This window comes from Ochotona princeps, chromosome 27, assembly GCF_030435755.1.
Source record: "Ochotona princeps isolate mOchPri1 chromosome 27, mOchPri1.hap1, whole genome shotgun sequence".
NCBI classification, from domain to species: Eukaryota; Metazoa; Chordata; class Mammalia; order Lagomorpha; family Ochotonidae; genus Ochotona; species Ochotona princeps.
The window spans coordinates 14998554-15142732 of record NC_080858.1 but is presented as its reverse complement, the minus strand read 5'-3'; the positions used below and the strand labels follow the sequence as shown (position 1 = coordinate 15142732).

At 38.5% G+C, this 144179-nt stretch overlaps 1 protein-coding gene across 1 annotated transcript; it reads right to left on the bottom strand.

The window, feature by feature from the left end:
• Positions 1-59776: 59776 nt before the first annotated feature.
• On the bottom strand, positions 59777-130393 carry SLC15A5 (solute carrier family 15 member 5). Its single transcript, XM_058655683.1, is given in 15 exon segments — positions 59777-60127; positions 66002-66054; positions 66057-66070; positions 85625-85651; positions 85654-85662; positions 92772-92959; positions 100680-100830; positions 103885-103936; positions 105285-105395; positions 105398-105507; positions 106850-106914; positions 116701-116811; positions 124956-125116; positions 128311-128321; positions 130039-130393. Coding segments are annotated over 15 exon segments (1566 nt in total). The 3' UTR covers positions 59777-59979.
• Positions 130394-144179: the final 13786 nt, after the last annotated feature.

Genomic DNA, 144179 nt, shown 5'->3' with positions numbered 1-144179 from the left:
CTAACAGGGAGAAAATGAAACTCAGACATTTTGGAGTCACAGTCAAACTACCTCGGTATGATTGTGAATTGATTTATACAAGGCCTTTAAGAAACTTCATGTCCTTTTTGGAATAGTCTAAGCAGGAATCACTCTTTCAGAAATCCAGAAATTATTGCCACCCGTGATGTTAAATGCTATATCTGTCTTACCCCGGGTCTGTACCAGGCCGATAATTTACTTCAAGACTCAAAAAGGCAATTTGACTCTGCTATCTGGTTCTCAAAATGACTTATTCAATACCGAGTATTTAGATAAAGACGAAGGATTCCTTTCTTCCTCCCTCCCTTTTGTCGACCATTTGTCTTCCACCTCTCCCTCCTTTGCCCCTCGCTCTTCTTTCATTCCTTTCTTCTGCCTTCTTCCCTTTACCCTTCTCTTCTTTCCTTCTTGCCATTTTCTAACCCACATGATATGGGTGACAGCCTGGTGACATCCTGCCATCACCAAAAGGAGCTATGTGGGAAATACCACTTCTATACACGAATAGAGCTTACACACATTCCCAAAGCTCCAAGGTTGCAATCTGTTTCTAGTATTTTCTAGTCATTATTGGAGTAATTTAAAATCTCATATATTAAGGACATTTGTGCATCACTATTTATGAGTTTTCAAGAGATCAACTAAAATATCGACATTATTGAGCGTGAAGCGTAGGATGTGTGTAAGATATTTCATTTTGAATGGCGCTGAATTTATTTTATCTGTTCCATTGGCTTCCTCAAGTGATAAAGTCTGAGTGTGAGTATCAGGGAAGGTGTAAGACTGTATTTTACTGCAACACATCCAACAACCTAACTGAAATCACGGGCTGGGCCCCTTTTACTTAACAGCTTTGTAATTTTTAAATTTACTCTATCAGTGCTGTACATGTTACCCTGGAGGGCCAACTGATGCAGAGAATTCTGTCTCCCTCTGCCTGTGGTTCAGTGGAGACTTCCCAAACAGAATGCCTCTCCTGCTGTTGCCTTAGTAAGGCTAATGGAAAGGCTGCCTGTGTTATGGCTGTATGACCTTAAACACGTCCTGAGCTACAGGGTCTCTATTGGTGCACACAGTTTCTCTAACTGCTGTGCAGAGAGGTGAATTCTCATGGTGATTAACAACTGTTTTGGCCCTCTTGATACATCAGTGCTTTGCACTTACATCAGGCCACTGAATGATGACAGATGATGACTGAATGATGACAAAAGAACAAGCCAAAGGAGAAGAGTTGCCTGTTCTGTACAGCCAAGAGTACAGTCCCCCCACTCCCGGGTATTGGACAGCTGGGACGAGGAAGGGGCATTATCACAGGAGGACTTGAAAATTTAAATAAATGTATGCCTCTCAGTCTTCAAATTTTTCTCAGGCTTCCCTCAACATTTAATATTCTGAGTCACCAAATAGGGACAGTTACTCTTCTGCTGCTGGAATTTGATGCTCTTCAGATTTGAGGATTGGTACCAATCTGAGATATAGAAATGTTTTCATCTACAAGATGCATTAAAGTTTCTCAAGTAGGGTCCGGCATGAAGGCCTAATGGTAAATCCTTATATTGTATGCTCCAGGATCCTATATGGGTTCTGGTTAATGTCCCAGTTGTTCCACTTCTTATCCAGCTCCCTGCTTGTGGCCTGGGAAAACAGTAGAGGACTGCCCAAAGCCTTGGGACCCTGCACCTGTGTGGGAGACCCAGAAGAAGCTCCTGGCTATTGCCTTTAGATGGGCTCAGCTCTGGCCATTACAACTACTTGGGGAGTGTACCAATGGATGGAAGATCTTTCTGTCTTTCCTTCTTTCTGTAAATCTGCTTTTTCAATAAAAATTTTTTTAAAATGTAAATAATTTTTAAAATTTCTTGATTAGAAAACAAACGTTACTATTATTTCTGTAAGAGTAAAGCTAAATATCTGACTCAACAGATAAGATGCTACTTCCATGTCTCATATTGCGGTGCCTTGGTTTGAATCTGGGCTCTGCTTTCAATTCCAACTTTCTGGTAACGTGTGCCCTAAAGGGCAACAATGATGACTCAAGTTCTTGGGTCCTGATCTTCAATGAGGAAGATCCAGGTTGAGTTCTGTGATCCTAACTTTGATCTAGCCCAGTACTGGCTATTGCCAACATTTGGGGAATGAACAATTGGACAGCAAATCTCTCCTCTGTCTGTTTTAAATAAAATGAAAGTTAAAAAATTAAAATGTTTGGAAGACTTCTAGATATGGCTTTTGAATAGGATTTCTCATTTTGCTTATTGAGCTGAAGTGAAGTAATTTTGTTTGTAAGGTATCCTTTTGCCTATTTTGTTTGCTTATTAGTTCCGAACAGTAAGGTGATGGTAATGACAGATGGATAGGAAAGGAAGTTGGAGGCCAGAGAAGAAAGACAGGGAAGGAATCAGGGGCATTTATTGCGCATCTGCTGTGTGTCGATCACTGCATGGGGTATTTCATATTTTTGATTGCTAAAACATTTGGTTTGGTCATCCTCTCCCTATTCCAAAGACTACTAAGTATTTAAGATTGATTTATTATTTTCAGATTAAGTACTAACAATTAAAACTTGCTATGTCTCTGAGCCAGGTGGCATCTTTGAATGAGTGTAAAAAGAATTTCTCCATATCTTACTAAACAGACAAGGTGTAATCTTGTGTTTTTTTAATTTAAAAATTTTTGTTTGAGAGGCAAACTCTCATGCGTACAAAGAGGGAACTAGGAAGAGAAAAAAGAAGGAAGGAGGAAGGGAGGGAGGGAGAGTGGGAGACAGAGAGAGAAAGAGAGCGATAACGAACACCCACTCCCGTCTTACAGTTTAATCTTCAACTCCCTGAAATGTTGTATTTGGGCCATGGGGAACTCAGTCTAGGTAACCCATGTGGATACAGCACAATTACCTGAGCCGTTGCTGCTCATTGCCTCCCAATGAGTCACATTAGCAGCAAGCAGGTGTCTGGAGCTAGGTGGAACCCAGGCGTTTGGATGTGGGATATGAGTTCCCTAACAGGAAGCTTGACCTCTGTGCCAAATGCCTGCTCTTTCTTGTAGTCTTAAATCAGAATTTGCTACTCAATGAGTTAGCCCAGTAGCTGTGTTTTCCAAGCACTGAAAGAATGCCAAATGTTCTGATGAAGCTACTCATCAACTCTTGGGAGATTTTCTGTTTTCTTAGAAGCAGAAAGTTTAGCGTTAAGAGACAGTGTAATAAAGGCGAGAGACAAATTAACAGATTAAATGCAATTTATCCAACCAGACTGTGACATTCAAGCGAAAATTTCCCTGGAGTGAATGTCTAGAGAAAATTTTGTTGAAAATATAGAAAATTCAAATGTGCAACCACTCTTCAGGTGAACAGGTTGGAATTAGGAATCTGATTTTGTCTAGGTTGATGAGATATTTTTTCTTTTTATTTATTTCTTTTTCTTTTCTCTCTCCTCTATTTTTTGGCTAAGGTTATTTTAAGTCCTCTGTGGACCTTACTTTTTGCTCATTTTAGGTTTGCGTTCATCTGATACTGCAGTTCACTGCTGAAACTCATAGACCAAGGGGAAATATAATGGAGTGAAGAAGAATTTGGCTGAATTTGTTAGTCTGAAGAAGTTTTATTTAAATTAGTATAGTGGGGTGCTTTTGCATGGTGATTCATATAGTTTGCTCTTGAAAGTGTCTGGGAAGTTCAGCTATCTGGATACAAAGTCCTGAATTTCTGTTTCTTATACAGGAATGAAGAGCTTCTGTTAAAGTAGTAGAATTTGAAGCAGGGATTATTTTGACCTTCTATTTCTTTTCATTTTAACTCTTCTGCCCTCCTCCCACATTAACTCATTTCAAGAATGTCACAGATGGAACAGGGCAGGGGAGGGGTGAATTGAAGGAAACCCATGAGCCATAAATTCTGTTTGGATGTGTTGAAATTAAAGTTTGGATGTATTGGGAAGTACATTTCTGTAAGTGGGGGTGCTTAATAGGTGGGATTAATGACAATTCTGAAACTCAGACAAGAGGTCTGAATTGAGGATGGATATGCCGCTCATCCAGCACAGATTTTAGCACACCATTGAAATAACTGAGATTTCCAAGAGGCAGTGGTGGATAAGGTAAGAAACAGATTCAGGGCAGGAAAGAAATACCAAACTCTGGTGGCACTGATGGCAAAAGAAAATTACCATTAGGACGCGGTGTCCAAGTTGAATTGACCCTGAAACCATGGTGATAAAATTTCAGCCATCTTCATGAAGTGAGCCACTGCCAAAAGGCTAATCTCGCCTGATTTTCCTGATTTGTGGTAGGTAAATACAGAGAGTACCAAAGAAAGCCTGGGAGTGAAGTTGCTATGTTGTTTGATTGTTGCTTCTTATAGGCCTTTCCCATACTCTTGAGGAACAATGCTTCTGTACTTAACACTTGTTGCATTATTTATTTAGTGGAAGGTTAAGCTTGTGATTATAAAGTAAGTTGAAAGTATGTTGCTGTAAACATCAAAAGGAAATAAGAAGGAGAAGGGAAAGTGAAGAGTATTATTCTTCTTTAAAAACAATATATATGAAAAACATGAAATTTGTTTCCTTTATATAACTCAATTAAATATAATACATACATATATAATGTACACACTCTGAGATAGATGATTCAGTTAGTGGTGATTGGTGAAAAAACAGATACTCTTTCCTTGTGCAGAATTACACAGAGATTTGTGTGTGAGAGGATCAGGGAAATACACTGTAGGAGATTGTAAGGGATAGAAAAAATATTTATAGGCAGAGAAAAATAAAGATCTATGTGTGTGTGTGTGTATCTGTATACAGTGCGTGTGGAGTTTGAACTGTAGAATATTGGATGAGCAGCCCTTTGTATTCTGTGTTCATTTGCAAAACTAATATTATGTACAGAAATAACCCCCACAAAGAGCTAATTATATACTTGATTATTGGGTCATATGCATCATGAACTTAGTAAAAACATTACTATGAAGCTTCAAATTATACCTCTAACATCCATCACTGTCAACACGTGCACTTAAAATTTCAGAAATTCAAAAGATTGAAGGTGCCTGTACTTCCTCAAGTTCACTTTTTAGTTCTTAAAATGAATTCACTGAACCTTTATAGACTTCAGGTTTTGCCAGATAGACACTCAAAGTCAGGCAGGTTTGTTTCCGTCTCTGGCTGGACCTCAGAGTTCCAAAGCACACCTGTACATGGATGTGGAGGCCAGAGGAGGCTGGGGCTGCCTTTTGTGGATCCAGCACGGCTGTTATCAGGAAGGTGTCCAGAAACAAAAGGTGCCTTCATCTTCAGGTGACTGTTCTTGGGGAACAGATGCAGCCCAGGCAAGCTCTAGTCTCAGCACACCAAAAGGTGCCTTCATCTTCAGGTGACTGTTCTTGGGGAACAGATGCAGCCCAGGCAAGCTCTAGTCTCAGCACACCAAAAGTCAGCTGAGTAAAGGCTGCCATTTTGACACAATGAGTGTAGCTGCTGTTTGTAATGTCAGGATCTCATACTGGAGAACGAATTTGAGTCTTGGCCACTTCACTTCCTGTGTAGCTCCCTGCTAATGCACTTAGGGAGGCAGTGGAGGACGGTCCAGCTATCTGGGCTCCTCTTGCCTATGGGGGAGATCCAAATGGGTTCCAGACTTCTGGGCCAACCTGAGCTGTTGTGTCCATTTAGGGAGTTAACTAGCAGATGAGAGATTCTCTATCTGCGTTTCACTCTTTCAATTAAATAAATACTAACAGGCCTATAACTTAATTCTCCACATTCCCCCTTCCCCAAAGCTTTTTCTATTTTCTTGTGACCGTGCCAATAGTTTTTCATAAAAGTTTTGAGTTTGTATTTTAAATCATCTTTAGCTGAGTAATGGGGGGGGTGGGGCAGAGAAAGATATAGAAAAAGATTTTTCAGTTCCGGTCATCCAGATGCTTGGCAGGAACCCAACTACTTGAGCCATCATGGCTGCCTTCCAGGGTCTGCATTTATGGAAAGCTGGAGCCAGGAGTCAGAGCTGGGCATCCAACTCATTATGGAATGTAAAAGCTCACTTATTTATATGAGTGCATGTCGCTGTCCCGCAGCGATGGACTTGGTGCATGGAGCCGATGATAACACGCATGGACCCTGACTGATGGTCAAAGCTGAAGTTTATTAGTGGCATCAGACTTTATACACTGAGAGTCCATATGGGATAAGGGAGGAAGTATTGAGCTTATCAACAAAACGCATCAACTGTTTCCATACTCTTGATTGGAACACCTTTTGTTTTGTAGATTCCACCAAGTGTTCTCATTCACATGCTGTCCACTCAACTGTTCTTATACAAATGATATCCAATCAGGTGTACAAAAGGTATCCATTCTGTTGTTATCATACAAATATTATTCAATCAATTGTAAGCCTGTACTCACTGACCTTCTAGGGTCACAATGTCCTCCTACAAGTGCACATATATTTGGGATGTGTGTCTATGTATACCAGGTCTCCATATCTACTTTTTTTTTATTGGAAAGTCAGATATACAGAAAGGAGAGACAGAGAGGAAGATCAACCGCTGATTTACTCCATAAGTGGCTGCATTAGCTGGAGCTGCGTTGATCCAAAGCCAGGAGCCCAGAGCCTCTTCTGGGTCTCCCACGTGGGTGCAGGGTTCCAAGGCTTTGTGCCTCACTCCACTGCTTTTCCAAGCCACAAGCAGGCAGCTGGATGGGAAGCGGGGCTGCCGGGATTAGAACTGGCATCCATATGGTATCTTGGCATGTGCATGGTGAGGACTTTAGCTGCTAGGCTACTGTGCAGAGCCCCTTGTTTAATATTTGGAAGCTGTTGTTTTCTGTCATTTAGCTGAGAAACCTGGATGTGATGGTTACTTTTTTCTTTCTGATTAAGAACGTTTCCTTCTCCCATCCAAGTACTAACCAGGTCTGACCCTGCTTAGCTTCTGAGATCAGATGAGATCAGGCGCGTTCAGGATGGTATGGTTGATTTTGTATTGCGGCTTTTCATTTAAGGGGATGTATAATAACTGTGCAATGGAGACTGTCATATCCAGAAGTGAGGATGCAATGCAGTGTGCATCTCTACTTCCAGATAAAGATGAACTCCCAATGAAACTGTTTACTGTATCTTGACAATGGGCTACTGGACTCTGCCATTGTCCATGCTGGCCATGCTAGACATATGACTGTGTATGGGGAACTGTACTATGGTAATGCTATAGGGGAACTCAGTGAGGGGGAAGGAAGTGGGGAGGGGATAAGGAAAATCCCAGGGTCTATGAAACTGTATCATAAAATGACAATAATAAAAAAAGTAAAAAAGAAAAAGAAAAAAAGAATGTTTCCTTCACAGTTTAATCTCTACTGTCTTTTGTCTATTGTCTCCATTGTTTCTATGAGACTTACAGCACTAACTCCTAAATGACCACTGTGTACACAGGTGCCTTTCTCATGCCCTCTTTCACTTAGCCACTGGAACCAGCTTTCTACGTAGGTAGTAGCTGGCTGCAGCTCACCATTCCATCACCGTTTTCTTCTACCACTCCTCATACATTTGTGACATCAGTCATGCAAAAAGGACTCAGTCTTGCCTTTGTCTCAACTCACGTTGTTCTCTGTGCTTGGATGGTCTTTGCATTTTTCTTATTGTTTGCTGTTGTGTATTTAATTCTTATTCCTTCCACAGAATCTAGCACAATTTTCTTACAAGTTCTTCTGCCCCTCAATCTTGGTTGCGCTTCAAAAGTAGTTTGTATGTGAAGCTACTTCCAAATGTTTATGGGAAGCTGGAATGAAAGGATGGGTTTGTTTGGAAGCAAGACTTTTTTTAAGTCCATGCATTGTTTCATAATATGAATTTTCATGAACCTTGCATACACGAGAACTAAATAAACATTTACATCAAGTGACTTAATTTTGTTTTTTTTTTTTTTTCATGAATGTTTTGGAGCACCCTTATAAACCTCCTTGTATGTCTTCCAGCATTTCTGAATTGCAGCCCATAATCTAGGAAGAGAAAAAGTATAACTGTGCTCCATTAATTTTTTTTAAGTTCCCATTCCTTGAAGGCTATTGATGTAGCCATTCTGAGACTGAATCATTTGATGGAGTTTGAGTGGAGTTCAGGGACTTGGCATGGTGCAGAGGTTTGAGCAGTGGAAAAACCCAAGCTGTTTGAAATTGTCTCTCAGAGCCAACATCTACCCGACATCTGTTATCCCGTGCTGGTGGTTCAATTGTGTTCCCTCAAAAGATACGCCCATTTCATAAGGCCTGGTACTGTGGATGTGGTTTCACTTGGATTGGGGTCTTTGCAGATGTCATCAAGTCAGGATGGGCACATGCAGGATGAAGCTTAACTCTACATTTAACGGCTCTGTCTTGAGAGAGAGAGATGTGAAAATGCAGAAGAGACAAAGGCAGGCAGGTCGCGAGCCTCACTGATCGTGTCGTCCAGCAATGCCTTGAGTTGGGATTTCTGGTTCCTAGAACTCTAAGACAATAAGTTGCTGTGGTTTGAATAAGAGAATAAGTTGGTAGTATTTTGCTACAATATCCTTAGGAAATAAGTGTATCTCATCATTCTGACGGCTCTTTCAGGTCTCTGCTGGTGCCACACCTTATCAGGTGGGACGTATTCCTACTTGCTTGTGACTATGTGGATTCAGTCTTTGGGTCTCCCTGTCACATTTCTCTTCTGTCATGTTTTTCTTTTTCTTCAGGTTGGAGAAATTATTAAAAAAAAAAAACCCACTGTAACACAATGAGGACCCCCTTCAGTCAAGGTTTTAACACATGTGTAAGAATGTGACCCAGAGCTGTTAACTAATTAAACTTTATCCTTCTCTCTCTTTCCCTCCAGCCTCTGTAATTAAATCGAGGACATTTCACACAATCTCTTTTGTCATTTTGCAGTTGCCTAACTCTAATCTCAGCCGTTAAAATGTTGACATTGTCTCAGTGTCTTTTTACATAACCATCTTCTCATAAAGGATGCCAGTTATATTGTGGTGTGGAGTTCCAGCTAGTCTAATATGATCTCACCTTAATGTTTATGACTTTATTTCCAAATAAGGTCACATTCTCAGTTATGAAGAGTAGGACCGGCAATGTCTGTTTTTCTGGAGAACCACAATTCAAACAATTTTTAAAAGGATATATACTTTTCTTTGAAAGGGTTTATTTCTTTGTTCATTTATTCTTATTTGAGAGGCAGATTTACAGAGAGAAGGAGAGACAAAGATCCTCTAATCATTTCCCAAAAGGCCACAATGGCTATAGCTGAGCTAATTTGAATCCAGGAGGCCTGAGTCTCCTACATAGGAGCACGGTCTCAAGGCTTTGGGCCATCTTCTACTGCTTTCCCAGGCAATCATCATGGAACTGGATTAGAAATGGAGCATCCAGGACTCAAACCGACATCCACATGGAGTGTTGACCTCACAAGGCAGAGGACTAATTAGCCTGCTGAGCCATGGGGCTGGCCCCTGTAGATACATTTTTTTAAAAAATGTTATTTGATACACACAAGCACGGCAACACAGATACAGACAGTTCTCCCATCTTCTGGCTTACTTCAAAATACCTACTGTGGCCCTAGATTTATTGTGGTCAAAGCTGGGAGTCATGAACTCAATCCAGATCTCCCTTATGGGTGTCAAAGACTCAACCACTTGGGCTGGACCAATTGCTGTCATTCAGGGTCTGTAAGGTGGAATCAGAAGCCAGAGACAGGTCCCAAACCCAGACACTCCAAAGTGAGAAGCTAACGTCTTCATCAGTGTTCAGTGGCAGAGTAAGCATCTGCCCTAAATCTTCAAGTTCATGGAAAACATGCAAATGAACAAGTGATGCCTGGATTCCAGGATTTTTTTCTGTCCAAATAAAAAATTTATTTTTATTTTCCATGGATCTTTTACATGCCCTTGTACATTTCATATCTGAACTACAAATTGCTGATAAACCTATAGGGCATTTGTGGTCCATTAGTATGAGTGGAAGATTGGTTAAGATGAATTGATTCAGTGTTGAATAAAAGCAGACCCAAGGAAGGTCACAGCTTTCTAAACTGAAGAGGACAGTCTTTTAAATGCTGAAGAATATAGGACATCATGTTCTTTTTAGTGTTTTTTTATTTTTGCTGTTGTTTTCTAATTTGTATGTATTGCTTTTATTTTTATCTTGAAGATTTAGCAAAGAAGATATTATAGGCATTTTTCCATCTTCCTATGGAATATATGTAGCAATTAAAAATAAGTTCAACAGAATACTTTATGAAATAAACTATATCTTTCCCAATAGAAGGAGGATACTTTGATGTCTGATTTCTAATGCACACAGCTCCGTGGAGTTCCTCCCTGCCACCCCCAACCCCTGCCAATGATTTATTGATTTTGAGAGTAAGAGTTCAGCTGAGAAGAAAAATTCTGTTATGACAAAAGGCTTTCATAGCTAGCCAAGTATTTAGCTTATTGCTTTTGACCAAGGACTTGTAATTTAGCAGTAATGAAACATGAAAAGGTACCTCACAAACATGCTTGTAGTATGTTTTAAAGAGTAATATATTCTAATACATGACACATTTCCAACTAAATTTGTGCTGGTAATGCTTACTGAAATATGACTATGACTACCGGTTTTCTTTCTGGAAATGATAGGATTTTGAAATTACTGAAGTAGGAATTAGTAAGGTTCTACTCGATTTAACCCAAGTTTTCCCTTCTATTGCTTAAAAGCCTTTAGAGCTTGTTCTGTCTTTTTGACTAATGAGAATAATTGATTCCTGTCTTCCTTTAACAATATCCATTTACGTATTTTTGTCCATTAAGCTTTCCCTTTTAAAGAGATGCTTTCAAGAGATGCCACTTAGATGATCTGTGAGTAGAAGCACCTGCTTACACTACTGTGAAGAGGCGAACAACATTATTTCTAGGTCATTAAACTAATCATTGAAATTGGAATTAGATAAACAGACCATTTCTATCTCTAACTTTGGTATGTCTATCAACTTGGGACAAAATATTTTGCTTAATGCTTTTCATCTAGTTCCTTACTCTTTAATTACTTGGGTCTGTTCTTTATACAATTTTAAAGCTGGAAGCATCATGTGAAGACATGCAACCCCATTTCAGCATTTTACAGATGGTTTGGGATGGTTGGGTTCTTGTAAGCCCTGGGTTTTCCCACAAGAAGGAAATATTATCCTAATTCTTTATATGGTCATCAACATGTTGCCTTTCAGGTTTTAGCTGAAAGTTTAAATGTTAAATATTATGATTATAGAAAAACATCTTTGATTCTTCTATCTGAGAAGAATTACTGTCTTTCTCTTATAATTGATCTTTCTTGATTTTCTTCCCAGAACTCAGCATATAAGTCACAACATTATGCATTCATGGTTATTTTCTACCTTTCTGTTGCACTGCAAGTTCCACGGAGGCAAGATTCACCCTGTGATGTTTACCATAGTGTGCTGAGTACCCCAGAAAGATGGCTGATGTGATGTAGGCACCAGGTTAAGACCTAGAATAAGAACCCATATATATGTACTCACCTCTAATGTAAGCTAATATTGCTGTGTATCACATATTGTTGATACTGGAGCTGTCACGAGGCTTTTGGAAGTTGTGTTTCAGTCTGATTCCATGTAAGGGTTTCTATGTTTGTTTTATATGGAAAATATGAATATAATGGTAAAGAAATCATTGGCTGTAGCAAATGTAAGTGGCATTGTCATCAATTTTTCCCTCTTTGAAAAGGGAAATAAAGATTCTGAAGATGAAAAATACAGGAGATACTGAAGAACCATTTGTTAAGTCATGGGTAGACATTCATGTAACAGGATGAAGTTAGTTGTTTTGAGAACTTAGCTACAATAAAAAAGTGCTGAGCAACAGTTTTCAGTTCAAGCTAAGGTTACTTGCAGTGTGAGTTAGGGTCATCTTTATTTATTTATTTATGTTTAAAGATTAATTTTTACTTTCATTGAAAAGGCAGATTTACAGAGAGAAGGAGAGAGCCTATTCACTTCCCAAGTGGCCACAATGACCAGAGCTGAGTTAATCCAAAGCCAGGAGTTAGGAGCTTCTTCTGGGTCCCCGATGCAGGTGCAAGGTCCCAGGGCTTTGGACCATCCTTGAATGCTTTCCCAGGCCACAAGAAAGGAGCTGGATGGAAAGTGGAGCAGCCAGGACATGATCTGACACCCATATGGTATTCCAGCACATGCAAGGTGGGATTTAGCCACTAGGCCACTACACTGTGCCCAAGGGTCATCTTTAAAATTTCTTTTCAGATTTTTTTATTTGAAGATCAGATTCAGAAAGACAGAGACGTGAAGAAGACACACACACACACTCACACACATACACACAGTGCTTCATCTACTGGTTAGCTCCTTAAATACTCCCAATAGCCAGAGCTGGGTCAAGACAGTAGCCAGGAGATAGGAACTCAGTCCAATGATTTGGCACTATCCTTAATCCACTGGATCAGAAATCTGGCAATGAATCTTGAACATGTGTGTTTAAAGCGTTTTACTTATCCCGTTGTGTGCTTGTGTTTAGAACAAAATGAGAGATGAACTTCAGTACTGGGAAACCAAGCTTGTTTTCAATGACTTGAGGCTTTTGCATACCACTATGCCAGAAACTGCAGCAACTGTATGATACTTAATTCTCAATTTAAATATATTTTTTAGACAATTGAGTTCCTTTAGGCTATTTTCTAAATGTTTAACTATGGAACAGTTTTTTTAAAACAGTTCTGATTTCTTTAAATATGGTCCATCTACCTATGAGTTCCAGTGAAGTGATGACCCTTTCTGGAAAAATGCCAATTACAACTTCATATAGACTTATCACCTCTCTCTGCCCACTCACCATATGGATTCTTTCTTCTGTTTTCAGTCAGGGTTCAGGGCTTGCCTTCTTCTGTAAATTTTCCATAAACAGCTCCATCTACTCATTTTAAACACATAATTTGTCCAATTACTCCTGAGTCACCTTTGTAAGTTGCTGTGTTTTTATGTATATACTTCTGTGAGTTGCAGATTAGCCATAATGTCTACCTTAAGTGCTGCTGAGCAAATTTTTAATATGGATCACAAGAGGGCAAAGCCCTGTGAACTTTACTGATGAATGCTCAGTAAGTGTTTGTTGACTAAATGAGTGGCAAGGCCTGCTCAGTCTGGGCAGACATTTCACAAGGGCATGTTGAAAAAAAAAAAAGAAAAAGAAAAAGAAAAGGGAGGTGGGGGAAGGTTTGTTGGCAGTTTGTTCCTGTGAAATAAAAATGAAATAGTTTTCTTTTTTTCTTGTGGCTGATTTCCTTTCCCAGATTTCTTCACCAACTGGCTAGTGGCCAGCTTTGTCAGAGCTGAAACATCAGACGGCTAGAAAAGAAGTTCTCAGTTGATAAATATTTGATTTGAGAGGTTTAAAGAAATGGAAGGGAGGTTGCCTAATGGGAGTTGTGTTAATATAGTGAAGATCACCAATAACCAGGTCTGTTTTTCTTTACCTTGGCCAGTGGGTACCTAACTTTATCAGCCTTGTTGTGCCATAGACTGCACTGGGACAAGCTGACAACTGAGCAAAACTGAGCAGGACTGGGATGCTTCCAGAGCCACAACAGAAATACAGCTGAAGGGAATATTCTTAGATTTTCTTTTCTTCTTTTCTATAACCTGTGATAAATATTGTATGTCTCAGCAGCATAGGGGAAAAAATGATTGATCCTTTCCCAGTGATATAGATATGTGGCTGTATATGTTACATGAAGAATGAATGATTGAAAGAGAGTTGGGGGGAGGCTAAGAGAAATGCAAGCTGCCATGTATAGAATTGCCAATAGCAATCTATCAAAGGAATGTCAGGAGTGCTAGAATAGATGGTGAATTTTATCTCTAACTTAATCATCTGTTGGGTTTCTCTTATCGAATTTTTGTTGCTTTTGAAGTTTTGCTTCTCATCCTCATCCCCAACGTTCCAAATATGATTAGGACAAAAATAAATAAATAAACAGATTGAATTAAATCCTTAAGAAAATAAAGTGCTACCGTCTTTCTTAAAATGGTTATTTATTTGAAAGGGAGAGCGACAGGGAGAGAGAGGAGACTCATCTGTTTTGCTGTGTATCCCAATAGACAGAAGAGCAAGCCTGGGCCAGACCAAAACGCGGAGCCAAGAACTCCATTCTGATCTCTCACATGGACGGCAGAGGTCCCAGTACTTGTGTCATCCTCCATTGATTTTCCACGTACTGTAACATGGGGCTATATGGGAAGCCGAGCAACTGGGACATGAACTGGTGTTCCAGTATTAGATATCAGTGTTGCAAGGAGTGGCTTAACCCTCTGTGACACAGTGCCAGCCCTGGATGCAACCTTTTATGTATGTGGTGAACCTTATCTACAAACAAAATCCTACTGGTTTGGTACTAAAATTTAAGTAAAAAAAAAATAAAAAATATATTGAAGTAAGGAGCTTGCATTGTGGCACAGTGAGTAAAACTTCCACTTGCAGCACTGGCATCCCGTATGGGCACCAATTTTCATCCCTGCTGCTCCATTTCTGGTCCAGTTCTGTGCTTATGGCTTGGGGAAAGCAGTAGAAGATATCCCAAATAGAAGATATCCCATGTGGGAAAACTGGAAGAAGCTTCCAGTTCCTGGCTTCACCCTGGCCAAGCACTAGCCATTGTTGGGGAGTAAACAAGAGGATAGGGGCTCTCTTTCTCTCTGTTCTTTCCCTGTAGCTCTTTCAAATAAATAAATCTTTTTCTTTTTTTTAAAAGAAGAATATTGCATTTTAAATTCCTTTTTTCCCTTCCAACAGGAGTATTCTAGATTATTCATTATCCATGGGGCCATTATTAGTATTAAGGGAATAAATTTTTTTTCTTCACTGAGGTGGGCTGGGAATGTTATGATGGTGCATAACCCTCCATTGGGCCATAGTATGTGACTAGGTATAGAATATCTTTTCTTTTGTTCTCACCTTTTATAGGCAGCTTTACTACTGAAAATCTCTTTGATAAATGCATGATTTTTGAGGAAACATAACCACGTAATGTTTTAAGGATTTGGTTTCGTTGTAAAGTGATTTCAAAACTAACAGATAAGCTAAAACAAGAGTCTGTATAGCTTATAAGTTTATGTCCAAATTTTTCATGGATTATTTGTTAGTCTTGAATGAATGGGAGCATGAATGGAAGATGCTACAGTTTTAGCAAAAACATACTCTGCTCTGATGATGAATGCCATATATCAAGATAGTAGGTAATATAGTTGGATATGCTTATCCAAACAATTGAGATGAATTTATGAATTTTCACTGGGACATTTATGATTTCTGTCCTCCACCTTCCAAGAATATGAGTAGAATTCAATATTTATGAAGTGTCTTGTTTATTTACTTTTGCTATATGTGTTTATCTTATCTTTCATCTAAATTGTGTAATCTGAAAGAAAAGCCACCATGTAGAATCATAAAGCACTGGGGGAAAAGAAAAGGAACTTTTATTTTACAAGTCCAGACTTTTCTTGCCCATTCATTCATTCATTCATTCATCATTTAACAAATATATATTACATGATTTTCACATGGCGGTACTAGAACTTTGAGTGGTCCTAATGTAAATTAGTTACCATTCATTATGATTTTTGGAGAACTTGAAGGTTAAAATAGGAATAACATATTTTTGCATGCTTTAAAATTTCTTTGGAATAGGCATTTAAACCAGCATTTAAGATGTTGTTTAAGATGCTCATGTACCACAGCCAGGTGTCTGAGTTTGATACACAGGTTTGTATGGCTCCTAATTTGTGCCTACTTAATGAAGGCTATGAGAGGCAGTGGTGATTCCTCACATGATTAGATTCCTGTCACCGCTGTTGGAGACCTGGACTGAATTTCCAGGCACTTTAGCAGGAAGCTGGATCAGAAACCAAGCAACTGGACTTCAACCAGCACTCCAATAATGATATGCTGGTGTGGCAAGTAGTGGTTTAAAAGGCCATACCGCCACCCTAGTACCAGGAGTTGGGACTTTAAGAACAGTGACTCACATTTGAGCTGTCATTTTAGAACTTTGCTAAGTCTGCTTTTCATGTGGAAATTAAAGAAAGGATACAGTCCATGGCTGTGGCACATGGTTTTCAAAAAGCCACTTCATTTATGGCGAGATTTTCTGTGCTTGTACTGAGGTCAGGTGCCTGAAGTGGAAAGGAGTGAGAAAGAATTACAATGACTGATTACGAAGAATTCTGAAGGCATTAGGGAGGATTTAAACTTTCCTCTGTGAAGACTAAATTGGGTTATATTTTACTGAAATTTAAAGTTGAGGGTTTTTTTTATTAGTTATGAAGATGAACATTTTCTTTCCATGTGGTTTAATTTTTCTTCTGGGGAAGTGGCTGTTGAAGATCCTTTGTTATAGGGCTGTGGCTCCGAAGGTTGAACTGTGCTTGTGAAGACAGCATTCCATACGGAAGTCTGGTTTGAGTTCCAGCTGTTCTGCTTCCAATCCAGCTCCTTGCTCCTTGCTTGGGAAATCAGAGGTGGGACTGTGTTCTCTCACATGGGAAACCTGGATGGAATTCCTGGCTCTTTGGCTTGGCTCAGCTCTGGCTATTGCAGCCTTTAGAGAGTGACCCAGCAGATCCATTCCTTCTCTCTCTCTCTCTCTCTCTCTCTCTTTCAAATAAACAAAATAGAGCTGACACTCACACTTATATTGAAATATTTTATGTGAGAAATATGAAAATGGAACAAATTTCTCTCTCGAGACAAAAACAGACTTTGCAATGGTAAGAACTGTACAGTCAACAGCACAATGTTAGATGTTCTTTCTTGAGGGCAACAACAGATTTTGTTAAACCTGTCCCATGGTGGATCTCTAACAGCTGTTTGTCGCAAGTGTAAGAGGAATACTTCGGTTCTACTGCATGTCTCTTGCTAGGAGAAAGCTAGGAGTATCTCACTCCGATATCAACAAGAAACTCCTCTATCCACATCCTGTATGTGTAAGTCAGGGTTTTGCAGGGAGACAGAATCTAGAGAAGGAGGGAAGAAGGGAGAGAAAGAGAGGAAAGGGGATTTATTACAGAAATGGACTGACATTTATGAAGGCTGAGACTGTGGGAAGTCTGTAGCGCCAGGGAAGCTGCTGAGGCAATTCTGAGGCCGAACTAAAGACCTGAGGCTCCAGGAGGCTGCTGGTGCTGGCCTGTGCAGTCTCTAAGTAGAGATGGTGGGAGTTCTGATGTCCAAGGGCAGGAGGTAGAGTGTCCCAGATGAAAGAGAGAGAGAGAAAAAGAGGGATATTTTTCTCTCCCCTTTTGTTTTACCCAGTCTTCTAGCCAAATAGGTGGTACCTGCTCACATTGAGTGGGTGTCCTTCCACTTGGGTGAACAATACTCACACCCTTCTCTGCTGGGAAGCCATCACAGGCGTACCCAGGATCAATGCTTTGCCCTTTCTGTAGGTACTCCTTAATCCTGTCAACTTCACACCTAAAGTGACCCATCACACTTGAGAAGCATTATCTCTTAGTTCCAAATCAGCTGTGAGTGTTCAGAGATGAATGAACATTTTCTCAGCAGGCTGACCTGTTACATGCAGTTTTCTAGTGAGCTGGAGTGGAGCAACAAAAATACTGTGAGGCTGGGCCATGCTTCACAGGATACTGACATGTGGACTTCGCCGAGCCTTCTGGATCCTGGCCAGCAGCATCAGACCCTGGAGCTAAATTCTTAATAGTCTCTTCTTTCTTTTACAAGATGTATTTATTTAAAAGGCAGAGCAAGAGAGAGAGAGAGAGACAGTGAAAGATTCTCCATGAACTGTTCAAGCAAATGACCTTGGCAGCCAGTTCATTGAAGTCAAAAGCCAGGAACTGCATCCTGGTCTTCCACAGGCGTGCAGAGGTCAAGGTACTTAGGCCAGCTCCTGCTACTTTTCCAGGTGCGTTAACAGGAAGCTGGGTTGGAAGCCAAGTAGCGGGACTCAGCCAGCTCTGTGATGCTGGATGGTATCATGCAAGCCATGGCTTAACCCCGTGCACCTCAGTGCCAGCCTCTGGTCTTTTTCCATGCTAATGATATATTCAGTTTTTTTAGTGAAGTACACTTCACAAAAAAGGAAATTCAAGGATGACTTTGTTTTGCTCCTGACTGGAACAGTATCAGAATATCCATGGGGGGAAAAAAAAAGAGTCAATCTCAAAAGGGCTTATCATTATAACAGCAATATTTTAAAAGTGATAAACTTCAAAAGCAAGAATGGGCTTCTGTGTATTTTCCTGCTGGGACAGATAATGTCCCACAGAATCTCCCTTTGGGAATCGTTGTCAGAGGATGAAAAGAAGCGTAGGCAATGCCAGCTCCTATTCTTAACAAAACAAAACAAAACAAAAACCTGCTCGAAAATAGACAACAAATAAGGCAGCGTCTCCCAGTAAGTTGTTTTGTGGCTACAGTCAAATTCCAGTTGACCTGCCGCCCATTCATTTGTGTAAAAACAAGAGAATTATTAAAAGCTCATTAATTAGCATATTTTGTTAAAATTTTGCCTAAAAAAGGTACACATGAAGTTCATAGTCCCTTTGGCCTCAGATCATTGATAAGTTGATTATGATACTAATCAAACTGTAAGGTGGAGAAGAAGTGACCCAGGGAGAAGTTTATTAGATTTACTTAAATGAATCCAGGTGTTGGAATTGTGGTGGTATTGCTGATAGCTGTAATGTATGCTAAGAAGCAGAATAAAGATGAACAACCTCATCTAAATTGTCTTGCCCTTTCCGGGGGAGTCCTAGTTTTGTACAGCCCAGACTGTGAGACCCATGCAAGTCTCATCGTTCTAGATGGGGCAGGATAAGAAAATGGATTGCCTTCCCCAGCCTAACTCTGAAGACAATGGGAGACAGACACACTGTACGCAGGTAGCCCTTAGATACATGGAACAATGACACCTTGCACAGGTTTTGTTTTCCTATGGTGTACCTTTAGACTGTCATCTGGAATATTCTTTGTGAGAATATATTAACTCTGATCCTCTTTTCTATGTTCGGCTCTGCATTAGTTATCTTAACTGAGGTACCCAGGAGGAGCTGCTTTGGAAAGCAAACGTTTATTTTGTTTACAGTTTGGAAGTTCCCAGTTTAAGTTCTGGGGCCCCATTTGTTTATGTTATGCTGGCAGTGAGGGAGCGTGTGTGGAGGATACGTCACATAGTGAGACAGGAAGCTAAGAGATGCAGGCGGCATAGTGTTCTACCTACCTAGTTTCCTGGTCTCTCTCTTTTTCTTCAAGATTTGCTTATTTGGAAACCAAATTTATTGAGAGGGAGAGACAGAGAAACTTCCCATCTGCTGGTTCACTTCTTAAGTAGCTGTAGCTTCCAGGGCTGAGCCAGGCCTAGCCAAAGAGGCAGATCTCCCCTGTGGGTTGCAGGGGACCAGGTACTAGGGTTATCTTCAGCTGCTTTCCAAGTGCATTAGTAGGGATCAGAAGTGAAGCAGCCAGGACTGGAACTGGCACCCTTATGGAGTGCTAGCACTGCAGGTAGCAGCTTAACCTGCTATACTATATACTAATAGCACCCACCCTGGTCTCTGCTTATAAAGCCACCATGATACAAGCATGACATCCCATCCTAATAGCCTAAAGTAATCAAACCAGTTTCCCGAAAACTCTGCCTTTAGATATCAGGATTGCAGCCAGCCTTCATTCCAGTCCACTAATCATTAGCATTAATTCACCAACCATTATCATAAGACTTTGATTTTAAATAGCTGCCTGAGTTTAGGGATCCAAATGCTCTTCAATCCATGAACAGACTTCTTGATTTGAAAATGTTGGAGACTGAACTCAACATTCTTGAGGATGAAAAGAATAGTTGTTAGGGAAGTTGAAAAATGTCAAAACATATTTATGTATCTATATCTGTGTCTATATCTATATCTATACACACATATACAAATTGTGGAAGGGCAACTTCAAAATTACAGTTTAGACATCCAAGTAAAGGTCATGGAAAGAGCTGACTGTGAATTTCAAGTTTAGGAACATCACAAAAGAAATAAATTTCTGGAGCCATCGGTGGGTGGGTGACATTGAAAGTCATGGATTTGGGTGATACTTAGAAAGTGAATGAAGTAAGAAGAACTAAACAGTTTAATAACTGACTCTTGAGGAACTCCAGTGTTAGAGGCCAAAAAGGTGAAGAGAAACCAACCAAGAATTTTAAGAAGCAATGGCCAAAAAGATAGGGGGAGAAAGATGAAATTTATCCAAATACCCAAGAATAAAATATTTCAGGAAGGAAGAAATAGCTGATTGTCAAATGTTGATACTTCCTTGAAAGTGATCTTAACTGAGTTGCTGCAATGAAAAGGAAGAAGTTTAGCTGACCAGACACAAGTACGTTACAGAGGAATTACATTGTCACAAAGAGTAGTAAAATGGAGTAGTAACTTGAGGGGAACTGTGGGAGTTTGACAAAGTCCTTGATGCAAGAAATTGGAATATTAAAAAGGGTTTATCAAGAGCATAATGCAGTAAGGATGTGCTGATCTTTCAAAGAGAGCAATAAGAGTTGATGGGGTCTTAGAGATAAGATCTAGTGTTGAAATTAGGATCCTCATGCAGTTATTTTAACCATTGTTATAAGGAAGACAGGTGCTGTGTTTTTGATATGGTCTATTCTGGAAAGTTTGTATGTTGGAAGCTTGTCCCCACAATCTAAGTGTTGAAGGGTGGCATTTCAAAGCAAAGAAATAGCACGCTAGGAGATTTAACTCTAGTAGTTTATTTGACCAAGCGGTGTACACATTAAATATGACTTTGAAATTACACGATGCTTGTGTTCCCTTTTCCTTCCACATCACTCTTCCCTCTTTTTACTCTGTTGGGAATCATCAACCTAAAAACATAAATGTCTAATAGGGGAATTTCAGGTATCAGTTAGAGGCCACACAGAAGGAAGTCTTAGGCGTGAAACATTTTGCCCCACTACAATCATGCCAGTAACTGACAGCCAACTCTGCCTTGGCAGTAATTATTGCCTGTCAGAGTTCATAGGCACTTGCAATGCACTAGGATGTGTGAATTGCACGTCTTACATTTCTATGGAGGGGCCCGCCCTATGGCAATATTTTTATAAAATGACAGTTTTCAGGAAGCTATGGGATTTTATTTAAGTAACAAAATAATAATAGCTATGCTTCACCATAGGACTACCGAAGGTACTAAATCAAGTGCACTGCCAAAGCTATTAGTTAAAGTTTGGTTTGGAGCTATTTATTTACTAGTCAGTGGGAGATACCAGTCTCATTCAGGGCAACCAGTAGTGTGGTCTCAATTCTTTTATCTGTCTTTATCCTTTTTTCTTTCTGTTTGAAATAAATGTTTGTTGTGGCAAGTTGTACCTAACATAGAACTTATCATCATAAGTTACTCATTCAGATCTCTCAAGGGCAAGCTGTCTTTTTAATCTACCTATGCAATATAAAATTAAGAGCCAATTATACTCCCATCAAATAGAGGAGAGCTTTAAGGGATAACTGGAGAGTGATATACAAGGTTTCTTAATCACTATAGCTAATTGCAAAGAGGAGCAAGGAATTTTTCATGAGTATCTGAGCTATAATTAAGTACAAATAATCAACTATGCACTTTTTAAAGTTGTTTTAGCAGTGCGTTCTCTAAGGCAACACAGCATTTCCCAGGAGGAGGCAGATTTCTGTTTGTGGTAAATCGAATGTGTATAAAAAAATAGCTTGAAACAAAATGGGAAATGATAGAGATAAGACTGCAGGAAAGTAGCTTGAAGAATTCTTGAGTCAGAGGGTGGGGATTCAGTGTAGGTAGTGCTCAGGTGATTGGAAAGAATTTGGGCTACCCCTGCATTGAGTTCTAGGCTGCTGGCCTCATCCTGACTCCGTCTGGACTCTTGTGAGCATTTGGGGAATAAACCGGAGAGCAGAAGAACTTCTGTGTATCTCACTACCTTTCAAATAAAATAAATAAAAATAAATAAAACACTTAAAAAGGAATGTTTTTAAAAATTTATTTATTTTTATTGGAAAGTCAGATATACAGAGAGGAGGAGAGACAGAGAGGAAGATCTTCTGTCTGCTGATCACTCCCCAAGTGACCACAACAGCCAGAGCTGTGCCCATCCAAAGCCAGGAGCCAGGAGCTTCTTCTGGGTCTCCCATGTGGGTGCAGGGTTTCGAGGCTTTGGACCATCCTCTACTGCTTTCCCAAGCCTCAAGCAGGGAGCTGGATGGGAAGTGGGGCCTCTTGGATTAGAACCAGCTCCCATATGGGATCCTGGCGAGCTCATGGCTAGGACTTTAGCCGCTAGGCTACCGCACTGGGCCTACAAAGGAAATTCTTGAATTAGGAGACTATTGAACTTTTGCGGGCTAAGTGGAAAAGAAGTAATAAAAAGAAAAATGTAAATAAAGAGGAAATAGGAGGATAGATAGAGAACCAGTGCTAGAAAGATGGTACAGGAATTACTTATTTAACCAACCCAGGGAAGACCTACCAGAAGCAATCAATAAGCAGTTTGGAGCACATTAAGAAAATGAACATGTTATGAAGGACTATACTATTGTAACAATATGGGGAAATTCAGTTGGGGGTTAAAAATTTGGGGACGAGGAGACTCCCAGACCCTATATAATTAATTGTACCATAAAATTGAAAATAAAAAATAGCATTAAAAAATTAACAAGACAGGTTCACTTTCGACTTTTTTTGGTTGCCTAGTGCAGCTGATTACTGGATAAGCAAGACATGCACAGAGTAGATTCCCTCACTCTGGTAGGAGCAAAAGTTCTAAAAGAAAGGTAGTACCTGTGAGACGAATGTGGAAAGTGGACAAGATGTTGGCCCTCTGCATTCTACAGATCCATCCATCTTGACTGAAACATCTCCTTGGCATTTGCTAGGTTCCAGGCAAGAATGCTTTCACAGTTGTGAGCATCACCCACTCACAACCAAATTTGTTCCTTATTTTCTGGCTAAGGAAAAAGTCAACACACATACAAGCAAACCAGGAAATATCAAGTAATATCATCCATTCTAAAGATGTTACAGAGTACACATTTTCTTACAAGCAATGGTTTCTTGGTTGCTTTCCTTCTTCCTTCCCTCTTTAGTGATGACTTTCTCTTTTCTTTCATACACTATCTTGAGCCTTGATCATCTGTTAGACATACCTGGTTCATATTTTTAAGCTCCCAATACTCTCATCAGAGTTTTGGACGTAATAACCCTCCGTCAGTTGCTTGAAAGTTTCAGGCTTTTTTTTTTTTCAAACTTGGACTCTATGAAATGAGGAACATATGATATCAAAAAAAAGAGGAAAGAAAAAAATTAAGTGTAATTAACAGAAAAACAGGTTAAAATTAGATGACAGTGAGCCTTATTGGCACAAATAATGACTATATCAATATGGCATTTGAAATAGCAGGACGCCATCATTTATCTCACTTTTGTGTCTCATCTGTCTTCTGAATTTGGAGAAAGCAAGGCATTTTGCCAAATTTAGAAGCAGTTCAAATTTTATGTATTAGGAATTTTGACTGAAAACTTTTGCATGTCTGTATTTAAGCTCTCTGATTGCTGGCAAGATAACATTTTCTAGTTAAAAGAAAACCAGCTCGTAAGATTGTAAGCAACCCAATGTGCAGAGTTGATTGTGAAGAATCAGCAGCAGATGGACTGATGTCTCTTTCAGAGGTGAAGGGAAAACAAAGGCAGAAGAGTGATGGCGGAATGAGATTTGGGGGTTATTGCTTTTGATCATTGGGGCCTTAGTATTTTGAATAACTAACAAGCTTAGTCTGATTTCTCTCAGTGGCAAGGACGCTTTGGATGGCATAAACTATTTTTCCTTTCATTCTGCTTGTACATAGCAACTTATCTATTTCCAGCAGGGATGGAAGAGGAGGAATGCACATGAATGTAGATCTTGGATCTCTCTGCCCACTGCCTTTGTAAATTTCATAATAGGATTCACCTCAGCCACCGGTACAGAGCAGTAGAGGCTCCTAAGTTCATTTTAATTCCCATCCCTGCTCAAAAAGGCTATATACGTTCGTAGGAAATTTCAGCATGAAGTACCCACTCTAACACTTCGGGGGAGTATGGGTTTACTGTAAAAGACAAACCAACAGGAAGTTCTAGCAGAACGTTAAGAGTGTTTTTGGGTGGCAATGACATCCACAGTCAACGTTGGCAGGTGTTGCAGATAGTATTATCTTATATTTCGATAAAATTCATGAATAAATTCCCTCAACTTAAGGCATATAAACACATATTCATGAAACAACTCACACAACTCTCTTTATTTTTGGAGACTACATAAAATATGTATGTCTTCTGCCCTCCTAACCAATTACTTTCCCTAAGGAAAAAAATGTGTATGTATAAAACATGATTAAAAATTTACTTTGTAACAAATAACTTGCAATTAATCCATTTATTCTCTCATTTCCTCATTCTCAGTTCCAGTTGGAATATGTTGTAAAATAGCTCTCACTTTTGAACCTCTCTAGCTGGAAATACACCGTATCAACGGTGGCAGGCAAGTCAAAACACAATGTAGATTTTGTATCAATCAAAATGTCAAATGATCTCATTAGAGTTCCAGGTCTATATGTGGGTGCATTTCAACTACTGTTTCCTGCATGAAATTTTAGCAAAGATTAAGTCATTTACCAATGACAGTTGGCTAAGGGAGCTTAGTGCAGACTTTGATGCAATGTGTCAGTCATTTCCCAGAAGCACTGCCTTCAACAGTTGTCTATCTGGAGGAACCGCTGTCACGGAGCTCTTGCCAATGGGGTTGAATTCTTTCGACAGAGCATTCCTCTGTTAAATTATGTCTTTAATGTGTTTGTGAACTTTTTTCATTTGTGACTATGTTTACCATTAAAATTACTTTTCTGAAAATCATAGCCTGGGACTATGTTTTGAGACCAAAAAAAAGCTTTAAAGGAGTGATAATTGAAAAGATAGGTTGTAGGATTTTAGGGAGAAATTATAAGTAATTGAACACTAAATATTACCTGCTATCCTATGCATGTAGCTTGTTCTAAGTGTTACTTCAAATTAAATGTACCTTTTTGAAGATACATTCAATTATTAATCAATTTTAATTTAACTTGGTAGGCAAAATGACATACAGAGCTATATATCATACATCCAATGGTTTACTCCCCAAGTGCAAAACAACAGCCAGGCATTGGCCAGACCGAAGCCAGGAACCTGTAACTCAGTCTCAGTTTCCGATGGGTATGACAGGGGCCTACATTCCTGAGCCAAAATCTGCAGGCTCTTGGGGTGCATATTTGCAGGAAACCAGAGCAGAAGCTGAGCCAAGGCTCAATCCCAGTCAGTCTGCTAAGGGATGCTTGAGTTCCAAGGAGTGTGATGTCCACTGTATCAAATGTCTACACCTGTCTACTTGTATTTAGCTTAATTCTCAGAGTATGTTCTCTTGTCTTGTCCTTCTTATAAGCCTGAAGCAATTCCAAATGTGGGTGATGTTGGTGCACAGCTCAAATGCCGCACAGCTGTTTGTGACATAGTCATTAAAACACACGGTCTGGTCCTCCCAGGTTCTCAGGGACAGATCACTTCAGCACATTTCCCAAATGTCTCAGATGCTGAAATACTGGAATGGCACAGCACTACTTTCTCTGAACAATTGGTAGTGACCGATCCTAATGAAATTTGGAGTTCTTTGGCATGTTTACACATATATAACAGAATGATAGGCACAAGAGAATGGACTCAAAGTAATGACCACCTGTTATTGAAAAAAGTGACGTTACTTTTTGATTAGCATGTAACACATAGATTTTTATGGAATATAGTGAAATATTTCATCTACTTTATTTCCTATCATTACTTCATTTTTAGAGCCTTCGGGCTTCTTTCTTCTGGTTCTTTATATAATATGCTATTGTGAACTCTGTTCACCCCCACTATGCTGTGTAACACTAGAAATTATTCCCTCAAACTGTATGTGTTACCTGTTACCCAATCTCCTCCTATGCTCCTTCGCCACACTCTTCCCAGCATCTAGTAATGACTATTCTGTGTTCACATAAGTTGTCAAAACTTTAACATATAAAAGGCATGCAGTATGTGTGTTTCTATATCTGGTTTATTTTACTTAATGTCTTTCCATTTCATCCATTTTCCTGTCAATGTCAGGATTTCATTCTTTTTTAGCTGATTGATATTCCAATGTGTATGTATACTACATTTTCTTTATCCTTTGGTGGACATCAGAGTTATTCCCTTTCTTGGCTATCGTGGTAGCAAAGAACATAGAAATACAGACATCCCTCTTCTTCTTCTTTTTTAAAATTTTATTGAAAAGTCAGAAAGAGAAGAGAGACAGAGAGAAACATCTTCTATCTGATGGTTCACAACAGCCGGAGTTGAGCTGATCCGAAGCCAGGAGCTAGGAGCTTCTTCCAGGTCTCCCATGTGGATGCAGAGTCCCAAGACTTTAAGTCATCCCCTATTTGCTTTCCAAGACTACAAACAGGGAGCTGAATAGAAAGTGGAGCTGCGAAGCCATAAATGGGCACCCACTGGGATCCTGGGGCTGATTTTATTTCTTTCAGACACTTGCCCAAGAGTGGGATAGCTGGATCACATGGTAGATGATACCTCTATTATTAATTTTCTCAAACTAAAAAAAAAAAAAGGCTACTGTGTCTTATGTAAAGTAAGTCAGCAAAAATTCCTTATCTTATCTGAAACTGCTTCATGGAATTCTTAACTCATGACTCCTTTTAGGTAAAACTTTACTATTGACTGGTATAATAAAATGTATTACCCATGGGCATCACACATCACTGGGAAGCAGTGAGCTTTCTAGTTCAAAAGTGTTCTCTCAGCTTGCATGAGTTTTACAAAACTGAATATTCATCTTATGATTTTACATCTTGTCTAATGATTTTAGTGAAAGACATATTAAGGATACTTAGTAAAACAGGGGAAATGCTACTAAATATTTTTGCTAAATATAAAAAAAACCTTTCAATGGGATTAATTTTAAGGTTGGAAATTTTATTTAAAAATTGAGAGCTGTTTTGGGATCTTGAAAAGTTTTAGTAGGTGAATTATTGAGGGACATTGATTAGAGGAGGAAAAAGACACATCAACAGATAATTACAATAGAATGAGATGAGTGATGTTCTAAGGACCCGTGCCAAGTTCTCTGAGAGCTCCTCCCCTTCCATATGGGAATTTTGGCAATGACAGAGTCAGGGTGGGCGCATGTGCTGAAGTGATTGTAATCAGGTCAGGGGATTAAAGGACTCTTGAAATAGGGACTTAAAAACAGTCTTCCTACGAATGGTATGTTGAATGTGAAGGAAATAACATTAAAGGAAACGAAAAAAGAAGGGTATTGCAAAGATTATCTAAAAATTTGCTACAGCATTCTATTTGGAATTAAAATTCCACCTTACACTGAACACAGATACACTGCTTACAATGTATGTGGCAATTTGTGATTTTCAGAGCAATTTCTCATTGTGATAGCATTTTTAAAAAGCAATTCAATGAATAATTAATAAATGTGATAGCATTTTTAAAGCAATTCAATTTTTGATAGATTCATAAGTGTATCATTGATTCATTTAACAAATATGCTCCATGCTAGATCTTGTATCAGCTGTTGGTCATTTGAAAATGAGGAAGCCGTTCCTTAAGAGAGGGTGCTGTTTGCAAAACTGGCTTCTTATATGGGAGTGCCATTTCAAACCCCAGCCCCTCTGCTTCTGGTTCAGCTCCTTGCTAATGCACTGGACAGACAGAAGAGGATTGCCCAAGTGCTGGGTATCCTTTCATCCAAATTGGAACCATCTGGGCTGAGAACCAGTGGAAGGAGGATTTCTCTTTGTTTCTGTCTCTCCTTTCTTGGTCACTCTGCTGTTCAAATAACTGAATCAATAAATCTTGTTTCAAAAAGACGAAAACATGTTGCTCCTGTGTGTTTACAAGATTGTTTGCTTGTTAGAAAAGATTTTTTTTTTTTAAAGATTTATTTATTTTTATTGGAAAATGAGATTTACAGAGAGAAGGAGAGACAGAGAGAAAGATCTTCTGGCTACAATGAATGACCAGAGCTGAACTGTTCCAAAGCCAGGAGCCAGGAGCTTCTTCTGGTCTCCCATGAGAGTGTAGGGTCCCAAGGACTTGGGTCAACCACCACTGCTTTTGTAGGCCACAAGCAGGGAACTGGATGGGAATTGGAGTAGCTGAAGCATTAACTGGTGCCCATATGGGAAACCTGCGCTTGCAGGTATAGGATTAGTCAGTTAAGCCATTGCTCCAGTCTCCTGCAAACACCTTTGATGGCAAAATTATTGGTAGCATGTTGGTAAGCATAAGCTGCTCAATGAATAATTATTTGAATTCATGAACAAATGATGCAAATTAAAAAAATGATTGTTATTTATTTATTTGAAAGGAAGAGTTAGAGATAGAGACAGGTAGAGAGACATCTTACGTTTTCTGGCTCACTCTTCAAATGTCCTGAAAAATTTGGGCTGGGCAAATCTAAACCCAAGTGCCTAGAAGTACCCATGAGTCTCTGCCATGAGTAGCAGAGGCCCAAGAATTCAGATCATCTTCCACTGCTTTCCCTGGCACATGAGCAGGGACCTGGATTAGAAGTGGAGCAGCTGGAACTCATAATGTCATCCATATGGAATGTTCCCTTGCGAGTCTTGGCTTAACTCACTGCACCACAATGGTGGCCTCATGAATGTACACTCTTGACTAAGATTCTTCTAGTGAATGAAAGCGTAGGCAGGATAAACTTTTAGGTATTGGTTTATTAGTTTTATCTATCTATCTATCTATCTATCTATCTATCTATCTATTTACATAAAAGTTAGAAAAAGAGAAATGCCTTGTTTTTGCTGGTTCACTTCTGTCAGCTAGCCTGGGCCAGGTGAAAACCAAGAGCTGAAACTCAGCTCTGGTCTGCTGCTTCCAAAATTACACATTAGCAGGAGGCCAGAACTGGAAATAGAGCTAGGATTCAAAGCAGGCACTGCAGTATGGGCTGTGGGTATCCCAGATCATGTCTCAACTGCTATGCCAAATGCCCACATTTGGTTTTAAACCTTAGTTTGAATATACTAATATTATACTGGAAAGTTCACTTAACTTTTTCCAACGTTGATGAATTCTGGGTATAAAATGAAAATCTCTCTTGCAAGGTTACTACACAGATGAATTTGAAAGTGCTTGCTGAAGTAAAGTGCTATTTAGATGTTAGTTATTATTACAAATAATATTACAATATCCTATATTATAATGAAATATTTAAAGGGAAATGGCTTATAAGACATGACGCAGTATATTCCTTCCAGAATGCATAAATCAAGTGTTCTAATCTTGGCAGGATGCTAATTTCCCTGAATGAAATTGCATCAGTGATGAGAACCGAAGGATAAGACATAAGTCTTTACAAAGCAGGGCTGAATAAAGTGACCTGCAAGTTTGTGACTTTATGGTAACTCTGATTCTCATGTAGTTGTCACTGAAAGAACTGGTCTCGCAGTTTGATCTATCACAAGGCACTTTGACTCTGTGGTCATTTAGTAGTCTGAGCAATCAGTATGCAGCCATCTGAATCCTATTTCTGGTCTGAGGTTATTTGTAACTCCATTGGATGAGCAAGGGAATTGAATGCTTTTAAGACAGAGATGCCACATGCTACTAAAGACTAGTAACTGGAAAGAGGTCTGGCTTATATTCACTGAATAAGAAGTGAATGATGATTATACTATTATTACTATTACTGTTAGCACCAAACATTCCCTGTTATCACAACCAATACTCACTAAAGAACCTGTTAAACACTTATTCACCTTTAATTTCATATATAAAAGGAATATATTCACATGCATCAATGACTGGTTAAAGCCATATTGCCAGTAAATTGACTCAGCTTCTGTGACTCTAGATGCACTGTTTTTTTTAATGTAACATTGCCTTGTCCCTTTATCCTCTAAAACTAGGATATCAGGGTGTTGTGCAAGGTGGACTGGTTGAACAGTAAAATTGGGAAATCATTAATATTCTAATAAATATCCACTAAAAGTTTGCTTTTCATTCAAACAGCTTTTATTTGTGAACTCCCTGCCCTCCTCCCCTATTTAATGCATAAGGCACAGATGTCACTCTGTTCTTTTACACATCTGTGCTACACAGTTCCTCTGGTATACGGCACCAGAAGCACATCGCGTGGTATTCTCAGAGCAGAATCTGAGCATGCTTCCCTGGGAACATTTTCCCTGCACTGTGATCCTCTCTTCCAGAAATGTAACACACCTTATCTGTGATGCATCTCCCCATTCCTTTCTCTTTCCTTTTTGCTTTCATCAGTATTTGATTCAGCTCATTGTGGGAAAGAGAGGCAGAAGAGGGCGGGGGGGGGGACACAAAATAGGTTGAAGTAAAATGAGTGAAGAAAAAAATCTTAAGTGTTGAGCATCAAACCATTATTGGTATTGAAAATTAGTGTAAGTCTCAATCTCAAACAACTGGACTATGGGCTTCCCCATAGACTGGAGGCTTAGCTAAGTTCAGAATGTGGGAGAGATACATATTTCTGCTTTGTATGAGGTGGTTTCTGGTCATATGATATCTGTCAGGTTCTCGTTGTTATGCTAAAATCTTTCCAGATTTGATATTTTTAGCAATAAACAATCAAAGAGTTCAAAGGATGGCAGCTGAAATTGACCATGCTGAATGTTTCCTACTGAAAAAACCTCCACCAGGTAGTTGTTAACCAGTAGACTATAGCAGAGCCTCCTTGGGAGCTGTCCAAACTATACAGACCTGCTCATCCTCTTCCAGCAAGATAGCACAATGCCTAGTGGGACAATGGATATATGAGATTTGAAAACAAAACAAAACAAAACAAAACAAAACTTCGTTGTTGGTTCAACTGCCTCTTGTATTTTTGCTGTGAGGATTCCTGGCTCAATGGTTAAAAACACGGTCTTTGATTCAATCACTTCTGGATTCAAATCCTGGCTCTACCACTTGCTGGCTGAGTGACTTGGGAAGAATTATATAATCTCTCTGATCATCCTACTCTTTCATTTGAAAACTGTGGTTAATAATTCCTCAAATACGTAGCATAAACTTGCTAAAATATATGCCGAGCTATTCACTGAGAGTTGAGCAGCACTGATGTGAGAAATCAGCAAAGCCCTAAATATGTGGAAAGATTGACTATGCTCGTAGTGTGGAAGAATCACCATGGTTGAGCAATTCTTCTCAAATCTATGTGTAGAGTCGTGAGATGTCAATAAAAATCTATGAGTGAGAATATTATAGAAAATTATCAATTGATTCTAAAATTTAAAAGAAATACACAATCTGAAAGACAAAACAATGACCGGAGTAATCAATAGATGTATTGCCATTTTAGTACATTATCATAGTATTCAGTATAGGGTGATATTGGCACAGTGACAGAGACAGATGGATGGAATAGTGGAAAGGCAGGGCATATTTTGACAGTTGATTTTTCTCAAAGGTGTCAAGACCACTCAATGAGGAAAGACTATTTGTTTGACCAAATAGTACTTAAAAACAAAACAAAACAAAAACAAACTTGACAGTTGCATGAAAAAAATAATTCAGCCTATTTTCCTACAACACTAAAAAAAATATAAAAGACCTAAAAAACAGTGATCTGGGCCCAGCATGGTAGCCTAGTAAAGCAATTGAGAACAGTGCAAAGCCTTGGGACCCCCGCACCTGGAGGAGGCTCCTGGCTCCTGGTTTCAGATCAGCTCAACTTCGGCTGTTGCAGCCACTTGGGGAGTGAATCATTGGGTGGAAGATCTTTGTCTCTCCGTCTCTCTGTAAATCTGACTTTCCATTAAAAGAAAGAAAGAGAGTGATAATTCAGTGATAAAATTTTCCCCTAGAATAAAAAGTAAGGTAAACTATTTTTAAAAGATTTTTATTTTTATGTATTTTTAAAATTTTTATTGGAAATTCATATTTATGGAGAGAATACCAAAATGAAATCCTGATTCACACCAGCTAAAATGACTAAAATTAAAAAAAAAAACATAAACAGTACGCAATGCTAGTGAGACCATGGATCAACTAAACTTTTTATATTTTGATTTTAGGAATGTAAAATAGCACCATCATTCTGCAGGAAATTGTACTCTTGTAAAGTAAAATATGCACTTACCTTATTTCCAACAATTCTAGTTCTGGTAATACTCCAAAGAAATAAAACATGTGTCTCCTGAGAAGTTAGTATATTGATGTTCATAACAGCTCCTTAAAAATGGAACAACTGACTATCAATAGGTGAATGGGTGACAGTTGTAGGATAGCCATACACTTGAATTTCATAAACCAGCAATAAAAATGAACATATTGCTGACATAACAACATGGATGAATCATAAAACATAATCTTGAGAAGAAACTAGATCCAAAAGAGAAGTGAGAATCTAGATTAGGCACAAATAATTCACTGGAACAGAAAGATCAGTGTTGCCTGGGTGTGGAAAGGAATCAGATGGACTGTTAAGGCATTAAAGAGAATGGTTTTTGGAAATGTCCTCTATTTTGATTTACGTGATAGTTCCTTGATAGTCTTCTTTCAAAAACTCATCAAATTATACATGTAAAAGGAGAGCACTTTAGTTTTAAAATAATATCTCAATAGAGTTGACATTAAAAAAAATTGTATTCCAGGCCCAGTGTGGTAGCCTAGTGGCTAACGTCCTCGCCTTGCACATGCCAGCACCCCATATGGGTGCTAGTTCCAATCCTAGTGGCTTTGCTTTCCATCCAGTTCTCTGCTTGTGGCCTGCGAAAGCAGTGGGATGAGCACAAAGCCTTGGGACCCTGCACCCATGTGGGAGACCCGAAAGAAGCTCCAGGCTTTTGTCTTCAGATTGGCCCAGCTCTAACCATTGCGGCCACTTGCAACGTAAATCAGTGGATGGAAGATCTTCCTGTCTGTCCTCTTCTCTGTATATCTGACTTTCCAATAAAAATAAATAGATCTTTTAAAAAAATAAATCTTTAAAAACATGTATCCCTAATTATAGTTAAAAAAACATTTTCTATACATACATATGATATACATGTGCTTGCTTGGGTCGCAACACCCACACAAACCTTATCAAATATTTTCATTTGGCAAGTGTCTGGTACATTTATGTATTTTTACTATTGTCCTTGAGAAATTTTGAGTTTCATTGAGTAGAGAGGCAGTGCTAGAATTATTACAGGGGTGTTTAAACTCACCAGCTACATTTTGGTCAGACTGTTGCAAATTCAAGGAAAACTTAAATGACAACTGTTAAAAATACAGACTTAAAAATATCACAGACTAATTTGAGAACTCACCAGCAGTCTAGGATTATATGCATAAAACATCAGAATGAAGTCCAAGATAGCAAATAAAGTACAAGTGAATGAAACGCAAGAATGTGAGCTGTAACCATATATCATTTCAAAATGCTGATAAGCATTGATAAAGACTTATTAAAAACAAAAGCTAATGAAAAGGCAGATATTTCGTTGGTAAAACAATCATTGAAGTTCCTTAATGAAAGCTGGGCATTATTTGCAAGATGGAGATTTTTTGCCTCTTTTTTATTTTTTAGGATTTACTTTATATATTTGAAAGGCAGAGCTACAGAGAAATAGAGGGACACACCACACACACACACACGCACACACACACACACACACACACACTGGTCTTCCATCTGTTGGGTCACTCCCAAAATGGCCTTATAGTCAAGGTGAAATCAGGTGGAAAGCAGGAACTAGGAGCTTCAAATCTCCTACATGAGTTCAAGGGGCCAAGCTGTTGCGCTGTTTTCCCTGAAGCATTAGGAGGGGGCTGGATTGGAAGCAGAGGCATAGTGAAGCTAAGAACACGGGCATTGCGACTTCCAGATACAGATGTGTGGCTAAAACGAAGGGTGAATTTTGAGAATGGATCAGCCAGGAGAAGTGATGCTAGACACCTTGAAGATTCTGAATGAAGATCTATGTGGGAAAATAATTGAATTTGTTCTACTTCTGGGGTTGTATGCTTATGATTAAGCTGATAAAATGTTGTTTCATATCTGGAAATATGCTTGACCCATGTGCCCTTCCAGATGTTAACTATGGCCTTATGTATACTTACATAAAGTAAAAAAAAAGTGTAATTGCATGTATACTGGATAGCTTGAAAAGCTTTGTTATTTTAGTAATTCAAAATTGGCTATCAATTTGCATAGGTTATTTTGTACTTAAAATAGTCTAATCAATTAACTATGTAGAGCTCGAGCACATTTAAAAGCCAAGTGCTTTTTTCCTTCTGCAAAGGCTGGCCAGCCTCTGTACTGAAGTTGCATAAGAGGTAGCAGAGAGGCCATAGAATTTTCATTGGGAGTTTGATCAAGTTAGCAAACCACATGAGACCTATGTACCGTAAGGCAGGAAAAAAAAAAAAAGCAAAGGGTCAAATCTTCAAAGATCTATTATGGTCAAGGGAGGTTGTTTTCTATTTAGTTTTAAAGGCTGGAAATAAATCCAGTCATTGGAAATTAGAATTTTGGTGGATTGGCCCTTGAACTGTTGTTCTATGAATCTTCAGATGTTTTGTTTCAATTGGAGCATTTCTGAGGCAGAGAGAGCTCACCTCACCAGATGGCAGTGTGCTGTATCATTGAATGGTCCTGGTTTTTAACAGTGACAATGATCTCACAGTAAAGAAAATAGACTCAAGTTTGAATTCTATGTCTCCCACGTCTGAGTAACATGCTTTATGACTCTGTTGCTTAATCTCTTTGAGCTCATTTTCCCCATCTTGAGAATGGAATGTATCTCATAAAATTTTTGACAAGAACTAAAAGATAGATGATAATTATAAAATGATCTTGCAATTAGTAAGGGTGCATTAAATATTGGTTACTCATTAAAATTAATCTGCCTTTCAGAGAAATTGAATTGGAGATCTCTGTGTGAAGGAACAGAGCCATTAAGAGGATCTCTAAATTTTTATCCACTTCCGTGGTTCAATATACTGGGGAACTATGCTTGTCTTTGGAGATCTGCAGATCATTGGCAAGTGATATCCAGTCTTGATTGTGGAATTATCCTTCTGCAGATTTTGAAATGGCAACCTTACATTTCATGTAAATATTTCAATGCAGTTAAAAGACTTAAGGATGGTGCTGATTTTTCCTTGCAGCAAATCCTTTATCACATGCCTGGGTCATCTTTGTTCTCTCTTTCTCTCTCTCTCTCTATATGTAATGCATAAATTCTCAGTGAGAAAATGAGTAGAATATCACATACTTTCTTGTTTTCCCTAAGTGCTCTACTAAAGTGGAGGACACAGTTATGTGCCCTGAGAACACACCGTCTAAAAGAGTAACTAAATCCTTATCCAGGAAGACCACAATAAATGTTTATTGGACTCATACTTTGATATGTACATTGTGTTTGCTATTGTAAAGCACTTTCATCATTGCAGATATAAAGTCAAAATCCTTCTAAAAATATCTGGCCCAGTTATGTATCATTATACATTCCTATGTTGCAAAGCATCTTCCAAATAAATGTGTGTGTGTGTGATTTGTTCCATCAGTTCTGGTTTTGTTTGTAGTCAGCTGCACCTTGGGCTGGGCAACTCTGCTTCTGCAAGTAGGTTGGATGTTGGCAGGAGCTATGGGATACAAGGCTCCTCCTCTCCTCTCCTCTCCTCTCCTCTCTTCTCCTCTTCTCTCCTCTCCTCTCCTCTCCTCTCCTCTCCTCTCCTCTCCTCTCCTCTCCTCTCCTCTCCTCTCCTCTCCTCTCCTCTCCTCTCCTCTCCCCTCCTCTTCTCTTCTCCCCTTACCTCTCCTCTCCTCTCCTGTCTTCTCCCTTTCATCAGGCTAGCTAGGACTTGTCATCAGAGTCAAGTGTCAACTGTACCACTAACTTAGAGCCTAAGCTTATAACTGATATTCCACTCTTCATCAAAAACCAAGGACCGAAGCAAATTATAAGCACAGCCAAATTCACAGCCTAGACGCGGAAATAAATGTAAGCTCTGCATGAGAAGGCCTGCAGATTCACATTGCAAAGAAGATAGATAAGGGGGGGGGGCAAATAATTGGGGCTACTGGTACAATCAGTTTACCATAAGACATAATCATCTAATAGACAAAAATTCTAATATAACCCCTTAAAAAGTTGGATATTCTGCAAGGCAGTGTATGAAATTAGCCATATTTACTCTGTGTGTGTGTGTATTTCCTGGTGAATGTAATGGAAGAATGAGTCAAATGGAGGCTCTGTCAGGGTTTTTTTCCCCCACTTAATGCAACTCCCAACAGATGCTCAATAAGCTGAAAAATGTATAAATTTTTAAAACAGCATATGATATTGAGTATAAAATTAAACTGTCCAGAGTCACATAACTGAAGGTACCAGAGTAAATAACCACAGTGTGAGAATTCTAGAAGTATGAAGATTAATTATATAGTGTAGAGCCAGGGGTTTCTGTTTACAGACAAGGCATTAAACTCTCACAGCAGCTCTGGAGAAGACTTTTGAATTAATGGCTAATTTCAAACAAAGCGTTTAATGTCACCACTTGAAATGTTTCAGTAATAATTCAAATGGTTTAATTCTAAGCCACTTATGATTAAATTTCAAATATGCTAAGGTATTATTAGACATTTATGGGAAAAATCATTTTTCCCCTAGCAAATTAAATGTTCTTCTTTGACATGATTCAAGTTAGGATACGGGTTCTTGTTTCCTTTTAATTATAGCCCAAACACTTATATGGATAAAGCAGCAATATGATCACTATTTCATTTTGGAGCCATTATTACGGAAATGCAAAATATCTCAATCTCCAGCCCTCCCCCTCCTCCCTCTAGGTTTTCTTTTTAATCCCATAAAAGCATCTGTCTTTGATTTCAAGTGGAATACCTGCTGTGCAGGATGCAATGCAAATCCAATTTGTGTGTAACAAAACCAAATGGGCTGAAATGAACTCTGCATTTTAAAGATGTTTTTGTTTAATCATCGCCATCACTCGTCTTTAATGAATGCATAATCAAGTTAAACTTCAGGCAAGAAATGGAATGGCTCTTAAAAGAGAGAAAGCAAATGTGTGTACCATCCCTCATTGCTGATCTGCCTCCTCTTCCTCTGTTGGCAGGAGAGAAGTAAAAAAGAACTTCAAACGCGTGTTATGGAACACTGTTGAGAACCACAACGTGAGCAGTATCACTGCTCATTTTTTGGTGCTTTTTTTTCAGAAATAATTGCAATTTGTGTTTTGAGTAGAAAGCAGGGATGCAGGATTCCTAGGTCCCATTTCCTTCTCCCCTTTTCTGAGTCTCTTGGGAGTTGGGAGGCATGATACAATGCTTTCAGAGCTTGGAGGATGATAGATCATCAAGTATTTCTTATTTATTTATTTTGTAGTAAAATAAAGAGGAAAAAGGATAGGAATGAGAGAGAGAGAGAGAGAGAGAGAGAGACAGAGAGAGAGAGTTGCCATCTGATGATTCTCCACCCAAGTGGAGCTCAGGTCCAAGGTGGCAACCAGGAACTCAATGTACCTTTCTCCAGTGGGCGGCAGGATCTGTTACTCTATTAGTGCTGCCTCCCAGGGCTCATTAATGGGAATCAGGAACCTGAGTTAGGAAAGGACTTTAGGGGTTTTGTTGTTGTTTGTTTTGTTTTGGTGTGGAATTTAGGTGTCTTAACTAGCGCTGTAACTGTCAAGGTAAATGCCTGCTGTTTCAATGAGATATTAGTGCTGTACACTTGTATCTATAGCCTAAATGACATACAAGTTCCTAAATTCAGAAGTTCTTTTTGATACCGATGCTTCTATAGCTCTTTCTTTTAGAAGGACTTTTACACAAAGATATCAAGATGTCAGTCATAACAATGCTCAGATGCATTTGTTACCAACAAGGAAGTGAGATGAGAAATCTTACTCATCTTGAAGATTACTGCATTGGTTAACATGGTCTCAGTGAGCGGGGGCGTTAGGGCAGGAAGAGTGATCTCTTGGCTCTCTGTCTTTCTAAACCAACACTAACCATAACTGTGTTACTACAAAAAAAGAGATGGTGGGTCTCCAAGATCTCAAAAAAGGAAATATGATTTGGTAAAATCATTAGGTGGTGAATGTCAACGTGAGTTTCATGTTCAAGGTGAAAGTGGGTGAGAACAGGGTTAAGCACAAGGCATATATCTCAACCTACTATTTTCAACCCCAAATCCAGCAACTGATGAGGATGCCAGAGTACAGGACTCTGTTTCTTGTAATTACCTCTAATAGCTAGGAATTGAGACTGAATTTCTTTAAAACAAGAGTCTACAGGGTAGGATTTATAGCATTCTGAGATGAATAGCTTACACAGTTGCCATGATGCCTGCAATTCTAACATTGTGTGATGTTATTTTTATATGTTAAGGCATTGTATTGTATTTTTATATGTTAAGGACACGGTTTCTCTGGAGCAACGTGAATAAGCATCTGTCCTTTCACCATTCATTTCCAAAGGACCATCTCACTGGGAGCAAGTCCCATGATCATACGGGTTTGCTGGCAGAAGGAATGTTAAGAGAGGTTAGAGAATGCCCTGGAAAGCAAGGCCTTGAGGTTTTACAGCGTGGAGTGTACATGACAGGACTATGCACTCAAACTGAGAAAAGACCCAAAGGTAGATGTGTCTGAGGGTGTCTGCTCCCTGGCAATTAACCGAGAGTAGACGTATCAGTGGATGTTCCAAAGATTGTCTCCTTGGGGATCTGTTGTCCTCAATTTGTTCATGATAGCCTTTATCTTCACCTGTCCTTTCTTGACAAGGATTGAAATATCGTTTTAAACTATTTCAAAACTTCCTCAATGATGATAAGAAACACTATAGTCTTAGTAATTAAAATGGATTCTGGAAGAATAACATATACACATCAGTTAATGGCTGGCCCAATGTCTCGAAGCACTATCAGGTTTTATTATTATTCTGGGAAGATATGTGTGTTTTTTTCTTCACTGAAATATTTCAATTCCCATCTTATACTAGCCAGTCAATGAGACCTCTTGACCTCCTCAAACGTTTTCATTTTTCTTTATTCTGTGCAAAGGAAGGGTCCTTTAAATATTGGTGAACTCTGCACATCAGCAGTCAGAAGGTCATCTCTGTCAGTGGACAGAGTCCAACAGCCTATTTTGTGTAGATATTTTAGGGAGAGGTAGAAGAACTTAATGTTATCGTTAATGTGACTGAGAGTGTGGAGCAGTGAACTAGGACTCAGGTGTTCACAAATGCTATTGTTTGGAGAGATAACACTTGCCTACTGTACTGTGGATGCATGCAGTATGACTGGGATATATTTGCGATAATTTAAAAAGTTATTAAAAGTAGAAAGCTTTTAAGATCCTTTGAAACACAAGTCTACGTCAAAATCATATCAATTCAGTTGTTATCAACATGTGTGGCCACTGGATGTCCCCATTCTGCCTCAAATGCGGCCCAGTCTCCACTTAACTGGCAATTCCATAAACAATGCATTTTACAAGGAACCTTCAGAAAGATCCTGTGAGTTTTGGGTGCACTGAGCAGCATTGTCTGCTGCTCTGGTAATTGCCCTTAGCCTGGGTGGCAGATGAGACTGAGTTCAGGATGAGGAATTCTTTGAGGCACAGCAGATTGTTATTGCATATTAACTTCCAAACTGCTGTTAGAGGAAAGTAGATCTGGGGCCCTGCTATTGTAGTTATTGAAGATGAATCAAGGATGCATTGGGAAGTTATCCTGTTCTCATGGAATAGTGAAATAATGCCAACGGTGCAAGATGCGTGAAAACTACATCACAGCAATAAAGAATATAAACTGTATGACATTTTTGAACATGACAACAGATCCAAAGTTTTCTTAGAAGATTTATATATCTGAAAATAAAAATATCAGAGAGGGAGTAGAGGAGATATCTTCCATCTGCTGGTTCATTTCCCAAATGGTCAAAATGGCTGGGTCTGAATTAGGCTAGTGTAAGGAACTAGGAACTCTATCTAGATTTCCCATATTCAGACCATCATCCACTACCTTCCCAGGTGTGTTAGCAGGAGTGCTTGACTGGAAACAGAATAGTGGAACTTGAACTGGCATTCTGATAGGGAATGCCAATGTTAAAAATAGCGGCTTAAGCTACAGACACAATGCCAGCCCCAAAGGTAAGCTTTTTTTAAAGATGTATTTATTTTTATTGTAAAGTTACATTTACTGAGAGGAGCAGATACGGAAAGATCTTCCATCTACTGGTTCATTCCCAAGTGATCGCAAAGGCCAGAGCTGAGCCAATCCTAAACCAGGAGCCAGGAGCTTCATCCGGGTCTCCCATGCTGGTGCAGGGTCCCAAGGCTTTGGACCATCCTTGACTGCTTTCCCAGGCCACAAGCAGGGATCTGGAAGGGCAGTGGAGCAGCCAGGACACAACTGGTACCCATGTGGGATCCCGGAGGATGTAAGGCAAGGACTTCAGCCATTAGGCTACCATGCCAGGCTCCTGAATTATGAAAAGGGAGGAGGGGTTATTTATTTATTTATTTATTTATTCACTCATTCATTCATTTAGAAAACCAGAGTTACATAGAGAGGAGAGAGAGAGTGGGATTTCTTCAATGCATTGGTTTCCCAAATGGCTGCAAGGGCCAGGGTTGGGCCGGTCCAAAGTCAGGACTCAAGAGACTCAGGGCCGCAGACGAAGGCTTAATGTGTTATGCCACTGCCCAGGCTTCCAAAGGTCTAAATTCAGAGTACTCATTTATTCTCAGCAGCTATACTCAATCTGGTACGAATGTTGTGGCAATTGACTAACCCAAGACTTGCAATTAGGTCAAGATGTGATCCTTAGTTTTGTTACCTACTCGCTCTGTAACATTAGATAAGAATGACTTATGTCGGGTCTGGTTCAGTAGCCTGGCAGCTAAAGTCCTCACCTTGCACACGCCAGCATCCCATATGGACGCAGGTTCTAATCCTGGTGGCTCTGCTTCCAATATAGCTCCCTATTTGTGGCATGGGAAAGAAGTCAAGGACGGGCAGCCTTGGGACCCTGCACCCAGGTGGGAGACCTGGAAGAGGCTCTGGGCTCCTGGCTACGGGTAGGCGCAGCTCCGGCCATTGTGGCCGCTTGGGCAGTGAAGCAACGTATGAGAGCAATCTTCCTCTCTGTATATCTGACTTTCCAATAAAAATAAAGTAAATCTTTTTTTGAAAAAGGAGTGATTTATGTCTTTAAACTACAAGGCTTTCTGAAATGGGGTAGTGTTATTTTACTCAAATTTATAGAGAGGCCTAAATGATACATCATGTATGAAAATGCCTCGGACATAGCGGTTTTAGAATAAATATCAAACGTGTATTATTTGGGAGACTGAAAAGGATTTTAGCTCTTTAAAATGTCTTGTCTTAGTTAAAATAGAAAATACTCATAGAAATATTTTAGCATTCCTATTAATATGTTTTATTATCTAACTCAGAATGAATAAAAATCATTTTAGCTGCATCAAGTTACCCTTTGTAGTTGTCTGAAAAGAATCGCACAAAACTAGCAAATACCTCACCTCAAAAACAACCAACCAGTCAAACCAAACAAAAATTCCTGAAGTCTTAAAAAACAGAATCTTGAAAGAAAAGCACCAAAAATAATTAGTTAATGCCTTCTAGAAAAGGAAGAGGAGTGGAAATGAAATGAGTTTCTTTACTGACAAGCAGAGGAGCCGCAGAACTCTGGGAGATGCGTTTGTATCCGCAGCCACAAGACAACAGAGAAGTCAGGTGGAGAGGACGGAGTGCGGTGGAGTTCATGTCATTCGTTCTTCAAATAGGGTCAGAAACATGAACAGACTGGAAAATCGGGAAGTTTTCCCTCTCTGAACAGTTTAGACCGGGATCCCAAACAAAGTCTTGTTTCTCTAATTCCAGTCTACCATTAGACCATCTTATTTTCATTTAGGGAAACCAATAAAACTTGCCTGTAACTAAGGCTCAGTCCCTACACACAGTTCCTGCTGAGAAAACAGTGCTGGAACTTGTCTAATGGGAGAAGGCGCCCATTCGCTCCTAAGCGCTGACTGCCAGGCTGCTAATTGGTGGTTCCCAAAGGAGGAAGCCAACTCTGCGTTCTTGGCCTATGTGATCTCTGTAATGGTACCAAGAGTTTTTGTTTGTTCGTTCGTTTGTTTTAAAAAGAAGGAAAAGAAATCGGATAGTAATTCTGACAGTGGTAGCCGAAATAAAAGCTAACTCAGTGATATCACCTGATTTGAATGACTGACAGTAAGGTTTAAAGTCTTTTATTAGTTTGGGCTTAGTTAATTCTAAACCGCTGATTTTTTAAAAAATTATTATTTTGTTTTATGACACAGTTTAATAGGCACTGGGTTTTCCCCTTTCCCTTCCCAACTCCCCGCCCCTCCGCACTGATTTCCCCTCCAGTTTTACAATGTGTGTCTGTTGTGTACTTTCACTAGTCCATCATGCTGCCACTGAAGTGCCTCCTAACAAAGTAGGTGTGTACAATGTCAGAGAGCCCAACATCCAACTGTCAGGACATTATCAGCCATCTTGTTGGAAGTCTGTCCTTGTTTCTGTATGCATGGAAACATGCTTCTCTCTGTTTCCACCTATGAACATATCAATTTCCGCTATACTTCCATTATGTATCCCCTTAAATACAGAGCCAGTGTACACAGTCCACCACAGGGAGAAAAACAGTGAGCTTTCATCCACATGAAGTTAAGGAACGTGTAACAATGCTATCGAGGTGAATGGTGAAAAAGAGTATCAAAAATCTTCATGTAGGAATAGATGCCAGTGTGTGTCCCATGTGCACCAATGAAATGCTTAGTAGCTCGGGAGTAGAGTGGATGAAGACATTTCTTGAAGGAGATGGTTGGCATAGGAGTTACAATTTCTGCATTCTACATCGGATATTCCTGGGTTTGTGTGCCACTTGTACTCCGGATTCCAACTTCCTTCGTATGTACACCCTAACAAGCAGCATGTGATGGCTCAAGTACTTTGGACCATGCCATCCGTTGTTGGAAACCCAGAGCAAGCTCAGAGGCTCTTAGTTTGGGCCTGTGGGAAGATTCTCCTTCAGCCTGTCTCTCTGCTGTATCCAGTGAGGGATCCCTGGAAAAGTTACAAATTGTTAAAATAAACCTTGGCTATCCAATGGAAATTTTTGTTGGCTATGTTTCAAAATACACATACACACATACACACACACACACACACACACGCTCCAAACCCATCCGCAGTGTATCTTTATAAGATCTTATGTACAGCAGATTACAATTTCCACTGTCGTTAAGACCTTTGGATTTAAGGCTCTGACATAAATTTTAAGAAGAATTAGGATAAAATCTCACCGGTGTTTTCCTGTTTGGGAGATTCACCTTATAACTTAATTATAAGTTAAGCACTTTGATTCATTCAGTAAATGCCCATGGAAAAATTGTAACTCATTGAGAGCAAAAAATGTTACAATTAGTTGTCCAGTTTTTATAGGAAGCATGGTTTTATCCTTCCAGACTGTCTTTCTGTGTTCCCATGGTGTCTAGCTCTTTTACGTTAGAAGATGACTGAATAAAGAGGGTAGAAGTAGAACTGCCAAGCGAAGTTGGCTCTTCTGCCTGGAAATTGAACTGAAACCTAATTAGCCCTAACTAGCTGAATTACCATTCATAGAATTCTGAATTGAGCTCAGACATTTGTACATACCAGAATCGTTGAAGAAGCTTATTTCAAGCATTTATAAATATTTATGTGTTAATTTTTTTTGAGAGCTAGAGGGACAGAGAGAGATTAAGGAATAGAAATAGAGTAAAGCTCTCATCCCTTGATTCCTTCCCCAAATCACGGCAGTGGCATGGACATGGTGAAAGCTTGGAGCTAGGGATACGATGCAGGTATGCTATGAAGGTGAAAGGAACTCGCATACTTGAGCCCTGACGACCTCCCACGGCCTGCAGCAGTAAGAAGCTGGAGTTAAGAGGCACACTCAGAAATTGAACCCAGGTATTCCAATATAGTATGTGGGACCCTAGTCACTGGACCAAACTTCTACTCCCAATATACATAGTCTTGGGCCTTTCACCCACAGATTTTGACTTAGTGTTATCTATGATAAGACCCAAGAATCTGTGTTTTTATTAAGTACTTCTAAATGATTTATACTTGCATGTTTCTTGGACCAAACGTGAGAAGCATTGGTGAATGATGTCTGCCTGTATCTTTTTACTTAAAAAAATTTTTTTCTTTAATTTATTTGCTTTGTGATACAGTCCCATAGGCTCAGAGATTTTTCTCTTCCCCTTCTCCAATCCCCCTTCTCCACTGATTTCCCCCATATTATTACATTAGTACAGTCCTTCAAAAATAGTCATAAGCATACCATTCGGCTATTTAAGTGTAGCCTGACATTGTAAGTATAGAAACTGGCAGAAAGTTCAGATCCTATTGTCAAGATAGATTTAACAATTTCGTTGGGAGTCACTTTAATTTAGCAGGGAAAACTGGTCCAGATACTGTAAGAAGGCAAAGCTTTTTCACACTTCAGGGGAAGAGATGTGATTACAGGACATTTGAATCAGGAGCACAGGGAAGCTGGAAATGAGCAAAACAAACAAAAACAAACAAACATTGTTATGTATGTTATACTGAGTTCTGTATTTATGGCTGTGTGACATATGTGAAAAAGAATTTTTTTAAAGATTTATTTATTTTTATTGTGAAGTCAGACTTACAGAGAGAAGGAGACAGAAAGATCTTCTGTCTACTGGTTCACTCCCCATGTGGGTGAAACAGCTGGAACTGAGCCAATCTGAAGCCAGGAGCCAAGAGCTCCCACACAGGTGCAGGGTCCTAAGGTTTTAGCCATGCTCTGGCGCTTTCCCCGGCTACAATAGGAAGCTGGATAGGAAGTAGAGCAGTTGGTGTATTAATTGGTGCCTGTATGGGATTCTGGTGCTTGCAAGGTGAAGATTAGCTATTGAGCCACTGTGCTGGATCTGAAAAAATTCTTTTGTTTAGATAATTGCTACCCATTGTCTAATTAGGACTGGGAACCATTCAAAATGGGGAAGTAGGAGGGATCAAAAATGGACTCTAAGGCCAATGAGTCTATTATTGGTGACACTGCCACTTATTAGCTGTGTGACTTTGGCAAAATTATTGTATAATTCCTTGTTTAATAAACATGCTACTGAATGACCAATGTGTTGCTGAAGAAATGAGAAAGACCTTTTTGAAGTAAATGATGTTTTTGTGTAAGGCATGATTCAGTGAGGAAATTAATAAGAAAAACACATGTTTTTTTGAATGATGAAAACAAAAACAAAAATATCAACCCCCCCCCAAGATGTTGCAAAAACAAGATTGAAAGGGCTATTGGGGGTTTTGCTGCTTCCTTTAATTCGTGTTTCTTGCAAATCACTCAGAAGCAAGATCTCACAGCAAGTAGGAGTAGGACAGAGCTAAAATATTATCTGTTCTGATATTGCTTTGTTTGAAACAATTTCTAGAAAAGAAATAGAGCCCATTTGGGGTATCCAGATCATTTGATGGTAAATTTGGGTCAATAATGGCTAGAATTCAGGAAAATGTTAGAAAGTAACTCCAAATGAGATATCATTGATCAAAATTGGTACATGTATAACTTATTGGAAAAGAGCTGCAGTGTGTGATGTGTTATATCTTGCCTAGTGGTCTTTTTTGAAATAGATAAGTAAAAAAGTAAGTTCTATGACATTTACAGATCCAAAATCAAGTACAATTGTTAAGTTACTGTTACATACCAGATCAGGACTAGTGCAATAGCCTTCAACATTTGTTTTGTTTTTTTCTTCATGCATTCATTTATCCTGCTGTTGACAGTGCCTCTGGATAGATGATTTTGTGGCAGATCTTTGGAAAGTTCTTTGAAAATGCATACTATAAGAAAAGTATGTGCCAAATAAGCTTACATTTTAATTTATTCTCCCCTCCCCCCACATGGTATGTTTGAAATGCTTTTGTATTCCCAACTTTCTATTCATGTACGTTGTGTCTGTGGAGTTGTATCCATCGCTAGCTTCAGTGAAGGGAAGTAGGATAGAGCCCAGAATAAATAGAGAATTCTATTTATCTGCTCACAATGATTTGTTTAGAAATGGGCACATGGCCGTTGGGAATCAGTGGGATGATTGAGACAACTGTTGGAATTTCTTGTTTTCTGCAACCATCTGGTAATTTAAAAAATACACAAAATAGGAGCCCAGCTGAGAGTAAAGCCAGTGTGGAGTAGAGCAGATGCAAGTGCAAGAAAAAGATGCAACAGATTATGATATTGTCAGAAGCTTCCCATAATGCCAGGCTTGGCTTCCTGGCCATATCATATGTCCTGTGCAGTTGCATTGAGCCCCATGATCACAACGGCCTTGAGCTTGGTGTAATCCTTTGCTGTTGCTATGTTAAAAGCCTTGACACATTTGTCTCCAAACTTGTCCAAAGGGAAAAATAGTGAAGAGGAGTGCCTGTACCCCGTGTCCGTCATTTTCCCATACTATTTAATGCAGCATTCATAATGAGCCATGCGCACAAACTTCAGGGAGCCCCACATTGTGCAGAGGTTCATTGAGACTCCAAGTGCGGACAGGATGAGCCTGAATATCTTTGGCTAAGAGTGGAAGTAGCAGCCCAGATGGTCAGGCTTCCTCTTGGAATAAGAACTTGCTTTGAATGCATAGAGAAGGCAGCGACATTCTAAAAAACACAAGTGGCCGGAATAACAAGGTGCTTTCTTGTATTCTACTTCCCCATACTACGTAACCATTTTTTTTTTTTTCCAAAAGAAATTGCAGAATAAAAGGAAAGACAAGACAACTGGTAGCTACTTTTCCTTTCAGTCTTAGGCATCAATAACTCTGGGAGACAGAGAGTGTTGGTAGAATGTGGATGTATTGTATCAAGAAATGAAATAAAAACAGTTAAATTAGTGTTTTCAGCTTTCCCATTGTTCTGGCAAGAATGATGTATGAGTACACAGGCACACCGGCATGTATGAGCTATGAAATATGAATTGCACAGTTTTGGTGTTCTGCAGCTAACTGCTTTTTATTTGCATTTAAAACTAGCATTTCACAATCTAGAGATGGATAGTAAAATCCATGCCAATAATTTGAAAGTTTAATTTTTTTTTGCGAAGAATCACTTAACTAGCAGAAACAAAAACCCCAAAATATAGAAAAACCAAAACCAGCATCATGAGTCAGAAGGAGAAAAAAAGTATTATGCTTTAACATCATTAATGGCACCTTTCCCCTGCTTTTTGAACTAGGGAAACCACGTTTTATTTTTCACTAGACTCTGGAAATAATAAAGGCAGCCATGCAGGGCACTTTTATTGGTTTGTTAAGGCTGCCATAAAAAAAATCAGCACAGACTTGGAGGCTCAAACAACAGCATTTTTTCCCCACGGTGATGGCGTCTGCAAGGCCAAGATGAAGGTGCCATCAGGGTTAGCTTCCGCAAAGACCTCTGTCCTTGGCTCGTGCGGGGCCGCCCACTCTCGACCTGATCACACGAGGCTGTCTCTGCTTCCTCTGATGTCTCTTTGTGTGTCCAACACTCTTCTTCTTCAAGGGACCCATTTAGATTGGACGAGGGGACCTCATCCCCCAGCTCCACTATGCCAAATGCTCACCCCTGCCTGTATTCTTTCTAAATGAAAGATCACTTGAATGAAATATGTACGAATACATCAAGATCCCTACCTAAGTCAAAAGCTAGCAAAGAAATGCTATCAGAGAGTGTTTTCTCATTTAAAAAACTTTTTTTAAAAGAAAAAAAAAAAACAGAAGAAATGCAAATAACTGTATTCTCATTCGTGAAAGATCACAGATGCTGCAATCTAAACAAATCTTTGTAGATGTGACTTCAATTACAGGATATGGAAAGCATTCAATAATTATAGAAGGTAACTTCTCTAGGGCACGAGCGAGCCTCAAAAGTGGGAGTGGGATTAGAAATTTATAGCATCCTCCACCTACACCATAGGGCTAATTCCACATGCAGGGCATAGAGTTTTGGTCTCAAGAACTAACAGGGAGCAAAAATAACACTATTTTACTTGCACAACTTTCTAAAGAGGAGTCACGTAGAGGATGGGTGGATATTTTTTATTTATTGGATGTTCTCAGCATTTCTCATTGGTGTCTCTAAGCAGCAGAACTAAGATCAATAGGAAGGCATAAAGCTGCAAGATGGGAATGAAAAATGAGATTAAGAGCAATACTTGTAAAAATGCAAAGATACCTGCTTGAGAGACAGTGGAACTTGCGTGACCTGAGCTCTGTTAAGCTTTCCCCTTTTTGTGCTGTGGCCCTTTTGAAAAGTGTGTGAAAATAGAAAGCTTTGTAGAAATAAACTAACAGAGGCAATGAGACTAAGGAAAATGTTGTCAGCGATGAGGTGTTTGTCACGGTCCTAAATACACACGACTATAAATAATGTGGCTACTTGTTTGCCACAATTCACTAATATATCTGAGTGAATGTTTTCCTTCAAAATAGCCACCTCAACAATACATGTATAGCAACGCAGTAGCTGTTACGTAAACATCAATGAGATTACCTTTATCATTTTTATCTTTAAATGTATTATTATTTCGTTTATTTGAATATAGAGATAGAGGCAGGGAGATTGTGAGGGAGAGAGAGATATCATACATCAGTTTACCGCCCAGATTCCTGCAATGGCCAGGACTGGACTAGACAAAGCTAAAAACTGGGAATTAGTTCAGGTCTCTCATAAGAATTGCAGGTACAAGTTACTTAAGCTATAGCCTCCTGTCTCACAGGTACACATTAGCAGACAGCTGGGATTGGGAGCTGAGTCAAGACTCCTTTCCAGGTGCTTCAATATAGTGTATGGGTATCACAAGCTAGATCTTATCTACTAGACCAAATATCCACCTTCTTTTATTCTGGTAAAGTCAAAGTTAATGAACATTTGTACATCGAGCCTTAGAGACCACCTTTGAGAGCCAAGGTTAGTGGATAAAGCCATGATTTAAGTGAGTAATGTTTCCCATGTCTCTCTTCCTTCTTTCTTCCACAATCAAGAATGTAGAAGATATAATGTAATGGCGTTGATCTTTCTTGTGCAGTATAGAGAATGATGCTGAAGGCTGAATAAAGAGTCTGAACAATGACAGTATAATAAATGGAGCCTTTTAAGGTGTCTTCCATGAAGATTCCAGTATTACAGTCTGATTGTGTTTGCAACACACACACAACACATGCACAACACCTTGTATACAAGTGGCATTGTTTTCAAATACATTGTATAGGACAAAAAGTAACTATTCTGTAGAAGTCCACACCAGCACTCCATGGTTTGAATCAGTGCAGTCTAATTCTGAGTTTTCTTACTGAACTGAACCGCAGCAAAACCGTTTCTCCAGTTGCACTCACTTGTTAAATAAGCCAGTCCTAAATATGCAATATCATATGTTTTCTCTGTTGGTAGTTGATTTGGAATACACAAAAACCAATGAAAGTCTGAAACTGACATGTTATGGCTTGATTATTGTTTTTAGTCCTTGTCTGTAATCCTATAGAACAGTGTTCTTTCTACTTTTTGCTTCTTGGACATTGCAGTTAGTGATGCATCAAGTCTGTAACTATAGCATAAGTAGAAATTATGTTACAAAAAAGACTGAAGCAAAGGAAAAGGAAAGGAAAATTGAGGGAAGTAAGGAGGGAATTCTGGTTATCCTGGTAGAATTGTATCAGGTGCATGAAATCAACAAACAGCAAACAAATTTCATCTCTTTTCTGAAAACTCCTGAGGTGTCACAACAATAGTGAGGAGAACAGATGCTTTTCTTGTCTCTCCTGAGACACTCAACCTTCCTCATGTGGTCCTCCATGCTACTTCCTACTGTCACAAGACTTATTTGGAGGTACTTAGTGTCTTGTTCCTGCTGTCACTGATACATTCCTCTCTCCTTTGGAACAAACTTATATGTTATGAAAATGTGGGGAGGAGGGTCAGTACATCTCTAGCTGCCTTGTGAAGGTGCTGGGGATTTGGTGGAACTCTTGGGTCATCTGCCCCCAGACATCTCACAGAGCTCACAAAGTCGTTTGGTTCTATAGCTTCTTTGATTTAGTGACACAGAAAAAAAACCCAATCAAATCTAAAACCATATATCTAACCTGCGACAGAACCTCTGTATCACTTATTGATTGGTAGACTGAGCAAGCATAGGTACTGTTTCTTTTAGTGCTAAGAAGGAATAGTAGGGGGTATGTTCTGGATTCTCCAAACTATGCAAGAATTCTATTTTCCCTTCAGCCCTGTATGAAATTAATCCTGAAGGAGAGTGGAGAAAAGAGAATGAAGCTCCTTCCAAGAGACCCTGCCAGAGCAATTCTAGGCCTCAAGGACTTCCAATAGAGATATAGTCACTTGAGGGGGTTGCCAAGAGCCTCATCTTATTTGGTTAAATTATACTCAATTTAGATGTCAGATGAGACTTGATTGCATCCCAAACTATGTGTTTTATGAGGTACCTTTTTGTTCTCATAGTGTTTGTGTTATTTGATATGGTGCTTAGCATACAATTCTTGCATATCTTAAAATAATCAGCGTGAACATAAATAATTGAAATACCTGAACATTAATATTTGACATTTATGAGTATTGATAGTGCTTTCTAGATGTCACTAGTTTGATAATCTCCGAACAGAAGTATTTTTGCAAACCTAGAAATCGTAGATTTAACGGGAAAGGTTACTATCCTCAAGTAAGCATTCTTTAACAGGGCAAAAGTTATGGAGATGATCTGTTTTAAAATGCTATTTATCTAATTGTTTACATGGTTGCTTCTAATAAATCTTTGCACTTATTTTATGTCCTGTTAGGTGCTTTGGGACAACCTAAGATAGAACAAAGTTAGTAATCATATGTTAATTTTGGCTTATATAACCAACAATCCATTTCTTATAGTTAAATTTCTCAGTGCCCGCAAGTGACTTTGAAAGTAAGAATACTGCTCACCAACTAGTACAAGGGAATCTCCAATGGACAATTTGCACAATGGTCAATTGGCTCTATTCTTCACGGGTTTATGAGAACAGCTGCACCAAACTTACTAAATTGAAATGTGCATTCTGTTGAAAAGGATCAACTTTTGACTCTTCCCTTCCTTTCTCCTTTTCTCCTCCCTTCTACCTCTTTCTCCCTCTTCTATCTTCCCGATTGCATTTCTAGTCAATATGTCTTTAGAAGTTAACTAGATTGCACAGAAGTAATTGTCTCATGACTAGCACATGTGGGGGTGAGAAGAGTGTTTCCATTTGTTAAAGCCTCGTTCATATCCCATTCAACTGTACATAGTAGCTGTAGTTTTTACAGCTGCAGAATAAAATTCAGGGAAGACATTTATATTCTAAGATTTCCCCTAGACACTTGCCTTCCATCATTAATACCAAAGACTCAGAGTTGTTATGTGACCTCAAAGTCAAGACAAAAACCCAAATATATGCAATATTTACATTTTTTTGTTTGATTCCTTTTTATTCTGTTGATAAGCAGAGAAAGAGGGAGGAAAGAGAGATGTGTCATCACCTGGTTCACTTACTAAATGCTTGCAATGACCACATCCAAGGCTGGATCCCAGAATTCAACCCAGGTATTCCACACGGGTGACAGAAACCCAGCTACCTAAATCATCACCTCTGTCTCCCAGGGTTGATAGTGATAGGAAGGGGCATCAGGAGCAGGAGCTGGTGTCAGGAACAGGCTGATGTAGGATGTGGGTGTTTTAACTGCCAGCTTAAAGGTCCACTTCTACAATATTTGATCTTTACCAACTTTATTTAGCCACAAGAAAAGGTAAGAGAAGCTTTATCCCCTTTATCTTGTATTTGGGGAAGAATATTTAATTAAAGTTTTGAGATCTCCAATTTCTTTCACAGAGGCAAACGCGCACATTCAGTGTGCTTTTTATATCTTATTTTCCCCCCTTGGTTTTGACATTCGATCTTCCAAACATTAGATGAGAAAATTGGATTATCAAGAAGCATCTGTTAAGCAACTAATTGCATATGTCAGTGACATACTGAGAACATTTTTAGCGCATTAAAAGTTTTTATTATAAAATAGTTCAAACATATACTGAAGTAGTGAGGGTAGCATAATGCACTCTTAAATGCCTAACCTCAGCTTCCACAGTTGTTAGCTCAGAACCAATTTTGATTTATTTAAACTTTCATCTACTCTTTTTTCATGTTGCCTTGTTTCGAAGCCAATTTTAGACATCATGGCAGTTCATCCATGTGCATGTCTATGCAGACACAGAAAAGATAAATGTTCTTTTAAAAATACAGCTATTATGTCAATGTCACACCTAAAACTAATCTCTCACTAATATTATCAAATAATGCCTGTGTACAAATGTACCACCTTTTAAAATTTTTGTTTATTGAATAAATATTTAAGAATAGCATTGTCAGGTTCTTAACATTTTTCTAATCTAATCTGTCCCCACTGTTTTTTGTTTTTTAGAAATTGAGTTCTCATCCCATGAACCGCCCCCCCTCAGTTTACTTTTTAATTTTGCTAACTGCATCCCTATGGTGTCATTTAGCATGCTGCTGCCTCCCTGTGTTTCTTTGTAAACTGATAGTAAATCCAGAGACTTGACCTACTTCATGGGTAGTGGCAGATCTTTCTATTAAGTAGAAACTAACGCCTAATTTTCTTTCTTTCCTTCCTTCTTCCTTTTTCTCTTTCTTTGTTTCTTTCTTTCATACAGCATGCATTTTAACACTTTACTCTTCATCATTTAAAAATTTTTTTGTTTTAATTTTATTGCAAAGTCAGACATACAGAGAGGAGGAGAGACAAAGATCTTCTGTCCACTGATTCACTCACTCCCCAAGCTGCCGCAATGGCTGGAGCTGTGCCCATCCAAAGCCAGTGAGACCTCTTCCGGGTCTCACGTGGGTACAGGGTCCCAAGGCTTTGGGCTGTCCTCAACCGCTTTCCTAGGCCACAGCAGGGAGCTAGGTAGGAATCAGGGATTAGAACCAGCACCCTATGGGATCCTGGTATGTGCAAGGTAAGGACTTTAGCTTCCAGGCTGACTATGCTGGGCCCCATTTATTTTTTAATGTATCATATTGCAAAAAGAGATTTTTAGTACCTTTAGCGTGAGATTGGCATCTTATATATCTAATGTTGTGTTTACACTCATAGCATGTGTCCTTATACGCTGTTCATTAACTTGAACTCTGTGTTGTAAACAATAATGGCAGGCATAACCATTGACAAGCATGGAAAAAGACTATTTGACTTTACTCTTTACATATTAGGATTAATGAATTCAACAACTGCTGTTTATTAAAGAATAAATGGGGTAATTTACACAAGACTTGGACTCTTTTTTTAAGATTTATTTATTTTTATTGGAAAGTCAGATATATAGAAAGGAAGAGATGCAGAGAGAAAAATCCTCCATCCATTGGTTTAACTCCCCAGATGGCCACAACGAACCAATCCAAAGCCAGGAGCCAGGAACTTCTTCTGGGTCTCCCCTGTTGGGTACAAGGTCTGCAGAAATTTCAAATTCATTAGAATAGTGACATGTTATAATGCATTAACAAGGACGTTTTGCTCTCATAAATGAGATTTCTGTTTTATCATCTCTTCCCAGCCCCAGATTGGAAGCATTTAGGGTCTGTTATGAAGATGATCTTTGTTAGTGGAGAACAGTGTTGTTTGAAGATTTAGTTAAAGTCAGAGTGGTCAGAGAGAGAGAGAGAGAGAGAGAGAGAGAGAGAGAAAGACATTGACATTTTATCCTCTGCTGGTCCATTTCCCAAGTGGCTGCAACAGCAAAGGTTTGGCAGCAGAAGCCAGAAGCCAGGATTTGCACTCTGATCCACCACATGGGCGGTAGGGGCCCTAGTCCTTGAGTCATCCTCTGTTGCCTTTCCGGGTGAATTAACAGTCGGCTGGATTGGAAACTCAAACTGCCACTCCAGTGTGGGATGCTGCACAAATGGCAGTTTAACCCTTGATGCCACAACGCTGGCCCCCAATTTTCTTTTTAATGTGAAAATCCATTTACTACTTGGAATGACTCAGCAGAAAACGTTTGAAGGAGAGAATCCCTTTGAATTTTTCCATTTGCTTGTCTCGTCATTGACGTCCATGGCCAGTTATACATTCAAACTTCTTTATAATTTGAACCCTTTTTGTGTGTCTGCGTGTGTTGCATATGGCAATCTGGGGAAGCCGTCTGGGATGTGACTCCTGCATCAAGAGTAGTGATAAAGTTTCTAGCACTCACTGTCGTTGAGGGAAGCAGACTGTTGTTGAAGTGTTATTATTAATGAGAATTACTGCTGGACAGCTTGAACTGGAGGATAATTTATTCCCTGTGAACTTCTAATTGCACTGAAATGGTTCATTCCCCACCACACTTGTCCATCTTGTTCATTCCTGTCTTTCAGGCATGGTTGGCTGCAATGAAATAAGGCAGAGCTGCTCAAGCTGCATAAGAAACAAAACTCTACATTTCTGGGGAAATAGTGCAAATTGGTCAGAAAGATGCAACTTGTGGAAGTCAGGCTTGGGAAAATGGGGAAAAAGCAGCCTGACAGGCTGAAGGGGATCATAATTAATTCACATGAATCAAGACACCTACTATGTGTGAGGCTTCATGCCGAAACGAAACCAGTGTTACCAGATGGCCACACACTGCTCTCATGTTTGAAGCTTGCATGTTCTCTCCAGCATTTCTGATAGAGTTCTGTCTTTTATTTTAAAACTCCTCATGTCTCTCCATTCTCTTCTGTAGATTGCTTTGGGGAAATGACCTTTGTATGTGATGGCGATGTGCATGTCTTCTCGATGCTATCCTGAATGGTAAGGCTTCCCCTGATTTTTGCCAAATTTCTATCATCCACTGACCCGTTTTCTGCTCTCTTTTACTACTGGTTGCATTGTTACTATGTCCCTTGTACAAGTGTCATTAAATGTGCCTTTGAGTTGCTGCTACCATGGTGATGAACACTTGTCATTGGCTATTGACTCATTACTGTGTTTATATGGGATTTGATCATTTGTGGTTTAATAGTCATAAGGAACAACCCAATTCCAGGCCGGTAAATGCATTAAAACCTGTCTGGAATGGATGATTGATTAGGTTTTGGGTGCTATGATTATTTATTAGTAAATTTTCTGAGTGAACGTGATAGTACATCACTTGGAGAATGAGGCTGGCTGTTAAATGGCATCTGTTCCACTGCAGTTGACCTTAGACAGATGCAGCACAGGTAAGCAAGGGAGTGGTGGTGCCTTGTCATCTTTAGTCTTGATTATACTTGATGAGTTTATACTTGCTGAAAAAAACAGAGCTGCCCAAATCCCAGGGAATGTCGGCATCAGTACTGAAGAAGTCAAGAGCCTGCCTCACCTCCAGTTCCTATCTTGATCTAAGAATGACTGCTTTATATGAGGAACAGATAGTTACACCGTGCTCTGTGGGACACTGGAAAAGTGCTTAAGTGACAGTCATGAAATAGATGCACCCACTCACTATCTGAAATTCTGCCCTTAGAATCATCATGACTTTGGATGTAATCAAGAGGGAGTAATTAATCAATAAGGAAAGGGAAGGACACAATCTACATGTGCTGAGAATTAGTCATTTCTTAATTTTTTTAAAATAATAATTTATTCGAAAGGGAGAGTTACAGAGGAGACAGGGAGAGAGGTTCGCACAGCTCTTCTATCCACCGCTTCACTCTCTAACTGGCTAAAGTGGGCAGGTCTGGGCCAGGTTGTAATTCCAACCAGATCTCTCATGTGGGTGGCTGTCTTCTGCTTTCCCATGGACCTTAGCAGGGGGATGGATGGGAAGCAGAGCAGCCAGGACTTGAACTGGTATTCAGAGGGGTTTGTTGACTTTGCAAACGGTGTCTGGAATTCCAGCTCTGAGAAAGTCATTTCAAGCTAATCATTCCTGATGGAAAATAATCCCATGTTCTTGGTATTTAGCTGGAGAAGGATTGAATCCCACTGGGTTAAGACATTGACCTTCAAATTCTATTGAGACTGTATGAAAACCCATTGTAGATAGCAGCTACCCTGAGAGGCAGTTATATGGAAAGGGCTAGAGCCGAATTTTTTAGCCAGATGCCACTCTTGATTCTGAATTTCCTTCCTGTATAACCTTTGGAAAGATGTTCGCACCTTTTATGATTTGTGTTTCTTATCTGTAAATTGGGGTTAACCCTTGAACTTACAAGTTTATTTGATGGTTAAATGAGCTGATAGACTCAAACCCACTTAGAACAGCATCTTTATTCTTAGCAAGTACTAGAGGAATAGTCACAATTATTAACACTTTTCAGGGTAAATTTGCTTTTCCCAAATTATTCTTCCTGAGGTGATTTGGAATTGATGGCGATTCATCCAGGTTATTTTGATGAAAATAGAAGGAAAGACAGTGTTCCACTTGAAACTATGCTCCCCGGAGTAACCAGCCTGGGTGGGTCTTTTCAGTAGGCTACTTCTGAGAGCCTAGGGCCATCCCAGGGACAGTACCCGGCTCTACAGGGAGAGACAAATGAGAGAAAAGAACTGTTAGGGAGATGCTTGGCTTTTCGTTAACCACTTTGTCAGGGTGTTGCATCCTGACATGATCCCTTCTGTCATTCTTGTTCCCTTTTGATTGATGTAAACAGTATTTCACGTATGTGCCTGGGGATAATCTGGTACTGGTGATTTTGTGTTTATGGAAGGAGTTGGTGCTTCGGAAAGGTTTGAGTCCTGTCTGTGCCACCTTCTAAATTTGTAACTCTTGATAAATCGTGTAATGTCTGAGTTGCAATTTCTCATTTACAAAATGGGCATGCTTCAATGTGCCTACCTCTCAGAGTGGTGGTGCTAATCCAATGTGATAATATGTGCGACAGCAACTTGTAAACTGTAAAGGGTGACATAGATTCAAGTTGTTATTATTAGTGGTTCTTTCAATTTGCCTTCTCTCTATAAGCAGACCTACATTTTAGCAGCACCTGTGTGCTGTCATCACTTGGTGGTAGATTATATCTGAGGGCTTTTTACTCGTGTGTCTGGGACTGGTAATTGTATGCCGTCTTCTCTTGTAGTGAAGACAGAATATGCCCTTTGCCAGACTGGCTCAGCGTGCCAGTGTGGGAGCTCTGCTATCCACAAGAATAAGAGATCCTGACAGTTGTTCAATTTGTAAATTCATAGGAAAACTCTTGAAAAAATGAGCTGTTATTTATTGATATGATTATTTGGATTTTACACACACACACACACACACACACACACGGCACACACTTTCAGAAAGCTAGGGACCTAGAGGTTGGCTAGGGTAGAAGAAATGCCACAAATTAAGATTACCTGAAGTGGGTGTGAGAGATTATGTACTAAGCTGAGTAACAAGATAACAAAGGGGGAACATCCACAGAGCTTGGAAAAGTTGGCCAACTTTTAGGAGCAGATCTCTGAGTGTTACTTTGTGGGTATTGCAGAAGTCATTCTGGTGGGAACACTTTCACTCCCGAACGAGGCTTAACGCAGTGATGTTTGCCCTCATTGGATTGAAGTGCTCCAAGAGAAGAAGGGAGAAAGGAAAGAGCTGTCACAGTTGTGGACAAAATCAGGTAGGGTCAGACCTGTGCTCTATGGGTCACAAAAATCATTTTCAAATACCTAGCCTTGCGGGTCTCAATCACAGACAGAAATAGAGACCAAAGGTGCTTCTTAGGGAAGACTTCATTTTTCCAACCTTTCACCACCACTGAAAAATGGAGCACATGAGTGGCTGGGTACAGACCCTTGGCACCAAGTGGCTGGAGTAAACAGAACACTGCAGGGACAAAGAACTTGGCCTCCCACTGAGCGTATTACAAGAGCAATGCAGCACAGAACCCAGCAGGCTTCTGCAAACGACGCATCCCTTTAAGTTAATTGGTGTTATATAGAAGCTGAAATGCTCCGCTTATTTACAAAGCTACAGATTTATGTAAAGCAAAACCAATTACACTTAATGCCTAAACTATTCCAGGTGCTCAATGATAATGTTGCTAGGCACTAGAGAAGAAACTGCTGTGTGAATGCATCCTGTTCCGAATGGAAGCCTGTGTAGTTTACTGCAATTTAGTCTAATCACAAGTGTCAACCCCAATGTGAGGATTTTAAGCTCTTTTGGTGCTTGCTTTGGGTCAACTTTATAATTCTGTAGATCTTTCCTCTCAAAGGACAAGTGAAAACATAATGAGCACCATTCCCTATTCTAATGTAGAAATTAAGGAGATGAAGGCAAATTTGGGGGTGGAAGCAACAAAATGGGGCAGATCCTTTTGTAACAGTGAGAGTCTGTTAGTGCTTCCTGTTTGCACTGAGGTGAGCTGTCCGGAGATTTTGTGATCTTTTGGGTGTTCATTAAACCCAAATTGCAAACTTGGCATTTAACCTTTTGCAGGAAGCAGAGCGTCCAAGGTCATTCAGAGCCTGCCCCACTCTTTTGCCAGTGAACAAAGGCTAAGAAATAAGGATTTGAAAAAGTTGCAAGGCAAAGACATTCTGCCTAAAGAGGGAATCTTCAACTTGTCCTCAAAACAAACAAGCAAATGAAAAACAGTTTGAATAAGAGAAACACCTGGAGTTTTACAGCTGTTTTTTGGCAATTAAAATGCATATCATGCCTAATCAAGTTGAATAAATCTTCTATTACACAGATCTAAAATATTTTATGTGCACAAAGCGGAGGTGTTTAATTGCAAAATCATTTGAAATCAGGCGATAAACGTACCAATCCTATTCAACACAAATTGTCCTGGAAAGTATTGGTTCTCAGAGAGCATAAGAATGATTTGGGTGTTAAAATTATTCAATTTCTGGGCTACACAATCTGGAAAAAGATTTGGGCCAAAGCAGTCTCCGCTGAGGCCAGAAAGATTTACCTGTAGACAGTGGTGCTGTACCAAACTTTGACAAGTAGTGCAACAAAGGTCTGCGTACTGTATTTACTCCATTAAAAAGAGAAGTTTCTAGATGTCTTTGCTTAGAAAGGAAGATGCTTTTTGGAAGCTGGTTTTTCTCAGTACATGGATTGGTAGCAGTGGAGATCAAAAGATGTACTTTGACTTAGGGAATCTCCTCCTGGATTCTGCTCTTTGGTTTCATGGCTTTTCTTCCTCACAGCACTCATCTTACCTTCTCCAATTTCCTCGTTTCCTTCACTCACAGTCATTTCATGATTTATGTTGATTTTTCAACTTCTTCATTATGTGGATATTTTCTTTTAGTTAACACCGCTTTTAAATTCAGAGAAAATCTTAATTAAATCAAATCTTGATCATGTCATATGAGGATCAATACAGCAGAATTCTATGTGTAGTATTTACTCAGAATAGATACAGCATAAGGTCACAAAATATGTAAATAGAATATTAACATAGTTATTTTGCTATTATTGACTTATTAAAGCTCTATGACATATCTTAGTGTTGCTTTTGATGGCTAAATCATTATAAAAAGTTACAAGATATTATTGGGGTATATGAAATGGACATTTTCTTGTCACAGAGTAGTCACTCAGACTTGGGAATTACTTTATTAACTGTAATGCAGGTCATGTTAATAGGAAAGCATAATAGTTTACAAGAAGGTGTTTATAAATAAAATCGACATCCAATCTTTCCAAAGCCATTCCAGAATATATTGGCTGTTATACTAGAGTGCATAAAGTGTTTGAGAAAAAAAAAACAATGAACACCGTGCTTTCAGCATCAAGTTCAGTTTCACAGGGCTGTCTCCCAGAGATCAATACTTGCTGAGATTTCCTGCAGACTGCCATAAAGTTTCAGAGACTTCTCATGCAGAAGAAGCATTTTTTCAGGATTACTTCCGTGGATGTTGTGGGCATTAAAATGATTTAAATTACAATATCTAAAAAAGGAAGAAAGAAAGCTTTTTTTAAGGACCAGATGTAGATGAATTGATAAATCATTTGTTCTCTTCCTGTGCTTGTCTACCTTTTACGATGGGCTCACAGCTACTGGCGCAACAGTTTTGATTATTTAAGATCGCTGCTCACCAGAGCTGTCCCTGCAAAAGCAAAGAAAGTTTTAGGACATATTAAGGTATCTCATGGGGATCTTTAGAGGATGCTTTTTTAAAACCTACAGCCAGTGCCATTTTCTTTCATTTTGATTTGAAAAGTAGAGAGAGGCAGGACAGAAAGAGAAGGACCGAGAGCAAGTGAGAGTGAGCTCCCATGCATCTGTTCTCTTTCTAGCCATCTGCAACAAACAGGAATGAACCAGGCTGAAACCAGGAGAGAGGAAGTTCAATTCAGGTCTTCTGTTCAGGTTGCAGGGACCCAAGTACTCAAGCTATTAGGGTGTGCATTAGCAGGAAGCTGGAATCAAAAGGAACCCAGGAACTCCAGTGTGGTATGCAAGTGACACACACAGCACCTTAACTGTGATACTAAGTAGGAATTTGGGTCTCTGAAGATGGTGACTAGCTGTGGAAAGTCTTAAACTTTATTGGCTTCATAGAGCTCATGGCAGCCAGGGCTCCCTGCTAGTTTTATATAGGTTTATCTGCTGCCTGGAGATTTATATATTTGGTGCTGAGGTTATGTGGAACACCGTTATGAAGGTAGGAATGAATGAACACCATTGTGAATGTAGGAATGAATATTTATAGAATACACACTGTTCAGCCTTGAGGTCCTTATAGACTCACACCTCTGCTGAGTTGTCTCCTAGGTACCAGACACCAGGCTCACTCGGGATGGAATCAGATTCAACCTCAAACCTCAGTTGTTTTGAATCCCGTCCTTCTACAGCTTGCTGGCTTCAAGCTTAAAATTTCTTAAATACTTTCATATAAGCTCTAGGAAGATAGGAATTTGAGGCTTCTTTATTCACAATTGTATTCCCTGTGCCCAAACCAGCACCTGAAATGTAGTAGATATTCAATAAATACTTGTGGAATGAGCAAATGATTATGGGCTACAAGTTCACTTTTATTAAATATACATAAATCTGTGTGGTCCAATGTCCCCTATTTATGAAGGTTTCAGAAATGAATTTTGCCTTCTTGTCCTTAATATGTTGTACAAAATAACTGCAAGAAAATGAATACACCCTGGATAACTCTGATCATTGATCCATGATTAATGCCACTTCCAATAATTATTAAAGATTATGCACAAAAGAGTACTCATATCATTGACAAAATACGTACAAGGATAATAAGATATGTTTTGCTACACTGGATAAACAGTAATGTTATAAAAATGATTTTTTGCCTCTCCTAAAATATTTGTAATTTTGTTACCTTTTAGCATCTGATGTTGGGGTACATATTTCTATTAAGCACTGTAGGTGTGTTTCTCTAAGACTTTTCAACAAGAAGAAGGTATTTTATCTGACTGCTTTTTTTTTAAAAAAAGATGTATTTATTTGGCTTGGTGCAATAGCCTAATCGCTAAGTCCTCACCTTACATGTGCCAGGATCCCATATTGGAGCCAGTTCTAATCCCTGATGCTCTACTTCCCATTAAACCCCCTGCTTGTGACCTGGGAAAGGAGCCGAGGATGGCCTAAAGTCTTGGGACTCTGCTCCCACGTGGGAGACCTGTAGGAAGCTCTTGGCTCCTGGCTTTGGATTGGCTCAGCTCTGGCTGTTGTGACCTCTTGGGAAGTGATCCAGTGGACAGAAGATTTTTCTCTCTCTTCCTCTTTGTAAATCTGATTTTCCAATTCAGAGTTGAAAGAGAGGAAGAGAGAAAGACCTTCCATTCATTGACTCACTCTCCTAATGGCTGCGATGACCAAATGGGCCATGCTGAAACCTGGAGCTTCATCCAGGTCTCCCACATGGGGATAGAAGCCCATGGACTTTGGCCAACCTCTATTGCTTTTTTTCTGGCACAGTATCAAGGAGCTGCATCTGAAATGGAGCAGCCAGCATGGCAAACAGTGGCTTGACCTCTTATGCTGCAACACTGGCCCCTTGCCCACTTCTTTTGACTTCAAGCTGGAGAGCCTGTGGTATGACATATTATCATTGTAGTGTTTCAGATTTCCTTTAAAGATTTATTCTAGTACTTGAGCTGTCAACTGCTGCCACCTGCCATGTGTGTGAGCGGGAAAATCGAGCAGAAGCAGAGAAGCAGGGACTTGAGTCAGACACTCTGGTGTGGAATATGAGCATCCCAAATGGTGACTTAGCCAATGCTCCACACCTTGATTTCAGATTAGATATGGGAGGACTTCAATACAGAGAGAATCTGGGGCTGATTGTTCTGTAAGTCTGGCTTAACATGGGTAATTCTGAGTTTCCCGGCCGGGGGTTTGATGTGATATCCCAGTTATCCTGACAAGATGAATGTGGTCCTAAGATTAACTCTTCGATTGTGGCAGACTAATATGAGAACACTTCAAACTGCTAATGGAGAATAGGGAAAAAGGATGTTATTTTGTAGGAAAAAAATCTTGAGCTCCTTGCCTAAGACCCTGCAAAAGTTTATAGAAACTGTACATTATGAAAAACCTGCTCATGGGTTTAAAAAATGTTTGCATGAAAATAAGCATCTTTTAATTCCATTTTCCATGAACTTTTTGAATTACTCTCCTTTAGGCTTGGGGTGGCCATGCCTTTATTTGATATCACCGGTGTAATATCACTTGGATATTAATGTAGATGTTTCATAATCAATCCACTGCCCTCAAGATCTTAGAAATAAGTATGTCAAGACTGTCCTGTTCTTATTAAATCTGCCATCATTACTTGGATCTGAAGCCAAAGCTCTAGGCTTGATGAAAATTAAATTTTGACTGAGTGTGTACTGAGACACAATATTGTTTGACTGATTAATAACATGTTTTGATAATCCTGTCCCTGGTGCTATGGTGCTTTGTTCTGTTTCTTTGCATACTTAACAATTCTTGTTCATTAATGTTTGACAGCAAGAATCACTATAGAAATAAATCTAAATTATATTATCTTTATTGCAAATACTGATCTTACTCCCTTTTATGACATATTTTTTTCGGTCTTACTCTTCAGCTTGGTCTGTCCAACCCCAGTGGTCAGTGGGTTCTCAAGGCCATATGTGCCTTGGCACTATGATATTTAATTGTAGCTATTGAATCTCTAGAGACAAACGTTCTAGACTCTCCTTCCTTTTGATTTAAGAGGCTCATTATCTTCCTGCACTGTTGCTTATCAATGAGTAGTAGTAAGAATAGTTGTTTTATGCTGAGGAATCTGGTTTTCTTCCTACTCAGCAGAGCTGGAGATTGTTAGAAAGCAAGCACAGGGCTCTTCATGGCTCTTACAGGCAGCACAGTAGAGGAGCTGAAGGACAAGGATTTTGAGACAAATAAATTTGGATTTGAATCCCAGGTACATGAACTTGATCAGTTTGCTTAACTAGCTTTGTATTTAGTGTTCTTCTCTTTTTCTTTACTTTTTTTGAAGATTTATTTATTTTTGTTTGAAAGGCAGAATTATAGAGAGAAGGAGGGACAGAGAGTTCTAGCATCCATTGGTTCACCTCTCAAATGACTGCAATGACTGGAGCTGCCTGACCAAAACCAGGAGCCAGGAACGTCCTCTGCATCTCCAACCTGGGTGCATGGGCCCAGGAACTTGACCTGCCCTTTGCTTCTTTTCTAGGTCATAAGCAGGGAGCTGGATCAGAAGTGGGACAGCTAGAACTGGAACCAGCACTCATATGGGATATTAGCACTGAAGGCAGAGGATTAGTTTGCTATGCCATCCTGCCAGCTCCTGGTGTTCTCAGACTCAAATTAGAGAATTAATGTCTTCAGAAAGACCCAACAAAATTACTTCAGTTTGCATCATCTTAACTGCAAGTCCAAATGCCTACTCCTGGAGACTATCTTTATAATAGTTTTATGAAACAAAAGCATCAAATCTTAAAGCCAGGTAGAAAGTAAAATCGGAGATAGGACGGATTTCTGAGAATTGGTGGGTGAGTACCACATACTTGCTTGGAGGGAATGGATCAGAGAGTTGAGGTCTTGGTTTCAATTAAAGTTTTCATTGTCAAATCTATTTTGCTGAAAATCTGGGGTAGATTTTATTGGATGTTTCTGAAGACCATGATTTTTGACTTTGATGATCAAGCTAAGAATGAGATTAGTAGTGTGGGCCTTGTGGCACAGTTAAACTGATGCTTGGGATAACCACATCCCAACTGTAGTGCTCGATATGAGTGCTGATTCCACTTTCTCTTCAGGTTTGTGACAATGCACAGCTGGATAGGCAATGGAAAACAGCTAACGTTTGTAGGCCCTTCCTACCTCATGGGTGGGAAATCCGGGTAATGTTCCTGGCTCCTGGGTAGAAGCTGGTCCGCCCTGACAGTTGTGGTCATTTGGGGGAGTGAACAATTGAATGGAAGATTTCTCTCTCTCTCCCTTCTTCTGACTTCCAGATAAATAAAAATAAAATGAAGCTTTAATAAACAGGTGAGATTGACTTCAGGAGATTTACAGAAGTGAAATTACAATTGGATAGCATGTACTTGAGAGGGTAGCAAGTGTACACAATTGGGACCTGTGAAGGCTTTTAATCTCGTCTCCATCCTCACCAACTTGGGCGGAGGACCCCCTCTCTCCCCACACCATGTGTTCTGTGTGAGCTGGAGTACCAATGGCAGGGAATCTCTGTTTACTTCAGTAGTATGCACCTTTCTGGTACTCTGTGCTACCTGTGGCATGACTGTTGTTCCAAAAGAAACTGGCCAGATTAATGAAGTAATGCTTTAGACGAAGAAGAAGTCCAGCCAATGGAATAATTCATGATTAAATAAGCGTATAGATAAATACATGGAGAACGTGAAGGAAAATGAAAATTTGTCTAGCTCCTGCTCTGTAGTGAAAGACATTGTGCTTTTTCTTTATCCAAACCCATTCTCTTAAAATCCACAAGAAGTTGGGATGAGGATACTTGATATTGTTTATGGAGAAATGGAATTAGAACATAAGGCTCTTTTAGTGAAAAAAATTTGAAATGTGTGGGTTTTTTCATAATATATGTTTTCCATGAACTTTTTCAAGAACTCTTGTGTTATTGTCTTTATTTTGCATGTGTGAAAATATTGACTAAGAGGTGTTAGACCATTTGCTTGACAATAAACAGCTGTCTAAGAATATGTCGATGTCAGAGAGAGAGACAGGGATGGATAAAGAAAGGCAGATGGATACAGAGGGAGAGGGAGAAGGAGAAGGAGGGAGGGAGAAAAGAGATATGGATGGCTGTGGATGTATGGTAAACGATGCATATTAAGCCACTGAATGGTCTCAAGTGACTGACTAAGGAATTTTGTACAGTTTGTCACTGACCTTGAAATGGTCACTGCTGATTTAAAGCCCCAGATGTGATCCAAATCTCAAGCATCATTAGATTCCTAGCTGTTTGTTTAATGATATTTGCTTTTAATGGTAGTGACTCATTCTTTCTTATTATCAATCTGGTTATTTCTAAATCCAAAGTGGTACTGTGTAGTAGAGTAAAAAAAATGCTTCCAAACACACTGGAGTGTTGAGTGAAGCACTATTAGGAGCAACATTGGGAAAGTGAAGTCTAAATTGAAATTTCTGGCAGTGGATAATCTGAAATTCTTGCACTCTTATTATTCTTCAGTCATGGCATGCTGGACTCCTGTTGGTTCAGTGATGGTTTAGATCAACATATTTAAGGGACCTGGACATTGCTCATCCTCCATGCACTCACATACCTGAGTGAAAACTTCAGAGTCCCAGGACATTCAGCAACGTTGATGACACCAGGAGGAGGGAGCGTCCTAAATTGCTTTTGTTTAATGTGTTTTTGGAAACCAGTTGCCTGTTTGGAACAAATATAATTGTTATTCAACTGCAGAGTTGCAAGTTTCTCTGAATATTTTATTCTTCCACAATTTATAAAGCTTTATTCGTTTTGATAACACCTACCAAACCAACCCCCCCCCCAAAAAAGCTCATCTAGCAATTCATTGTCAAAACTCACCTGATTTTTTTTTTATTAATTTCATTGCATTATGTGACACATTTTTTTATGCACTGGGATTCCCCCCGCCCCTCCCCAACCCCCCCCCCCACCACGGTGGATTGCTCCACCTTGTTGCATTTCCATAGTTCAAATTCACTTGAGATTCTTTCATTGGAGGTTTTGACCAATCATAAAGTCCAGCATCTTATTGTCCTGGTAAGTTTAATGGCTTCTTGGTGAGACCATCTATGGTCTGAAGGTAGAACCAGCAGAGTATCATCCCAATCAGGTAAAAAACCCAACATAATATTTACAACCATTTACGACATTATGGCATTAATTGACATGGTATTGATTAACCAATATGTTACTAGGGAAATGCAGGTTCTCAACCACAACCTGTGATTTCTTCATAGACATTTCAATTTTGGTTTATATTCAACCATGTTCTATATACCTTAAAATGGCTATAGATCGCTATTCAGCTGTCTCTTGTCTATTTTAATGTTAGTATTTAGCATTTTATAGCATTGAAGCATGATTTTGCTGAACCTGGTTGTTTTTCGGGTAGTCTAACTCTATAACTTTAACAGGACATATGTCAACAGTTTAGGTGAACGTTTTTGGGAGGGGTGTGCAGAGAAATCTTTATCACCCCAGAGAGGAGTAACTGATCTTTGTGTCCCACCCAGTGAAAACTCACCTGATTCTGCAATTAATAATAAAATGATGAAAACTGCCCAGTTTTTTTTTAGGTCAAACAATACTTAGTTGCACTGTATAAACTAGGTGTGAGAAGAACTGGATTGTAGACATAATCCTGCTTATGATCGCATTTGGGGGAATGTGTGTATGTTAGTTACCTTGTAAATAATAAGGTAACGACATCTAGGGCATCTGGCATCTAGGACAGCACATGGCATGTAGGGATTTATGTCTTCAGTGGAAAGCATTTTCCATGATGAAACAGGATGTGTGTATACTGTTAGTGAGGTGAGTGAGATAACGTATATAGGTGATAGATATTGAATCTTTTGACAACTCAGATAAATCCAGAATTATGTTAAATGGATATCACAAGTCCCATTGGCCCAATTATTTGCAATCTCTGAATGACCCAGAGTTTCTTTTTTTTTTTTTTTAATGTGTTGGATGAGTGATCCTTTCATTAAAAAAACTCAAATGAAAGAACCAATTTCCTGCTGAGACCAAACTGAGTAAACGTAAAATTACTCAAAATTCAAAGCAATTGCTTTTATTGGCTGCTATGTTTTGACTTTCATTTTGGATCTCTGTTACAGCTCATTCCTTACTTTTATCTGTGCTTACATCTATATTTTTACACGTTATTATTGTATACATTATATAGATAATAATATTTACATTATACACACAATATTTACCTTTAGGTAATTTAAAAACAGAAATCGAATCTAGTATTATCTGAATGTATTACAGATACATAATATTCTAGAATATCTAAAAGGGGAAAATTATCTTTACAGAAAGAACATAATTCAATTGTAGTACTGGATGGATAGAGTATTTCCATAAGAAATTTTATGCAGTCTGAGAACAGAAGCCAATTGTCTTTGAGCATTCAAATGCTAAGGTTTTGGCATTTCTTTTCTTTTCTTTTTTTTTTTTTTTAAGGAATATCTCTGGCAATGGGTGAGGGAGGAAAGTGTGGAATCAGTACAAACTGTATTTGGACCAGTAGAGTAGATCATCAGTGCTGTGGTTGACACACAAGCTTTGTGTTATTTCCAGAACTGGAAAGTGGTTCTTGGGCTCCCCTCTGACAATGCAGGCTTTAGAGTGGGATGTAAATGAAATGCTGTGTTCAAGGTTGATAGTCAGCTAGTGTCTGAGCATGACAGGTGTGATTCATTGGTGCCACTGCCCATAGAAAGTGCCTTCTCTACTGTCACTTTACTTCCGAATGACCATTATTAAGAATCAATCATGAAAATTAGCTGTGCCCATTACAGTCTGGGACCTATAAATGAGAGCAGGGATTGAGTTTTAAAGCTATTTTGTAATAGCTTTATTACATTTTATTAATCTGTGTTCCATTGCAGTGGAAAATTGTGGTCTTATGACTATACTGATACAGTTCTTTCAGCTGGTATTTATATGTTTTCAATGTTCTGCTGTTTGTTTTTGTGTTGGTATGGTATCTTGATTGTGTGTGTGTGTGTGTTTGTGTGTGTGTGTGTGTGTGTGAAGTACATATTTGGTTGTAACTGAATGGGAGGTGTTGGGGTAGACAAGGTAAGTGGTAAGGTGAGAAACTTACCACTTGTTTTTAGAAAGAACTAAAACCATCCTGCTACACCTTTTCAAACAGTACTTTCTTTTTCTCTTGAATTAGTGTCCCAATCATATTTCTGTCCCTTTCATTTCACGTCAGCACTTTGCATGTCATGCGATTATACCATTTTATCACCAAGTTCCTCTCACTGGAGTAAAAGGAGTGCGTGTGGAGCATGTGAAGCCTCAGAATTAACATGACATTAATTCTTCCTGGAGCATGAATTTTAGCCCATAATAAGTAACTGAAAGGACCACCTTTATATTCTAACAAAGTCAGATGAGGGGGAAGAATATAAATTTTGTAAGATATTTAAAGGTAAAACATAATATTTCTAAGAAATTATGCAATTACAGCAAATACCAGCCATCAGAGACGGACCAGATCCCCTGGGCATGCCAGCGCACTTGTATCTGTCACTAAGGATATTACGGCAGGCACAAATGAGAAGCAGTGTGACTTGATGTATGAAGGTGTGAGGGGACAACTCAGGAGGATTTACTAGAAAGGTTAGAGAGAAGTAGTGGAAATTTGAAGAGATACACAAAGAATAATTTTTAATTTTTTTAAAATCAAATAACAGATCACCCTTTGCAGGGAGTAGAAGAGAGAATGGCTTCTAAGTGTTGGACAGAGAGATGGCACACCCTAAACACTAAATGATCATTCCCCTTTAGTGAGATCTCACAGAAAACAGTGGCCTGAGCTCAGGCCCATTTCCTGTCAGATATTTCTTCACATTCCATGTGCCATTTTTTTTATCATTATCCCAGGACTGGTTATAAAATGTTCCATTTAACATTGTCAGTTGACTCAGCTCTTAGGTACTATAACTTTATTTTAGTAGCTTATAAACTTTTATTGTTGTAATTCACATTTGCGCCATTTTTCATCAGATGCTTCTTGTAGCTGATTGAAATCAGGGGCATTCTTGCAAAAGGAGACAAAGTGAAGACATTAGAACTGCAATGAGCCTAGCTAAACTTCCCCAGATCTCAGCTTCTGTAGACAGGAAGGTTAACAACAGGAGGAAGAACGTGCCACATAAAGGGCCTTGAATTATTCTTCATCAGATGCTATTTGTGAATACCACAATGAAGCCAGATCATATTTAATATTTTAACCATCTAGTTAATAATGAGTAATAGGCTGCAATTGGCATGGTGCCATAGCAGGTTGATACCCCCCTGCACAGCAGGCATCGCATATGGGTGCCGGTTCACGTCCCAGCTGCTCCACTTCCTATCTAGCTCCCTGTTTATGACCTGAGAAAGCAGTGGAGGATGGCCCATGTCCTTGGGCCCCTGCATCTAAATGGGAGACCAGGAAGACACTCCTGGCTCTGGATCAGCTCAGCTCCTATTGTTGTGGCCATTTGGGGAGTGAACCACTGGATGGAATCTCTCTCTCTCTCTCTCTCTCTCTCTCTCTCTCTCTCTCTCTTTGTCTCTCCTCCCTCTGTAAAATTTGTGTTTCAAATAAAAATCAATAAATCTTTTAACAACTAATGAGTATTGGGTTCTGTAGGTAATAGAGCACTTGAAATATTTGGCATTTTCCAGCGTTCCCCCAAGCATCTCTTACTTAGCAAATTATCTTTGTTTATTTGGGAAAAAATCATTTTTTAAAAGAAATTTTCATGAAAATAAATTCATCTTTTAAAAAAATAAAGACAAATTTTATGTATCAGGAAATGAGCATTCCAAGCTAGTTCAGGAAAGGAGTTCATAAATGACTTGCAACTGGTATTTACTCTAGAGCAATAGATGCCTTATAGACATGAAACAAAGTGTTTCTAATTATCTTAAATTACCATGTTTATTTTTAAAGACCAAAGGACTGTAGATTCCTCTAGAACGACTTTTATTTTACAGACTAAACATTGAAACCACAGAGGGGTAGAGTGAAGCATCCCTCACCAGAACCGTCATGTTCCTCCTCCTTTAACAAATGCATCCTATAGCCCACCTGTGGGTGCTAATGGAACCATCACTTTTATGACTTAATAACTTCTCAACAGTTCAAGAGTGCCTTTGAAATAGCTTACGCAAAGTCCTTCTAAAGCACCTAATGCAACATCACTCCTCAAATCCTGCCGCTGACATCACTCCAGTGTGAGATTCTTGGAATAATTTACACTACATTGGAGGTTTTTAAAACAGGGCTGAAAAACTTGTCCTTGCCTGTGGTGACACACGTGGGTGATGATAGCAGGAAAAGCACAGATTGTCACTATGGAAGGGAAACATATCTTAGTGGTTTCAGATCTTATGCCCTAAACTGGAGAGCCCTGCTTTCTTGCAATGCCTGAGCCTCACTGGGCTCTGAAGTCTTCTCTGTATGCTTGCTTGTTTTCACTCGATGTGTTGTCCAAGAGCGGACTTTCCTCTCCCGCCCATCTCCCCTAATACTTAGACCTGATCTGCGTTAACCAATCCTCAACCCAACAATTATTTCATAGCTAGGAAACAAATAAGCCAACTGAAAAATGAGTAAGTGATCTGAATAGTTATTTCTCGAAAGAATACACACAGATGGCCAACATCACTAGCCATCAGTGAAATGCAGATTTAAACTATGGTGAGATATCAATTTGCATTTGTTGGAATGGAGAGTATCAAAAAATGAAAAACAGGACCCAGCGCAGTGGCCTAGTGGCTAAAGTTCTCGCCTTGCATGTACCAGGATCCCATCTGGGCATCGGTTCTAATCCCGGCAGCCCTGCTTCCCATCCAGCTCCCTGCTTGTGCCCTGTGAGAGCAGTGGAGAATGGCCCAAAGCTTTGGGACCCTTCACCCGTGTGGGAGACCTGGTGAATGTTCTGGGTTCCTAGCTTCGGATTGGTTCAGTTTCAGCCATTAAGGCTGCTTGGGGAGTGAATCATTGCATGGAAGACCTTCCTCTCTGTCTCTCCTGCTCTCCATATATCTGCATTTTCAATAAAAATAAATAAATCTTTAAAAAATTAAAAATAGCAAGTATTGTCAAAGATAGGGAGAAAACAGAAACCTTTGTCACTACTAATAAGAATGTAAAATAGTGCAGCTATTATGGAAAACAGCACCAAGATTCTTCAGAACATTAAGAATAAAATTACCAATTGACTAGCAAGCCCATTATTGGGCACATAGCCAAGGGACTTAAAATTAGTATGTAATATATATGTCTGTACTACTATGTGCACATCAGTTTTGTTCATGATAACCACAACAAAGAGAGATTTTTACTTATCTATCAATGAATGCGTGGATTTTTAAAATGTGATATATGCACATGATTGAATCATAGTCTTTAAAAGGAAGGGTATTATATAATTTATGATAATATGAATGAATTTAGAGGACATTATGCTAAGTAAAATAAGTCAGACAAAGATGATCTATTGTGGAATATAGTGACTACAGTTAATAATAAATTATCTATTTCAAATTTTCCAAACAGTGGTTTTTAAGAGTCTTACCATGAAGAAATGATAAGTATGTGAGGTCATAGTTACGACAATTAGCCTGATTCGATCATCTCAAAATGGCTACATGTAATGAAGCATCATGTCATACCCATAACTATATATAATTATTATTCATTGACTAAGAATACAATGAAGAAATATTAGGTCATGATTTACATCTTTTGATTTTCATGGAAAAGATGGATTTATCTTCTGGAATAATGTAGAATATAATAAAATGATTCTTATGATTTGCTCCTAGAGGTTCATATGATGGATACTTGGTCCTCAATGTGATAATGAAACTTTACTTGTTTATTTTAAGATTATTTATTTGAAAGGCAGTATCAAAAAGAGTCACACGCACACACATAGAGAGTTCTGTTTTCTAGTTGACTCCAAATGCCTGCAACAGCCAGGTCCAAGTTAGGCCAAAACCAGGAGCCCAGATCTCTATCAAGCTCTCTCACATGGCTAGGAACACAAACACTTGGGCCATCTTCTGCTGGTTTTGCAGGTACATTATCCAGGAGCTGGGAAACAGAGAATCCTGAACTGGAACCAGATACGGGATGTAAATGCTCCAAGAGGTGACCTACCCCTTGATCCACAACGTCTACCTTCATGTGGTAGAACATCTGATGGTGGAGACTAGTGGAAGGCAATAATGTGATGGGAGCTCTAACTTCCATGAACAGATCTTGTTGGAGTGGATTAGGTATGGGAGGAGTGAATTCATTACATATATAAAAGTAACCCAAAACAAAAACCAAGCCTGGCCTCTCCCTGGTCTCTTGCTTCCTTGAATATGTATGCCCTTCCTGCATGTAGCCAATTCCCTTTCTTCTTCTCAGCCTGGTGGCACTTGGCAGGGTACAAGCACCAGACAGCTTGGGCCCTTCGCCATCCTAAGATTCCTGAGCCAAATAAACCTCTTTACTTTCTCAGTTATTGAGCCTCAGGTATTTTGTTATGGGAACACAAATTGGAATAAGAATGCCATTTAAAAATATACTTTTTTCAAAGACAGAATTACAGACAGAGAGGGAGAGAGAGGGAGGGAGAAAAGAGAGTGAGCAAGCAATCTTCTGTCCCCTGATTCTCTCCCAAAATTGCTGAAATGGCTGGGACTGGACCACAGTGAAACCTGGAATGTGGAGAATCATCTGGGTCTCCCACATGGATGACAGGAACCCAGATACTTGAACCATCTTACAGTACTTTCCCAGGTGTATTAACAAGGAGCAGGATTGGAAGTGGAGCATCTAGAACTTGAACTTAACCTGCTATGCCATAATGCCAGCCCCAAGGATCATCATTCTTACCAGGTGTTGTTTATCACACATACATAAAGATGATCTGATATTGACAAGTCTAATAAAAGTTTGGAAAAGTAACATATTCACTATAATTTAATATTCCATAGTGATATAGCCAATCAGAAAAATCATAAGATGAGCTCAAGAATTTCCAAAGAAGCATTCACAAAACTTAACCTGAGACTGGGAAGCCAATCTTGTGGGTAAGATCCTGACATTTGACATTGGAAGGCTTAGGATTGAGTCCTGGTTCTGGTTCTAGATTCTGGTTTCCTGCTAAGGCACCACTGGGAGGCAGGGGTGATGACTCAGGTAATCATATTATTGTCACCCATGTGGAAGACCTAGATTGATTTCCTGGTACCTGACCTTGGCCCAGCTCAATCTCACCTGACCCAGGCATTTGTGCAATGAAGTGGTACATGACAACTGTTTCTCTGCCTCTTAAATAAACAAAGAAAAGAAATATATTCTGATTTATTTAAAGCTTTACAAATAAGAAAAATCTTTTGATGTGAAAGCATATACTTCAAGAATAAACCTACAAATAAAGAACAAACAAGAGAAGAAAAACCATGTTAAAATCATTAACAAGGAAAAATATGACTGTCTCAGTGTTAACATTGCCAGGAAAATGCTATGTTCTGATAAAGATATAAAAGCATACAGGTAAATATTGGCAATAAGGGTAAAAATGACACGGACTTGAAGATTAGATAATTTTTCAGGAAACTTATAAAGATCAAACAGAATATCCTTGTACCTTTACCATGAAAGGAAGAAATTGAATGCAGTTCAAGACATGAACATTAATAATTTTTTCATATAATAATCTGTGTGAGATGTAACAAGAGAGAATGATTTGGCTCCTAAAGGAAAAAAAAGAACATAAAATTACTACATGATGTCAATAAGAAATCTTAAGGCTATGTAGGAAGAAAAGATATTATTGAACTGATTACTGAAATAGGGAGTACATATAAAAAGCTGTGTTGTGTTCTTAAATGGAACACAAAATCCTGCAAGAAAAGCTTAGGTGGAATTCCCATGGATGAGAAAATTAAATTCAAATGTTAAATCACTGCAATTCCAGAAGCAAAGATAAATGCAATGAAATTAGTTACAATGAAGTATTGATAGATTCGATTACAAACTGAAGTAAAGCATTCTCATGTATAAAATTAGATGTTGTGGGCCTGGCACGATAACCTAGTATCTAAAGTCCTCGTCTTGCATGCCCCAGGATCTCATATGGGCACTGGTGTGTGTCCAAGCTGCTCTACTTCCCTTCCAGCTCCCTGCTTGTGGTCTGGGAAAGCAAAAGAGGATGGGCCAAAGCTTTGAGACCCTGCACCCATGGAGGAGACCTGGAGAAGGTTCCTGGTTCCTGAGTTCCAATAGGCTTAGCTCTGGATGTTGAGTCACTTGGGGAGTGAATCAGTGGACAGAAGATCTTTCTCTCTGCATCTCCTTCTTTCTGTATATCTGCCTTTCCAACATAAATAAATAAATCTTTAAAAAATTAAATGTTGGGGTGAAACTGGGAAAATAGTTACTAATAAGTGTGAGAAAATGATAATATGCTTATAGGGTAAGAAGCATAAGTCAATGAAGAAACATTGCAATAAGTCAAAAGGGAAGTGGGTAAAGATTAAGAACTTCATTACTAAGGTGAAAGTGTTCAACAAACATTATTCAATTTTACTTCCTAAAAGCCAGAAATGAAACTAATAATAGATTATGATTTTTGTCAGATTTACAAAGATAAAACTACTGTTGTGTTCAGAAATGGAATTAAAATTTTGACACAATATTATATAATAATGATGGTACAATAAATGAAGTCTTCAGAAAAACATTGATTTTCTCAATTACTCATCAAATAATATTTTCAGGATTTCATTCTAAGGAGAGAACAACTGAAGTACTTAATGATTTACAAAAGAATTCTCACCCAAGTGCATTGAAAAAATTGAGAACAACCCAGACATTCTGTAAGGATGGGAAGATATATCAAGATATTAAGACTTCAATTGGCTAATCCTTCTTTTTGAACTATCGGGATCCCATCTGGGAGACAATTCTTGTCTCAGCTGCTCCACTTCCCTTCCAGCTCTCTGCTTGTCACCTGGGCAAGCAGTAGAGGAAGTCCCAAAGCCTTGGGATCCTGCACCTGCGTGGAAGACCTGGAAGAAGCTCCTGGCTCCTGGCTTTGGATCGGCTCAGCTCTGGCCATTGCAGTCACTTGCGAATGAACCAGACAATGGTAGATCCTCCTCTCTGGCTCTTCTTTTTCTCTGTAAATGTACGTTCAAATAAAAACAAGTAACTGTTTGTTTAAGCCCATCAAAAGAGGAAATAAAATATAAGTTTATTATGGTGCAAAAAAAATTGAAATCTATTCATAGTAGGATTATTCAGAAATGTAATGAAAAACACACATCATGAAAAAACTTGTGTATGATTTCAAAATAGTTTTGGTACTAAAATAAACACCTTTTTATTTCATTTTCAAGAACATTTTAAAGTATGTTCATAGGTACATATATATGAAGTGAAATATATCACATAGTTGTTAAAAGTAAGGATTTTTATATCCAAAATGGCATGGATGTAGACTAACAGTATTATTTAAGAGGGATGATTAAGATTGTAGATTGAAGCAAATTTGTTGACTAAGTAATCAGCAGGGTTTATTCAGAACCTAATTTTGTTTACAACCCATTCATGCATATATAAATTAAATGCCCGCAACACATACATATGCATATAAATCAAAATACTGGGAGAAAATCTACCTATCATAATTTGGCTATCACATTTCAGTATCTCCCCCACTTCTTTTTCACTTGAATTTATTTTGTCACATGTTCCTTTTATAGCAAAAAAAAAAAAGAAAGCCAAAAAACAGAGCAAAACAAAAAATTGAAACTACTTCATCAAATGTTCTGGGATATTTGACTTCTGAAACCCATGACTGATTAATTGGAAAACGACAGAAAGGGATGGTTTTCCCACCACTAACAATTCATCTTTAGCAACTCAGCAACTGCAGAGCAGATCTGATTTTAGCAGCTGTGTAACTTATTGGAAATCAGGTGTCAACTACAGATCTATTCCTATGTGTTATTCTAGAATTTGTAACAGGGCTGACACTGTGGCACAGTGGGTGAAACCATGGCCTGTGACAGCAGAGCATCCCACGTCAGAACACTGGTTTGAGTCCCAGCTTTGCTACTCTTTATTGAGCTCTCTACTAATGTGCCCAGGAAAACAGTGGAAATGGCCCAGGGACGGTTCCTGTAACCCATATGGGAGACCGTGATGGAGTTCCAGGTTTCTGGTTTTGGTCTAACCTAGTCTGTTGCAGGCTTTTGGAGAATGAATCAGTGGCCAGAAGATCTCTTTCTCTCACTCTCTTGCTTTCTCATTTTGTCTTCTGTAAGTAAAGGAAATCGCTTTTTAAAAGAAATGGAATTTATAATACACCAAATGATCAGAAGTAGTTGAGTCTGGACACTCAGATTCACTCAGTTCAGTGCTAAATTACTCTAATCCCTACTAAAAGTACAGATTTATCAAGTGTCTCAAATATTCATGAAATTATGTCAAATGCTGCTGCATATTGCTTTTAATTTGAGAGAAATTTCAACTTTCTTTACCGTGAAGAAATTGCAGAATTTCTGTTTTTTTTTTTTTTTTTGTTAAATCCAATTTGGTTTGAATTAACAGATTCTCAAACTTCATAAAATGTATCTTTTGGAATCTCTTCTGATGATAGTTGGACACAGGAATAGTTATTTTTCTCTTCAGTAGATTTTTAAAAGGTTATTTTGCATTTCTGGTGATCTAGCAAATGTACAAAATTGTTGAGACAAAATGGAAATGGGTTTGTGTCCTGCTTTATTTTGGTCACACTTTTCATTTTTCTATCAGCTTTTTCACTGGAAAGTGAGCATTGTGCAATTAAAAGGATGTAACTGTGAGTTATACCTAAGGTTGATTTGCTTCTGAAACATGGGAAATAAACTCAGTGTAGTGAAAACAAAAAAAAAAGCTTTGGAATCAAGAATTCACCCTTGCTTCATGATTTTGGCTACTTAAACTTTCTGAGATGATTTTCTTCCAGTATATATTGGGGTTACAAATATCTACCCCCAAAGAATTATTGTGAAGATTTAACGAAATAATATCATCATGAACTGCATAGAGCAATGTCTGCCTATAACTGACACTTAATAAATGTTAATTTCTTTCCTTCCTCCTTTCAGTAACCTGATTTAAATGCTTCATTTGAGATTCATAGCTCTCCTACCTGAGTTAATTTTTAAAACACATTAATTTTCATGATACCTGAAGGAAATAATACCTAACAACTATATTCTTTGACTTTTCCATCTTTTTTTGTTTTCATTTTTATCTAATAAGAGCTCACATTATAATTACTCTCAATTTACAGACAAGGATATCAGAGGCCCAGAGTAACTGAGCTGCTAGCCTAAAGTTATGGAAAGGAGAAAAAAAATCAATATTCGTTGAATGAATGGGGGAGCTGAGGCTGGGCCAGATCCACACCTGCTCAATACTTTCCTGTGGATCACAAGCCCTGCAGCATTTCAGTTTGCATTTCTAGTTCTTTGGAATTGTGGATAAAAATTAAGACAGATTGCTATTTCCAGGAAGTGACACTATACCTTTCAAGATCGTAGGGAAAGTGCTGGTCAATATAATCTTTGACATAATCTCAGGCTTGCTTATGAGGGTGAATTCATTCTCTTGAAGAGCACTGGGAGGTAAAAATCCATCAAGATAGTCTGTTCTCCCGATGATGTCAGTGAATTATCATGGAAATGAGTTTTAGAAGAGAGGCAATGCTTTGTGAGAACAGCCAGATAATGCCATTAGCGATGAACTGTAATCGTTATAACATTAGTCAAATGAATATATCTGATATTAATTTGAGTGTCACATATTTCTATAAGATTCTTCTTGTTAATTAAATATCAGTCTTAGCATCAATAATTCAGTATCTAGCAAATGCCTGCACATAGTAGGAACCCAGTATGTATTTGTGGAATGAACTAATGATTCAATCTCTAAGTAGAGTTATTGAATATAATAAAATATTGAGTTTAAATAGTTTCGTGGATATAAGAGGAGCAGATTTTTGCCCAGACTCTATCTGTTCAGATTGTTCTTCATTTGTGGTTCCAGTTGCTAATGGTGCAGATTTATTAATTTCAGAATTTTAGAAGAAAACCTTTTTCATTTTTAGTATATTTGAAGGAAAATAGCCATTTTCCTCAAATTTATTCAAAGGAACAATTTGTTCTTTTCATCCCATGTCTGTGGTCTTTCAACCAGTTAATCTCCCAGACATCTCCATGCCCGCACTGAACACCTGAACATGGGCGAAGTCATGCTTTTGGCAGTTTTTTATAATGCTTCGTGAATACAAACATCAATGAAGGTGAACAGTGCCAGCAATCTTCACAGTTATCTGTGAATCATAGTTCTTGCTTTTGCATTAACAAATTCAAATCTCTCAGTGCTTCTTATTCCTCATTTGCATCCTAATTTTCTTGGCTCCCATAGGTGTGGATCTATGAAAAAAAGTGGGAAGTTTCAAAAGGCCATGCCAGTATCTTCCCGATACCAGAACTACACGTCTGTTTGCACCTGAACCCATCCTCTCTTTTGTTTTGGTGCTGGAAAGATGTACCCAAGGAGAGCAGAGAGCAAGTTCAGCCCTTGCCTCTGGCTCAATGTATGATCTTTCCTCTGCGTGTGATCTGCCATCTCCCATCCTCACTTATGAGGGATTCTTCATCACACCTGTTTCAACACTGAAGTGGCTTCGATGCTAAGTCACGTGGACACGTTCCTTCATCCTACTAGATCCTACAAGAGCATTTGTAAAGTTTACCATTCCTTGTGTGAAACAATCTGCTTTCTTACATATGCAAATATAAAGTCTATAAAAAGTTCATGAAAATGCATAGTATGAAAAAAATCTATGTGTAGATTTCAAGATTTTTTTTTGGAATGAAAACAAGCTCATCCTTTAATTCTGTGTGCAATTTTAGAAGTACTTTCCTGTGTGTATGTGTGTGTGTGTGTGTGTATAATTCATGGAAAATTCATATTGACAAAAGACTATGCAAAAATTTCAAGAAGTTTAGCACCAAACAAACATCTTCAATTCCATTTTTCTGTGAACTTTTGGAGGCATTTCTCTGTGTGTGCTTGTATATAAAATTGCTTTACCTTCCATCACCCTTAATGTTACTGCTTTTGTTTTTCTTTTTTTAGCACCTATTTATTTTTCCCAGTTTAACTGAAAAATTCAGACTTTTCAGATTTATTTATTTTTATTGCCAAGTCATATATATCTGCTAATTTACTCTCCAAGCAGCTGCAGTTCCTAGAGCTGGGCCAATCTGAAGTCAGGAGCTTCTTCCAGAATCCAGGAGCTTCTTCCAGGTCTCCCACGCAGGTGCAGGGTCCCAAGAATATGAGCCATCCTCTACTCCTTTCCCAGGTCACAAGAAGGGAGCTGGAAGGGAAGTGGAGCAGTTGGGATATGAACCGGCGCCCATATGGGATCCCAGTGCATGCAAGGAGAGGACTTTAGCCACTAGGCCATTGCACCTTGCCCAAAATCTGGAATCTTAAACACTAATAGCTGAACCTAAGCTCTTGATGTAAATTTGAAGAAACACCTCTCTAAACATGAGTTCCGGATGTCCCTGAGACTCCTTCAAGTTTCCTGGAGGTGCAGATTCCTAATTCACCAGCGATTTATTTATTGATTCATGCCAGCATGTCCTTCAGTGGCTTTAATAATCACAGATATTTAAATGTGAATTTAAAGAGATCTTATTTTTGATTTAAAATGCTATTGATTAGAATTAAACATCTAAATCCTGTGTTCCTTTCCTGAATTCTGAGAAAGAACTCCATGGGGACATGCGAATATGAAGCCTGACCTCTTGATTTTTGCACCGTTTTCCCTTTTCTTTTCTACTTTTGCTTTGTATCTTTCAACTACTTGTACATCCATAACTAAGATGTCATTTTTTTTCACCAAGTTCTGCTTTGTTATTTTTGTCAAAAGCTAAGTTCGAACTCACGAACGTGAGAAAAATTGATCTGGTTGCTAATGGGATATAGTCAAAATAGGCAGTTTGACTTCTTTGCTTCTTTATATTAGCATTGCTACTTTTAGATAAACTATTCCTGAAATGATTAGTGTAGGAGGATGGGTTTAGTCTTTATCTTTTCCTTTAAAGCACTCAGAGTTAGAGATCCCAGAAGGATCAGTTTTCTCACTTGTACTGAAAATGTCACTCTAACAGTTATCTGTCTGCATAGTCAAGTTTGGAGAAATCTTTTGAATTTACTGCATTTACACTGTTCTCCGTCATGGTGCTAAAAATGACTTATGCAGCTTGGAGGCTGTGATAGCTGACCTTCGTTTCCAATGATACACTAACACACACACACACACACACACACACACACTCACACTCACACACACATGTTCAACTGACATGAGTTCTTAAAGACTGGACATATTCTACATGCTAAATGAAATGCTGAGGGTTGTAGGTTCCTAAATATTTACTTAGAGTTTTCACTTCATTATGGTCATATCTATAAAAAACAAAGACAAAAAAAATATTGCTTGGATAGATTAAATCCGTTTTCAGCTGAGGTCATTTTAATACATGAAACAATTTTATATTAAAAAAATCTCTGAGATTAGGACTAGTTAGGCTGTTAGTTAATGGTTAAGACAGCCATGTCCTGTTTCACAGTAGCAGAATTCAGTGACTGGGTGCAGCCCCACACTACAGCTTTCTGTGATTTCAGATTCTGGGAAATAGCAGTGATGGCTCAAGCAATTCCGTAACTGACAAAAAACAACTAAATTGAATTCCTGGCTTTTAGCTTTAACCCAGCCCAGTGACCCTGGCTACTTTGGACATTTGAGAGGTGAACCAGCAGAAGAAAATTAACTTTCTCTCCCAAATAAATAAAAATTAAAGAAAAATAATTTCTGGCATTGACATTTTTGCCAACTTTATGTTATCTTATCCGCTCATCATCTATGAGAAAGTGAAGTGCATCGTGTTCTTTTTTAATTAAGATGAAGCAGTCTTAGAGAGATAATGACCCACACTGAGTTATACTTATTTCAAAGGGTTGTTCTTTTTAGGGACCCTAATTAATCGGTATAAACCAGCATGGCATCACTAGAAGCAAGTCATCAAAATGAACCTCGTTTCCTTTCTTCATAGATGCTGTCCTGATAGCTAAAAGAATAGAATATATCTACGTCTGTCACAAACACAGACATGTCCTATTTGCAAAAGAACATGACAGAGTTTCCTGTGATGTCATTTAGGGAATGATGGAGAAATGTGAGGGCTGAATGAGTGTAATTAGGTGCGTTGGGAGCTGATTACATCCAAAGGGGAGGAATCATTGATTGTCATTAACTTGCAATGAAGTCTCTAGGAATTTTCTGTAAGGCTCTATTTTTGGTCCTGTCCAACTCAACAATTTTATCAATTACCCGGAAGATGTCTGGAAGTTTGCTTACTAAATTTGCAGATGACACAAAACTAGTAAAGGAGCAAAGATTAGTAATTCAGTGCATGACAGAATCAAGTTTCAAAATGTCTGTTTTTAGGATGATGGGGTGACATCTGTTAAGAATAAAGTCCTTCATTTAATTGGAGGAAAAATTGTAATAAGGTGAGTGGAACTGAACTGAGGGCAATTGCTGCAAAGAAAAAAAAGGGTTTGGGGCTTTGATTGGCCATCAGCATGATACATCTGCTGGAAAAGTCAAAGATTCTCTGTTGGCATTCAGAGAGAGAGAGAGAGAGAGAGAAAGAGAGAGAGAGAGATTGCGAGAGAGAGAGAGAATGAAAGTAACATGCCTATCTTGGCTGTATCTATCTTGACTAATTTGTTCTATTTTGGAAACTATACTTTAAGAACGCTACTTAAGGAAAAATTTTAAAAAATCATGCGCTATAAGGAGTGATTTGTCCATGAAACAGAAGTAGATCATGATTGCTATCTTAATTGAGCACTTACTTTACATATTAATTACTTAATCCGCAGAACAACATAATGAATTATTTATGTCACTACTGACGTGGACACTGGAAACAAAGACAATCTCACTTTGAATACAGGTGTTCTGACTCTAGTCTCTTAATCACTACTCGTTATTTCTCTGAATATTTACCAAATGTTTGAAGAGTGACTGTGTGAACGGAAAATTGTACTTACTATCTATATCAAAGTAAGTAATTTTTCTAGACTGTAGAAGGTCTTTCTTTGGTACAATATTAGGCTACACAAGCACTTTGGTTTATTTTTTCTGCCTTTATTATACTTTAAAAATAAGAATATCAGTTACAAGATTGCTGTAATAAGTGCAATAATATAATTAAAAACTGTCACATTGTCAGTGAAAATTTAAATTTTCTGTGAAATATTTTTGTAAGAATAGCTGTGTGTAATATTGTCTGAACAGGTTCCTGGGAGGTAAAAACTCTCCTCTGATTAGCGTGTCTGTTATTTATATTGGGTCTCTTGGACCCTATGTGCCAATGAGTTATCTCATAGAAAGACCCTAGAGAGCTTATGTTAATGAAGTGACTCCAAGTGGGGGCTGGCCAGAGAGAAAGACCAACTATGTGACCCAACGGATGGAGATTCAAGCTGCCCAAATTCTGGGAAGGGTTGGGGGTTAGAGAGTGAGTTGAAGCAACAAGCCATAATTCCGTCAACGCTGTCAGTGTGATGAAGACAGTCACAACACTGGATGCTGAAAGTCATTTGGCATTTCTGGTTGGCAACATTCTTTTATTGCCACACAGGTGTGTGTTGGCAGGGAGCTGGGTCCCTGAGGATGAAGGAGGTCTCACTTCTGAAACCTTCCTGCTTGGCGTTGCCTGTCTTTTCCCTTTAACTCAGTCTGATTTGTATTCTTTTATTTTGTTGCATCTGTAATCATAAGCATTTTGCCTCTTTAAGTTCTGCAACCAATCTAAGCAGATGATCAAGCTTGAGGAAGTCCCTCATCTCGACAGACGTTTAGTTAAAAGTGATGGCAGGCCTGGGACTCTGCAAGTGTGTAGCTGTATCTAAAATACCGGCCAAATTGAAGAGGATCTGATGATATTTGTTCTGACTCCAGGTTACACCAAATGTAGATTTACATAAAAGATATCCTGGTAGCAATATTTGACTTTGTAGTTTTAGAGTATGTCAGATGTAACTTGTTTATACTTTTTTTTCCTTTTTATTTGAAAGGCAGCATTACAGAGAGGGAGAGAGATCTTCCACCTGCTGGTTCACTTCCCAGACTGGTCACAATATCTGGAACTGAGCCAATCCAAAGCCAGGAGATTTTTTCCCAGGTTTTCCAAGTGGGTACAGGGACTCAAGGTCTTGAACCAACCTCTGCTGCTTTCACAGGTCATAAGCTAGGAGTTCTAGTGGAAGTAGAGAAGCCAGGACAAAAACCCATATCCAAATGTAATGCCAGTGCCACAGGCAGAGACTTGACCTACTATGCCGTAACACTAATCCTTGTAGAAATTTGTTTTTAGCAATTTTTTAGAAGTATCTCCATTGAGTAAAGTGAAGGAAGAAAATATAAGTACAACACTTAAAATATTTTGGTTACAGAATTCGGTAAAGCTTTTCCAGTCTATCTTACAAAATCTTTGAGGCAATACTAGACCTCTTTGTATATAACAGAAGTTATCAACTTGGTGCAGTTCAATAAGTTAGTTATACTGGGTTGGAGTTGAGAGCTTTGAGAACTGGAATCATATATTACACAATTCTTTGTAGCACAGAGCATGACCTAAAGTAAATATTCAAGGTGTATTTTTGCTTAACTTTTTCTGGTAAACACAGAACGTGCAGGATCTGGTCTGATCAGCCATCCATCGAAGATTAGCGTCTTTTTTTCTTAGAATCTATAGTGTCTGTTCTCTTGCTTATTATATCCTTTAGCATCCATTGATTTTTACTTATTTGAAAGCTAGAAACAGGAGATCTTCCACTTGCTGTTTCCCTCCCCACAGGCCTACAACATCTGGGGCTGGACATAGCTGAGGCAAGAAACCCTGGATCACCCATGTGAGTTATGGAGGGCCAAACATTTGGGCTATCACTTGTTGCCTGTTGGAGCACACATCACAAGAAGCTGGGCAGCAGTGTAGGAGTGGAACTACAACTGCTGTGCTAAATGCCCACATTTATTGTTCTTAGTTTTTTTTTTGTTTCCCTGCCCTCTGAAAGTTTTGTGGGAGATTAGAAGGTTTTATTATTATTGAATCCTAGTCTTCAATATAGTGCCTGAAGCAGAGTGAGTCCTTGATAAATATTTTATGAAAGGGGACTTGGTATTAAGACTAATTTTTTTTCACATCAAAGTTATTTTGTTCTATAATATGAAAGCAGGTAAATTAAATTTGCCTTTTAAAAAAAAGATAATATGAACAATATATCTTTATTTACTTCAAAGTGAATAAATCTGTTTGAACATAGATAAGAAAAAAAAGCTTGTAATATTCTCCATAAGATAAGCAAAAGTAAATTAAAATAAAATGTAAGTTATATGAACATTTCAGAACAAATAAAGAAAAAGTTTCTGAATTTGGAAATTACTAAAGGCATTTCACTGTGGCAGTTCATCATTATCACCAGGCTGTCTGATTTTTTTCACTGATATTTATAACTAAAAATGAATAAATTGATGTTTGCATTTGAATTTTTCAAATTTTTAAATCCTGTTAACCCAAATCTACTTGGAAAACTTTCCAAGATAATTTGCTGTTCAACTCACAATTACTCTTAAGCTATATAGACAAGATCCTTAGATAAGATTCTTTGTAGATTATAAAGAAACAATGTAATCCCCTCCTACATTCATACAGGTTTCAACTTTTCTAAGAATTGTCCATATCAGTTACAAATCATTATTAAATATGATCTCATCGAAAAACCTAATAACATAATGACCAGTTTGTTTAATCTATACTAAAGAAAGGTGGCAGACAGTGTCTCATGAGAAGTGACATTCTGTAATTACCTCTTCCTATCAAAAGAAAAACAATTCGCAGGAATTAATGAATACAGCAAGAGTCTATTTCCTATCTTAATTCTATCTTAATTGCAAAAGTGGATCAATTAAAAAAAACTTTACTGGTAAAACCCCTCTATTGAGGTTTTGTTCCTGAGTTCCCTAGTCATCGAATCCATATATATACATAGCATGAATCTGCTTTTACCTTCTGAAATGAGATAAACCAGCTCCACAGAAGTGCACCTGTTAAACAACCAACTCCATTGAGTAGGGTCAAAACATTCATAGAAAGTTTTCTGATGGTGTTGGGAACATATCTGGACAATATCATAGAAACCGAGAAAAAAAAACAGGAGGTCAGAACTTGCAACATTTAAAACACTTTCAAAGCTACTGTTCAAATGAATCAAATTGTTCAGATGTCAGAAACAATTTTTTAATGATGCAGATTTGCGTTGTACTTTGTGGATGCTACTATAGTAAGATATATTTTGATACAGCTCAAAGATGTGTTCCAAAAAATAAAATAATGTAAATCTTGCCCTTAGAGAGCTATGAAGAGAATTTGATTACTTGGTGGATGACTGTCCTAATCTATTCACTTAAATTTCACTCCCAGTTGAGTATTTCTGATGGATTTTGGATTGAACTAAGACCTGTACTAGATAATATCATGACAATCTATCAGTGAGAGCTATGATTCTGTGATTTGGTGTAAATCATAGGCTTTTTTTTTAAGGAGAGCCTGGATTTATTGGGTAACATTTGCATAGAGGCTAAGAGCATGGAGTAAGACTACCTTTTGCTAAAACCCCATGACTATGATCTACTTTCTCTGTAGCTTTAGATAAGACACTTGCACTTTCTAGGCCTCATTGTCCCTCTCTGCAGAGCGGGATCAGTATCATTTGTCACATGCAGAGGTTCTTTTAGACTTGATGTCATGGACATTAGGTACTTAGTACAACACTGATTGTGGATGTAGAAGACAGGTCAGCTATTTTAACACTATGAAGCTTACCAAGTCTAATTGCTTCCACTTGGGCCAGGTTCTGAGCGAAGTTCTTTGATTATGTCCTATGATAACCCTGACAGTCATACTTTAGGTTTTGAGTCTCCAAAATGGTTATTTTTTCTTCCTAAGTCATTATTATAGGACTAGTAATGATGGTAGCAAGAGGTTGCAAGAAAATCGTTTAAAAAAAAAGGTTTCAAAATTTCAATTAAAGGGGATGTCATTGAAGCACAGCATGGTTGGGCCGCTGCTTGCAATGCTAACCTCCCTCGTCAGGGTGCTGGTTAGTATAGGGGCTATTGTGCTTCCACGGCAGCTCCCTGCTCACTGATGTGCTTGGGAAGTAAGGGGACATAGCCAGTGCTTTGACCTCTGTGACCTATGTAGCAGACCAGCATGAAGTACCTGGCTGTGGCCTTGGGCCTGACCCAGTCCTGGCTTTTGTGGTTATTTGGGGGATTGAACCAGCAGAAGGAAGATATCTCACTGTTTCTTCCTCCTTTTCTGCCTTTCAAATAAAATAAACTGCAAAATGCTTTCAATTAGAATCTGTTGACAATTGGAAATATATATATATATATATATATATACATGATTTTGTGTACACTGTATTAACATAATGTACTGAATGAATCAGAGCTTGGATTCAACAAATTTGGTCATACCTTGAAACTTATTGAAGCTGAAAGATTCAGATGAGTTTATTACGTTATTTTTATCATATATGTGACAATATAATCAACATTAATCAGTCTTAGCTTTGAGTAATTGATTTGATCATTAGTTTTCTTCTACTCTATTTTTCTTCAATTCTTATATTTTGCAAATCCTCTATAATTCAATCATTAATAAATATTAGACCTGATTTGATAAAAGAAAGAGACAATTGAAAGCAGATGTGCCAGACAAATGCAGAACCTTTATTTTCTTTCTTTTTCCATACAAAGAAAGAAATTTTATTATCTCATTCCCTCCCTCTCAGGAATATCTTAGTCCTGGTTTTCCCAGGAAAACTCAACATATGCCCAGTGAACTAACACACAGTACACAGATGTTCATGACTCTGCATTACTTCACCATTTCTGTTTCCCTTTCTGTATATCCTCCACTAATTTTTATTTTGTCATCCAACAAACGTTTAAAAGAGTATTTATCTGTGTTCCAAAGTTGGCATGTGTTGATAGTAAGAAAAGATGTTAGTTGATCTTTTCTGGATTTTAAACTCAGGGGTGGGGAGCAGAAAGCAGGGATAAGCATGTTACAATGGGCAGTGCCCAACAAGTGCCAAGATGCTATAAATACTGATTGGAGATGAAGATGCAATGGGGATGAATACAGGACGGGTGAGAAGTGCTTCCAGTGCTGATAGTAGTGACTCAGCTCTTCGTCAGGCACAAATCACCAACAGAATCTGGAGTTGTGTCTACTCCTTGGAGAATTCCAAGGAAGACCCAAGTGATGGCATGAGGTAACACAGAAGATGCTTTGGGAAGAAATGCTTCACAGTTACAGAAATGATTGGGCTTCTCAACTTTCCTCTCTGTAAATATGGAAAGACAAATACCTGCAGAAAGAGCAAGTAGGTCTATTTCTTTTCCTGAGAAAAGGCAGAATGTACAAGCCCATTATTACTCTGCTGGTTAATTATTAATTCTATGCTTTCTCTTGCTAGAACTTCTGGTGTGGTATATAATTCATGAACGCAGTTTGCCAGCTCTCTGCCTGCTGGTTAATCTCTCTTTGGTGTCATTTTAGTAGTTTTTTTTTTAAGCCTCCAGCTCCCTTTTATAGCACCTAGCTTTTTCAAGTCCTTAACTCTCTGGTTTCAGGCATCTAATGTGCATGTTCTGATCTTTTTCAACTTTAGTGATCATCAACTTGATTTCTTACATTCCAAGATACTTCTTTCAGCTTCTTATAGCAAAGATATTAACAATGAGCTTGTCACTATACTGAAATTCCCATTATACTATGAAGACACAATAGAATTATTCAAAGTGAAACTTAGTCTTCTTGCCAATGAGAGCTAAAAATGTGCCTCCAGGTAGTAGCTGGTTAGTTTCTGCAAAGACACCTCCTCATAGCGCATGCAGAATCTACAAAACACAGGGCCATAAACACATTCCTTAGGCACCTGCTACTTGGCTCCATGGTTCGAAATTTTCTTTTCCACTCCCATTGTGTGCAGGCAGCAAAAGCATTTTATTGTGTGCAGTGAGATGCTGTTTGGAACAAGTAAAGGAGAAGTATCACAGCCTCTGAAAATGGAACTCTCTCCTATTTCCACTTTCAAACCATTATTCCTAAGAAATTTCATCTTTAAAATCTCATAATATCAGGCTGTATCATCTATTACCTTATTACCCATCAATCTCCAAGACATTTGTTCCTGTTTGTCAAGCTTGTCAGTGGCTATGCTCATTGTCACACTTATAAACACTACTTCTGGCTTAATGCACAGCAACATTAACATATATGTAGATCATCCTTCCAGACAAACTTACAAATCCTGCTTTCTCACTTCCTGATCTCTTGTATGCATATCCTCTACTGTATCCTAGTTTCTACTCCACTTTTATTCATGATCACAGCGTATGCTTCACACTGCAGACCCACGGGATGGTCAACTATGGTCAGATAATGTACAACTCGACACAGGTTTTTGAAAAGCTCTTTTAAAACACAGACAGTATCATATACTGTCCATGACTGCTGTGGCACCATGATGACATTGTTGAATAAAGACCAGCCTTTAAAGCCTATTAACTAGCTGACACTTACTGAAAAATATTTGCCAACCATGCCCTGAGTCAATAACCATGCCCTGAATCAACTCACTGCTTCCTCCTATGAGTACCACCTTCTGTCCTTCCAACTTGGCTGGCTGCTACTCAACCACAAAAACACTATAAAGTCTACTTCAGCAGAACTTCTATATGATTTTTGTTGTTTGAGTTTTCTTGCCGATATATCTTCAGCTCCTGCAGCAGTGTCAAGCGCACAGTAGATGCCCATACAATATTTTGTAAAACAAATGAAGAATTACAAATTATGAGACAGTAAGGTAGCTGCTGCTACAACTAAAACATTGCAAAAACACTCTACTGCTTTCTTTTTTTCTCTCTTGTAGCACATCTCCAATGTACACAGGGCCTAGCCAGATAAAATAAGAGAACTGGTGTCTGTGGAGTGACCCACTGTATGTTCTTGCTCAATGACATCAGTACAGATTGTTGACAATAATTTGAATACTACATTTGTCCTGCCATAGAAAAGTAGCTGTAGATGTCATTATGGGTCAAGAATCAGAACAGAACCAAAAGGAACTGGAACTGTATTCAGAGGTGAACTCTTGTAGTGTCTTTCACTACTGTAAGGAATTTGCTTTGTGGTGTAATTGTTAAGTAGTGGAATGGTAGGACTTACACCTTTAGAAAAGCATTATAGTTCTTTAAAAGATAAATGTTTCCAGAGAGGAAGCAGACCCAAGTTGGGAGATTCTGTTGAAAGACGATTGTGTTGGACACCAAGAGAATGATCAAAGAGATGGTGAGACTTGGCCAGGTCTAAATTGTATGCCAAGCAAAGAGTAAGACTTGCCTTTGGATTGCAGATGATATAAAGGAAAAAGTGGACTCTGTGAGAAAGACAATTCTGCTTACACTACTAGGCTTTCTGATATTTGAGTTTTTGGTAATAACAAGAGCCAAAAACAGCATAACTGACCTTAAGTCTTATGTCTGACACTGTTAATTCATGTGGAAAAATAATAGCATATCCACTCAATAGCTGATAATTTTTGTGCTATGTCTCTTGCTTTCTAAAAAATAATTTTACATCGTCCTTTAAGCAGCAGTTAATCATTTTATCAGTGGTGAGAAAGGATCAGAAATGCAGAGAAATTTTCCCAAGGTCAGCATCTGAATTATGCTTGCACTCAGGTCCAACTTGAAGACCACAGATTTTTTTTTTGTTTTTGTCCTTTTATTATTTTGAATTTTGTGGTCCATTTCCATAGGCGTTTGTGTTTTCTTCATCGATGTGTTGGTTATTCAGTGACGCATTTTTCGACTCCATGGTGCTGTAAAATGTAAAATTTTTGTTTTAACTTCATACCTGTTGTTGACTTTGTTTTGTGACTTCTCATTTGAAGGAATGTATAGTAATGGAGTAATGGAGACTATCATATTCAGGTGGGAAGATACAATGCAATAAGCATTTCTACTTCCGAATCAAAGATGGACTCCCAATAAAACTATTGGACATATATAGACAATGGGATGTTGGACTGTCTGACATTGTCTGTACAGTCTGTGCAGACTGATGGACTTAGGACTGCTTACAAAGGACTAGACTTTTGTAATAACATGGGAAAAATCAGTTAGGGGTGGGAATCTGGGGTGGGGTGGGGAAAGGTCATAGATCTTAACCATAAGGCTATATGACCTCCTGTTAAAGCAATACTTGATTTCATAGGTCAACACTTTCTTTCACATTTCATACCATATAACTTTTAAAAAGTAGCCCTTTGGGGACAGCATTGTGGTATAGCGAGAAAAGCCATCACCTGTACTACCAGCATCCACTAGGCTACTGGTTCAAGTCCTGGGTGCTCCACTTCCTATCCTGTTCCATTCTCATGTGCCTGGGAGAACAGCAGAAAATGCTTGAGTACTTGGGTCTTGCTTCCCGTGTAAGAGATCCAAAAGAAGCTCCTGAATCCTGGGTTCAACTTGGCCTACCTCTGGCTGCTGCAGCCATTTGGGGGAGTGAACCAGTGAATGGAAGAGCTCTCTTTCTCTGTTTCCCCCTCTTATTTTAATTCTCTGGCTTTCAGTACATAAATACGCAAATCTTCTCTCATTTCCGTTGCTTCATTCTCTAAAGCTGTAGTACGAGGGAAAAGGATAATTATTTATATTCTAGAGATCATAAGGATGAATCTTAGAGGTTAGATGAGTTCCCAAGATCACAGAGGTGGTAAATGAAACCTTGGAGATTAAACCAAATCTTCTTATGCCTAGCTCATCACTTCTATGGAAGCTAAATCAAATAACTTATCCAGACTTCAAATTTACTTATGAAATTACACATGAGCAAATCAAGGAAGGATGACTGTGATTTATAGTATATGTTCTGCCTTTTTAACAGTTGACAGTGTCAACTGACTTCTGATTGTTGAATCGTTTTTGTAAGCTACTTGTTAATTTGTTGTGGTATTCATTTATTATATTCCTTGATGACCTTACTCTACATCTTGCCCAGAGAATTTTGCTGCCTACTTTCAAAATTTTTCTAGAAACTCCACTAGGAAAGATCATTCACACTTCTTGATCATTGAACAATGATGTTCCCATAACAGAATTTTCCATAATAATCTCTTTTTGTAAAATATATGGAATTAAGTGATATAGCATGACCATAACTACATACAAATGTTTAAGCAAATTGCTTTATATCATATTTGTGTATGTGTGCAAGTATATGATTATTAAAATGTGTATACTTAAGGATTTTGTATGGGATAAGTGTTCTAACAGTTATATGTTGGTTAATAAACAGGAAAGACATTTGGAGGTAGAAAGACAAAGGTTATAAAAATATTGTTGGTGAAGTATAGTGGGGTCTTCAGTTATGACCAGGTATCCCTCTGCAGGAAAGTATAAGGCAAGTAGAAACATAAGATGTGATAGATTATACTGATTAAATATATAGACACACATGCACATTATTGTACTATAGGAAGTCACTTAAATTTTATAAATTTTAATGTGGTTAGTTTAATTAATATAAGCAATCTAGATAATCCAGAACCTTTGATATTAAATAAAATTATTTTGAATGTATCTTATGCAACATTAGTGATCACATTTAATCAAGTGTAATTTAATTTAAAGACGTTGAGTTATCTGAAAAATTGGCTCAAATATTCATTTCATTTGCATGTTTATACATGCTCACAGTATATTAAATTTCATCTTATCAGGGATGAGTGAGAGGGAGAGAGATGTAGAGAGGAATCCGAAAAGAGTGATTTGCTCTGAGCATTTGGAGTTGTCTTACTAAGTTTCAAGTTTTTTCCCCCCTCTTGTTAACCAAATGATGATAGCCTTTAACAAGGTTAGTAAATCCTTCATTCCAACTACACCTCGTGGGAACTAACAGTTGATCTGTGTGAGGTAGTGGAAGGTAGAGAAATGAAACATTTTAGGATGCAGCATTGCGTGAACTCCCAGGGGTGGCTCCCCAGTCGCTGCAGCTCTCCCTCTTGAGGTGACACGCTCTATGCAAAGGTCCACGGTGTTCTCACTTGACTTGATAAAGAAAAGTTACTCACAGGCAAGGTTTCCCAGAGTTTCAGCCACTCCAAGAAAAGCATCCTGAAGAACCAGGTGGATGCAGGGCATGGAGGAAATCGTGACTTTGCCTGAAAGGTGTTTCTCCATAGGAGGGAAGCATTTCCGGTGTATCTCAGCAAAGCCAGCAACCATCACAGACAGTGCAGCAGATTTCCAGTAACTGATGGAAAGTTATGCAAATAAATAAATAAATAAAGGAAGAGTGCATATCAGTTTAATAAACCGTGCATTCTATTGCTTATTTATGTAATTATTTATGAGACGGAGGGACAGACTGAGACAGACAGACAGATAAAAGGGTCAGACGAGCCCTCCAGCTCTTTGGTTCATGCCTCAAATACCTGCAGTAGGTGTGGATTGGGTTTGATGAAACCTGTTGCTGGGAACCTAATCCAGGTCTCACTTAGAGGTGATAGAAACCCAACCACTTGAGTCATCACTGTGTCTGCATTAGCAGGAATTGAGTCAGGAGCCAGAGCTGAATATGATAAGGAATGTGGACAGCCCAATATGCGATCTCAGCTGTAAACCAGATACCTGCCCTCACAGCATTTGTTAAAGCAAAGGCCGTGTTTCCCAACTGTTTTGTGGTGATTTCCTGTGGAATAGCCAGACACCAAGTAACTGTTGTTTGGGCAGGCAGTGCTAGATTCTAACTGGAGAGACGGCCAAGTTGACTTCCTATTGCCTGATTTACTGATTATACGACTCCTGGCCCATTTCTTAAACTCATGATCACTTTTGTCAGCTCTCAAATGGGGTTAATGATGCTTACTTTGTAAGGCTATTGTGAGGTTTAAATAAGATAATGTACTGCTATTATCATAAAGGTTCTTTACAGCAATTAGTAATGATTATTATTCACAATAAAGCAATGATTTTGAACTTTTACCCCAGGTAAGGTATGCATATATCATTGCAGATAACTTATTAGGAGATATTTATGAATCAAAGATGATTTGGGGAAAACTAAGAATAAAGTTGTCTCTTCACAGAGTTTTAATTGGGATCTTAAAAAGGTTTTGAAATTTCCTGAAGGCATTATCAGGCCTTAGTTTTCTGTCACTTCTCTAATCTTTGCATAAAAGTAAAGAAGTTATCAGGAAACTAAAGGCTAGGAACTTTTGTTTTAGAAAAAAAAGTTTTGAAGAGGTGAATTAAGGTAGGTGAAGAGTAGAAATGCAAGCAATTATTCAGAAAATAGTTAATATGTTTTCTCTTTTTTTTACTTAGAAGGAGTAACCCAGAACATTTAGGTTGAAGATAAGTGGGGATTTTATTACAGGATTTTATGTATTTGCACGAGATAGGCAGAGAAAGAGAGAGAACTTTCGTGAGCAGGTTTACTCCCTCGTGCTCACAATGACCCATGGGCTGTAATGGGATTGAAGCCATAATATCATGAACTGAATTCACATTGTCCATGTACAGATTAGGAAACCAAATACAAGAGCCATCCCTCTGCCTCCCAGGGTCTACACTAAAATAATACTAGAATAAGCTGCAGAAGTGCGTGTTGAACCCACACATCTTAACCAGTGTCTCCAACACTAGGCTAAATGCTCACCCTTGTTACAGGTTGCAACCATTTCATTTCTCATATCACCGGGCTTGATTTTATCATTAGAGGCCAGGCAAGCTTTAGCTTGATGGGATTTCCTTGCAATTTAGATAGTCACAATTTGCTAACTTGCATAAAACTTGAAATAAGACAGAGCTTTCAATTTAGAAAAAATCAATCTAATGTTTAAATAGCTTTGTGTTTGTTTTGGTTGATAGAGTAACTGGCAGGTAAGTTTTTGATTATATCTCGGCATTTAAATGTACCCGTACAGACTGCTCTTTGCTGGGATTCTAAGAAATGGACAATGCTGAAAAAGTGGAAATGTGTAACAGTTTAAAAACTTGAGGACTGTTTAATTTGTTATATCTTAAATTAAGTTCTATAAAGGCTCATTTATACTGAAGTGGAGATTTCATTTCTGTAATCAAATTTATATAAAAAGTAAGAATTTTCACATATTCCTTTAAGATCAAATTATTCACATAATTGCATGTATCTGCATACTCAGAACATTATAAACTCATCAGATGGAATATGTCGACTCAACATTTACTCTTGTCCTGATATATACTGTATGTACACTAGATGCAGTGTGGGAATAGAAGAGAAAGGAAAGTCTCTTCTCAGTCATTAAAGACTTGTATTCTATTGGGGAATGTCAACAGAACTTATAGTTTAGGAGATGAGAGGCATCGTTTTAGACTTTGCGGAAGGAAAGTTTTCCGTATGACAAGGGAAAAGCAGCATAAATGTTCAGGGCAAAGGTATGCAATTATGACTGTACCTAATCTCTACTTCTCTCTGTAAATATGCCTTTCCAATAAAAATAAATAAAATTTTAAAAAGAATTATGGCTGTATTGGATGTATTTCTATAATGGCAAGCCATTTCATTTGTTTGGGAATCAAGGAAGAAGATAGATTGAGGTCAGATCACAAGAAGCATTCAAGATGCTTCCAAGGAAATTGGGAATGAGTACACAGATAAGGGACTACTGAATATTTTAGACCCAGCTGAAATGATTAGTGTTTTTATTTAGGATGATTGCGATGCAGGTCATGTGTTAATTGACAGAATGGGAGAGACAATGGAAATTGGAAGATAGGAAGTTACAAAAATAATCTTGGTATAGTGGAAGGCAATAGAGTCCACATGTAGGTATGGAGAGCATGCATTTAAATTTTGACTTGAACTGGAAGTAAAAGGAGGTCAGCTGAAGAGAATGACTCCTAAAACAACTGCAGATGTGAGCTACAACTCAAATTCTGGTTGAACCAGTAGCATCTTGTGTTTAGAGTGGGAGTTTTCAATCAGGGGAAACTGGAAAAGGGCTTACATGGAGAGGAAAGAGCATGCTTAAGAAACACCTTCAGATTTCTTTTCACCTTGGGGCAAGAAAACAGAAATTTGAACTGTTGGAAAAAGGTTAAAAAGATAGGAAAAGTCAAAGAGGAGGATTCAAAGAGGAGGATGCCCAAACAGAAGTTTTGATCTGTTTCTTTGATTTTTTTTCCTTTTCTCCCACATTTTTCAATTCTGGGGTCTCCTTTCTTTTATCACCAAATATGTCATTAAGTTCTGGAGATTCTGTTTCCAAAATATATTACAAATCAACATGTTTCTGTCTGTAGACACCATAATCATTCCATGCCAAACTGTTCTCATTTTAAACCCAAACCATGTGCCATAGCTCATTTTTCTGTTTCCAGTCCTGTGTACTATTAACCTTTCAGCACTCAGTGCATAAAATACTCTCGTGTAAATGCAAATTGAATATTACTTTCAAGTTAAAATACCTTCTGTGGGCTTCAATGCGATAGAGAGGAAACACAGAACATTGTCCTTGGCCTAAGAGTGACTTTTGCCTGTGCCTCTCATTCTTTCCTTTTTCTTTTTCTTTTTCTTTTTTTGAATTTCATGGTACAATTCTATAGGGTCTGGGATTTCCCTGTCCTTTCCCAAAACTCCCTCCCCTTAACTGATTTTCCCCATATTATTACAATAATATAGTCATTCATAAGCAGTTATAATTCTCGCTTCATGCTAATTGCTTGCTACTTTCTCTGATCATTTTCCAATCACGTCAATCTTGTTTGTCTTGATCTCCAACGTGTTTTTACCTTAGAAACTTTGATTTCTTTCCTCTGAATTTTTCCTCTTTACCTAATAGCTATTCATTCCTCAGATTTGCACTCTATTTAATAGAGTATATATGTCTTTCCTATTATTCTCCCCATAATATCAATTTTCACAATACTTTTGCAACAACTCAAAATGAAATCTTTTTAATGTATCCATTTGAATACGCTGGTTTGAGTTACTTGATTGGAAGCCTCATGAGCACTTGCTTACAGTCTTTGCAGCCAAGGAAAGTTTCCAGGTTCACTGTATAGAACCTACACATGCACACATACACACACAGACACGTGAGTAAATGAGTAAATGTCCATAGAGTTAACCTATTTTGAGAAACAGAAGGCAATAACACATAACAAGTCAACTATGCTGATGAATGGATTATCAGTTACCACCTATGCTTCACAGAATCTTACAATGAATCAGAACCAAGGCATGAAGTTTCAGTGTTTGGGGAGTATGTATATCTGGTGGAATCTGCTGTTCTAACAAGCTTAGTATGCAGTAAAGAACGATGTTTGGAAAGTTGCTTAGGAAGCTAGTATATCAGATGTGAAAAGCTTGGTTGTATTTATATGTACAATGTATGAGCAGATGGTGATGGCAGAGGTAAGGACACGATATGAATAGTAGAAATATGCTGAAGTAAATAAGAAAGGGGAAAATACTGAGGTCTGAAAAAGTATAATTATTGCTAAGAAGAAAAGGAATCATAACTTCAAAGAAAAATGCATAGAATGTTTAGAACACAGAATATTGAGGAGTGAAAAGTTGAATTTCAGATCTATATCATATGACATTGATTTTGCAATGTAAAGAGCCAGTGGATGGGAACGAAAATGAAGGAATGCAGGGAAGAAGGCTGCAACAACAATTGGAAGGATTTAACTGAAGATGGAGAAAAATTGGAAAGAGTGCCTGTGACTTGCAACTCAGGTGGCTGCACACTATTTGTTGACAGCAGAACAGGTGAACTATCCCAGACAATGGACACATAATTCAATAGTTTTCTCATTATACTTGCTTTTGACATTATTGTAAACAATTACAATGATAATGATTTGTACAGCTTGCTTAGAGAACTTAGATGAAATTCTAAGGTGTTTTTTGCCAAGAGCATTGAGCATCTGATGATTTTATTTTTTTCAAAGGGCAAAAATTACCTAGAAGAGTCTAATTATGATTTATACAAAATTCTGTGTTACATAGTATGGATTAGAGGTGAAAGTTCTATGCAAGTTGAAAGAACTACGCACCTGTACAATAATTTCAGGACCCTACGTTATAATAAAATGCATTTTATTCTACATTTCTGCACTTACAGGGAGATAGAGGATTTTAAATAAGTGCTGTTGGACAACAAACACTATTGTATTTCTTCCCCTCCATGATCCTAGTTACATCTTAAGTAGATAAAAATTTAGAGAAAACACTTTCGAGTCTCCTCTTTTATTTCATAAAACCAGGTGAGTTTTCATATTCTTTTTCTCCTGAAACAGACTATAAATGACAAAAAGTTCTATAGTTGTGATCATAGATTCAAAGAGAAAGAGTGAGACTGAAAATTCTAAAAAGTAGAGATTTCTTATTGGATGAATTTATTCACTGAGAATCAATGAGGTTTCAACGAGTAGTCTGGTGTCTGAGGCTCTGACGTGTAAATTCACAACCAAGAGTGTGAAATTCTATTGAATCCTTGAGAAAGTCCTCATGGACCCATGACTGTATTTCCAAAAATAAGAAATTTGCTCATGTGGGGACATAATGGTATCCATGATCCACTGTGATAAAGGCACTTCTATTTTATTGTCCTATGTATCTGTTGCCTTTGGCAAAGGTGTTTTCATTTGCCGTTGGGATCATGTTTAAAAATTTTAAAAATATGTATTAAAAGTTGCATGTTTTTATATTTAATCTAAGCAATCTATATTCTCTCTCTTATTTTTCTTTAGAACACTGGAACTCATTTTAACAGATTGTATTTCATTTTTTGAGCTTTGATTACTGAATTAGAACAGGTAACCCATTTGTGTAGAGATCAGATAAACAAATAAATCTCTATAAGGCTTTAGGTACCTACCACTTCGGGTAGCATACCATGGTCTACTTTACCTGAAATTTAATTGCAATTTTATATCAACTTAAAGTACTGAGAACATTAGTGTACTTTTTTTCAAAACAAATGAATAATTGAATAATGACTTATTAACAAGTTAATTCTTTTGGTGTTTGACAATTTCTCCTGTCCAGTGTTTTCTCAAAAGTGTAAACGGTGACATTCCTAGAATCAGTTTGAAAATTACACAGGAAATAAGTAATTTTTCTTAAGGTAATCCTACTTTCAGTGAAAGTGGCTGGATCCCTGACTTTGTTTTCAGTTTGGTTCCAACCAAAAATGGGACTTCATGTGGCCGCAAGCTAGAAATGGTTATGTATAAACAGACCAACATTAGACTAACATGTGACATAAACAATTTTTAGTTAGAATGTTCAGGTTTTTGCTTAAAGAAGGAAGTTCTAGAATGGGTTTCGTGGTGCAGTAGTTAAGCTGCCATTTGGTACGTCTACATCCCACACCAGCATGCCTCTGCTTCTAATCTCCTTTCATGATAATGTGCAGATAGCAGACAAGGTTTCAAATAGTTGGGTTCCTTTCAAGTACATAAGAGACTTGCATGGGGCTTCTGGATCTTGACTTTTTTCAACTAAAATTTTTCGAAACAATCTTAAAACAGTTATTAAAGGAGGAAAGTTATGAAAATATTTGAGTATATGCTTCATCTGCATTTCAATTTAAATGTTATTTAAAAACCAAGATAATTGCTACCTACTGTGTTGTACACTTCTGCTTTGTGGAAAACTTAATAACAATCTTAATTAGGCTAATTCTGGTCAGATTAATGCTTGTGTGTCAGCACTAACAGTTGAATGCCGCATACTGCAAGATTCTAATTAATTCTAAGAAAAGAAAATATTCATGGTATAACCATTTTAAAATTGAAAGGCTAAAGTATCCAGTAATGACAGAGGATAAGTCACTATGATATCAGTAAAAATTTTAGATTCTGAGTGAATTAATGTTGAATTTTAAATACATAAATCTACTCAACTGTAATATTAGGAAAACAAAATTTTGATAAAATACTTTGAGCATATGAAATTTTTTCCTTTCCTGTAAAGTTAGTAATTCAAAAAATAGTAGGAACTCTGCCACATTTGATTTCATAAGATGATGATAAGAAGATCATTTCTTGAATCAGACATCTCTGTTTTGCTGCATTGTTTTTGAGTTGGATAGCTCAATTTTTTCCCCCTTATTAAGTTTCTGGTTTGACCTGTGGAATGAGATCTCTCCTTGGTCTGGGCTGGGATTTTGCATGTCAAACGGGCTCTGACATGGTTTTCATCATTTGCCTCCTTAAATAGGACTATGTCTGGAAGCAGTATGCATGGATATAAAGGAAACAAAACAGTATAGGGAGTAATTGCTAATTTTGGTAACAAAGGAGCTTGTCATATATTTCACAGTGCAAGTTGAAAATCACACTATTTTAAGTGGACACTGACAATTTAATTTTTATTATCTAAACATCTGCATATAGGTGGTTAGTAGAATTATAAAAATAATAATAGCGACAATGATAATAATAATAGTGCAATGCCTTTTGAATTAGAAGGCCTGGTAACAAATGACACTCTCTCTATGACTCTGCATCTATTAAATGATTGGCTATCATAAGGTTAAATGTTTTGCACACATGAAGAGGCCTAGGGTGAAGACAGGAATTCACAAATACACGTTCATCTATAATTCATATACCTATGTACTTCATCCCTAGTTTCAGACACTTGAGTTCAAAGAGAAAGAAAATTTTAATATTAGATTTAATTATGTAAATTGCTATCAAAACGTACCCTAGGTTTATACTTTCATGTCTTGATAGACTATATTGGAAATTTCATCAACTCTGTGTATCATATGTGTTTCTAAGGAGGCTTACAAGATGAAGCGCTGATATCCAGGTAGAAATTTGGGAAACTGAATATTATGAACCACAAATTCACCTTTGTTCAGCTTCTCAAAATCTGACCATACTCGGTAGCATATTGCTAGTTTTAAAGCTAGGCAGAGCTATTTTTTTTCAAGCTGCAAAAACATTAAATTTCAATGGTAAATTGTATAGTAATGCACGCTGACAAAAATGGCCCATCTCTCTTTGAGGCAAACAAGCAGGTGTTGAAATACTTCCTAAGTGGAGTTAGGATTAAGAATCGCAGGGTGTTAATGGCATTCATGACAGCAATGGGCAGAGGAATCCATCCGCGTGCAGGTCGAACTTACGGTCTGCAGGTAATAGAAGAAGGACTCAGGGTGAGGTGGGAAGCATCCAGCCATTAAGGTGGTTTAACATCAAGGGATGTGTTCCCTGCCCTGTGCCATCTTCGCTAGCACATACCCTGGGATCGATGTGGAAGGGTAGATGCTCCCAAGCTGTACGAGGTCTGACTTGCAAACTTATCTTTATCTTGAGCAGTAGCAATTCTGTTTAGTCTATTGACAACACTGCTGAATCTTTATGGAAGAATTCCCCTTTGCTATTTTCTTTATCTTCGTAATTTCCCTATGCAAAGTAATAGGGGCCCCGGTTTTGTGGTTAAGATGACATGTAAGAAATCAAATAACTGACATTGTGCGTCTAAATATCAATTTTTATTTTTGCCGTGAACATTGATACAATGGAATGTATTTGCTATTGCTCTTTTTGTGCTAATGAAAGAAACTTGGGACCATAACACATTCTGTAAATGACATTTGTTTGGTGGAGCATCAGATGGGACTGACTCTTTTCCTCGGAATCAGAACCTAATGTGGAAACCTTGTTGTTGTGGCTTGTCTGTGTGGACCTTCTGGATTGACCTGGTTTTTAATGTGAGCCAAGTAACATGAAGAAAAGGAGAGAAAATTCTTTCTGATCCTCTTTTTAAACCAATTTTGTGATAGCAATAGATGACAAAGGAAGTACACAAATATAATATATAAACATATATATAATATAAATACATAAATATAATACAAATAAATAAATAGTAAACAAAAGCTTGTGTGATAAAGTGAAGTACAAGAATTATATTTTAAGAGCTTTTCCTGCACCTCAAACCCTCAATACATTCTGAAGATGTTTTTATTTTTAAAGTATTATCAAAGCTGACTAAAGCTGCTGCTAACCTACAGTGTGTCCTTGCATTCCCTGTCGGTTGGTCGGTTATAACATCAGAATGAAGCAATGATGTCACATAGAAGGGGACCATTTTGTTCTTGAACTTACTTACAATCATATCATTATTACAAGTTGTGTATAGTCTTTTCTTAATGCCAAGTAGCACACAAAACTACTGAGTGGCATGGACTAAAAGCCATCATCATCTTCAGGAATAGATTTCCCAAGGTATTTTTCTTATACAGTGGGAAGCACATCAGGATTCAGACCTTACCACTATCCTGAGTGAGCAATCCCACTAAAATATCCTCCTAATAATTTCTCATCAGAAACCTCTTTCAGAGTTAGAGATTGGGAGTCCATGTGGCTGACAAATCCACCAATTCTAAAATGAGCCAGTTGTCTTGTTGACTGCTTACACGCAGAAGAGGTTCTTTCTATCTGCATGAAAGGTGTCCTGCTAATGATTTATCCTCCAATCTCTAATTTGACCCTTAGGATAATAAACTGAGATCGCTTGGCTTGGGAACAGTTGACAGTAGTGAAGGGAACATCATCTAGTTCTGGCCTACTTCAGTAAAATTTTTAAGCACGTATTCCCTGATCAGAGGGAAATGAATAATGTGTTTTTTTTAAAAAGTGCTGGCTGTGGAACAATCGTAAGACTGAAAGGCTCCCAGCACAACTTAGAAGTTTCTGTTACTGATTTCAAACGAGAATTATTGTTAACAGGAGCAAAGTTATTATCGGCATGAATCATAGACACCAAGACCTGTTAACTTAATAATGTGGCAAATGTACTATTAATCTTTAGTGAAGCAATATTAATATATTGCCTAATCTAAGAAAAGGCTCCAGTGTCTAGAAAGCTTGAAATCATTTCTGCTTCTGCCTCAAGTTCTGAAATCATCCCCTTTTAAAATTTTAAATACTTTTATTTCACACAAAGCCTCTGAGTATTCAGAAGTAATTGCTGTCAATAGAGATTCATTTTCACCTTTGAGTGGACAGTAATGTCAAATGGCAACATTATTGGCTGTAATATCAACATACTTTAAATGTATGTGTTGGAACTGAAAGTCAATAATGGCTACTAAATCTCAAATATGGAATGCTATGATGTTTTATTCGTGGTCCTTTGATTGCCTTTGTAATGATGATTATTTCATTTAGGGTCAAAATGCTAGTCTCAGCCTATCCTGGTGTAAGTTTCTTTTGCCTCCTGGGAAAAATGTGGTCTAACATTTTCTTTGAAATTCCCAGGACGAAATTACTATGTGCAATTTTGCAGCCTGTATAGTTTGTATCAGGGATTTGTATTCTGTAGCAAAAGCAGCACTGTGAGTAATAGCAAAGCCTGGATTTAATACTGGCCTTGAACTCAGATGACTGCTCTGCTGTGCATCTGCAAGGTGACCACAAGCAAATTGCAAGTTAGTGTCTCTGAGCCTCGGATGGAGCATGATTGTTCCAGTCATTCAGGCTCACTGCAAGGATTAAATTAGATACTATGATTCCACTTGTTAAAAGCCATGATTCATAACAGGTAATCAATAAATATTATTGCTTGTTATTCACGATAAACCGCTCATGCATTTGTGATAATATGCTCAAATTAGCTTACCAAGCATTATTATAATTTATTTTTTAAATTAAAAGGACATATGATAATTTTCAGGGAAGGCTCAAACTGAATGAGAAAAAAAAATATCAGGTGTCATTACATTATGAAGATGAAGAATTAGAGGCACCAGCATTGTGGTGTGGCTATGCTAGCATCCTTTATGGATGCTATTTAATCTCAGCTGCTCCATTTTCAATCCAGCTCCCTACTAATGGCCCGAGAAAAGTAGCAGAAGATAGCCTGAATGCTTGGATCTGTGGCAGCCACACGATGGCCCTCGATGAAGCTCCTGGCTCTTGGTTCAGGTCTGGCCCAGCCTCAGCCGTCATAGCCATTTAGGAGCCAAATCACGACACAGTACCCCTAAGGGATGCTGGTAGCACCTTTACCGCTAAGCCACAAAGCTGATCCCTCTTTTTAAGATTTTTTTTTAATGTGATATTAGGGCTATATATTTGATATATCAAAAAGGTTGTGGAAAATTGAAGTAAACAATAATTTTGATACAAAAAAAAGTGAGAGTCCTGAGTAGTTCTATCATGATATACTTTCCTTGAACATTGGAAGAACCCTCGTGTATATGATTATAATTGTTTTGCACTAAAATGAGATTATATTTTAATCTTACTTTTCATGAGATTTTTTTCATATTCTTGTTTTGTGTGTGTGTGAGTTACTACTGTTCAGTCAGGCAGGAGAGTGAAGTCCCTCAATTGGACTGGCGTCCATGTATAGTTTAGGCTAAGTGGTGGTGACTCTTTCTACAGAGAACCAGAGAGTATATATGACCGCATGGCAGTTCTGCAGCAGCTACTTGGTTCTGTTGCTTCTGTGCATCAGATATTAGGGCCATAGAAGACACACTCTTTTGCAGGGCTATGTTCTACTTAAACTTTATCGAAGCATACTGAAATTTTAATTTTGGTTATTTTTAATATACAAAATATTGTTCTTATATGGCTTGGTTTTTTTTCTTCAACTAGACTTTGCTGGGTTGCAGGTTGTATAAAAAGAGGCAGGGGATTGAATTTGGACAGTTTGGTAATGCTTTGCTAACCTCTAGTGTAGTGGAGCTAGCGTTGTACGAAGTCACAGATGGATTCCATTTTTCCTTTCACTGCTGTTACCTACCCACCTCCTCTCTCTGTTCCCCTAAATTATCACTTAGTGTTCCTATGCCTGAGCTTCATCTTCATCAAATAATGTGGTTATTTAAGCAAATCTCTAAGTTTGTTTGTAATTCTATTCTACTACAATTTATGACTATTAACACACTCATTTGCCTTTGAAACTCCAAGTTAGAGGTTGGCAATAAAGTCTTACATTTACCCAGACTTTTATAATCATGTATTCTTCCCTAAGTTTTCCTTTGTAACCACACTAAAGAAAAAAATAAATTCCATATATCTAGAAATTAGACTTTGGACATAGCGCTTTCCCTTTGATTTCCTTGCTGCGTAGGGACTGATTTCCCCAAGGAACTAATAGTGTGGGTGGAGAGAGAATCAGTTGCTCATTAGTACTTACATTTAAGACTACGGTGAAGGTGGTGCTCCAATCAGTCAAATTAGCTGTGTGTTGGTACCACCTTCCAAAGATTTAATGAGGAAGGAAGGCAAAACCTCTTGAGTAAAAGGAGATTTGTTAATTAACTATAGATTCAATGTTTTTGTGTGCTGTGTTTGTACCTTCATGCCTTTGCATAAAGTGTGGTCTGCACCCACGAACAAACGTTTAAGAACAGAAAACTGTACCCAGAGATCCTCGGGCATGCCTCCCCCTTCTTTCTCTTAGCTGTTGAAATCAGCACCCATGATGATTAGAAGCATTTGTGGGATAAGTGCCCTGACAGAGAATAAGAAGCATGCTGTTGGGTGAAAATCCTTACAGCTTGTCATTGTAACACACAGTCACTTTGCTGGTGTGGTAGCATCTTTTCTTTCCTTACCTGCACAATGCATATTCTGTATGGGAGTTGAAACTCGAGGAGAGGGAAGAAGGGGAAGAAATATTTTGTGTGTTCCACGTGGAGCTCACTGTAATGGCCACCATTTTTTTTCCCTTGACGTGGTCTAACCAGCTTGTTACATCTCGGCTGTGATAAGAAACTTGCAGCAAGCATGTGTTTAGGGCATTAACAAACACCCCAAATGTTGTCAGGAGGGAACAACCTGCTGATAATTGGAAATATTATGTATCAGTGTATGCGTTGCTTTTCAATTTTCCAAGATGCCAATTAGAAAGATGACAATTGCAAGGATGAAGGGCAGGAAAGTGACTGAAAGGTTTTAGCACCCAAGGGGTTGGATTCAAAGGAACAAGCTTCTGACAAGGATTGTGGCATCCTGATGACCAGCTCAGGGTGGTGCCTGACAGCTGATGTAAAAAATGAAAAAGGTAAGATCAATGGGAACATATTAAAAAGGGAAGAAAGGTGACAAAATAAAACACCAAAGTAAAGGATTTCAGAATCTCTCAGAAGTCTCTAACTTTAACTTATTAATGAATAAGATAACCTGAGCTTTCTTTTATATCCTTAATACAAAGGACTCGTACTATTTTTTTAAAATATAAATCATTATATAAATAATCTTCACTTTACTTGGCAGGTAGAGGGTGGTTTCTTATTTTAACATGGAGATGAAGGGACATGTATTCTCTGCTTTGCCTTTATCCTTGAATTCAGACATAGGTTAAACTTTGAACTCTTCCAATGACTTTATGCATCTTGATAATGTCACTGAAAGTTGAGATTGGATTAGTTGGCTTTAGGCTGTTGCAGTAGTTTCCTCTGGGTTTATATGGCCGTGCTGGTAGCATAAAAAGCATTTTATTGCCTCAGATGTTAGTAGTCACTGATTGCTAGTGACTTGCAACCTCATTGTTGCCTCCTTTATGATCTTTCAGATTCTACCTTTCTTTTGACTCCATTAGGACTTCTTGATGCTGTGACAGATAAGAGACCCTGTGTAGTGAGTGGTTCACCTATGCCATCATAATAAGTATAATCTATCACAGCACTCTGGTGGATCAGATAAATCCTTCCCCAAACTGTATAGACACCAAATTATGGTTGCAGGATAAATGGTGTAATAAAAGTGAAAGCATTTGAGTTTCTTTAAACAAGGTTTGTGTAGAAGTTCAAAGTATATATTCTGATTGACTCTAAGTATCTTATAAAAAAAGTTCTTGGTAAAATGCGTTCTGATGAAATGTATTTGAATAGCATTGAGTATTTGTATTCTTATTTTAAAAATAATATTTACTAATGTTTCTGTGTATAGTTCTAAAGTGCTTATATTGATGTGGTCTTCCTTTAAGAGGTGTAATAGACCCATTATGTCAGTCTTTGATTAATTGAGAAAGCTGGGGGGCCTGGTAATTGAATATGGAGCCTTTCACCCCTAAGTCACTGAATCAAATCTAGCCCAAATTGGTAGTGACAAAGAATGATTGTGGTTGTGGCTCTTTGGTCATCTTTGTGAAGCGTGTTTAGGTCATGTGGAAGTGTACTGGGATAATCACTAACAAGAGATGGGCTCCTCCTATCTGTAGTTATGTCTTCCTCATCACTGTTTCTGGACGGAGAAGAAGGCCCAGAGACCAAGACAAAAGAGCACCTGTGTATGAATGACATTTTTACCTCTTAGGGAAGAAGTGCTTCATTACTTGCAAATAGAACTGCTTTGTTATGAGAGGTTCCCAGCTATTTCAAGTGGTTCACATAAGGTTTAGGAAAGATGAAAACTGAGAATGTGTTGATGAACAATCTGGACACTCAGTTTGAATAGGCATGGGCCTGGAGCCTTAATTCCCCGGCATTTTCTACCATATTGTCTCTGTTGCTCATCCGCCTGTTCTCAGCTAAGCCATGCACTGTGTGGATACCAGAATGACATTGAGCCAAATTCCTCTATGATTTCAAATAGACTTCAAAATTAAGTTGTAACTATAAGCACGTTGGAAGACCATTTCCAAAGATATTTTCCTCAGTTTCCCCAACCCCCAAGTTTTAAAATTCAGGGACTTGTATTGCATGTTTTAAACTCACTATTTTCTCTGTAGTGTTCTCTCTAGAGAAAAAAAGTCACTGTGGAAAGACAAATTTAGAGTTGCTCCTACTGCATGATAAGCCGATAATTATGCTCTTATTAAATAATTAAGTATTGCTATCATGTTATTCCTTTTTAAAAATATTTATTTATTTATTTATTTTTATGGGAAAGGCAGATATACAGAGAGGAGGAGAGACAGAGAGGAAGATCTTCCGTCCAATGATTCACTCTCCAAGCGGCCACAAAGGCAGGAGCTGCGCCAATCTGATGCCAGGAGCCAGGAGCTCTTCCGGGTCTCCCATGCAGATGCAGGGTCCCAAGGCTTTGGGCTGTCCCCGACTGCTTTCCAAGGCCACAAGCAGGGAGCCAATGGGAAGTGGGGGCCTCCGGGATTAGAACCAGCGCCCACATGGGATCCCAGCACATGCAAGGCAAGGACTTTAACCAGTACGCTATCGCGCCAGACCCATGCTATTCCTTTTTGAAAGCATTTTTGTTATTATGAGAGAGAGGGAGAGAGAGAGAGAGAGAGAGAGAGAGTCTTAACTGCTAGTTCACTCCTCAAATGCCCACAAGTTCTAAAATGGGACAAGGCTAGCAGCTGATAATTCAGTACATGTCTCCCATGAGAGTTGCAGTGATCCAACTATTTGAGCATCACTGGCTGTCTTCTGGGGACTGCATTAATGAAAAGCTAGAATTGGGAACAAGGCCAAGACTTGAACCCAGACCCAGGCATGCCAGTATAAAATGTGTGCATCTTAATAAGTGCTATGTCAAAAGCTTATGCCTGCTATCATATCATTTCTTTTTTTTTTAAATCAAAAATTTATTTATTTATTTGAAAGTCAGAGCGGGAGAGAGATACAGAGAGAGAGATCTTTTATCTTCAGGCTCAATCTCCAGATGCCCACAAACTCTTCCCAGAAGCTTCATCCAAGGCTTGAATATTTAGGCCATTTTTATGCATTTTCCAGGTCATTAACAGGGAGCTTGATCAGAAGTGAAGCAGCTGTGACTCTATTGGTACCCGTATGAGTTGCCAGCCTTGCAGGAAGCAGTTTACCCGCATCCCCATATATAGCTAGTTGTTGTCATATTATTTCTACAGAGGTGGCTCAGATTATAATTTTCAAAGTGTCTTAAACATCTGTTTTTAAAGTTCCTCAGCTGTCATGGTCAGTGTATTTGTGGAGCACAATAAAAATGAAATACCTAAAAAATAAAATAAATCCATAAGAATGTAAACCTTGATATTTTTATTATTAGATTTAACAGGCATAAAATGTAATTTTCCATAAATATTTCTATATGTTTTCTTTTATTGTCTGCATTTATTGTGTTGTATGCCACCAACGAATAGTTTGTAGAACAGCACTACTGTATGACTTAGACTTTAGCACTGTTTTGTTTAAACAAATAAAATTGTACCTGATAAATTGATACAAAGCAACGCAACAAAGTGGTCAGGAAACAAAAGCTGATTTGGTGTACAATGAGGTATAAAATACTAGTTAGCACAGCAATTGCACATATGAATGAAGTCATTCATTCATTCAGTAGTTTTATTGAGTATCAGTCCAAGCCAGGGTCTGTTCCGCATCTGGGAACAAAGCAGCAATCAAGACCTAAAAGCTCCCAAATCTTTTTGGTGGCTTGGCAGATACCACAACATAGGAAAACATTAGGAACTCCATGGTCCAGGTAAAGTGGGCTGATAGGAAGAGACCCACTGTGGGACAGAGTTTAGAGAGCATTTTTCAAAAAAAGTTGCTATTTTAACTGAAGATTGAAGGTCTGGAAGTACATAAAAAAAAACTGGGTGAAACCTAAGAAGAGGCAGATCATGAATTAAAAATGAGATTGCGAAAGTGAAGGAACAGCAAAGGGTAATGAGGCAATAAATTAGGGAGAAGAAGTTCGGGATGAGATGAGGTCCAAGAGGTTGGCGCAGACAAGGTAAGGAGCTTCAGTACCTAGAAAACACCAAAAAAGTCTCAGGTGTAGTAGCATTGTCATGTAATGCAGAGTAACAGAGAGTGGGTAAGACAGGCACACACATGGACACGTACGCACATGCACATACGAGAGAAAGGTGCAAGTTTACTCCCCCAGGTGGATGTAAGAGACAGATCTGGGTCAGGCTGAAACCTGAGCCAGGAACTTCCTTAGAGTCGGCCATATGGATTACAGAGTTCTAAATAATTGGGTCATTTTCTGCTGTCTTCCAGGCATGTTAGCAGGAAGTTGGATCAAAAGCAAAGGAGCCACAGTCCAAACCAGGCACTCTGACATTGAATGCTGATGTTACAAGTGGAAACTTAATTCACTGTGCCACTATGCTAGCACCATGATGTATATACCTAGTTTTAAAATATTGCATTTTTTTTATTTGAAAGAGTTGCAGAGAGACAGGGAAAGTTACATGAACAGAGAGCCTTTGGCTCCCTTCTGTAATGGCCACATTGGTCAGATCTGGACCAGGGTAAAGACTGGAATCAGGAAATTCATCTGGGTCTTCCATGTGGGTGGCAGAGGCATAAACATTTGGGACATATCCTGCTGCTTTTACCAGGCCATTTTCAGGGAGCTGCATCAAAAATAGAGCAGCCAAGGAATCGAACTGGTGTCTATATGGGGTGCCTGTATAACAGGCAGCAACTCCACCCACTACGTCATAGTGCTGTTCCCCACGATGTATGTTTTAGAGAAAGCTGGTAACTGCTTGAATGTTGGATTTTAAGGGGTAAGAGATGAAGCTGGGAGACAGAAGTGAGGGCTTGAACCAGTATAGTAGTAACAAAAAGGGAAACAGACACAAAGGTTTGTGTTTTTGAAAACCCAATAGAATTTTCTAATGTGGAAAGGAGGTGAAGAAAGGTGAGTGAAGTTTGATCAAGTTCATAAAAAAATTACTAAATAATCAAGTCAACATAGGAAGCAAGATATATGTTTTTCAAGGTGAACAAAGAGATCCAGAAAAAATTAAACATTTGGTATAAGGATGGCATTAAAAGCCCCAGGACTAAAGCTAACTTAGGGAAAAGAGATAGGGGTAGAGAAGAGGTGGGGCTCCTTGGAATGAATTTCAGGGCTCTACTTTATGTAGAGGAAATAAACCAGTCTAAGAAAAGACAGTATGGTAGATGGGTTGCAAATAAGAAGGAAAAGAAACAGTGTAATATTAAGTCTACACTGATGAGCTGCGCTGAGAATGAGCCAACAAGCCAGTTAGAAAGGAAACACACAATAATCTGTCCACTCCAGAGCGTGGCACCTGTGCCATGAATCATAGCTACCACTGAATGTCTGGATGGGCATCCTGCTGAAAACATCTGCATTTAGACATTACATTGTCTCCCTGGATTAATCCATTAGACTTAATAGAAAATATGCCTCCTGTACAAATAGTTTTGAGTGTCATGTAGACTAAGCCTTAAAAAAAAAAATCTATTGTCATTATAATCCACAAATTGCTTTTCTGCACCAGGAGCAGAAAAGGGAAGTTGGAAAAAAAATCAGAATGAAAAATTCAACTGACACTTCAAGTTCCAGTTTAAATGCGCACGGCAAACACACCAGGCGTGCACATTTTAAAATAAAACAGATGAGCTATTTTAAATGTTTTATTGAAAAACTTAAAAGAGTGTAGCTATTACTATTTAAAAAAAAACTTTCGGGAAAGCAATTTTTCTATTCTTTGTACCTTTAAGTCCTTGGCTGTGATGTTCTGCTCCTCCGACCTTGATCTAATCGTGAATATCTATGCTACTTAATTATAATAAAAAAAAGCCTACATTGCACTCTAGATGGTAGATGCACATTTTTTTCTTCTTTGGTCACCTGCCAGTTCTCAAAATTATAGCAGTGGGAAGAAATGCAAATGAAGGCCGTGCTTGACAGCTAAACATAATGGAATGCATGGTCCACATTCGAAAAGTTACCTTAAAATAAAAGGTAGCATATAAAAAATCATTTCTTTAAGGTCACCTATGGCTTTGAATTACAGCTTTGAGGGATTTCCAATTTAGTCATCAGAGAGGAAAGAGCCAAAATAAGGATTATATGCTTTACCAGAGAGAAGATAGAGTTTTACATCAGTATAGCTGGGTGATCTTACAACATAGAAATTGTAAACAAAATTTTAAAAATGAAACAAAAATAAACTCTGAAGTATTTATTTCCTAACACCTGTTGTGAATTAACCACTGGTGAACTTTTCTATGCTAAATGTCCTTGCAGCTAATAAAGTGTTTTCATTCTAGAGTCCTAAGAAAGCTTTCCTCATCATATGTTAAAATATGCAATATGATACATACATATGATTACACAGATATGTAATATTTTAAGAAGAATTGTATTCCTTTATTCACATGGCTATATTTTTTAATTAGAAAGCAAATGGATGGAATTTACATAGTTAGAGAATCTGAATCTAAAAATGATATATTTGTGTGCCTTTGGGTGTATGTATTCATAAAAAAACAAAGACACAACTTTATAAATTGGCTCCATCCAATGAACTACAAGCAGGACTTGTACTGCTGTGGTCCTCAGTCAGACCTGAGAACCCTAAGCTGAAAAGGGACATAGTGTGCCCTTTCAAACTTCTTCATAAATATGCTGCATTTTTATTAAGTAAATCTGATGAATTTGAATCATTTTCAAAAATACAACTCTCGGGCCCGGCAGCGTGGCCTAGTGGCTAAAGTCCTCGCCTTGAACACCCCGGGATCCCATATGGGCGCTAGTTCTAATCCCGGCAGCTCCACTTCCCATCCAACTCCCTGCTTGTGGCCTGGGAAAGCAGTTGAGGACGGCCCAATGCATTGGGACCCTGCACCCGCGTGGGAGACCTGGAAGAGGTTCCTGGTTCCCGGCTTCAGATTAGCGCGCACCTGCCATTGCGGTCACTTGGGGAGTGAATCATCAGACGGAAGATCTTCCTCTCTGTCTCTCCTCCTCTCTGTATATCTGACTTTGTAATAAAATAAATAAATCTTTAAAAAAAAATACAACTCTCCCCATTGCTATTGGTTATACATAGAAATGGTACAGACATTACAACCATAGTTAAGCCAATTGGGTATCTAGAATCAACAATGGAACAGAACAGATAGTCCAGAAAAACAAGTGGATGGGCACAATGAATATGGCATCTCAGCCGAGTCGGAGCAGTCAAGACTTTTTTCATAGGTGAGATTGAAATAACTTGATAAGAATGTGAGCAAAGAGGCTGCAGTTTAGTTCATTCTGTAAACCTAAAGTAACTTCCAAATGACTCAGAGATGTAAATACAGAATGAAAAAAAAAAAAAAATAGAAGAAAACAAATAGATTACTCTCTGTTCTGGGAGTGAGTAAACCTGTTCCACCATCACACAAAATCTAGAAGCACTAGTTGATACATTTCATTATAAATGTAAACCCCAAACACAGAGAAGACAAATAAAAGCAAAAAAAAAAAAAAAAAAACTTTGAAAATAATAGAAGTGAATTTAAAAGGTATATGTAGAGACTGAACTCAGCATGATCACAGCAATTATGGTATAACCCTGAACTTGCCTCTTAGTTAACCCTGATACTTATCTCAAGACTATGGAATGAGCAGTCATTAAGAAAACCTGTTGGGCTGGACCTTGGAATGTTTGTTTTCTAGTGCATGGAATATTCTTGAGAATAGTCCAAATTCACTTTTGTTAACTGTGGACCACTTGCAGTGTAAGATTCTGCACTGGTGAGCCTCTCCCTCTCAACTTTTCAATGAATCTAAATTCTGTCTTTTTAATATAAGATTTATTTATTTTTATTGAAAAGACATATCAGATTTTACGGAAAGAGGGAGAGACAGGAAAAAAAAGACATCCCATCTGCTTGTTCACTCCCCAAGTGGCTGCAGTGGCTGGGGCTGAGCTGATCTGAAGCCAGGAGCCAGGAGCTTCTTCCAGGTCTTCTACGTGGGCGCAAGGTCCCAAGGCTTTGGGCCATCCTCTACTGCTTTCCCAGGCCACAAGCAGGGGGTTGGGTGGGAAGTGGAGCAGCCAGGACATGAATTGGTGCCCATATGGGATCCCAGTACTTGCAAAGTAAGGATTTAGCCATTGAGCCATTGTGCCTGGGCCCGTAAAGCCTGTCTTTAGATTCCCATTGTAAAAGGAGAATTTTCCTTTCTGCCTTCTTGCCTTCCTTCCTTCCTTCCTTCTTTTTTTTCCTTCTTTTTCCGTTTAAGGGAATGAAGAAAAGCCAATAGGTAAGATTGGCTATGGGAAGAGAAGATTGAATGTCTGAAGAGAAAAAGAAGGACTTTAAAAATAGTCAAGGAGAAAGAAACTGTCAATTGGAAAAAAGTACACTGGGCAATAGTGAAGGGGCACCTTAATGGTTACTGACTTAATGGGAACATAATCAACATAATTGCACATTTTTCCCAGTCTTGTTTGACAGCTAGAATAATGGAACATGCGGGGTTTTCCTTCCTCTGTGGCACAAGAAATTGCAACAGAGGAGAGAATGGAGGGTTGTGGTTACATTGTTAACTGATTGAAGTTTAGCCCCCTTTACCCTATTAAATCCCACTTGTGGTTGAAGGTGAATGCTCAGCTCCCTCCTGTGCTCAGATGGTATCACCCCAGCAGATGGTTTTGATAACTTGGGGGAGAGGCATAAGATCGGCCCCCCAGTCTTGGTCACCCCAACAGAACCACAACTGAGAGCCATTGTGCACGTTGCGTTTGTTAGTGTGTGAATGTGAGTGAGTGTGTGTGTGTGTGTAACATACTAGATTTCTGCTCTCCTCTGTTAAAGCAACAGAGACAATAGTTACAGAGGGGGCGGTTTTCCCATAATGTTTAGTTAAAGTAAGGCAGGTATCATTTAAAAAACAAAACAACAACCACAACAAACCTTCAGGGTTGGCATTTAGCACAGTGGTTAACATTCTGCTTGGAATGCCCGCATGCCCATACTGGAAAATTTTAGTTTCCCACCTTTGCTCCTGAGAGGCAGTGCGTGATAATTTGACTTGTGTTCTCAGCTCCTGGCTAGGGCCTGACTCAAAGCCAGCCGTTGTGGACATCTGGAATGTGACCCTGTAAATGCAAGTGTGTGTGTGTGTGCTGTGTTTGTCTTTTAGAATAAATAAATGAAGGCTTTTTTTTCTTTAAGGTTGCCTTCTCTCCTACTCCTTACCTTTATAGTTCAGGCCCACTTGTGTGCCTCTTGGCTGTTCCGAGTTTCACACTATTCCAGTGTCCTCAGAGAGAACAAAAAGAAAACCCAGGGAGATTCGCTCATCTCTGTCTTCAAGTTCCCAAGATTAAAGATTCTTCTACCCCTATTCAGAGTCTTCCTGTTTTTCTTTCCTGTGTGCGAGGATTTTGAATGTAAGAGAGAGACCTTGGAAGAAAAAGGGTTTTTATGAGTCCCAGTGCTGGAAATCCTCCATGCTTTTTTTTTCTTAAAAAAAAAAAAAAATTGGATAGTTTGGGTTTTTTTTTACTGGTTTGTAAAACTTCATGTATTCTACATTCATGGCTTTTGCCCTGTTATGAAGCTCCTTCAACATTCATACAAAATATATATTATTAAATAACTATTCATGATTTAAAAAAATTTTTGTACCAGATTACCTTTTAGTTCTATTTGCCATAAACTTTTGAAGTCCTTATGTATGTTCTACAAATTTCTATAAATCTGCAGTTTGCCTTTTTATTTTCTCAATATCTTTTGATAAACAAATATTTTAAGAAACTTCACTTTATTTTTTTCTGAATTAGTTCATGTTTTTTGTGTTCTATGTGAAGATCGCTTTCTAAACGTGCATTTCTTCTATGATTTTCATGTATATTAAAGGGTAATGATTCACTTTGAATTAATTTTCAGTAGCATATCATAGTTAATTCTTTTCCTATTTGGTTATTTTAGCATAATATCTTTTCCTCGATGATTTTTTTGACCTCTTTTTCTGACTTTAAACTCAGTCCTACTTATCTATTCTCATGCCAATTCCATAGCGTGTTGATTATTCTTGTTTTCTTTTTTCTTAGTAGCTTTCTTTGAGATTATAATTGAGGTTTAGTAAATGACACATATTTAAAGTGTACAATTTGATAAATTTTGAATAGGTATTCATGCATGAAATCATCACCATATTCAAGATAATGAACATATCTGTACTGAAATTTTTCTCTCATCTCCTTATAATCCCTCATCCTGCCCCCTCTTCCCACCCCTTCCCATCTCTAGGCAACCACTGATGTTTTTCCCTTCACTATAAATTAGTTTGCAATTCATGGATTTTTTTTTTGCTAATTCAACATATCCGTATCTGTATCATTTTCTCTGGCTTCTTTCATTTTGCATAATTATTTTGAGATTCATCTGTGTTTTCGCATTTATCACATTTCTTTTTATTGGTAAGAATACTCCATTAAGTAAATATGCCACTATTTGTTCCTACATTTATCTGTTGATAGATACTTTTTCTAGTTTGTGACTAATACAAATAATGCTACTATGTACGTTCATGTACAAGTCTTCATAGACGCAGGCATTTGTTTCTGTTGTGTAAAAATTTGGCGGTGAAATGGCTGGGTGATATGTTAGATGTATATTTAACATTTTAGGAATTTCAAAATGAGGTTCAAGTAGATGTAATATTTTATGATACCACATGTATATGTTAGATATACAGTACTTCCATGTCTTGGCTAATACATACTGTGGTAGATGAATATACCACTAATATTTATGATTATATTTTACATCTCTTGAAAAGTAATGATGTTGAATATCTTTCCACATGCATGGGGACCATCTATGTATCTTCTTTGGTAAGGGTTCTATTCAAATTTTTGCCTACTTGAAAGAAATTTCTTATTGTTGACATTTAAGGGTACTTCAAAAATATTTTAGATACAAATCTTCATCATTAAGTCATTTTCAATTATTTTTTTTCAAGTCTGTAACTTGTCTTCATTTCCAAACAGTGTCTTTCAAAGAGCAGAAATTCTTAATTTTGACTAAGTCAGGCCATGATTATTTTTTCTTTCATGATTCAGATTTTTGTTGTTTTAGGGATGCTTCTGTGAAATCTGCCTAGCATAAGGTCATGAAAGCATTCTGCTTTCTTAGAGAAAGAAATCTGAAATCCACTCACATGAGTAGAAGCCCAGTCCTGGGTCAGAATTTAAGGAGGGGTTAATGGCCTCTCTGTTCTAACTGTCTTCCCAGATCTTCACAGTTATCAGCTTTTTCCATTTCAAGATACTATCATTTCCTTATTAACCCAGGAATCACCACTAGCACTTACCTTCTCTCATTCCTCTTGCCATGTTCTATCATTAGTTGTAGATATTGTTTTTCCTGTTTGGAATAGTGGTCAGAAGATACTTTCCAGTCAAACTCGGTGATCTTGCAGTTTCTGGAATTCAGGGTAACATTTACAATGAGGATCCTGTCCACTAAACCAGATGTTTTAAAGAACTGACGCCGACAGACTGTAGCAGCAGTTAGCTGTATGACACTATTGTCACTGCCCATTTTCCTCTAATGGTTAATTCAGGGGCAGAACAAGAAGTGGTACTGTGACTTGGAAAGCTAGAGATGGAAAGTTGAGAAAGATCCAGCCAGTCAGTTTGGTGCAGATTTTCTGGGGTCTGAAGTTTATGACAAAGAAGCATTGATTTATTTTTTGTACTATTGGCAAGTCAGATATACAGAGAGGAGGAGAGACAGAGAGGAAGATCTTCCAGCAGATAATTCACTCCCCAGGTGGCTGCAATGGCTTGAGCTGCACCAATCTGAAGCCAAGAGCACACGGGTGCAGTGTCCCAAGGCTTTGGGCTGTCCTTGACCGCCTTACCAGGCCACAAGCAGGGAGCTGGATGGGAAGTGAGGGCTGCCGGAATTAGAATTGGCGACCATATGTGATGCCAGTGTGTGCAAGGTGAGGTCTTTAGCTGCTATGCTACCGCGCTGGGCCCTTGATTTATTTGTTAGAGCATTGGGAAGCCAGTCGTAGCGAGCTGAGCAAGGGGCAGGGCATGGCTGATATGATCTTATATTTTAAATGGTAAAAGAAGAAAGGAAAGATTATTATGTCAGATCTGTGAGTTATGAAGGGGACATTGTAAGAACAATCAGAGCCCTTGTGGTTTTCTGGGTGGGAGCTGAGAGCGTAGCGGGCTGGGATTGTAGCAAAGGAAAGCAAGCATAGTACGTAGGCATGGAATAGATGTTTGGAAAGGAGATGTGTCCAATTAGGAGGGTCTCCTCACTGTCTCTGTGTCCAGTTAGGAGGGTCTCCTCACTGTCTCCACATACCCTGTGCCGTGTCCTATCTCAGAGCTATCTATCAGGTCTCCTTTTGTAAATCCAATACTCTCTTGGAATGTTCTGTTTGTTTTCTTCTCTGAACTCATAAGGTAAATGTCCATTCCACAATTATTTCACTTTTGCCCATTTTTCTTCTTATTGAAAGAGCGTCAAGCCGCCTGACAGCAACGTGTCATTGCCTATCTTCGATGTCTTTGTCTTAACGAGAACTACTGTAGTACTGGGAAACAGCTAGGTGAATAATCACAGTGAGTCAATCAAGAGTTAAATTATTAATGGCATCTCATAGAAAATTGATGATCAAACAGGAATAAAAAAAAATCACAACACTGGTCAATCGTTGACTTGGAACAGTAACAGAATCTCAGACATGGCCATTCTGAGTAGGCACATTTCCTGCAGTCCACTAGTAGAAACTGCTGTACTGTGATGTAAGTTACACAGTTAGAACTGTCCACCATACCTGAAGAGAGACCTTGGGCTCAGCCTCAGTTTAGTCTTTCAAGCTTATACTTCAGTAGTGGCGGTCAAGCTAGAACTGAAAGCATTGTTGCATTTCTTGGAATTTCACAGACCTTGTGTAAAATGTTAAGCATTGCTGGAAGAATCCAGGAAGACACTGACTCTTCAGCATACCACATGTGGACATAAATCGAATTGCTCTAAAGCCAGTCACAGAAAATTACAATTATTCCAAGACCTAAATCTTGTAAAAGGTAGTTAGAAACCAAAGAATTATAGTGCTGAATACCTTCATGTGGGAAGAGATTTCACATAAAGCACTAAATGTGCTTTAACAAGAGCCATCCACTCTATTTGATTGTGTAATTTCCGGGAAGAATTATTGAACACAGACATGTTTTAAATATGTCTTTGTTGAGCCATGGGCAGAACACATAATTAAGAAATTATATATATATATGTGTGTGTGTGTGTGTGTGTGTGTGTGTGTATTCCATAAGAAAAATTAAAGAAACAAAAATCCACAGTCTTCAAACTCACCATTAAACTCCTTTCATCTCATAACTCACTAGCAAACTGAATATATAAAGCACCTCTCACATAGAAACTCAGAGAGCAAGGCACTAAAGCAAAACAAATACCAGTGATTAAGGACAATTGAAAGCAGAAGTGAAAATATGTTTCTTTAGTCTATTTTAAAGTATAGACTGGGAACTGCAAATAACTGGGAGTGCTTGTTGTGGGCTTTTTTTTTTTTTTTTTTTTTTTTGTCTTTGTGATTCTATGGTGCTGAATACAAATAAGAAAAAAATTGTTGCCTCAAAGTCCAGCAATCCTTTCCAGATTATTTATTTTAAACATTCACTTAATTTATTTAGTAATAAATTTAAGGTCACTCAAGTATTTTGACATTTTGGAGGATGGCCAGTCTTGACATGCTTCAGATTAAGTGATTTTGAGAGAAATGATTTAAAATGGTCTCTTTCATCCTAAGAGAGTGTTGAAGAAGGCAAACATTCTGCAAGTTTCAGATTTTCACAGCATTAGTGGACGATGTAAAGGCCCTAGTGATCATATTTTTTTAAAATATTTATTTATTTTTATTACAAACTCAGACATATAGAGAGAGGAGGAGAGACAGAGAGGAAGATCTTCCACCCAATGATTCACTCCCCAAGTGACCGCAATGGCTGGTGCTGCACCAATCCGAAGCCGGGAACCAGGAACTTCTTTCCGGGTCTCCCACGTGGGTGCAGGGTCCCAAGGCTTTGGGCCGTCCTAGACTGCTTTCCCAGGCCACAAGCAGGGAGCTGGATGGGAAATGGAGCTGCCGGGATTAGAACTAGCGCCCATATGGGATCCCAGCACATTCAAGGCGAGGACTTTAGCTGCTAGGCCACGCCGCTGGGCCCCCCAGTGATCATATTTTAATTTACACTCAACAATATTGAGGAAATTTGCCAAGGAGTTACCGTTCTCCCATGGAATGAAATTGGGTTGGAAAGGGTAAAAAAAAATGTGGGGGGTTCTGATTTCATGGTGGGTGGTTGTTTCCAGTTCTTGCATTTTAATTTTTAAATATAACCATTGTCCATCGAGGTGCCTCCAAGAATATTCTGATAGTCACACATTTGGGGAGGGGGGGAGCAATATAAATTTTATAGTTGTTTTTCTTTATCTTATATTATTTTAGCAAAGCAATTAAAGTCAATTTAATAAAACAAGATCATTGTTTTGTTGAATAGATGGCAAGATTATCTCAGGCATTATTTTTAATTACACTTGTAAGGACTTCTCCACTCTGTGTTTCCTGTCTCTCTCCTTTTTAACTTGCCTTTATCCCGGTTTCTTCCTGTTCTTCCTCCCCTCCCCTTTTTGGCCAGTATCCCAATTTTAATAGTTGTTTTTATAGATAATTTTCTCATTTTCCGTATTTAAGATCTTTGAATCAGCACACATCTTAAAGTTTACAGATGGGAATAAATTCTGACACACAAGGCTGCCAAGCTTGAAGGAGATCAAGGAGGGCTTAGGGGAAAACCAGGAGGCGGGAGCAGCAAGAAATGTAGGGAGTTTGTTTTTCTTTTACTCAGTATTCTTCAGTTTCCACAGTTATCCGCAGTTACTTGTGCTTGGAAAGGAATTTTAAGTGTATTTTTACCATTTGGTAAGGATAAAGAACACAGAACTGGTTGTTATTAGAGTAAGAGTATATCATTTGGTTAAAGTTGTCTAGAGCCAGTGCAGGTAAAATGTTAGGTCGAGTGATTTTTTTTTTCTAAAACTTGTTACAGGCTATTCTTCAATATGTAGCTCAGAGCATTTTTTGATTATCAAGATTATTCCATGCATTGCTTTCATGTTCTTATTTGGACTGTGCCTCATATATTGCAATGTCATTATTGAATAATGTATGCAGGAGTAGGCATTTGGCATAATGGTTATTATGGTAAGACACTCATGGCCTGTATTGTAATACTTAGGTTTGATACTTGGTTCCAGTCTTGACTCCAGTGACCTGCTAATACAGATTCTGGGAAGCAGGAGTGATTTTTCATGGGACTGGGTCTCTGCCACTCACATGGGAAATCTGGATTGAATTCCAGAATATCCTGGTAGTTGCTAATGGATAGGATAGAATTGATTTCTCTCTCTCTCTCTCTCTCTCTCTCTCTTTCTCTCTGAATGTGTCTGTGTCAGTGTTCTGGAAAAGGCTGCTCGGATGGATTTTATATGCATCTAAGACAAGAGGGTCACTTGGAAGAATATTGATACAGCTTTTGCAGTATTTTGTGGGATAAAAATTTTTTATCTCTAATGTCCTTAAAATTTTAGTCAGTACGTAATAAAATCAGGAAATTTCCATGTTACACAGGTACCAGGTAGAGTCAACTGGAGTAGCAGATACTAAAAATCTCTGTCAGTCTCTAGAGATTTTCCAGAAGATTACCAATATTCTACCTGAGGTTTAAGCAGGTGAAATTCACTCTGGTAAAGGCTTAGCAACAGACTGTGATATGTAGATAGGACACAAATGATGAGGTGGAGTAAGTCGAGTAACAGAAGCAATATATGAGGTTAATTGTGACAGATTTTTAAATGATGATAACAAGCAGACATGATTATCCACATTCGTCATGCTTCCAAGGGACAATTTGCACAGGTGTACTCACCTCAATGCTGCCCAGGGTGGCCACCCTTAGCTTGTACATCTTAGCTTTCAGAAATCACGTTAAGAGCCTGGCTCCCTTGTGCATCACTGCACAAGAATGTTGGCAGATTATTATGCCTCTCGATGTCAGGGAGTTGTGCTTTATTCCTTCAATGAAGTGTGTAGTTGAGGAAGATCCAATACCAGATGGCAATGTTGGCTAGAAGTGAGTTTTCTCACCTACATTTGGCAGCTTTACTCGGAAGTAATGCTTTCAATGCCTGAGACTTCTCAACTGTACTACTTAGCATGATCGTTGGGATGCTCTAGGTGGTATAGAGGCGATGTGTCACATCTTGTTAAAGGTCGTGCAAGTACCAACATCTGACATCTGTGCTGAAAATAGGACTGCAGACAGCTTACAAGGTATTACAGATTAAAAAGTGGCATGTTGCTTTTGTAAAATCACTACTGACATTCATTGCAAGATTTGTCATTTCTGAGGTATTTTTGACTCAGAGGAATAGATTATGAATTAATGAACTGCCCATTCTGAAGACAGCTCCCTCTTAAATGGTTTCGTTGTTTCCCAGTGTGAATGAAAACCAATGGTTGTAGGGGTGAGCATTTGGCAGTGGTTACATCACTGCTTGTGATGCATGTTTCCCACATCAGAATGCCTCGTTTGAGCTTCAGTGACTGTACTTGCAATCCAGATTCCTGGGAGCGTGCATCTATAGGACAGAAGACCGTGTGCCTGTCACCTACCTACAGGGGAGACCAGAATGTGTTCTGCACTCGTGGCTTCTGCATCTTGTTGTGGGCATTCGGGGAGAGAACAAATGGAGGGAATATCTGCATGTCTTGCTACCTTTTAAGTAAATTGAAGGGGAAAAGACACTGGTTTTACTGATGGTTTATTCATCCTCCAACAACAGCAGCAAAAGCTACCATAACTTGGGTATCTATGCTGTGTCAGGACACCTTGTGCATCAATTAGTGATATAACAGCTCTCTAAGGTATTCTCACTTTATACACGAGGCACACGGGGCTTTGAGAGGCTAAGGAGTTTGCCAAAGGGCACCAAACTCCTCAGCGACACAGCCAGGAATCTACCAGCTGATTGGCTACCCACTAGGCTCTCCATCCCTCTTGGCACCAGTCCTGCAAACTGTACAGGAACAGAAGTGGCTTCATCTCTATCAACCACAGTAAGAGGATGTTTACAAAATCCGTCCGTTAGTTAAATAAAACAAAAACAAATGTGATACAACCAGATTCGGCCTTCATGGAGCTTGTTGTCCAGTCTTTTACCATATTAAAGAATGATGACCTGATTTGTATAAGCATTTCTAGAAGCTTTAACATTAGATTTTAAAAATGCAACCTGATAATAGCAGAGATTCCAATACAATTAAAAAAAATTTTTAAAGGGAAATCTAAATGCATTTAGCCTGAATTTGGCCTGGCTCGTCAGAGCTGCACAAATTCATTTTCACTCTGTGCCCCATCCCCTTTTCAAAGCCCTAAAGCCCAAACGCCTCAGGAGTCCCCTTCATTTCCCAAAGGAAATATTTCATTCATATAATTTCTCCTTTGTAATCAACACTGAGAAATGTCACTTTGATTAAACACAACTCTGAATGACTAAGACCACAGTACAATAAATTCTCCAGAGCTATCTTTCAGAACAACTGATTGCTCTACAGTCTTAATCCTCCAGAGTCTTATTTAATCAAAATGATGTTGCTAATTAAGGATTAAAGCCTCCGAATAGAATAAAAAAGAAGGATTTTTTCTTTCTCCTTTGGGCAGGTCAAGGAGGCAGAATCTGCTGTAAGAAGGTAAAATTCCTTCTACTTTTAGTAAACTACATTATTCTCTGACATTAGGACTCAATCTAAAAAAAGGCATGAGTGCTGTGTAATGTTAAATAATTGGAAAAGATAAAAAAGGAAGAGAAGAGGAACTACTTTGGATAGCTATAAAATACTGGGATAATTCCAAAACTCCAAGGAGAATGGAATTGAATGATACATTATTTTGGTGCAAAAAAATTTGAAATTCATGCCTATGAAGGGTCCTCTAAAAGTTATTGAAAATATATATCCTGAAAAACTATTCATAGATTTCAATGATTTTAGTTGAATAATTACTTTCAAAATATCTTCTTATATCTGTAGTGTTTACATTAATATCTTCTCATTTAATATATTTAATGTAAATTTTCTTTAAACATTTTGTTTGATTCTATCAGTACATTTTTCTACCCAAGGGTAACATTGATAGACAGACTATTTTAGAAAAATATCAATCTATTTCACAGAAATTCTATATTAAATGTTGAACTCCTTTTTCTGAAGTTATAAATTTCAATTTTTTTCTGAATTTTTGTTGAATGATAGATATTTGTGCCATAACACACACACACACACACACACACACACACACACACACACATGAGTGATCAAACGTGTGAGAATTCACTGGAAAAGTTTGGGTTCCATTGAACATAAGCATTCAGATGTTAGGGGTGAAGCATATGAGAAACAAACACAGATTGAAGTTTTGCTAAGTTGTAAAATGTTTTCTTTCTGTTCTGGCCTTTGTAATCTCTGCAAAATCAGTTTATATGTGCTATAATGTGGACTAACTAGTAATAACGTATGCCCCCTTTTTCTGACCACATGATAGGTGCTGAGTTCTCTGCCAGCAATGTATGTATTATCCTCTCATAAAATCCAAGAAGAGCATTATTTTCCCACTTCAGAAATGAACAGGGCCCAGCATGGTGACCTATTAGCTGAAGTCCTTGCTTTGCTGGCACTGGGATCCCATATGGGCACGAGTTCATGTCCTAGCTGCTCCACTGCCCATCCAGCTCCCTGGTGGCATGGGAAAGCAGTAGAAGATGGCCCAAAGCCTTGGCACCCTGCACCTGTGAGGGAGACTCAGAAAAGGCTATGGGCTCCGAGCTTTGGATCAGCTCAGTTCTGGCTGTTGCAGCCGTTTGGGAAGTGAGCCAGTAGATGCAACATCTTTGTCTCCTTCTCTCTGTAAATTTGACTTTCCAATAAAAATGAATAAATCCTTAATGAGAGAGAGAGAAAGAAAGGAAGGAAGGAGGGAGGGAGGGAGGGAGGGAGGGAGGGAGGGAGGGAGGGAGAGAGGGAAGAAAGAAAAGAAAAGAGAAAAGAAAAGAAAAGAAAAGAGAAAAGAAAAGAAAAGAAAAGAAAAGAAAAGAAAAGAAAAGAAAAGAAAAGAAAAGAACGAACATACTGAAGAAGATACTCTTGGTTGTATTTCGTCTGCTCATATGAAGTAGGGTTGAGATTTCTACTCAGGCGTCCTTGTCTCCTGCCTAATATTGCAAGCCAATACACATCTTTTAACCTGGAAGGCAAACTTCTCAAGGTGCCTTGGGAAGGTGATCATAAGATGTTCTGATCTATGTATGATTTGTAAGAGTCCATATTCACAGATTGAATCATCCCAAATCCCCTGCCATCTTCACTTACTTACCCCAGTGACAGAAACAGGACAGTTAATATCAAAATGGAAGCAGACAACGAATGAGAAATTCCAAATGGGATAAGAATGTCATAAACCTGGTTACCCATTAAACAAAGTCATTTGTTTCTATGATCCATTGTCCTGAAGATTGTAAGCTCCTGGCAGACACACAGTGGCTCTTACTCCTCCTGTGCCCAGGCAGACAGTTGAGATTGACCCATAAAACAGCCTGTGCTGCTCCTTTGTGGGTAGGTTGCTGGGGGTCTATCTGATGGAAAAGCAACAGCAGAAAAGAGATCAGTGCCTGGAGATGGAGGGAAAAAATAAGTACAGTACAGTTTAAATCAAATCAAGTTTTTTTGAAATATGCATTTTCCTCCATTAGTTTATGAAAATTACATATATGACTTCAAAAGATTTGAAGCATGTATATGACCTATCTGTTAAGATGCTGGTTAAATTGCTCTTTTTTTTTATATCAGATTCTCTGGGTTCAAGCCCTGCTCCTGATTCCAAAATCCTGCCACGGCAGACCCTTGGAGGCAGCAGGGGGTGGCTCAACTAGTCGGGTCTTTGCCATCCTTGTGGGAGACTGGATTAGTTCTTGCATCTGAGTTGTTGCTTGTCCCACTCTAGGCTATTTCATAGTGTTTTTGCACCAAAAGAAATCTTTTATTTCTATTTCCCCAAAACTTCTTGAAGTGGTCATGTATTTTATTTGAGGAACAAATTGACATTATTGACTCTTTTAATACAACCAAGTAATACGAATAATCTTAAAATAACTTTTAAAAAATATCATTCGTTTACTAGTCTGGAGCTAGGGCCACGCTGAAACCACTAGCTTGGAATTCAAAACTATCTGCCCTGTGGATGGCGGGAACCCATTCCTTGAGCCATCACCTGCGTCTTCTCAGGCTGTGGATTAGCACAGAGCTGAGTCAGAGCAGAGCTGGGACTCAAACCCAGTGACGTTGATGTGGGATGCTGTGTTTCACACAGCTATTTAACCCCGTGCCAGACGTTAAGTCCCTGGTTTTAAACATGTTTATATATTCTTTTCAATGCTGCTTTACAACAGTCTTGTGAGATTTACGATTTGTTTTACAGTCCTATTTATTGTGAATGAGTTCTGCACGAATATCCTGACACATTAATTTTGCATGTCTTTTTATTATTTCCTTTAACTTTAGTTTTTAATTAAAGACATTGATATTTTTATGGTTTTTTCATGCCACTGGAAAATATTCTTTAGAAATATAATAATATAATCTCCCACCATCATTGTGCATTAGTGAATTCATTGAATTTATTGTCATTAAATTTTTTGTTTTGCCAGTGTAATCTGTTTTTTTAATGGTTTCTCTGTATTAATTTTGTTCCCTGTTTTATTAACTTGGCATTAACATTATTTGGTATTTTTCAAATATGATTGCTTTATGTGGTTAGTTTTCTCAATTAGACTATTAAGTACTTCATAGATAAAAATTGTATCTAATGCTTCCAGCATCCCTCTAGTGGCTTTCACAGGGTGAAGAATAATGTGCATTCCATAGTTACTTGGTAACAGATTTATTTGTTAGGAGTGTGAGCTCTTACATTAGCTACTTTGTAACATTTCTATTCAGGGTTAGCCGGAAACAGAACTCCTTGTTTTCCATCTGCACTCAGTCTTCTCCTCTCAAAGTGTGATATGAAGTTTGAGCAGTCAAAGAGGTAACCACCCAAGAAATTATTTCTTATAGATTCAAGGACAAGGCACTTTTAAGTCATATGGTACCTTTGCATAAGTTATCAAGACACCTTATTTCTACCTTTTGACAAAATGTCTTACTAATGCCTATTTTGTGTGATTAACATTTTATTTTTCCCTGATATAAAATTGATGTCACAAAAGTGTAACCTATGATATAGATGATATGAAGTCTCCTATTTTATGTGTGGCATTGTGTACTTATATAGCCAATGTGCCCATATTTTGAGTTTCTGTGTAACACACTTTAGAATACCATATGCTTTAGACGCTGTTCTCCTGCTCAATGGCTAATGAGTTCATCAGGGAAATGAAATGTGCAGGCAGACATTTACCTTAAAGGAGTAAATTCAATCATATACCATGCTTCACATGTATTTGAATGCAGAGAAATTAACATCAAAAAAAGTTTTATCAGTATTGAAATAAGAGAAGGACCTTCCAAGTCTTGGATATGAGATGGAAAGATGAAAAGGGTGGTGACAGTGTCAGGCAGAGAGAAGAGCATGTGTAAGATTAGAAAAGTAGAGAAGTAGGCAAGGAGAAGTTCGATATGGATGAGACCACATATTACAAGTGGGGTCTACAGAGGTGAATATAGAATACACTGGAAAGGTTCTTGTATGCTAACTTAATACCCTTGGGTCTTTTTGTTTGTTTTTGCATTATAAAACCAGTCCATGAATTGATTTCCTGAGAAAGTGGCCGTTGGTGTGATAGTGTAATCAGACTGGCAAAAAGCAGCCCAGTGAGTAGGCCTTTGTAATGGTCTGGGCTGAGAAAAGCTGCATTGTCAGTGAATGTGTTGCAATCTAGAGACATTTCTGGCAGGCTTTATTGAGTGTTGGTGTTGAGTTTCAAGGCAGATGTGAGCCAGGAATACAAAGAAATAAGTTATGGTAAGAAAATGAATGGATAGGGAATTGGCTTAGCACATCTGTTTACCAAATTCGAAAGTTGGAAATTGCCATCCTGGTCTGATGACTTACCCTGGAGTTAAATTTTTCCAAAAAATATGTTTGAAGGGTGGATATTATGGGGAAGCAGGTTGAGATGCAGCTTAATTTGTCTACATTCCATATCAGGGTGCAGTTTGAGTCCTGACAATCCAGCTTCCTGCTAATGTACTAGAAAGGCAACAGATGATGGGTCAAGCATTTGTGCACCTGATACCATGTGAGAGTAGAGTTTGGGGATCCAAGCTTCAACCTGGCTCATACCTAGATATTGCAGGGGACATTTAGGGAGTAAAACAGAAGATGGAAGAGCTAACATTCTCTCTTCCAAGTATATGAAAATACACATTGATTTGAAAAGAGGGGGGAGAGGAGAGGAGAGGAGAGGAGAGGAGAGGAGAGGAGAGGAGAGGAGAGGAGAGGAGAGGAGAGGAGAGGAGAGGAGAGGAGAGGAGAGGAGAGGAGAGTGGAGTTAGCTCATCCATTGACTTACTCTTCAATGGTCAAAACAGCTGGGTCTGGGCTAGGACAGGGTCAGGACAGGATCACATACTTGATCTATCACTGACACCTCCCAGAGATCATGTTGGTTAGAATCAAGCCTGGGGACATGTTATGGATGGCTGTCAGCCATCAGACTAAAGCTTGCTCCCTTACTCAAGAATTCAGAATGATAAAAATTGCTATATTAAAAAAACTGTCAACTACTATTGATTTGGTTTATTACTAAGTTAAGGATAGAGAATTACTGAAATCATTGCTTAAATTAAAGAAGAAGAAGAAGAAGAAGAAGAAGAAGAAGAAGAAGAAGAAGAAGAAGAAGAAGAAGAGGAGGAGGAGGAGGAGGAAGAGAAGAAAAAAGTGCTTACTGCCATCTCCCATTAAGTCTATTTACGTCTTCGTATTCTTGGTTCCCTCACCAGAAAGTCACCTTCAGCAGGAACACACCACTTTCTTCTCTGCTGCATTCCTGAACCCTTTAACAGTGATAATGCCGAGTGGTCAAGTGGAAATAGTTGCTGAATGGTGATTCAGTATATGTCATTCAGCAACTTAGTTTTTATTTCACACTACTTAAGCAGAGAAGTGTGCAAGTTCGAATCACAGTGCAATCAATTCCCTGAGTGCTCCTGTCCTACAAAACTGTGGTCTGTTGAGTATTTATCCATTCCTTCCTTCTCATCTGCCCTCACCACAAACATTCTTCCTGTTCTTGTTGCTATTGGTGGATAGCACACTACCTTCTCAAGTTCTCAGCTTGTCTCTTGGAGTTGATTTTTCTTCCCATCACATTTGTACCTTTCTTTGTTGCCAAATTTTTAAAATAGCTTTCACATGTTTCTCAATTGACATTTCTCTACTGCTAAGACCATCATTCTTCTGGTCTCTAACCTCTCCCTGTAATTGTTCATCTTGGTTATTGAACAGAATTTCTCAAATTTCATTTCTATCACATCTTCAGAGATTCCTTGTGTAAGAAAAATAACTTGAACTTTGTTGTCCAAAAGGTTTTTTTTTTTTTAATTGCTGATCAAGCTATCTTGGTATTTCCCCCGGCATTACTCACTCTGAATTTCCTTACCCCCCAAATTCTGTAGGTATATTTATTTTCTTTCTCTGTAAAGTAGCACAGTGTAGCATTTGAACTCATTTTTTAAAGTATACAACCATAGTTAAGCTTGGAAAAGTTATGCTCCCACAGGCAACCTTTTTAAAAAAAGATTTATTTTGTATTGTATTGGAAAGTCAAATATACAGAGAGGAAGAGAGAGGAAGATCTTCCATCCATTGATTCACCCCCCAAGTGGCTGCAATGACTGGAGTTAAGCAAATCCGAAGCCAGGAGCCTGGAGCGTCCTGCAGACCTCCCACACGGGTACAGGGTTACAAGGCTTTGTGTCATCCTCAATTGCCTTCCCAGGCTACAAGCAGGGAGATGGATGGGAAGCGGGGTCACTGGGATTAGAACCAGTACCCAACTGGGATCCAGGTGTGTGGAAGGTGAGGACTTTAGCTGCTAGGCTACAGTGCCAGGTCCTCTATATGCAATCTTAATTGTCATATGATTAATTAAAAGAGCACCTTTTGATAAAATTATAATTATTCTATAGGAACTTTAGAAAGTGTTTTAGCACATTTTATTTTAGTTGTGACCCAAATGAATTTTGTGCACAGAGTTTATTATGAATATGGTAAGAACAGGGAGACAGGATAAATGGAATACAGAGAATAGATATGTAAACAAATAATTACAGTAGAACATAGTGCAATAACCCAGTTATAAAAGCATCCATTAACACACATGTTTATTAACATTTTTCAAGTTATAGGAAGACTGAAATAAATTTAAACAACATTCTTACTTCGTTGATCATATTTCATGCTCAGATAGAGATGGGAGTAACAGAAACAAAAATCAAGAAAAAAAAAGGATTCAATGAAGTTACAACACAATTCAACCACCAAAGAATACTCACCTAGATAATGTGGAAATAGACATATAAACACCGGCTTGTTTCTTCCCAGACAGACATGCGCAAGCAAGCCAGCCAGCACGGGGCTAAGTTTGGAAATTCCAATGAAATACAAGTTCAATATGTTTGCCTGGTCATTGCAATAGCCAAACTGGATGGTGCAAAATAGCATCATGTTGCAGACAGTTTCCAAGAAAGTGAATGTCTCAGTTCCACCAAAGTAAGCAAATCCAAATGTGAATTTTTTTTTAACCAAGTGTGATGACAAGAAGCAACCAGTATCTTTTACAGTTGTCTCCTCAGTGCTATGATTGAAGAGAACTTTCTCATTCATTATTGTAAAGTCTTTAGCAGACATGATTACATTTCCTGGTAATAACTTATATTAGTAGTTAGGACCTAGTGGTTTTTTTTTTTTTAAAGATTTTATTATCATTGGAAAGCCGGATATACAGAGAGGAGGAGAGACAGAGAGGAAGATCTTCCATCCGATGTTTCACTCCCCAAGTGAGCCGCAACGGGCCGGTGCGCGCCGATCCGATGCCGGGAACCAGGAACCTCTTCCGGGTCTCCCACGCGGGTGCAGTGTCCCAATGCATTGAGGACCTAGTGGTTTTTACCCCTGCTCCTGTAACGAAACAATAAGTAAGATTGTAGCTTTGAATGTCACATTCCCATGCTAAAATGTTGTAAGGTCTTTTGCACACTAGTGTTCATTCTGATGATCCAAGAGCACAGGATAGAAGACACGAGTTATTTGGACATTTGTGGTAGCTTAGTGTAGCCAAATCTGATTTGTTTGTTTAATTGCTTAGAGACTAAATTAGGTTCTTCCTCCAAAATTATATTGAATTACATGAATCCAGTTGCATATGTGTGGAAAGTCATCTGCCTTGCACTGATAAAGGTTTAAATACTGAGGCAGAAGATGCAGTTTTTCAGGAGAATTTGAGCATTAGATCAAGAAATAATTTGAGTCTAATAATTTCTGATATTTTAATTAAACAAGCCAGAACACTGCCAAGAGATAAAGCGCAAAGGAAATCTGCTTTGAGGGGGCAGGATACCTTATCATTATTACATTTCTTGTTATTTTTGGTTGAGGTTCTGATAAGAAAGTTAATTAGGTAGCAGAAGTGCTAGTACATTTAGGTAACAAGCAGAGTTTACAAGAAAGTAATTTAAGTGCACTAATGAAAGGAGAAAATATTAGACAAAACCTTGCTTCCCGTAAGTTGACCCCATGCTTGTAGAACAGTCTCTCAGGAAATCAGAATCAAAAGGTGCTACCTGGCTCCTTTATTATTAATCAGCAACTCAGGAATCCAGCAACCAGCCTACATATGCTTTGGAGAATATTGAATCTGGTATCACCTTGACCCTCCAGCTGAGTGAATGTATGTTTGAATTCTATTTTGGAAGTGAAGGGGGTACCAATTAAGAAGCAGCAGCGAAAGTGAACTTCTTAACATTTAGGAGTTCGTTACAAGGTGTAGGAAGAACAGGGAATGAAACTATTGAGTCAAAGTCATGATCCCACACAAAAGCACAGGGGTGCCATTTTCACATTGGAGTCAAAACCAAATGAATCAGTCTGGTGCTTCTTTTTCTCGTAGTTTGTCTTGGGGATAGGGAGGAAAGCCCTTGGATTATTTCTCATGGTCTCACAGTGATAGCAGCCAGTTGCATCTAATTGGTACCATTGATTCCTTCTTTATTAACAACATCCTAGTTTTCCTTGTGTTGAATGAATATACAATTTATTATCTGAAGTTGGACTTTTTTTTAGAGTAAAGTGATGCTGTTTATGGTTACTTCTGAAAAACCACTGTGATCAAGGATTGTCCAGAGAAAACTTCAATGTGTGGTCACCCTACCTTTATTTTACATAGGTAAAATAAGTAAAATATTACAAAGTAAAACTAACAGCTAACCATAACTAAATGCTTTCTTGAGGAGTCAGTATCTGTTCCATTGTGAATTCCTTTATTTTTTTCCAAGATTTATTTATTTTTATTGGAAAGGCAGATATACAGAGAGGAGGAGAGACAGAGAAAGATCTTCTGTCTGCTGATTCACTCCCCCAAATTACTGCAACAGCTGGAGCTGAGTCAATCCAAAGCCAGGAGCCAGGAACTTCTTCCAGGTCTCCCTATGCGGGTGCAGGGTCCCAAGGCTTTGGGCTGTCCTCAAGTGCTTTCCCAGGCCACAAGCAGAGAGCTGGATGGGAAGCAGGGCTGCCGGGATTAGAACCAGCGTCCATATGGGATTCTGGTGCTTTCAAGGCAAGGACTTTAGTCACTTTAGCTATTGTGCCGGGCCCTCTAAATTTCTTGATTTGTTGCATTTAGTCCCCTACTTAAAGCCCTAAGCAGTCCCCTGGGACCATATGATCAAAATTCTTTGCTAGTATATATGGCTCTTTTCAATGGGGGGATTCCCAATTCACGATCTTTGGCAGTGTACTGGGTGACATGCCTAGAGTCCCATGACTGTACTCTTTCACAAGCTATTTCTTCTTCATGGAGTTTTCTTTAGTCATTAACTTTGGGAGCATCTATTGTTTCATTAAACCTTTATGCACCTATATCTGCAAAAAAGATATCTCTGATCCTCCAAGACAGAATGTTCTCTATGCTTTTAAAGCTCTGTACTCAGCTGTCTTCCATTTCTTTTTCAAAGATTTCTTTCTTTATTTGAAAGGCAGAGTGGTAGAGACAAGGAGGACAGAGAGAATTCGATCTTTAATCCACTAATTCACTAGCTGAGTGGCCTGAATAGCCTGGACTGAACCGGGCCAAATCCAAGAGCAAGGTACTCCAGCTGGGGCTCCTAAGTTAGTGGCAGGGACCCAAGTACTTGGCCTGCCTTCCAGGTGTATTAGCAGGGAGATGAATTAAAAAAAAAAAAAAATCAGTGTGGTGGGTCTGGTGCGAGAGCCTCGTGGCAAAAGTCCTCGCCTTGTACATGCCAGCCTCTTCCGGGTCTCCCATGTGGGTGCAGGGTCCCAAGGCCTTGTGCCATCCTCAGCCACATGCAAGTTGAGGATTTTAGCCACCAGGCTACCATGCCAGGCCCTCATCTCTATTTTAATGAATACTATTTTATATCATTTTTTGTAATCCTCTATGTTTCTTAATAATCATGAATTCTTTGAGAGACACAATTTCATTCAAGTCATTATACCAGCACCCTTGTCCCTCACACACACTGTCTGGCACAGTACTTCAGTTATATCAGATATAGTACAGATCTAGTAGTGCCAGAGCCATGTTAAGTACTCAGACATAAAGAAACTCTATTCATTCAGAGTTCTCTGCTTATTTTTTCTGTTACATAGAATTCATGCTAACAACTGGGTGAAATCTACTTGCTGACAAAATATGAAAATGTTGTGAATGACTGCATGAGTTCCTGAGTGAATGAATGGAGTAATGGCTTAGATTCAGACATTTGTCAGGATGTCATGCAAGAGGCAAAAGCAGGCCTATGAATCAAGTGGAGCACATTTAATTAACAAATATTTATTGAACACCTAGCAATAGCCAGGTGCCAGGGATGGATGACACATTGGCTATATGAAGCTTATAATCTGATAATGGATACCAACAATGAAACAAGAGTCGCAGTTCAGTAAGATGTGTGCTAGGATGGAGGAGAGAGGCATGGAGGAGTGTGTAGTCCAACCAAAGATAGGTTTCTATGGAAGTAATGCCAATGCTTGGCTCAAAAGGAGGGTAAAATTCAGTTGTGGACAGTGTGAAACGTAGTGATTGTTCCTAAGAGAATATTCTGTTTGAGCCTAAAGGAAATTTTTGTTGTTCCCGTCAGAAGCAGATTTGGAAGGTGTGGGTCAGGAAGTTATAGGAATGTGGGGCAGGTATTTTTATTTTATAAAAATAAATAAATCTTTTTTAAAAATTCAAATTCAGGGTTTTTTTTCCTGCACCAACTTTGAGGATCATTTGTGGAGAGAAATGATCTCTATTGCTGGTCCTGAAAATGTAAAGTGTGCTTGAATTTAAAACCTGCAGTTTTCAAACCACTCATTTTCTTAAAAAATTAGATAACAAATATGTTTTTTTGAGAAAATGACATTTCCCTTATGAAGAAGGAGGAAATGGATTAGTAATGGTGGATTACTGGGACTGGGGCAGCCAATCCTTTGGATCAACTATTGTCTAAATGAAAAATTGTATATCATTAATTTTTGAAGAGAACCCATTTATAAGAGGGCAATGTTTTGCATCTAAAGGTGTGAGCGGTGAAGTGACTGGTCTACACTCACTTAGCAAAGCAGCAGCTTGCCCCGCAGTAGAATTCATGCTCTTTTATGAGTCCAGTTTTATTTCCACAACATTATAATTAGATAAAGATCAAATCTTGGGCTTTGAATTTAGACCTTCCAAATCTACACCTGACTGAAGCCATTTAAAAAAATTACAAATTGACCTGGATTATAGAACATTTACCTAATGCTTTTATATCCAATTCTAAAACCTCTACACAAATTTGCACAATTAACTTCTTAGGACCTCAGTTTCTTACACAATTATTGAGGACTTTAAATTTAAAGAAAACACCTTCAAATCCTTTGTAGTGTTCTAATTTCCCTACCTAAAGACCCTAGAAATTTACAAGAAATATTTATTTTTTTCTGTAGTAATAAAATCATCATCCTATAAATTTCACTTTTCATATATATAAACTATGCACAGAGCATAAGTAAGATTTAACTATTTTAAGAGATTCAATTACCATGGTTATGGCTTGGTATGTTATCTTTGCAGTTCTGTCCCTGTGGATCCAATTTGAGAGGTGGGGATGGTGGAAAGCAAAGGAAAAGTTACTCTATATCTTTCTCCCCCTGGACCCCAGAGTTAAAAAAACTATCCCTGGATTTTCAAAATGTATACAGCATAAAAATGGCAGAAAACTTTTTTTAAAAAATGTAGTTATAAATAGCTCTGATTTCATTGTTTTTTTCAAACTCTGCAAATTTTATTTCAAGGACTTTATTCAAACACATGTAATTATCTAAGCTAAGCAGTTTTCCATACTTCCAAGGCTCTTGCATTATTGCACCTGTACAACGGCTTCATAATCCAGTAGTAATTGAACAGCAATTATTTTTCATGATGCATGTACATTTTTATATCAGATTGTTGGCAGATATTCTTTATGATGATGTCGTTTTCACTAATGAGGAAATTAGAGCGAGTTATCACATAGAGTGAGATGTCTGTTTCTGCCTCATTTCCTAGCTCTTGATATAGATTTTAAAAAAAACTTTGCCATGTAAAGCAGTCTGTACAAATGGGAAGAGTGCTGTTATCTCTGAACCCATAGGGGTCAAAGGGAGTGGTGAACTATTTTATGGATGCAGAGCAGGAAGGCCTTGTCTATCTTGTCCCTCCTCGAATAATAAACGCTGATATAAATCTATATAGTCATCAATGCACATAACTGGATTAGAAAACGCTAAGAGAAAAAGACCAATGTTTGTACCATTTTTAACTTTTCATTGTGACGTTCCCACAGTGACTGACAGACTGATTTAATAGTTTTACATGAAACAAGAAAGCAAAGTGCTGGCATGACCAAAACAGACACCAAGTCAGCTCAACTTAGACCTTTTAGAACTAATCAGCACTCAACATTTATTACCACCTGCTGTATATTACGCACAATATTTTATCTTAAGGATTCAAAAGTAAATAAATTCTTAATTCTTAATTTACTCCAGTAAACTTAGTATGTGTTTTGGATAGGCTACATGAATACATACAGGTGCAGGATTTCTTCAAAGTATTTATCGCAGTTAGAACGTCTGTCTGCCACATGGGGGAGGTTGAGTTCAATAGCTTAGCTCCTGAAGCTAGCTTCCTGATAACGTAGACCCTGGGAGGCAGAGGTGATGGCTCACGTGATTGATTGTGTTCCTGCAATGCGCATGGCAGATTGAGTTCTCAGCTCTGGGCTTCCTCCCTAGGTGGGGGCACTTGTGGGTATTGGGGAAGTGAACCAGAGGATGAGAGTTTCTTTCTCTTTCTGTCTCTGAAACAAAACTCAGTGACATTTGCTTGTGTGGAGGCACAGCACAGGTCACGGTGAGATAAAGGGTGAATGAACTTGAATGAGACTGCACATGTACATTTTCCAGGGGAGGTCTCCTTGACAAGGGCTGGTGTTTGGGCCCAGAAAGTAGGGAAATCCATTCTCAGAAGCAGAAGAAGAGAGCCAGAGCGATGGTGTGTGAAAGCAAATGGAATTTGACAACTATAGATCCTCTACCAGTACGAGAGCACAATGTGAAGCACAGGGGTGTTGAGAGAGGAGTCGGATAGGGAAAAATTGTGAAAAGCCTTATATGTCCAAAGGAGTACAGAGTTTCTTCTAAATTCAATGGAAAGTTATTAAAAGTTTCCAGTGGAGGATCAACAAGGTGAGAACTGTATTCTACATGAAAGAACAACGAATAGTTTTTTTTACTGCCAACAGGAAGATGGGGCATGTCATAGAAACTGGGTAGTGTAGAATAATCTTAATGGTATGCATTGAGAGCTTATTTAATACTCTGTATTGGGATACAGGTACAAGTTAGTGAGCCATTAAGGGGGAAGAATTTAGAGGAAAATTCACTGATTTAAAGATCTGTGTGAGGGGAGGAGAACTCATTCTTTTTGTTTTTAAGATTTGTTCATTTTCATTGGAAAGTCAGATATACAGAGAGGAGGAAAGACAGAGTGGAAGATCTTCCATCCACTGGTTCACTCCTCAACTAGCTGCAATGGCTGGAGCTGAGCTGTGCTGAAGCCAGGAGTCAGGAGCTTCTTCTGGGTCTCCCACGTGAGTGCGGAGTCCCAAGGCTTTGGGCTGTCCTCAACTGCTTTCCCAAGCTACAAGCAGGAAGCTGGATTGGAAGTAGAGCTGCTGGGACACAAACCAGTGCCCATATGGGATTCTAGCACATGCAAGGCAGGGATTTTAGCTTTAGGCTATGACACTGGGCCCCAGAGTCCGATTTGAATTCTCCATTTACTGACCATAAAGAGAGCCACAGGATGAGGATGAGGCCAAGTAAAGGCTGGAGAATACAGAGAAAAGAAACAGGTTGGAGTTGAGTGTTCAGCTTGAACTTGGATATAGTGGTTCAAATTATAAATTCAGATAATAGTAGATACGTGGATCTAGGATACAAGAATATGAATGACAAAAATGTTTGTTGGCAGTCATCAATGTATAGGCAATCATTTCAGCAAGTGGAATAAATGAGGCCATCCTGGAAAGGTGCAAGAGACCCTCCGAGGACAAATCACGTGGGAGAATCAAGAATCCCAAATTAGATCTTTGAAATATTTGCTTTCATTATCTGCCTTTCAGGATTTTAGTGTTGTTTTGGCCAAGATTGTCTATGATAGGTAGGGGAATTAAATATAAAACTGGGGGGAGGGGAGGCTACTGGCATGGTGGCATAGCAAGCTAATCTTCTACCTGTGGCATCGGTATCCTGTATGGGTGCTGGTTCGTGTCCTGGCTGCTCCCTGCTAATGGCCTTTAAGGCAGCAACCCAACTCTGGCAACTGCAGAGTGAACCAGTGAGTGGAAGATCTCTCTGTTTCTCTCTCTGTAACTCTGACGTTGAAGTAAAATAAATCAATCTTGTAAAAAAATATTGACACATGAAATTATTTTTTTAAAAAGAAATATAACATTGAGGCCATTCTAACATTGCCAAATATGCTGATGTTTCTTTTTAAGGTGAACTTCAAGCAGACAGGTGTTTGGCTTAGTGGTCGGGCTGCTTAGTGCCAGAGATTGGTTGCCACCTCTGGTTCTTTGCCCTGGTTTCCTGCCAACACCAATCCTGGGAGGTTGTCATGATGGCTCAACCAGCTGGGTACCTGCCAGGAATGTGGGAGGTCTGGATTGAGTTTCTATCTCCAGGCTTTGACCCAAGCTAGTCATGGACATTGTAGGTATTTGGAGAACAAATCACAAAGTTGGGAGATCACTCTCTGTTTTTCCTTCAGTCTTTCTCTCTACCTATTAAATACATTTTTAAAAAAGAAATGACTAAAGAAACTTCCAGTGCTGAAAGAAGAAAGATTTAGCTTATTAAATTATTTGTTTGCTGCAATTTTGCATTTTTCACATAAAGCCATAGTGATTATTTTGGTTACTCAAAGAATTCCATCAGCTGATTATCAAATGCCAATCCTTTTTGGCTTGTACACTTACATTATATTGAGTTTTTCTGCTTCAAAATTGTACTTCAGATTTTACTTTTGCCACCTTTAATAAGGCAAAGCAATGTCTATTTCTTGAATCTTTGTGCACTGTGCTGACGGTCTCCATTTAACACCCAGAGAGCACAGAACATTTAGTTGTTGCATTCCCTTACATTTGCAATTCATTTTCTGTGTCAATTCATGTGGTTGATATTATAAAAATCATTTTAAACCTAGTTTAACTTTTCTTTTTTAACGTTTGGCTTATTCATAATTTTATGAGCTATAAATTTTATTGCACTGTGAATTGCCTTTCCCATCTGCAGATAACTCTGAGGAAGTCCTTGGAGGAATTGCTTAGGATGTGGTTAAAAAAAAAATAAAAGGACTCATTTTGTGATTGGATATCTATTGGGCCAAAAATGTATCGTTCAGCAGAAAATGACCAAGAAGAAAATATTTGAATTTTGCAAGTCTGATTTTATTTGGAGCGTTTACTCTAGCTAAACAGGTAAACTCTGCTTACAACATGCAAAATGAATATGAAATCCAAAGCAACTGTATGGTTTACGAAAACAGTGGCTCGGATCAATTCACATGAAGTCCTTTCCAGCCAGTGACTTTCTTCTGTGTGAGCTGACTAGCTAAGCTGTCAGTAAGAATTAAAGTTATGAGAAAGTTCAGGTTTCTGTTTCCCTTGTGAGATACTGACTCAGTGTATATACAGATTGGAGATGGGTTCATCAAGGTCACACCAAATACTCACTGAATATTTTAGGATTGTTTAAACCCATACTTTTTTTTTTTTTTAATTAGGGTAAGGCAGAAGCTAGGCGCCCTAGGTATATCTGAAGAAAAAGATATTGGTTGATTGTTGGGTGTTTTTGCCTTGACAAAGTCTAACTCAACCTATGTACTCCCAGCATTCCTTCCCCATTAGGTCTTCTCTTTAGTGCTTCCCTCTGTCTAGAAGGCTTTTTTCTCTGATATCTGATGCATGTCTAGCTTCCTCACCTTCATCAAGGCTTTGCTTTCATGTTGTTTTCTTAATTAATGAAGACTGACCTTTTTTTCAAGAATTGTTTACCACATTCCCACCCCATTTTCTGAGTGTGACCAAATTATCCTAGCTTGCCTAGAGTTTTCCTGGCTTTAATATTGAAAGCTTCACATGCCAGAAATTGCCATTAATTCAGCCCAATAATCCTTACTTTGACTAGGTTTTTATTTATTATCTATCGATCTACAAATACATGCACACACATATTTGTTGAACTGAACATTTCCCCATAGAACAAGTCAGTTCCATGTAGTAGGACGTTTGGCTACTGTAGACACATCATTTCCAGGGCACCCAAACAATGCTCAATGAATATTTGTTAAATAAATGGAAATTGTATATATGTCATGAAAGATGAGTAAAAATGAGAACAGAAAGACCATGTTGACATTGTTCCTTTTGCCCAATAACTACCAAAATTATTTTTGATTCTTATCATTTTCCTAACTTGTACTTATAAGTAAACTCTGAATGAATCAGAGATTCCAAATGGCAGGAAATGCAATGCCTTCCATACTAGTAGTCTGAACTGAAAATTGAGATTTATACAATGAAAATGGTGGTTCATATCTGAACTGTACTGCGAGATGATCAGATTGGACAGAAACTTCTGGTTATGCTTCAGCTTGTTGGAGACACTGATAGAAAAACAGAGGGAAATGATGGGTTTAAAAGAACATGATAGAACTGGCATGGCATTTGACTTTAAAATAGGCATGGTACAGTAAGTACTAGCAGATTTAGACTGACATTCAATTCACCAAGATGCACTTAGCCACTTTTATGTGTAGCACAGATATATGTTATCTAGTGAAAAACAAAAACACAAGCAAATATAGTAGACTTGCTTATGTTGTTAGACAGCATCTAATCAAATAAAAATGAGTACATTAACTAGGGAAATGACTTGCTTTACCTATGATTATTCAGAGTCTCTCTCTCTCTCTGTCTCTCTGTCTCTCTCTCTCTCTCTCTCTCTCTCTCACTCCCCATGACTTTATTCTCTACCCATTTTGTATTTAAGCTTCAGAGGTTTATGTATTTGTCTTCCCCATCACCATTTTGTGCATCCAGTCATCAAGCTCTGTACATCAGATCATTCTGCTTTTCTCGATCTCCTCTTTGCCATGTCCTCATCCTTCCTTTCCATCATAAGAGCCTCCTACTGAAGATCCTTTCCCCACACTTATACCATCACAATTTCTTCTCAGCTGCCATAGTCTTTTATTTATCAAGTGATTCCCCAGAAAGAATCCCAGACTTCTTGACAGAATATGGATTGCCCACCCTGGGCTCTCCCATTTCCTCATCCTTCAATATTTCTATGTTCTAACAACACTGAAAGGCTTGTAGATCTCAGTGCAACTCTGGAACTGGTTTGTTTCTTTTGGCTTGTGCTCCCACCTATCTCATAAATATTAGCCTTTCTGGTTGCCTTGTTTTGTTCTTCATACTTAAGACTTATTCCTGGTGCGGTAGCCTAGTGGCTAAAGTCCTCTACTTGCATGCACCAGGATCCCATATGGGTGCTGATTTGTGTCCTGGTTATTCCATTTCCCATCAAGCTCCCTGCTTGTGGCCTGGGAAAGCAGTCAAGGATGGCCAAAATCTTTCGGACCCTGCACTGCGTGGGAGACCCAGAAGAAGCTCCTGGCTTCAGATGGATTCAGCTCCAACCCTTGCAGCCACTTGGGAAGTGAACCAGCAGACTGAAGATCTTTTTCTCTGTATATCTGCCTTTCCAAAAGCAAAGAAACAAACAAATAAATAGGTAGATAAATCTTAAAAAACAAACAAAGGACTTATTCCAGGTATCTTGTCCTCCAGGAAAATGTACCCATCTCCTATTTGGCTACACGTGGCTTGTTCTTCTTTTGTGTTCCAATAGCAATGTACTTGATAACACTACATTGAAATTGTATGTTTATATCTCTTTTGTAAAACTCCCTGTTTTAAACACATGGACTGTGTGTGTTGGTCCCTCTATATTGACAGCATTTAGCAAAATATTTGGTAGGTATTTTAACCTCGTTGGTTGAATGAATCAAAGATGTCATTGTTATCTACATTACAACCATGTGCATACTCCAGCGACCAGCAAATGTCTTCTTTTCTGGAGAATGCTGGTACGTCAACACCTGACAGATGAGTCACATCTGAATGTAATAACATTTGCTTTATACTGCCAATTCCCTGTTCCTGATAGAAGGATCCATGTTAAAACTTTTTATTTTATTCCTTTTGGACTGTTTTAATGGTCTTTTGGCTTGTGTCCCAGCACATACAATGAGCAAACTTCAGTTGGTATAAAATGTTACTGCTAGATGCCGACCCAACATCAGATCAAATAAGCACATCACTGTGGCTTTTGTGTCATCAAAATTAGAGATGGAAAATTATTATTAGTTTTACCTAGAGCTTGTCCCTCCTGGGAGTTCAGCAAAATTGTTCCCCTCTGGTGTTTTGTCCACTGAGTTTAAGTGAATTAAGCAACAGGTCCTCTCCTATTTCCCTTAGGAGATTCTTTCATTGTCAAATAGAAGTGATTAAAAAAAGGAAGGAAAAAATGTTTCAACTTATATTAGGTTTTTCTTCTTCTTCTTCTTCTTTTTTTGTTGTTGTTTGCTTTCTAGTCTCTGCTGGGTTAAGTTGCACACCTTCTATACCTGATGGAGTACCTCCTTTGGCCCAAAGGTTTCTTTTTCTTTGTGATGTTCCTTGAAGTCTCAGCCTTTATAATGACCCATTTAATCCCAGTCACTTGAAAATGAGTTAACTTCTCCCTCCTGCACACAATCTAAATTGGTTTAACATCATTCAGTGCAAGCTGCTGTGTAATTCCCTGCACATGCTAATGTATATACCTCCATCTAACTACATAGACATCAGGTCCAAACAAATGATTTCAGGGGCCCAGGAGCGAATTACTGTATTGATCTATTAAATAGGCCTAAAATGCTTGTTTGGATTTGGAAGTCACTTGCAATCAGCAGCTTTTTTAGTGAAAGGCCTTGCCTGTGAATGACTTAGTAGCGGCAGGCAAAGCCATGTTCCCTGACTACCTTTAGAGATTGGTATTCCAAGAAGTTTCCCCCAAAGGCCTTTGTTACTAGCAGGTTTTACTCTGAGGCTTGATGGTACTCTTCTCCATTAAAATAATCCTCAAAGTTAGATTAGGGACATAGGAAAAAATTTTTCACATTCTACCTGTTCATAGTTACATATGACATTCATTACAAAGGATTTAACACAGAGGAAAGAAAGCTTGCTGGGATTTGAAGCCAGATGGACTACAATTCAAATGCTGATTCTCCAACCTTCTAGCTATGAGACATTAAGAATATTATTTGGCCTTTCTAAATCTCTGAGTTCTCATTTATAAATTGGGAATAGTGATACAATACTCATATGATTGTTGTGGGGATTAAATGATATAATATATGTGGTATGTGCTGGCACAGCACAGACACTCGCTAAAGCTTAGATTTCTTTTTCCTCTTCCCTTCTGCTAACACTATTCTGCACAAATCAATGAGAATATGTTGGCAAGCATTGAGGAACATCTGGGATGAATTTCACATGCATTTTATGGAGATAGGATACCAAGGTATACTTTATATTTAATTATTAATAAATTACTACAAATGACATCAAATAGGAAGCCCCATATAAGTTCAAGAGGATATTGCTGCTGCTAATTTTATTATCCACTTACTGATCAGTCTTATCCCCTTAATAGCACCTCTTGACCTATTAAGTCCTTTAAACTTTTTCCAATGTGTCTCCCTATACATCAAATATTACTTGGGGCACCTCAACCTTGTCTGTTTTTGTTAATATATCATGATAAAAATATTACTTCTGATTGCTTGAAGTTGCTTTTCCTTCTCTTGTTTATAACTGATTGCTCCATGATGTTAATTTAGTTTTCAGAGCATGTGTGTGTGTGTGTGTGTGTGAGTGTTGGAGCATCATTGCTTTGACTGGATTTAGTTTTCCAAGCTTCTTAATACTCCAGTGTGATTTTGAGATCCTCAAAGTTTTACCTTTTGTTTTGTATGACTATGTAGCCCACTTTGATGTCCAAATAATGTAAAGCAGTGAGTGGAATCATGGGATTTAGAATGTGGAGGGTAAGATGTGTATGCGCATACTAGCACCACAGCTATCTGATGGAAGTCTCCAGAACTCTAGGCAAGCCCACATAAAGATCAGGGTCATGCAGGAAACTTGAGATAAGACAGTGTATCCTGGACTGTGATCTTGTGCACAGCCCCTGCAAAAAAAAAAAAAAAGTTCCTGGTGACTGTGTTTCCAGTGACGCTGTGATTCTGTGAGAATTAAACCCTTTCTTTTGCTCTTGAACTTATTTTTCCAAGAGAGAAAAGAAAGCAATGCCTTAGCATTTATGTTGCACATACCATTTGTTAAGGTACTTCTAATGTTTAAAAATGACTCTTGGTGAGATATAACAAAATCAACTCCACCGGGGGCATGGGCTCGGTTCTGGCTCTGGATCCTTCTTTTAGCTTCCTGCTAATGTTCGTGCTGGGAGGCAGCAGGTAAGGACAGCAGCCTGTGTCTCTTCACTCATGGGGGATCCAGACTGAATTCCTACTCTTGGATTTGTCCTGGCACAGCCCTGGCTATTGTGGATATTTGCAGTTGGAAGAAGCAGATGTGGTCTCTCTTTTTTCCTTGCTTCTCAAATAAATAAGTAAAGTTGTTGAAAAATATCAACTCTGGGCTCAAGGTGGGATGCAGAGCCCTCTGCCCTCTGTAGAGTTAACTCTGTAGAGTTAACTTCTTTAGGAGTGTTGGTTTGAGTATGAGCTGTTCAACCTCCTTTCTAG